This window comes from Ailuropoda melanoleuca, chromosome 3, assembly GCF_002007445.2.
Source record: "Ailuropoda melanoleuca isolate Jingjing chromosome 3, ASM200744v2, whole genome shotgun sequence".
In the NCBI taxonomy this organism is placed as follows: Eukaryota; Metazoa; Chordata; class Mammalia; order Carnivora; family Ursidae; genus Ailuropoda; species Ailuropoda melanoleuca.
The window spans coordinates 115,684,395-115,828,573 of NC_048220.1; the positions used below are offsets into that span (position 1 = coordinate 115,684,395).

Consider the following 144,179-nt stretch of genomic DNA (forward strand, 5'->3'; position numbering starts at 1 on the left):
CTCTATAAAGACAACGTGAGGGGCGCCTGGGTGGCACAGCGGTTAAGCGTCTGCCTTCAGCTCAGGGCGTGATCCCGGCGTTATGGGATCGAGCCACATCAGGCTCCTCTGCTATGAGCCTGCTTCTTCCTCTCCCACTCCCCCTGCTTGTATTCCCTCTCTCACTGGCTGTCTCTATCTCTGTCAAATAAATAAAATCTTTTAAAAAAAAAAAAAGACAACGTGAGTCTTAGTGTATCTACCATAGTCAATGATCGATGCTGTATGCTATCACTGTAGGCTCAGAAATTTGATTTGATCAGAACAATGAGGTGGCTTATCTCTCAGGCAGACTTCTATTAACCAAGTAACCAAGATGACTATATATCCAATAAACTTATTTTTAACAACATTCTGTCTACGGAGGGAAACTGAACACTGTCTTTGTGCCAGGCACAGATCTAGGCATTGGGGGTACATCAGTGAACCAAGAGGGGAAAGTGGTCACGAGTAAGCCCAAGTCATGTTTAAACAAAATGACGTCAACTCTTATTATCCAGGTAGGGGTAGTTTAACCATTTGGGAATTATTTCTGATTGAGGATCTATAGCTACTTGGTGAGGATTCAGTTCAAAGGCAGAGGGAGCAGGGAAGACATGATCCTGAGATACCAACCACATGGGTTCAGATTCAATCTCAAGGTCATACATTCTCCATACTCAGTTTCTCCACCATACCACATACTTCACCTGCCTCCTTGGTTATTCTGCAAACTGATTAACCCACTCCCAGATAATTAAAAATTGTTTGAAAATTGGCTTGCCAACTAACCAAAAATATAACTGTCAAACAGGCAGAATGCTCTGGAAGGCTTGACAAACACTTTAACTCTGAAAGAGCATTCCTTTTCTTTTCTTTTTTTAAAAGATTTTATTTTATTTATTTGAGAGAGAGTACAGAGGGAGAGGGAAAGCAGATTTGCCGCTGAGGGGAGAGCTTGATGCGAGGCTTGATCCCAGGACCCTGGGATCATGACCCAAGCCGAAGGCAGACGCTTAACTGACTGACCCACCCAGGCACTGCTGAAAGAGCATTCTTATCTTTGTGTTCTTGAGAAAGCACCTTGCCACAGCTCATGAACTAACCAAAGAAGAAAGCAGGAAACCCTTGCTTTAACACAGCTAGTAGGTTGAAAGACTGTTTAAGATCAGATGCAGTGCCTTGGAACACAGCCAAGATAGTCTAGTTAATTACATTCAACGGCCACTAAAGTGGGTCTGAACCTTAAAGTAGATACAATTACTAGGGAAAAGTGTGGGGGAATACAATCTAACATTCCCAACTCAAGCATATATACTACCAAGTACCATCACAAGGGCACAAAATTCTATGCCCATGGGCATTTGTTGTTGCATTATTTATATATTAAAAAAACCTAAATCCCCTAAGTAAAAGTTGAGTTAAATAGGGGCGCCTGGGTGGCACCGCGGTTGGGCGTCTGCCTTCGGCTCAGGGCGTGATCCCTGCGTTGTGGGATCGAGCCCCACATCAGGCTCTTCTGCTGTGAGCCTGCTTCTTCCTCTCCCACTCCCCCTGCTTGTGTTCCCCTCTCTCGCTGGCTGTCTCTATCTCTGTTGAATAAATAAATAAAATCTTTAAAAAAAAAAAAAGTTGAGTTAAATAAATTATAGTACATTCTTACAATGGAATAATAATTCAATAATAATAATAATTCAATTGTTAAAGACAGTGTAGTACTGGTGTAAGAACAGACATAAATAAGTGGAACATAACATTGAGTCCACAAATAGGCCCACATATATATGGTAAGTTGATTTTTAACAGAGGTGCCAAGGTAATTCAACAGAGAAAGAATAGTCTTTTCAGCAAATGGTCATGGAAAAACTGGACATCAATATGCAAAAAAAAATTTAAATAAAAAGAATCTCAAACCTTACCTTGTACTATGAAATCAAGATGCGTCAAAAGTCTAAATGTAAAACCTAAAACTGTATGAAAAAACAGAAAAATTCAATGAAAAAAACCAGGAAAAAATCTTTGTGAACTTGGGTTAGGCGAAGATTCCTTAGATATGATATAAAAAGCACAACCCATAAAAGAAAAAAATGGTAAATTGGACTTCATCAAAACTAAGATTTCTGTTCTCCAAAAGGAATAATTAAAATAAAAAGACAAGACACAGCTTGAAGAAAATATATGGAAAACATACATGATTAATGACTTGCATTTAGAAGAAGTTAATAATTTAAAAATAAGTTTACCATTTTTTTAGATGGGCAAAAGATTCAAACAGATAGTTCACTAAAGAATAAATGTGCATGACAAATAAACACATGAAAAGATGCTCAACACCATTAGTCATCAGGGAAATGCACATTAAAACCACAATGACATGACGCTACATACCTACTAGAGTGGCTAAAATAAAAAGCAAATGAAAACTGACAATACCAAATGCTAATGAGGAACAACTGGATTGCTTGTTCATTGCTGGTGGAAATGCAAAATGGTATAGCTACTTAGGAAAACAAGTTTGCTGTTTCATATAAAGTTAAACATATACTTACTATACAGCCCCAGCAATCTGACTCTTAAGTATTTATTCAAAAGAAATGAGAATGCAAAGACTTGTATGTCAATGTGTATAGCAGGCTATTCCTGCTGTAGGAATTGAAACAACCCAAACACTGTGACTGGAGAATAGATATATAAATTTTGGTATATCCACACAATGGGATACTGTTAAGTGATAAAAAAGCAATAAGCTACTGACACATGCCACAAGATGGATAAATCTCGAAAGGGTTGGGCTAAGTCTTGAAAGAGGCTGGTTGCAAAAGTCTATATATTGTATGATTTGAATGACTGGATATCATTCTGGAAAGGCAAAATTATGTGGACATAAATCAAAAGGGCATGAGGGAATTTTATGGGGCAACAGAGGTATTCTATATTTTAAGTGTGGTGGTGGTTACACAGCATTATGTATTTTTTCAAAACTAATTGAATTCTATATCTAAAAAAAGGTGACCTTTAAGGGTGCCTGGGTGGCTCAGTAAATTAAGCGTCTGCCTTCAGCTCAGGTCATGATCCCAGGGTCCTGGGATCGAGTTCTGTGTCAGGATCCCTGCTCATCGGGGAGTCTGCTTCTCCCTCTGCCTCTCACCCCAACCCCTCACTCATGTTCACCCCTCTCTCTCTCAAATAAACAAATAAAATCTTCTTTTAAAAAGGTGACTTTTATTAAATGTAAATCACACTTCAATATACTTGTTTAAAAATAGAAAGAAGGAAAATTAGAAGACAATGGACCCATGCCTTCAAAATTCTCAAGGAAATTCTTTTCAACTTAAAACCCTATATCCAACCAAACTACAAAGTGTAAGGGTGAAATAAAGACATTTTCAAACACATAAGCTCTCAGAAAAATTCACTTCCCTGAACCTTTCTCATAAAGCTACTGATGGGATAGGTTTCACCAAAACCAGAGAAAACAAAAGCAAAAAAGGACAAAAAGGGGAAACCATGGTATACACAAAATAATAAATCCAACACAGAGAAAGGTAAGGGGACTCTTGAGGAAGATGGCGAAGGGGGATTCTCCGGTCATAATTCCGACACAGGTGTAGAAGGCAAATAAAGTAAGAAAGATCTAGGAGAGTCGTGTGCAAGAAGATCAACTGATAATGCATATCATGTTTTAATGTCTTAAGAGATTTTAGACAATTGGTGGAATTGGGTTGAATCAGTGAAAAGCACATAGAAAACTAAGCAAGTAAAAAATACGACAAAGTATGAATACCTCTTGCATGCCATATAACTCATGCATTTCAATGTCAAGAAAAGATTTTAGACAATTGTTAGAAAATTTGGGTTGAATTTATGGTAAGTATGTAGAAATCTAAACAAGTAAAAAATATGACAAAGTATTAGTTCCAGACAAAACAAAGTCTTCTACCAAAGGTTAATTATAATATATGTAATTGAATAAGATGCCCAGAAGATTTTCTGAGTTAGAATTTCATAGACTCAAGTAATCTAGAACCATTTCAGTAAAAATAAAATATACCAGACTTAGAACAAATCTTAACACAAAGAAAATAAAATTCTCACATAAAACCAAAACCATCTTAATTTCTGAAATTAAAAGTTCTATACATTTGATAATGTACTTGAATTTAATTGTGTTTTACTCTATGTAAGAGAAATACCAGATATAAAGAATGAGAGAATTAAATTAGTAATTTCAGGTACTGATTACATATGTAAGGAATAATATTCTTTACTGAAACAGAAAACAAAATCAGGTCTTTGGTTTTTTTTTTTTTTTAAGATTTTATTTATTTATTTGACAGAGAGAGGGAGAGAGAGCACAAGTAATGGGAACAGCAGGCACAGAGTGAGGGAGAAGCAGGCTCCCCACTGAGCAGAGAGCTCAATGGGGGAGTGGGGGGGTTCCATCCCAGGACCCTGGGATCATGACCAGAGCAGAAGGTAGATGCTTAACTGACTGAGCCACCCAGGTCTTTAACTCTTTTCTTGCCTACATAATTTATTAGCTATTGAGGAAACCACCAAAGATAAATAACAGAGTGGCTGTCTGTCTGTCTGTCTATCTATCTATCTATCTATCTATCTATCTATCTATCTATCTATCATCTATCTATCTAATCTCCTCTTGATACATTCAACATACCTTTTAGCAAAGCTCTACCATTGTCAGATTTTTTTTAAAGTATAGAATATTTTAAAGTATCTGAAGACAATATTTTAGAATGGAAACCAATCTTAAATTTTTAAATATTGTATATTTCCCTTATTTCAAAAGCATTTAAGGGTGACAGAAAAGACAGAAATGAACCTTAAATGGTTATTGCTAAGAGAAAGAAGCCAGTCTGAAAAGACTCCATGCTATATGCTTCCAATTAAGTGACATTCTGAAAAGGGCAAAATGATACAGACAGGAAAAAGAGGACGGAGTTGAATATGTGAAGCACAGGGGATCTTTAGGGTGGTGAAAATATTCTGATACCACAATAGTAGATATATGGCATTGAATGGTTGTCAAAACCCACAGAACTGTACAGCAGAAAGTGAACCTTAATGATGCAAATTTTAAAGTCATTTGCAAGGTTGTGGTGTAAGACCTAATATTAAGGTTCAATATTGTATGTTGCCTTGACATCTGGTCCTATTGAGGGGGGCTCAAATGGCCCAGCTATAAGTTCCCCTCCTCATTCTGCTCCCATAGATAAGTTTCAGTAGCCAAACAACCCTCCTTACCAAAAGGCCAAGCATAGTTAGTCCCCTCCCAGGGCAGTGGGTTAAGTTCCCTGTCAGCTTGTAGAATTATTCAAATAAATAATCAGATTTTTCACAGGAACCGGGAGGCATCCCACCCTATTGATACTGCAAAGCCTGCCTTCCGAAGCCACTGGTTGTTCATTCTGTTGATGAGTGCCATCCTGAGTGCTATGCTGTGCTCCCCACCCCTAGGCTGTGAGTATATGTGACCAATAGACCACTATTGATACATCTGTCCTGTGCTGGGTGTTGTGCGTTTGGCCATCTGCATAACCTTAGGAAGGGAATTCCTCCCTCACCAACACGGTGCACAGGAGATTAACACAAAGGTTGGGGCATCCCAGCATGGAATGCAGATTGTGACAACAAAATCTATTGGTATTATACGTGTATAAGACAGCCTCACTGAGGAGTGTGGAGGGCAAAGAAATGGTGGAGTCCAGCTTAGCACTCAAAAATGAGGGGGAATCTGTAAGACTAAAGACAAAAGGAACTGCACACAATCACTGGGCTCCAGTTGATACAGTTATCCAGAGGGGTAGGGTGAACAATTCTGATACTTCCATAAATATATAAATAAATATATATGCCACTCTGATTGAGCAATTAAGTAAATGGTTGTTAGATAATGGAAGCTAGGTTTCTCACTGTTGGAGTGGGAGTTTACAGGTAAGCAAAGGGAAGAGACGAGGATAACCTGTGTAGAAATGGATTAGAGTTGGTTGTATGAAATCATGTTTAGCTTATTATAGATAGGGGCGGTTGTACATACAGAAATATTCAGAGATATGGGTATATTTATTGGTTAGTATATACACATATATTTCCTTGCTCTGTCAGCTGAGAGGGTCTAGAAGCAATGACACTCCAAACGCCAAATCTTGGGTTCTAATACCACTCTCCAGTAAAAGTAACCAGGACACCTTGGAGAAATGGCTGATTCTAGCCCTGAGGCAGGAAATATACAAGATGAGCCTAGACCATCTTGTAGTGCCAGAAAGTAAGAAAGTGCTAAACAAAAAAACAATAAAAACGACATTGATGGAGGTATGTCAAAAGGATACAGGAGTTAACTGAAAAAGCACCCACTGATCAGAGCTGGGACAATTTGAGAAATAAAATGAAGGAAGTATTGGATTATAACCCACTTATAAAATAAATATTCATGGTCCACAGTGCTATAAATAAATGATTGAATAAACGAATAAATGGGAGAAAAGAGGCAAATATCCTGTGAAGAATGCCAAATAATTTATGTAGATACACACCCGAAAGGAGGGAGAGCACAACTCCCAATCCTCTCCAATCCTTAAGTGTGAGCTCTGGTTAGCGATTCCTTTCAAAAGAATACAGAAAGGAGTGCAGTGTGGAGAGAAAGAAAAAGAGAGTAACTCCACAGTAGAGAAACCTGACAAATACAACCTTTGGCAGGTAATTAAGGTGAACATCAACAGTGATTAACGGTGTGGATAGTATGAACCCTGATATGATGTGATTAAAATCTGTCTGTGTTCTTCCTTCCAAATCTGTAACATAGTCTAGCCATGAGAAATGACAAATTCCCAAAGAGAGGCATTCTACAAAATATCTGACCAATACACCTCAATACTGTCAAGGTCATCGAAACCCGGAATACCTGAGAAATAGTCACAGCCAAGAAGATCCTACAGGGGCAAGATAACTAAATGTCTTGGAACAGAAAAAGGACATTAGGTAAAAATTACAGATGTTGGAATGAAGTGTGGAGTTTAGTGAATGATAATGTATCAATATTGGCTCACTGATTGTTACAAACGTACCAAAGAATGTAAGGTGTTGGGATGCCTGGGTGGCTTAGTCCTTTAAGTGTTTGCCTTCCGCTGGGTCATGAATTGGACTTTCTGCTCAGTGGGGAGTTTGCTTCTCCCTCTCCCTCTGTGATCTCTCTCATTCTTGCTCTCTCTCAAATAAGTAAATAAAATCTTAAAAAAAAAAAAAAAGGATGTAAGGTGTTGATAATAGTAGAAACTTGCTGTGGAGTATATGAGATCTCTGTACTATCTTCGCATTTTTTCTGTAAAACTAAAGCTGTTCTAAAAAATAAAGTCTAGGGGCACCTGGGTGGCTCAGTTGTTAAGCGTCTGCCTTTGGCTCAAGGCCTGATCCCAGCGTCCTGGGATTGAGCCCCTCATTGGGCTCCCTGCTCTGCTGGAAGCCTGCTCCTTCCTCTCCCACTCCCCCTGCTTGTGGTCCCTCTCTTGCTGGCCATCTCTCTCTCTGTCAAATAAATAAATAAAATCTTTAAAAATAATAATAAAAATAAAAAATAAAGTCTACTAAAAAAGCATCTGGGGCGGCACCTGGGTGGCTCAGTCAGTTAAGCATCCAGCTCCTCATTTCAGCTCAGGTCATGATCTCAGGTCCTGGGCTCGAGCCCCACGTCAGGCTCTGCACTGAGCATGAAGCCTGCTTGAGATACTCCCTCTCTCTCCCTCTGCCCCCTCCCACTCGCGCTTTCTCTCTCTCTCAAAAAAAAAAAAAAAAAAAAAAAGCATCCGGGAACCTTAAAGAGTAATGTTTCCCTTAATAATAACTGAGGAATAGGAATTTAGGGGAAGGAAAATATGATAAACCCAGGGATGAGGTTAGAACACCGAAGAACATACCTTTAGTAACTACATCTTTGTTAGAGGCAGGCTGTAAATTTGGGCGAACCGAAGCGAAGAGGCTTTGCACGTCTGTTTCTTACAGTACCCCTTGCATTCTTACAGGACACCCCTGCCCTGAGGACAGGACGGCAGCACAAGCCCAGAGGGCAGCAGCATAGGAGTCAGTCTATAAGGGATACTGCACGTCTCTGGGGCACCAAAATATCACCCAAATTATTTACCTGAACTCTTCCTGGAAAGGCGTGGTGAAAAAGAACCACTTTGCTAAGTCACTTGGGGTGGGATAAGAAGTCCCCCACTACGGAATGCCTGCTTAGACAGAATGCGTGCTTGGAGGGCCTACTGACTGCTAAGAAATGAGGGTTTGGTAACAGCAGCGTCTTTGCTCCCTGGGACACTGCTCTAGCAATCCTCTATTCTGTGCCTTTCCACTTAGATAAATGTCAAACAAACAAACAAAATTTAAGATTTTCATTTATTTATTTTGAAGATTTTATTTTTTTAAGTAATCTCTACACTCAACATGGGGCTCAAACTCATGACCCAGAGATCAAGAGATGCACGCTCTTCTGACTGAGCCAGCCACGCACCCCAATGTCGAATGAATTTTTAAAGAACATTGTTTTGAAAGGAACCAAACTACTGGTCTGAATGGACAGACAAATTATTAGCCCATTCAAAGTATCCAAGTGTTTATCAGCTCCTTTAATACCAAATTGAATAAAAGCAAGTCTAATAGCAACCAGAAACAGGACAGTCCAATTACTTTTCTCTCCCTTATGGTCTCGGGGAGATTATTTCCTTTAGCTGATAAGAACAGGGCAACAAAGTTTAGAGTCACATTTTTTTGGTGAATATATACAGTTTTCTGCTGCTGATCATGGATAGATCCATATGCCTGATACTCAGAGAATCAACTGGGAGGTGGGCATTAACAGTAAGTAAGCCAACCAGGATCAGTCAACCACCGGTACATAGAGATAGGTCAAGGGAGTCCTCACAAACGTGCTAAGATTTTCCCTAGAAAACAGTTCTGGGCGTATATCTACAAGGGTAATTGAAGCTTAAAATCTGTCATCATGAGAGAGTTCCAAACATTTTTACCTAAAATGTTTCTAATTAAGAGTTAGGAATCATCTACTCTAGTTAAACAGGGGACAATCATCCACAAACTAATTTTAATCACTGTAACTTCTTGGGAGCTTCTAATATAAATTGACTACTCTTTTTTTTTTCTGTCTTTTTCATAGGCTTATGTTGCTTCTGGACCCTTCTAATTATGCATATTCTCTAAGTAGGTCTTCTATCCTTGGATCCCTTAATTCTATGAACTGGGGATATCTCATTCATACTCATTACCCTACCTCATCTGCCATTTGTTTGGTGATGACACCCAATCTGCTTCTCTAGGCTGAACTTTCTTTGGAGTAATAGACCTGTATTACCAGTATCATCCTGGATATCTTTACTTAAATGTCTCTTAGATGTCCTAGTGTTACAAATAGAATTCTTTATTTCTATAGAACTCTATTCCCCATCCCTCCAATAATCCCTCCAGAGGTAGAGAGGTAACTAAAGTTTCTTCCTCACCGTCTCTGTCCACACCAATCTCTGTATGTCGCTAATTACATGTCTATGTCTAAAGCTTTTCCTCTGCATACATAGTGCTTGTCTCATCATTTCTTCACTAGATAATCACCAACTCTCCTGTTTTATCACCACTTTGGTCTTGCTCTTTTCCCATCCATCCTCTATACTGAATTCTGAGTTAAATTTTTTTTTCTAACAGTTAAATAATTTTCGACTCCATAATATATGCATAAGATGCAAAACCAAAAAGTTAAGAAGGTTCACAGGGAAAAGTCTGCCCCTTGCACCTGACTTCTTGATCACTCTTTTTCCTTACCAAAGGCACCCCTAGCCATCAATTTCTTTGGTAAAGGAAGTAATTCTAAAATGCATCTACTTCATATCTTCTGTGGCTCATCACTCTATAACGTCCAAATTGAGAAGTACATATGGGGATTTTCAGGATTTACTCCTGTTTCTCTTTTGTTTCTTCTAACAAGTCCCTCTACATCCAGATTTCATCCTCTGTAACTACTTTGTTCTTCCCTGAAAAGCCAAAGGCTTCTTTCCCTCTGTGATTTTGCATATGCTCTTCCCTCTACCTGGGATGCTTGTTCCCCAGGTTTCCCTGCACCCCATGCCATCATCCTTCTTTGGGTACAGTGCAATACCCCTGACTATTCCCCTAAATACATTCAAGTTGAAGCCTTTATGGATCTCCACAGATAAAGGTTATGCCTTCCCTTCATGAAACGCTTTTCAAAGGACCATATATAAGGGGCTCCTGGCAGGCTCAGTTGGTGGAGCATGTGACTCTTGATCTTGGGGTTATGCGTTTGAGCCCCATGTTGGGTGTAGAGAGTACTTAAAAATAAAATCTTAAAAAAAAAGGTCCATATATATGTTTTTATTATAGCACCTATCACATGACTTTGCCATGTTCAAGGCAGTACTGTGTTCCTTTGTTTTTTGAGTCCTCAGAGTCCAACTACTTGTTTAATAAATATTGAATATTAGTTACAATGTAACTACAACTAAGCTAAGGACATATCATGCTGCATTCATAGAGAAGTGTAGTCCTTAGAATTTTTAGTTCTGGCCACCCTATTTAGAGAAAGAGACTGAAGAAGTATAATATCCGTCTGACAGTGTATAGTTTACTAACACTGTGATGGCCTTAACAAGAAAAGACCAAGAGAATGCATAGCTGCCATAGACTCTCTGAAGGGCCAGAGAGGAAACGGCTAATTACTTAGCTTCTTTCTGAGACCGGAAGTTCTCCATCAGGGTGTTGGGTCATTGTGGTATGTCTTCATTGTGCTGAGATGTACTGCAACTTATTTGTACTAATTAAAGTTGAAGTACTGAAATCTGAAAACAATTTACCTTTCCCTCCCTCCTAAATTAGTGTGAAATCAAGGTTGCTTCTGTAAAGTCACTCCTGCCCACTTACATTCTAATATACTGTGCTTGAGATGGGGGCAGGGTCACAACTGATGGGGCTGGAAACTGGATGTAAACCAATTCGCCTTATCTTCTCTTCTACCCTGGGAGAATGTTGAGCATGTGAATACTATCTGTCCTGGGGGGAGGAATATAGAGAATTGTCATCCTAGACTATGTGCTCCTCAAGGGTAGGGACCGTGAATTTTCATTTTGTATTTATCCGCAGTGTCTGGCAGTGCTTGAGGAAAGAAAGGAGTGAGGGTTTGCAGATCGATCAATGGGAGAATGAAAGGAAGAGAGGGTGGAAGAATATATGACAAATACTATCTTAAAGGAATGAAGGAAAGAGAAAAAGCAAAGGATTAAAGGAGGCTTATCATTACTTTCTCAGAAACTGTTAATTGAATTCAGTTTTTAAGTCATCATAGAAAAAAAAAGCAGTAAATACTGCTTAAATAGAGACTATGGAAGACCAAATAAGGTCACCTCTAAGTTCCTACTCAATCCTTTGATCTAAGAATCTAGGTTTTATTTCCCCAACAATGCTTTTGAGTGAATAGTGGCATTTAATGAATATGTATTAAATAAAATTATAAAATATTAGAACAGAAACAAACTGATGTTTCTGTTAAAAAGACTTAATATTATTTTCTTAATTGGGTTTTCATAGTTTCATGAAGAGACTGGCAATTGGTTTGCAAAATTCAGCTTCAGTTTGCTCCTTTGTAAGATGCTCTGTGGCTTAACCACACAGGGCTGAGGTACCTTCTGACTTTTTTCTTTTAGGTTAAAAGAAATAACGGAATTTTGCTAGGTTAAATTCTAGACATGATGCAAATTTAAAGTAATTTAAGATGATACTTCTAGGTAAGGGATGAAGGTTTTTTTTGTTTTTTGTTTTCTAAGAGAATCCAGTAAACTATTTCTGCTTTGTAGAGATCCAAAACGTCTGGGCTGTAGAAACTCACAAACAAGCAAAGGTGAAGAAACCAGAGAGCAAAGATTACAACAGTAACCACTACCCAACCCTCAAATATATCAGTAACCAAAGACTTCTTAACTTCGTGGTCCTTCAGAATATGTGCAGTCCATAATACAATAGAAACTGATTATCTAAGGCTAGTTGTAACTGTTGTAATTCTAAGCTCAAGCTTTTGCTTCTCTTGTAGTGCCTTGCTTGGAACAAAGCAGTACTTAATACATGCTACTTTGATTTCATAAACAGAAAGTATATAAAAATCAGAGGAGCTGGGTAACTTTGATTAGGAACACAAAGGATAACATTTTTAGTCTTACTTTTATATTCTTGAAGAATTCAACTCTTTGCCCATTGACACTGGCCCAAATGCTATGACACTGCAAAACTGAGATCATATCTTGTTTTTTTTGGACACTTCATTTTGCCCATGTCAGCGGAATACAATTGAGTAGTGAACTGGCTTAAAAATTTAATACAAGTAAGCATACTTTCTCTACTTCCCCTGTGATATGGCACATCCCATTTGTATAGATAATAGACTAAATTTTACTCATTGCAAGTACAATATATATTTGATTGACTTGGTTGATGCAACTATAAGCCTTGTTTTCAGTTCAAAGTCTGCCTTTTGCCGGTAATCTAAAATATTAATTCCTATGTCTGTAACATCCCATTCCTGAGCACACATACGTTCACAATATTCCCAACGTGCTCCTTCCAATAGAGCTTGCTTTGGGAAGGAAATTTCAGAAAAGCGTCCAGAAGGAGAAAAGCCCGACGACGCTACTTGAGCTGTTAGGTGCCCAATAGCAACTTACTGATTCAAAGTAACAACAACAACAACAAAGCAAGGGGGATGGGTGGAAAAAGGGGAAACTCCGTCAAAGATGCGAGGGACAACTCCCAGGGGCTTTTAGATGCCATCCGCACAGGAAAAATGAAGAGGTTAGAAAACAGAGACAGGGCGGTGTCCCCTGCCATGTTTCAATTCACGCTGCGTTAGTAACCAGCCACACAACTGCCTCACCCGAGGGGATTCCTCAGCGCCCAACTGTCCCCTTGGAATCGCAAGAAGAGCGCTACCCCTCCCCAGGAGTAACGATTAGGGGAGCTCACTGCGGGCAGAAACTCCGCCACAGAGGAGTGCAGCAGAGGGGCTGCCGCTCTCCCCTGCGGTTCTGGAAGCCCTCTTCCGCGCGCAGGTGGGCGGGCGCCCCAGGCCGAAACGAAGCAGCGCGAGGAAGCGGGGTACCGGTGGCCTTCCCAGCGACCCCCGGCCGCCCCGCCAGGGGGAGCGTCTGCGCCGGACTGCTGGCGGCGGGGACCCGGCGGGCGGCGCTGGGCGGCGGCTTGGCGGCGAGGCTGCCCTCCCGCGTCCCCACCCCCATCGCTGCCCCCCCCGGCGCGGCCCTGCCCGCCCCCTCCGCCCCCTCCCGCGGCGCCATGCGCAGACTCGGTTCCTGGAGAAAGATGGCGACAGCCGAGAAGCAGAAACACGACGGGCGGGTGAAGATCGGCCACTACATCCTGGGGGACACCCTTGGCGTCGGCACCTTCGGCAAAGTGAAGGGTGAGGACCCCTGGGGCAAGGGTCGGCCCCCGCCCGCGATCCGGGCGACTTCCGCCTTTCGCACCTCTTCATCCTCCTCCGCCCCGGCGTTCCTTCTCTCCCGGGCTCAGCAGCCCCTGTCCTGACTCCGGCGGGAGTGGAGTCAGAGGCCACCGCGGGACTGCGGCGCGACCCTTCCCGGCCGGGTGGGGGTGGGGACCGGTCGCCATGGCGACGGCGCCGCGGCCTGAGGGGCTCGTCCGTGTGAGGGGCGGGGATGCGGAGGTGCGAACTTTCCCAGGTGGGACAACCTAGGGCTGCGAAGCACGCTCGCTGCGCTGGGTGGGGGCGCCGGGGTCTCGGCCCGGAGCCCTTGGGAGAGGGCCTGTTGTTCGCTTGGGCTGTGCTCCCTCGGCTCAGGGCCAGCCCATCGCTTCCCTGGCAGTCCTCAGCATTGTCCGTATTTCCGTCCTCTTTAGGAGGTTCTCGACTTACCTGCCCGGCCTGATTCTCAAGTGTGAATGTGTCTCCCCCCCCCCCCAGCCTCCCCAAAAAAGTAAGCTTGCTTTGGGGGTAGCTTACAGAATTTTTTAAAAAGGGCCATCTCGTTGGGAAGGATGACTAATTTTTTTCGGAGCAGTTAATGAATGTAAACTGGTCCTGTATTTGCGATGCATGGTTTATGTTCTGAATGCAGACTCCGTGCCTTCAGTGTTTCTGAATTATCAGTTTTGCCGACTCTGTGTGCCAAACCTGGTAGGTAGTGCAGATGTTGCCTCCAGATAGTATTTATTAGCTCATTAATGTAGTTCATTTCCATTTATTTTCTCAGGATATTTATGTTTTAATATTTTAGTGCACATCATTTGAACTTTTTTTTTTTTAAGTAAAGTGTGGAATCTCTTACCCTTGTGTTTCAGCACAATATTCTGGAAATAACAGACTTGATCACCAGTCCACCAATTCTGGCACAAGAAGTTTAATTGCAAACTTTGTGAGGCATAAATATGTTTTTTCTTTAAAATATTTGACTTTGTTATTAGGAATGTAGAGGAAGGAAGCATGGAACTGATAAATATAATTCATGCATTGGCTTTGGATATATAATAACCTATGACTTGCATATACTAAGCTCTTGGTAAATATTTGACTTGAAAAAAAAAGTTGTGAAAGTCTGTACGGTGAATTAACTAACTGAGCCTTGCTTTACCGGAGCTAAATAAACATTTTCTGATTTTATCTAGGGATGGAAGAGGAGAACCCTACCCTTCCTTCTCTTGCTCTTTCTGAGTCATAGAACTGGAAAATTGCTGTATAGCCCACAGGGAAGCAACTGCCTAAGCCTTCTTATGAAAATCAGCAAGGCCAACAATGTAAGAAAGTAAGAAGCAAATGCTAGAATAGGGTAATAAGAGCCATCAGGGTGGGTCTGTATTAGGCCAGTAAGATGTCTCTGTGCCCTCAAAATTATTTATTTTTGGCTATGTTGTCTCTTTACTTGTTAGCAATTACAAACTGCTTTTAATTTACAAATATCTGTAAGAAATGCTCATTAATGCCCCCAAATAGTGATGACAGTCTTGATACCCTCACCCCTCCTAGGGTTCTGCTTGGATAGGGTGCTCATCATTCTAATAAAGACCTGTGCAAAGTCAGGTTCATTTTCTTACTTGCTAGGTGGCTTTTGGAATGGCAGATAGAAAAGCAAGAGGAACTTTTTCATTTTCTGGATTTGATCTGTGATGTGGCTGTGACATGAATCCTTCCAGTGAGTGCTGTTCCTTAACCTTCATTCTTCCACGTGTGCCTCTCTTGAAGTAAATACTGTCAAAGTCAACCTCTCCAAGTTATAGAAAAGCCAATATTCATCAGAGAATCACATGTTTCATAGATAGGGTTAAATTTGTTCATAAATACATTAGTTGATATTGGTCAAAATCCTCAACCAGTGCATTTTTAAGTTGTTAAACAGTTGGGATGCTTTTTTCCAAGTACAGTAATAGAAAATCCAGCTCAACCTAGCCAAAAACATCTCTTTCTGTGGTTCTCCAAAGCATGGAAGCTTCAGCATACCTCTCACTGGCTCATCCATTCCCTGGGGCCAGGGATGTCATGTGCCAATTGGTTTAGGCTTGTGTTCCTAAGTACTAGCAAGGGAGATAGCATTACCCTTGGTGGAATATGGCCCGCTGTTGAATGTGTGTGTGTGGTGGGGGCATCTTCTTCTGAAGTACTTAGTGTGGGGAGACAGGCTAATACCTATACAGAATGGGTATTAATTGTTAGGAGAGAGAAAGGTGGACATAGATGCTCAGTGAGCCAGCAAAAACAGCTCTTACAATGGTGATGTTGGTAACTTACATAGCCTTAATTTGGCAAGAATTCTTATCAATGATATGAGTAGCCATATATTTCAACGGAGATAATTTGGAGTAGATAGAGCTTTTAAAATTAATAACATATTGGTAATTTTAACGTGGAAAAGGAGTCTAATAGAAGATATGATATTGATATGCAGAAAAATTCCCAATAGGATATTACATGCTTAGAGGAAATTTAATTTTGGGGACAAAGGGGACTGTAAATTCCCAATGATTATTTGGATTCCTATTATAGGCTAAAAAAGTCATTTGGTAATTTAATGATATCATTGCAATGAGAGAGTTTACACAGACTACTAGGGTTGGTTTGGGATTATGCTTGAATTATCTTTTATTATTCCCAAGTTATCTTTTTTTTTTTCTTCCTGGTTATCAAGGTGTTAGTCTCTACTCCCTTGCAGGGTCCACTTGCCTTTCCCCAGGTACAGCAATTATAAAACCATGTGTGAACAGCATCATGTTACTACTGCAATAAATAAAAATGGCAGTTTTTGTTAAGTTTTCCAAGAAAAGAGAAGACAGTCTCTTTAGTGGTATAGGTGGTTTTCAGCAAATGAGTTGTTTATACATGCAGCCTATTTATTAAGTTGGTGAGTATTTTTCTACATAAAACTGCAATTTCAGGTAAATAGGTGACTGTTCTCCTTGTGAATCAATCACAGTAGAAATTATTTAAAAATTTCTTTAAGGAGTACCTGATAATTCCAAAAAAAAAAAAAATTTCTTTAAGGAGAGGGATTCATGGCTGGCTTAGTCAGTAGAGCATGCAACTCTTTATCTTGGGTCATGAGTTCAAGCCCCCACATTGGGTGTAGAGCTTACTTATAAAAAAATTCTTTAAGGAAAAAAATATATGTATTAAATAAATATATATATATATCCGCATGGATAGATCTAAAGTTTATAAGGTCAAGCCCCAAAACCAAGGAAGCAGAAGAACATGTACTGTCATATTATTTATATGAATTTTAAAATCATGCAAAAACACCCAGACATTGCTAGTGAGAGTAAATTGTTGCTCCCTCTGTAGAGGGTGACAGTGTTTTATTAAAGCTAACCCAGCAATTCAACCTCTAGGAAATTATCCTATGGATATACTCGTGTGTGTGTGTGTGTGTGTGTGTATGAAGTGATGAGTTATTCATTGCCATATTGCTTATAAATACAAAAGGTTGGAAACATTAAGAAAAAAACAAGAGACTTTATATAATTTAGGAAGCAATTTCCAAGGTGTATTTTTAAGGGGAAGAATAAGAGGGTAGTAAACAAATGTGTATAGTATACCTACCATTCCTGTGTAAAAAATAGGGGCAAATAAGGTATTTAAGCGTAACTACTTGCACATGTATGGAGTGTCCCTTTAAAGATACACGTGTAACAGTTGCATTCGTTGTTCAGTTGGGGGGTATCTAGATAGCAGGGGGACATTTCACTGTATATCTTTTTGTGCTGTTCAGTTGTGCAGTCCAGGTATTAGGTATTCAAAAGAACATACAAAATTAAATTTGTAGAAATAAACGTAGGGAAAACATTGTTACAGTATTGTTAATGGGTTCCTACTTGAGGGGAAGACAAACACCACATTAAAGGTAGTGGTTACCTCTGGGGAGGGAGAAAAGAGAAAGGGATCTGGGAGGAGGCATACAGAGCTTCACTTGGATCTGTGATGTTTTATTGCTTAAGCTGGTGGTGGGTGGAACATGGGTATTTGGTTTGCCTTTTGGGATGCCTGAAATGTTACATTAAAAAAACCTGCCTTTCTCAGATTTCCACCTGTAGCTTTTAAAGCTCAACCCTCTGCAGGATTAAGTTATTTCCCTTATACTTTTAGGGGTGAGATTTTTTTTTTAAATATTTATTTATTAGAGAGCACGCACAAGTTGGGGGGAGAGGAAGAGGGAGAGGGAAAGAGAGAATCCTAAGCAGCTTCCATGGCTGAGCAGGGAGACCAACGTGCAGCTCAATTATACAACACCAAGAGCATGACATGAACCAAAATCAAGAGTCTGATCCCTAACTGACTGAGCCACCCAGGCGCCCCCAGAGTGAGATATTTTTTTTTTTTTTACTCTCTTAATTTTAGAGTGAGAATGAACTAGGTGTTGAGTAGATACTCTTTGTGATACCAGAATATCGGTAGATATTCTTCAGTAGATATCTCTGTGGCATCTCTTTCCTGTTTACAATGTTCTCTTTCAAAGTGTGATCGTGTTTCACTTCAGGATTACATGTCTGATTAGAAGAGTGTTTGTTGGGGCACCTGGGTGGCACAGCGGTTAAGCGTCTGCCTTCAGCTCAGGGCGTGATCCCGGCGTTATGGGATCGAGCCCCACATCAGGCTTCTCCGCGATGAGCCTGCTTCTTTCTCTCCCACTCCCCCTGCTTGTGTTCCCTCTCTCCTACTGGCTGTCTCTGTCTCTGTCGAATAAATAAAAATAAAATCTTTAAAAAAAAAAAAAAGNCCCCCTGCTTGTGTTCCCTCTCTCACTGGCTGTCTCTGTCTCTGTCGAATAAATAAAAATAAAATCTTTAAAAAAAAAAAAAAGGAGTGTTTGTTACAGTGTCCTACAGGTAGACAGTTCCCTTTAGGAAGCAATAGCAGGTTGCTTGCCAGTAGTTGTCTAAGCTGCTGTTCTTTTTTTTTTTTTAAGATTTTTAATTTATTTATTTGACACAGAGAGAGACAGCTAGCGAGAGAAGGAACACAAGCACGGGGAGTGGGAGAGGAAGAAGCAGGCTCCCAGTGGAGCAGGGAGTCCTATGTGGGGCTCAATCCCAGGACCCTGGGATCATGCCCTGGGCCGAAGGCAGACGCTTAACGACTGAGCCACCCAGGTGCCCCTGAGCTGCTGTTCTTGTGAGGGAGACATGGTGAATTCTAGTAATTTTTGCTGTGAGTGACCTGCAAGTCTTCCATGGCAGAAATACCTGACTTCCAGTTTTGTTCAAAAACAGTATTGAGGGGCCCGTGGGTGGCTCAGTCGGTTAAGCAATGGACTCTTGATTTTGGCTCAGGTCATGATCTCAGGATTGTGAGATGGAGCCGCATGTTGGCTCTGCACTGACTGTGGAGCCTGGTTAGGACTCTGCCTGCCTTTCTCTCTGCCCTTTCCCCCCACTCACACTCTCTCTTTTGCTGTCTCTCAAGGAAATAAATAAAATCCTTTAAAAAACCCAGTATTTTAGCACTACTGTAAAACAGTGACAGTCTAAACGGTAAAGTTTTGAGCTTTGGAAAGAGGGGTGGTTCTCTTAATGCATATTCCTGACAAGGTCCACTTTTACTGATTGGTTGACTGTGGAGCAGCAATTAATTTGGCTGCAACTGAGTTTAGTCAATGGAGAATCCTTTGCTTAGTTTTGAGAAAACAGTTCAGGGTTTGGGTTTGATATTGCTCCCAGCTACCCCCCCCCCCCCCCCCCCCCCCCCCCCCGCCACCTCCGCAGTCTTCTACTGCATATTGATGGTGCGATAGAGTAGATAGGTCATAAGACTTGAAATCAGAGGCCTATCCCAACTTGATCACTTAATAGCTTTACTTCATCAAATTACATAATCCCTAGAGCCTCATAATTACCTATATCATAGGTTTGTTGTGAGGCTCAAATGTGATCATGTGTTTTTTCTAAGCTATAAAACACTATTTTCAAAAGTACTGTTACTGAAATTCTAATATTGAAGTTTGTTGGTTATTGGGTTCAAGGAAAAATATCTGTTCCTATAATTAAGGAAAAGAACAGATTATCATATGATAGCTTTAAATTACCAAGATTTTGCTGGGAAGAAAGAGGGAGAAAGACGATGTTCAGAAAGGCTACTGCCTGTTCTGAAAGAGAAAATATTTGAGCCATCAGTGTTGGGACATTATTTGAAAACCTTGGAGGGAAAAGCCTGTATCCAAGTAAGACAGGTTAAAAATGTTTAACAGGTTTCTTTACTAGGTGGTCCAGAGCCATTCTTGTGTTAGTATGCATAGTGGGTTTCCAAAAGGGAGAGCATACGTCCTTTCCCAGACTTCCTTGCTTACGAAATTTTTTTCTGTGTAGAGGCTTCAGTCCTAGTATTTTGTAGAATGTAATTCTTAAAATTCATTGTAATAATTTTAGTTTTATGATTTTTCTAGCCCATAGAACATTCAAATTCCCAAATTAAAACATTGGAGACGGGGCTGTAAAAGTTGACTCCTGATAGGTTGTGAAGGGTGAGACACAACTTCAAAAAGCGGAAAACTGGGGAGCTGGAACATAATAGCCTAGGAGCAAGAAGTCCTATCCAGCCAACTCCCACAGATGTCACTGTGTGAGGGCACAGGGTAGTAACTGATGCTCATACAAGGTGAAAATTTGCTTGGTTCCCAGTCATTATGTACAGTGTGTTCCATTTAAGAATTCTTGGGGCGTTTGTAGTGCAGATTAGAAAACCTGTTTCCAAAAAAGATTACTTTCGTTAACTTGTTAATTTTAATGGTGAATATCATATTTTAGAAAAAAACTATGTTTCCCAAAGCTGCAATAACAAAGTACCACAAGCTGGGTGGCTTCAAACAACAGAAATTTATTCTCTCAACGTTCTGGAGGCCAAATATCCAAAATCAAGGGGTTTATAGGGTTACACTCCCTCTGAAGGTTCTTGGTGAGAGTCTGTTCCTTGCCTTTCCAGCTTTTGGTGGCTCCTGGTGTTCCTTGGCTTGTGGTAGCAAAGCTCCAGTGTCTGCCTCTGTCTTCCCATGGCTTCCAGTGGGCGTGTCTATGTTCTCTCCTCTTACAAAGAATACCTACCGTTCATTACATCTAGAGCCCACTCTAAATCTAGGATGATTTCATCTTCAGATCCTTAACTGATTACATGTGCAAATGCCCTATTTCCACATAAGGGCACATTCTAGGTTCTGGTGGACATGAATATGGGGTGCAGGGGCACTATTCAGTCCATTACACTTGTCATTTTATATGCTTTTGGTTTTATGCTCTTGGTTTCTCCCTTATAACACTTTAATTTTTGAGAAACTTTTAAATTAGTGTGGTAGAATGAATTAAATGTATTCTTGGTATCTTGTCTTAAAACATTGAAATTGATATGAGCCAGGTTTTTAGTAGACTGAATTAATTTTCTCATATAGGAAAAAGATCGTAGTAGCAGTACCAGGCACATAGTAGGTGCAGGTACTTAACTGTTTCTTAAATTAATGATTGAATTTTTAGAATAATTCTTACTGGTATGGGGCAATTTAGTATATTATTCTTTTCAAAACTATTAAGACTATAGGGGTGCCTGGGTGGCTCAGTTGTTAAGCATCTGCCTTCGGCTCAGGGCGTGATCCCAGGGTCCTGGGGTCGAGCCCCACATTAGGCTCCTCCGCTGGGAGCCTGCTTCTTCCTCTCCCACTCCTCCTGCTTGTGTTCCCTCTCTCACTGGCTGTCTCTCTCTCTGTCAAATAAATAAATAAAATCTTAAAAAAAAAAGTATATTATTCTTTTCAAAACTATTAAGACTGTAGGGGTGCCTGGGTGGGGCATTCAGCGTCCAACTCTTGATTTGGCTCAGGTCATGATCTCAGGGTTGTGGGGTCGAGCCCTGCCTTAGGCTCTGCACTCAGTAGGGGGTTGGGAGGTCTGCTTGGGGATTCTGTCTCCCTCTCCCTGTGTCCCTCCTCCCAATAACAGTCTCTCTTTCTTTCTCTCAAATAAATAAATAAATCTTCAAGAAAACCTATAAGACTATAAATTTAAAGATTCCTCTGGTATGTTCAACTTCTTAGATTTGCTTTATTAAAAGGACAACTGTATTTGTATTATACTATATGTAATGCTCTTTTGAGGATTATTTTTTTAAAAAATTTATCACATTTCACTTACTGTTTTGGGAAGAGCACAAGTTTTTGAGACAGACCAGGGTTCGTGTTTTGATTTTCATCTTCCTGTTCCTCAGTTACCTGTAAAGTGTTACTAATAATGTCAGTCCTCTAGGGTTGGTTACAGTTACAGCATCAGTGGGTTTGGGCACAAAGTGGGTATGTCATGGATATTAACTGCACAGTTGTATATGCTAATTATATTGTTACAAATCAACTAGATTTATATTTTTTAAAAATCTGTTTTAAATTCAAGTCTGATTAGCCTGTTTTTTAGCTTTGTGTTCTTGTGTGACTGGATAAACGTTCCTTTAGGTCGTAGGTGAAATCACTGTCAAGGACTTGGTGTTAAGTGTGGATGTTTAGCAATAATATGTTGAAAATTAACCCAAGTCAGGAAAGGATTGAACTTTGGAAGCTAGAAATCTCAGGATGGGTGGTGATGAAAGCGGGGAGGATGGAGCAGGTTGGTGGAATTGAAGCTTATGGAGATGGGAGCTAGATGTATAGAAATTATAGCTATTGATTATTTAGTACTTATTATGGGCTTAGATAAAGGGATGCTACTGAATCTAAGTGGAAAAGGAGGACAGATCAAAGAGCTGAGATAATTGGCCATATGGGGATTAAAGCAGAAAATTTAGGGCTGATTATATAGGGATGGGGGCAGGTTTGGGAACAATGGAAAATAAATAGCTCTAAGTAGTGATAGCCACCATTTATTTATCAAGCATTTGCTGTGCCAGATACCATGGAAAGGGCTTTACAAACCCTACTTCATGTATTCCTTACAGTCACTCTTATATGCAGTATGTGGTATTCTTATTTTTACAGACAAATGAATAGAAGGTTGAAATAATTTAACTTACCCAGGTCAAACATTAAGTAAATAACCTTCATACTTGAAAGAACCCAGGTCTATGTGGCTACAAAGTCTATGCTTCATATACAGATTGCCTTCTCACGTAGCAGGAGAATGAGGCATTTAGCCCTATTTCTGAAAAATGTGAATCTAACACCTATTATTGGTTTTTTTTCATTCCCTTTGGGATTTTTTAATTATGAAGAATATAAAACAGTAAAATTTGAAAAAAATCGCTGTAGAATAACTATTTTCGTTTTAGCACGTTATCATCGTCATATAAATATTTTTGGTATAGCTAGAAAATGTAGAATGCATATATAATTTTTGTTTGCTCTTTCTTTTTTTTTTTTTTTAAAGATTTTATTTATTTATTTGACAGAGATAGAGACAGCCAGTGAGAGAGGGAATACAAGCAGGGGGGAGTGGGAGAGGAAGAAGCAGGCTCATAGTGGAGAAGCCTGATGTGGGGCTCGATCCCATAATGCCGGGATCACGCCCTGAGCCGAAGGCAGACGCTTAACCGCTGTGCCACCCAGGCGCCCCTGTTTGCTCTTTCATATTTATAAGAGCATTTTCTTTTTTTTCAAGATTTTTTAAAATTTATTTGATGGAGTGAGAGAGACAGAGAGAGGGGGAACACAAGCAGGTGCGAGTGGGGAGCCTGATATGGGGCCCGATCCCAGGACCCTGGGATCATGACCTGAGCCGAAGGCAGACGCTTAACAACTAAGTCACGCAGGCACCTCTATAAGAACATTTTCTATAGTCTTCCTATGAGAGAGTCTGTTATGTTGGAATAGCATAAACTGTTCTCTGAAATTGATCATTTAGGTTATTTGTAGTCTTTGATCTTAAATAAGACACTACAATAAAGGAATTATGCACATTTATTTTTTTGTTTTTTTTTAAAGGTTTTATTTATTTATTTCATACAGAGAGAGCACAAACGGGGAGTGGGAGAGGGAAAAGCAAGCACCCCACTGAGCAGGGAGCCCAATGCGTGGCTCAATCCCGGGACCCTGGGATCACATCCTGAGCCGAAGGCAGACGCTTAAATGACTGAGTTAGGTGCCCCAATTATGCACATTTTAAAAAAGATTTATTTATTTGAGAAAAAGAATGAGTGTGGGGAGGGGCAGAGGGAGAGAATCTTCAGGCACACTCCCGTGTGTGGGGCTCTATCTCAGGACGCTGAGACCATGACCTGAGCCAAACCGAGAGTGGGAGGACTGAGCCACCCAGGTGCCCAATAATTATGCACAATTTTAAATCTGCTTAATTCTAAGTTAAATTCTGAGTAAGGGAACTACAGATTTTTTAAAAAATAAATTACTCTTAATGCTATTCTACGATATCAGCTGCCCTTTTATTCCCCTGAAATGTTCTGTTGATATACCAGCAATGGAAAAGGAATTAGTGCACCAGTTTTCCTTTAAAAAAACCAAACTGATCATGTACTCTGCTTATTACTTAGCAGTATGTGTTTTTGTGTGTTGGGGGGGGCAGAATTTGATCTCGTTACAGTGGCTGTCATGACACCTCCCCTCTCCTGCTACTATTCAATTTTTGTTTGAATATTGTTTATACAGTCATACTTCATTTCTCTTCAAAAATGAAGAAGATATGCCTCTATTTATTCCAGTTAATTTATAATTTGACGAAATGTTCATGTATTAGAAAAAAGTCTTCAGTTGTGCCTTGATTGTTTGGTTGTTGATTTCATTCTGTTTATTTAGCCTTTTTTTGGAGCGGACTTCTGTTACTCACAGGTGGAATAATATTCTACTCCCTATTACTCATGAGTTGAATTTTACTTGATTCCCTATTCTTTGTCTATCACCATCCCTCCTTTTCTTGCTAAATTTCTTCCTCATTTTTGGTATGTGTTCAATAAAATTTTCTGCATTTTCACATTCTGCAACTTAACTGCTTTCTAAATGATTTTAATTGTTCTGTTGCAAAATTCATCCTGCTCTGCTCTTATTTCGTAATTTATTTCCTTTTTTTTTTAATTTAAAAGTTTTTATTTTTAAGTAATCTTTACACCCAGTGTGGGGCTCAAACTTACAACCCGGAAATCAAGAGTCCCATGCTTTACTGATTGAGCCAGCCAGGTGCTCCATAACTTCTATATTTCTTATCACCTTGTGATAGTTAATTTTTTCTATAAGATTCATGCAGTTATTGGATGAGCGTTATTAATGTTTATTCTTTTTGCTTTAGTCTTTTGTACTTTAAAACTTTTTGGTTTTTCTTACTATATTACAGTTATTTTGGTCATCTTCAGAGGCCAGGAATGTCCCGGGGACCCAGGTTGCTTTTGGTCAGTACTGTTTTCTGTGGCAGCGTTACTGGCATATAGTAGATGCTCGGTACCTGAATGAATTTGAGAGAATGCTTTGAAGTTCCTATTCCAGTTCCTTATTTAATGATAGAATGTACATCTAGAGTTGGTTGAAATTAGGTTGAGCAGAGTGGGATATGAGAGGGGACTGTGGCTGATTTGTAATGAATTGGAGCTCAGTCCCAAATGGATTCTGCTTTCACATCCTTTCCAAATCTGAGTCTGCCAGTTGTATCCAGTATTGAGGCTGTTCCCAGTCTTGTTTCAGCTATGCGGTTGATGAGAGAGGGTTTCTACTAAGCTATTGCTTGGAGATTTTTGGGGTAGTTGGACGGATGAGATTACTAGTTGTTCAGGTATCAATACACTAGTTCTAAGAAAGAAGATACTTCCTGAATTGGGGTTTAACAATCAAGTTGACTGCTCTTAACCGCATCTGATTGGTATAGGAGATTGGAGAAAGCCTTATCAGAAATTAGAATGTGCTTCTAATTTTCACAGTCTGTTTCAGCTATGATTATAGGCTTTTCTTTGTCACTGATTTCATGTATGTTTTAATGAGTTTTTGATGGACGTATGTCCAGTGCATTCTTACTCTGCCGTCTTTCAGGAAACTTCTTTAATTTCTTAGCCATGGATAGTTTTGAGATTAGTTGAGCTATACAAATGGTTATTATAAGAAATTTAGAGATTCCATAAACATTGTAGTAGTTTAAAAATTTTTGATTCTGTGATAATGCTTTGGGTTAGGGTAGACTATGGTGCAGTTACACGTTTGTTCATTTGCTGGAAAGATTTGCATTGTAGAGGGTTTGTGCAGGTTAAAGAATCTGGACAAAATGGAAGGTGAACTTAGGTGGAAAATTGTATTTTTGAAAAGGACTGAGACTTGCTCTGACTTAAATACTTTTCTTGGAGTCTTACTTAACAAAGACTTTTTTCTCCAAATGTGAAATATCTCTGTAGCCTAACCTTGGATTTAATATTATTAATTAAAACACTTAAGGAAAGTAGCAAATGCTTAAAAAAATTCAAAGTAATGAGGAATTACCTATCCCTGCCCCTCTCAACTGCAGGGGGGCAGAAGAGCCCATCACTCATTATCTTGGTTAGGCGATGGGAAGGAGAATGTTGAATTTTTGAAAACCATTGTACACACTGATGACCTGTAGAGTTCTCTTTAGTTTAGTTTAGTTTCTAAAATTCTGTGCTTTTTATTGTTAAATCATCAAGAGCACATATTAAGTGAGGAGCAAGCAATGAGTCTTTTGTCTTTTAGAAAGATAATTTATCTTGTTGCTGCCCTGCTTTAAAAACCTGCAGTCGTTCATAATCCTGGAGGGTTTATAAAGGGTGGGCAGGCTCAGCTTCATCGCAAATCCCAGATCAAGGGGGAAGCCCTAGTTAGATTGGACTAATGAGGAAGAATTCTTTAATATAATGTTTTAAACATAAGAAGTTTAAAATATCAATGTTGAGTTTTCAACTTGGAAATAGTAAGAAGTATTATATTAATCTGCTAAGGGTTTCCATAACAAAATAACCACAGACTGAATGCCTTTAACAACAGATACTTTCTCAACAGTCTGGAGGCTAAAAGTTTGAGATGAAGGTTTCCGCAGGGTTGGTGTCTTCTGAGGCCTCTCCTTAGCTCACAAATGGCTGCTTCCTCCCTGTGTCCTCACACTGTTTCCTGCGTGTACCCTGCTGTCTCTCTGTGTGTCCAGATTTCCTCTTAGAAGGAGATCATGAGTCAGGGTGGATTAGGACCTACCAAAACTGTTTTATTTTAACAATCATTTCTTTAAAGGCCCTATCTCCAAATACTGTCACATTCTGAGACCAGGGTTAGGGTTTCAACATACGAATTTTGAGGGAGACACAATTTAGTACATAGCAAACATTAAGTAACTAAGAAGGGATTTCTTATTTATCATTATCTTTGCTTTTCAGCTGGTAATTACCAAGATTGCCAGGGAAAGCTCTCAGCTTTCTTACAGACTATGTTCTAATTTAGAAGAGAACATGTTCTTCCTAAAAAGCCAAAACCCTAAGTCACTTATTAAAAAAAAACCCAAAAAACAAACTTGATACACGTATATTTCAAAAAGTCAAATAGTGCTAAGAGGTATATTTATAAAACAGAATTCCTTACCCTCACTCTCAACTCTTTTCTTCCAGTATTTACCTTTAGGTTTTTGGTTTTTTTTTTAATCCTCCATATTTCTAATTGATCTATGCATGCATGCAAGCTATTTCTTAATTCTTGTTGATGGATTTTTGTTGTAGTTGTTGTTGTCTTTCTGTTACGGTACATAAGGATTTCAGTTCTCTTACACCTTTTCTTCTATATCCTCATTCTTCTAATTATATCATACTTTAAAATCCATATTTAGCATTTCATAATTGTTACTGTGTAAAAATTATTTGTCAAGCCAGTACTGTGACTAGTTTCTTTATTTATAATTTTTTCTGCAGTTATTAAATTACCTTGTTTTTTCCATTTGCTTGGTTTTCTTTGAACCTGAGACTAAATTTCCCATATCTTCAAATGCCTTTGTCAAAATCTCTTTTAGTACAATATTCTGTACTTTCAAACCTGTAAGATAATTTATCGGTCTCCCCTTCCCCCAGCCGTCTTGGATTCTCTGTCGCATTTCTGTCTGGATTTGTTGTCTCCCGGCCTTCTACACATCTGTTACTTAGGATTTTGCCTTGTTACCATATTCTCTTAGTTTTTCTCCTGTACTGTATCCCTTCGTTACTGGATGTTATCTTTCTTGGTTTATTTTCCTGATTTTGATAGAATATATACTTTACAGTGGGTTCTAGAGAAAGGTAAATAAAAGCTAAATTTTTGGAGACTAAATTCTGCTATCACCATTGATTATCTGGGCATAGCATTCAAAATTGAAAGAAAATCACTTAATTTTTTTATTCTTAAAAATAGAAACTGCATGTTCATGAACTGAAATTTGAAACGTTCAAAGGGTTTATGGGTAGGGGAAGTGTGTCTGTAGCATGAGAGAGTTTTTTGGGATGATGAAACTGTTACATATTTGATTCTGATGGTGGCTTTACCAATTTCTACATGTTAAAATCCGTAGAACTGTTCACCAGAAGAAAATACTTGTTTTTTTTTTTTTAATTTCAGTTTGTATGTATGATAGCTTAAGAACTAAAAAATAAGTAAGAATTTAAAAGGGCAAAAAGGTATACAGCAAAAAGGAAGTCTCTTTTCTTTCTCTCTCTGTTAGCTTTCCAGTTTTCCTTTCTGGAAGAAACCACTTTTACCAGTTTCCTATATATTCTCCCACTTAATCACTCTTAGACACGTAAACAAGATTTAGGGGCAAATCAGCATAACTGAAAGGAACTTAAATTTGCTCATTTTCTGAGATACTACTCTTAGAATACATCTAAAATGTTATTAATGAAGCCTGGCACTAATTTGTTGAAATTATTTCTCCTACAGTTGGCAAACATGAATTGACTGGGCATAAAGTTGCTGTGAAGATACTCAATCGACAGAAGATTCGAAGCCTTGATGTGGTAGGAAAAATTCGCAGAGAAATTCAGAACCTCAAGCTTTTCAGGCATCCTCATATAATTAAACTGTAAGATCTGATTATATTAAATATAGTCATATCATTTTTTAATCATTTTTGTTAACCTACTTCATCTGACAAGTGAGAAAGATGACTGACATTTCTTGAGTCATCCCTCAAGGTTTTAAAATTTCTGCCTGTTCATGTATTTATCTAACCCCATTCATGGTCCCTTAAACCTATGTCCATGTTTTGCCCTTGTGCTTATCAGCTGTTAACTTTCTCATTCTTTCTTGTCTTCTGGACATGCCATGTGATAGATAACTTTCTGTGCCCCTATTGCTATAGTACCAACAATGATTTACTAGTAGAAAATGTTGACCTCCAAATTTCACATGATGTCACTTAGTCTCACTAGAGACAGGAGAAAGGCAGTAGAAAAGGTTTTCCCCCAAGCTGCTTATATCTGATAAAACAAATAACAAATGATAGAATTTCAGGAATCCAGTATTCAGAAGGGCAGTTGTAGTATTATGGTGATTTTATAGTTGCCAATTTTAGGATCTACATAGAACTTACTTACTGCTCAGTTTTCTTATGTGGGCTGTCAGTTACAACTGCTAAGGCTTTTATACTGAACTGGCTGGCTCAAAATTTGTTTCACTCTCACCTCTTCTCATTTGCTGAGATGCCATGGTTTTAAGGTGCGTATGGGTGCTGATGACCCCTAAGTACACATCTCCTGCTTTCATACCTCTTTCCTGAATCCCAGTTTCATACACCCACTGCCTACTGTACATCTCCATTTGGATGCCAGAACTGAACTTTCTGTTACCCTCCCCCAAACCTGCTCTTCACACCTTCTCACCCTCTGAGTAAATATCCAGTTCCTTAGGGCAGAAACATAGGAACTATCCTTAACTTTTTGTTTCTATCACTTCCTAGCGTCCATTCCATCTCTTTCTTCAAAATAGATCTAGGATCCAATTGTTTCTCAGTTCCTTCATTGCCATCAACCTCGTTTGAGCCACCATCATCTCTGTCATGGACTCCTGAAGCAGCCTCCTGCTTCCCCCTTTTCCATCTACAGTCAGTTCTTCATATTGCTGCTGTAAATTAAAGCTACCTTTTTAATAGATCAGACCAAAATGACTACTTTGCTTAAAACCTTCAATAGCTTTGCATCTCCCTTAGAGTAGAAGCCAAAGCTTTACCTTGGCTTGTAAGGTTCTCTGTCCTCTGGTCTCCAGTTACCTCTTTGACTCCATATCCTATTTCTCTCTGCCAGCTCACTCTGCTTAGCCTTCTTACCATTCTTCAAATATGCCAGGCAGGCTTCTGCCTTAGGGCCTTTGCACTTGCTGTTCTGTTTGCCTGGTTCACCTTCTTCCTAGATCATGGTGGTATATTTGCTCCTATCAGGTTCTGCTCAAATGTTACTTTATCGGAGGGTCCTCCCTTAAGCACCCTGTGTGAGAGATTCCCCTTAGTTTGCTTTGTTTCTCTTCACAGCATGTTCCACCACCTGAGATATTGCTTGTTTATTTAGTGTCTGTTTCCTGGCTCCTGGAATATGAACTCCATGAAGGCAGAGAATTTGTTTTGTTCCCTGCAGTTTTCCCAGCTTCTAGCACAGTGCCTGCTATATTATGGCGCTTAGTGAATATTTACTGAATGAATGAATATACATGTTTTAATATTGGTAGATAATGTTTTCTCTCACCAGGTACCAGGTCATCAGTACACCATCTGATATTTTCATGGTGATGGAATATGTCTCAGGAGGAGAGCTATTTGATTATATCTGTAAAAATGGAAGGGTAAGCAGTTCTGATTTAATCCTGTATATATTTCATAACTTCCCTTATTCGTTACTAGCTTCAAGATGTCAGAAAGTGATTTTGTCAAGAGATCTACTTAGAAACTAGTTCCCTTAGTCATATATTTGTCTAGAATCATAGACTCTTTAGAGTTAGAAAAGACCTTAAAGATTATTTCCTTAACCTGCTTACACAGATATGGAAGCTGAGACTCACAGTTTATGTGTTTACTTAAGGTCACCTGATTTATTAATGACAGAATTGGATTGAGACCTCGGAACTCATGACCCTCCTACTCATGCTTTTGGGGTATACAAATACTTGTAACATATATCTTGAAGTATATATTTAATCCTTACAGAATATGTTAATACTTAAAGATCTAGGCCTTGCTAGTCAACCCTAGCCACATTTAAATTGCATTCATTTTTTGGTTTCAGAAATCTGATGTACCTGGAGTAGTAAGAACAGGCTCCATGAAGGAGGTAGGAATTAGATTTAAAGAATTTAGAGTTGGAAGGAACTTTAGAAGGCATTTGAAACAGTATCTTAAGTTACAGATCCAAAAAGTGAACACTGCCCCTGCCGCCCATATTTTTTCTCATACCCAGGTTATGTGGTATGCTGAAACGTCTTTCTAGAAGACCTGTATCTAGCAATGAGAAGCCATTTTCCCCCTCCCAGTCTAAAGTTCTTTATATCATTCATTCATTTGTTCTATATGGCTTATCTGTTTACATTCATCAAAACCAAGCTCATTAAATAACCAAATTAATTTTGATTTTTCCATTTTTAACATGGTTCATTTCCATTTTCAGGTATTCTACCTCTCTGTTCACTGACCCTCCCTCCCCCCACCATTTATGCCTAGAAAAATGGAAACAGCCACAAGTTGAATTTTTATCTTGTTTTCTTATCTCTTCCATTTGTCTTTTCTTAGTCATTTTGCTTTACATTGTGGGAATTTTCTTCAATTTTACCTGTTGCATATTAACATTTCAGCTGTCATATTTTCTGCTTCAACGATCTTTCTTGTTTTCTGAAATTTTCTTTTTTAAATAGCCATTTCTGTTCCACAGATACAGTAACCTTATCCGTCTGAGGATAACAATTAGGCTTTTTTTAAAAGTTTTTAATTTTAATTCCAGTATAATTAACACACAGTGTTATATTAGTTTCAGGTGTACAATGTAGTGATTCAGCAATTCTGTACATTACTCAGTGTTCATCATGATAAGTGTATTCTTAATCCCCATAACCATTTCACCGATCCCCCCACTCATCTCCCCTCTGGTAACCAACCATAAGTTTGTTCTCTATAGTTAAGAGATGACAATTGGTGTGTGTGTGTGTGTGTGTGTGTGTGTGTGTGTAAGTCTTCATCTGTTTCCTGCATTGTTGTTGTACCTTCTCTGCTCCATTTTATTGGTCTTGGTCTTTTGTCCATGGCCCTTCCTCAGACGTCTGGTGATTCTTGGTTGTCCACTTATATTTATTTGAGTGAGGTACTAAATGCCAAGCTTATGTAGGTGGAACTTATTGATTGGTGGGTCTTCCCATCGGTTGAGTAGGTAGGGATCTGTCCATTTTCTTAGGGTATACCAAATGTCCGTAATTTCAAATATTTTCCCTTAGATCAGAAAGTTGCTCCAGAAGAAACCTTCCAATTACCTTGAGGGTCTTAGCTTAGCTGTCAATACTCTGAGAGCTGAATTGGGAAGAGGCCTGTAAGTCTCAGTAGTTAGTAGGTTGACTTCCACTTAATCCCCATGTTTTCCTTCTGGTGCCTCATCCCTGCCTTGGGGTCCTTGAGAACAGAGCTGGTTCAGGCTTCCTAAAGAATAAATCATGGGTCTTATTCGCCAGTTGGGGTGAGTTTAAAACTTCTTACTTTAGCTGATTGTCTTGTTTTTAGTCCTCCTCTCATTTCTCCCTTCCCAAATTCCCAAGGCTTTCTAAGCTTTTCCAGGGTTCTGTGTGTAGGCTATTTTATTATTGGTTTCCACCCCTGTGGGCTTAGGTTTCTGCACTCTTTGTTTGGTGAAGTCTTTATCACTGTTTATCCATTCTACAGTTTGGTGATTCCTCTTTTTTTCTTTTTAAATTTTTTATTTAAATTCAATTTAGTTACCATATAGTGTATTATTAGTTTCAGGGGTAGAATTTAGTGATTGATCAGTTGTGTATAAGACCCAGTGCTCATTACGTTAAATGCCCTCCTTAAAAGCCCATCAACTCCTCTTGATGACTGTTGTCACTTCTCTTGCTCTTTTTGTCTTTATATGCTAATGTCATTTTAGTGATGTTTCAAACTGTGACAAAAGGTTCAATCTGCCATGTTTAACTGGAAATATGCTTTAACTTTTCTAATATTCCTTTGTAGACTTCCCCTCCTTCGTCTTTTGTACTGTATTTATTGTCAATATAGTATAATTTTAATTTTTGTAGCCTGTTTAGTTTACCTATTATATTTTGTTTAATCAGTTAAGTTTTCTTTCACATTTAGGATACATTCTTTTTTTCCTTTAGTATATTCGATATAAAATTGTATTAAAAAAGTTGGGGCGCCTGGGTGGCACAGTGGTTAAGCGTCTGCCTTCGGCTCAGGGTGTGATCCCGGCGTTATGGGATCGAGCCCCCTGCTTGTGTTCCCTCTATCGCTGGCTGTCTCTCTCTCTGTCAAATAAATAAATAAAAAATCTTTAAAAAAAAAAAGTGAAGCTACATTTCTTGTAGAAATAAATGAGATTGCTAACACATTGTTATTTTCTCTAGAGGAAGGGTATCTCATAGTACTTTAGTAGTTTTAATTTTGCTTTCAAAAGAAATTACTAGTTTATCTTTTCTCCTAGATTGTCCATGCCATGTGAAGTGTAGAAGTCTGGTTTTAGAATGCTAATTTGTGGCCTCTGTTAGAGAATTGCATGTTAGAGTCCTTTGTCTAGAGAATTAATAGGCTGTTTTTTAAATGTGACTTCTTGGTGCAGGCTCATCCAAGTAATGGTTATGACTTTTGGGAAAAAAAATCATGAAACAAGAAATATGCATGAATGGAATGAGAAGTTTTTGTTTTTGTTTTGAGTGAGAAGTTTTTAAAGAATATTTTAAAAAATGTTAGTTGCTACATAAGATAACTGTTTTCAGAAAACAGACTAAAGATACATGCTTTTTATATTTTATAAAATGAATAAAGGTTTTTCTTTTGTTAAAACTAAAATGTCTTTATTTCAGGACATATAATTTGATTGCTTGCTAATTCATTAAAAATCTTGAATGTTATTACTTCCTCATATAGTCTAAAATAATATCATCTACCCCAACATAATTCTTTGTGCCCTTATTCTGCTTTATATTTCTTCAAAACACTCCTTGATGTTATATTTATTTCTTTATTATCTATTTTCATCAGCTAGATTAGGGCCTTTGTCTTATTCATTGCTGTATCTTGAGTGTCTAAAACAGTGCATGGCGCATTGAAGATGTTCAATAAATATTTGTTAAAGGAATGGAGGATTAAACATTTCCAATTTATAGGAGAAAACACATCTAGTTTCAAGTAGAAATTGAAACTATTTGACATAGCTCATGAAATATAGAGGAAAGCAAGCTGTTGCAATGTAGTCACAAAGTGGTAACAGAAAGTTGAGTTACTGATTTCGGTTCCAAGATCCTCTTAGCATTTTGTGCTGTATATATCCATCTCCTCCCCATTTCAAAAGTATCTCAGGATGAGGTTCATTTGGAAGGTTTCATGCATTTTGACAGTCTTATAGTTTGGAGAATTGTAGGTAGAAGAATTTCTTCTGAAAAAAACACACCTTTAAAATGCCTCTCTACTTTTCTAGCTGGATGAAAAAGAAAGTCGGCGTCTGTTTCAACAGATCCTTTCTGGTGTGGATTACTGTCACAGGCATATGGTGGTCCATAGAGATTTGAAACCTGAAAATGTCCTGCTTGATGCACACATGAATGCAAAGATAGCTGATTTTGGTAAGGAGATTCTTATAGTTTCACATATTCATTATGCTTAACAAACATCAATAGCATTCTTCAGATAACTTTTACTTCTGTGCAATGGATTGGGTACCCCAAAATAGTGTATCCTCACCATTTTGTCTATGAGCATACAAAAAGGAGAAGAGATAAGGAATTCTCTTTTTAGCTTTATGTCTTTAAAATTGAGTTGACAGTAGGTAAATAATTTAAGTTGGCAGCCTTAGAAGCATCATTTGATTTGAGACTAATATTTGTGAAGAAGTTAGCAACCTTGTTTCTAGTGTGTTCTTTTGATCAAGTATAGAGCAAGAGGAAAGAGACTGGAATGGAGTTACTCAAACTCTGAAAGCCAGAAAGTAAATTAAAATAACAAAATTATTTTTTAAAAAAGTAAAATATTTTGAATGATAGGAAAGCATAATTTCAGCTTGGAGGAACATTATTTTGATTTTCAAAAATGAACTTATTTTTCCTTTATTTTCTATGTAAATTGCCGCTGACATTATTAAATCTAAGAAAATGAATCTCTGCAACTCTCTTTTGCTTAGCTTCTGTTCAAATCAGAGGAGATTGTTAGAACTATTTTCCTCACTTTGGGATATATGTATTATAATCTATAGAGATTTATTGAGCACTGCCAGTCAGCTCTGAGCTACTTGTTTGCTACTTCTGTTGTAACTGACTAAATTGTTTGACTTCCTTATTCCTCAGTTGTCATAATGATGACTATTTTTTTTTTTAAAGATTTTATTTTTAAATAATCTCTATACCCAACCTGGCACTTGAACTCACGGTCCTGAGAATAAGAGCTGCGTGCTGGCAACTGAGCCAGCCAGGCGCTCCTGGTGTGATGATTTTTATCCAGTGCATTTTTGAGGAGGCAGAGGTTTCTTCCTGGAGTAAAACTATGAGGAAACTTTGATATTCAAAGTTACTGTTTTTTATTTTTTAAAGAATTAGAACAGGGGTTAATAGAAACTTTGAATTTTAATTCTTCTACTCATCTGTTGTACGTTTTTTCCCCTAGTAGTTTCTGTACTAATAAATTTAAATATGCCAAGTTTATTCTTATGAGAGAATAACCAATAGTTTAATATATACTCATTATATTCCAGTAAAGCACTAACTTTAAATGTTGAAATAGATTACAAATTTTAAGGCATAATGGCAAAGTATTTGGGAGCAGTAAAGACAGAATTTGTTGTAGCAAAGGACAAAATGATGATTTATCACTTCAGTGCAAACTCATTTTTTTGTTTTTATTTTTGTCCTTGGGAAGTCTTGAATAGATGATTTTGTGCATTTTCAGGTCTTTCAAACATGATGTCAGATGGTGAATTTTTAAGAACAAGTTGCGGCTCACCCAACTATGCTGCACCAGAAGTAATTTCAGGAAGGTAGTATTCGACGCCCTTTCTTCTACCCCAGTACATTTGTAATTGGCTTTTTCTCTTAGATTTTGTCTGTCCTAGTGTCATATTAAATTCTAGTGAAAGGAAAGACATGTAAGGCTTATTCTTTCCTTATCCAGAAAGTGTTATGTTTTAAGAATAAAACATAGGTGAGTAAGAATTAAGGATTCCATTTATAGAATAGGATATTGGTTTGCAAGTCAATACCGTATTTAAAGTAGTTAGATAAGAATACTTCTCACTTTTCTCCCCCGTAGAAGAAATTGAAGGTTTAAAACTAGCAAGTTTTTTTTTTTCTTTAAAGATTTATTTATTTTTTTTAGAGAGAGAGCACACAGGTGTGGACGTGTGAGGGGGTGGGTGGGGGCGGGGAGCCGGAGAGAGAGAATCCTAAGCAAACTCCCTCCAGAGCATGGAGTCTGATGGGGGGGAATCTCACTCTCAGGACCCTGAGATCACAACCTGAGCTAAAATCAAGAGTCAGAGGCCCAACTGACTGAGCCACAGGCACCCTAAAACTAGCAAGTTTTAAAGGTCAGAGATTAAAAACTTGAATATAGAAATACCTACTAGTTAGAAATGGCTTACGTAGATTAAGAGTTAAAAGTGTAATGTGTACCTTTAATTTTTCAGATAGAAGGCATTTTTTTAAAGATATATTTATTTTACAGAGAGAGCGTGAGCGAGCTAGCCCACACGTGAATGAGTTGGGGGTGGGGCAGGAGAGGGAGAGAAATCCTCGAGCGCTGAGCGCAGAGCCGGGAGCCCAGAGCCTGATCCCAGAACCCTGAGATCATGACCTGAGCCGAAATAAGAGTTGGATGCTTAACTGACCGAGCTACCCAGGCGCACAGATAGAAAGGCATTTTGTAGTAGCTTTATGTTTATGCTAAGGTGTCTTGGGGAATTGAAGTATGATAAAATCTTCAGACTCATTTATTTTGAATTTTTCATTTTTAAATCTTCTGGAGACTACAACATTGTAAGAATTCTAACCTCTCAATTACTGATCACTGACACTGAGAACATGAGGATCTTTGTACAGCGCAGCTTTTCAAATAGCTTAGATGGCAGGGAAATTTAATTTTCTAAAGAGTAATTGTTCTTCACTCTTCTACTGAGATTGAAAACAGACGGTTAAGTTTGTTTACTAATTTTTGTAATTAACTTTTAATAACTTTACACTCAAATCATGTTTCTTTGTTTGGATGTTTCACATCCTAATTCAGAATGAGGAAATATTACAGTGTTTTCTGTCTGTTTTCATAAGCTTGCTTGCCTAGTCTGCTCAGAGAAATTATATTTGGGTAAAGGCAAGGCTATGAAAAAGGCAGAAGTATCTAATTTTAAATTTATCAAGGTTCATTATCTTTTTATATCAGCTTAATGTTAAAAAATGTTTTTAAATTACTTCATTTGTGTCATGTAAATAGTTTTGAAAGAATACAATTTAGGGGCGCCTGGGTGGCACAGCGGTTAAGTGTCTACCTTCGGCTCAGGGCATGATCCCGGCATTATGGGATCGAGCCCACATCAGGCTCCTCTGCTATGAGCCTGCTTCTTCCTCTCCCACTCCCCCTGCTTGTGTTCCCTCTCTCGCTCGCTGTCTCTATCTCTGTCAAATAAATAAATAAAATCTTTAAAAAAAAAAAAAAGGATACAATTCAAGACCTGGTGGCAGTGTTAATTAAATAAACAAAAGAAATGTATTGTAAATGTGCATATATACATGGGCCATTACTGAAGTCTACTTTTCCAGTTTGGATAAGGTCTTCCTGTGAGGTCTGGATGAACGGGAACTTTTACTCAAAGCGGTATTTATCGATCCGTTCAACAATTTATTTGATCAGTTTATAGACATCCTTTCCCCAAAACCAGACTTTGACCTAACAGCCTATAGTAGTTAAGTCAGTTGGCTACAGTGTATTGCAAATACCAGTTTAGAATCTTCTGTGAACCAGTCAGCTTGGCTTTCTTCCACAGCCTCAGGCCCCTTTTGCCTTGGTAGGAGGTCTTGGGCTATTGGGACAGAGTGGGTTTAGAGTTCATCACTAAAGAACATTCTTAATTGATGTTACAAGGACCATAGTAAGGCAGTAAGAACAAAATTTTAGCTATAGTCTAAACTTAAAATTCTTGACTTGTTTTCAAAGAAAATACCGATAGAATTAGTATAGAATCTTGATGTGTAGTGTGTAGCAATGACTATACAAACCATACTCTAAAAATTCTTTATGAAGTATCCATATTTAAAATTTTTGGTTAATTGATTGACTCTCAAGTTACTAGTGATTATTTCATCCAATTGATGTTTCCTGTTACAGATTGTATGCAGGTCCAGAGGTAGATATATGGAGCAGTGGGGTTATTCTTTATGCTTTATTATGTGGAACCCTTCCATTTGATGATGATCATGTGCCAACTCTTTTTAAGAAGATATGTGATGGGATCTTTTATACCCCTCAGTATTTAAATCCGTCTGTGATTAGCCTTTTGAAACATATGCTACAGGTGGATCCCATGAAGAGGGCCACAATCAAAGATATCAGGTAATAATGCAGCTTGGAGATGATCAGATCTAATAGTTTCAATGATACAAGTTAAGTGAAAGAATAAGTTGCAGGACAGAATGTACAATGTAATGCCATTTTTATGTTAAAAAATATAGTATATAGGCACATTTATTGTATTTTGGTATTTAAAAATACACATTGAACAGGCTATTTGGGTAAGATTAGTAGTAGGGAGGGCTTTCACTTTTTACTTATGCATCTTTCTTTTGAAATTGTAACAGTGAATATTATATTCGCTTTTAAATTTGAAAAAATAGCTAATGTGAAATAAAAAGGACCCTGGTGGGGTTTTACATTTGTAGTGGTTCTTTAAGATTTTCTGTAGTATGCCTCATATTTGACTTTTATGTATTCTCATTAGGATTAATGCTTTTCAGTAGTAATAAATTTCTGTGTCACTATTTGAGTTCTGATCTTTTGAATTACTCTGTTTTTTCTTTTGTTCATCTCAAGTAATGAGGACAGTTTAATTTAATCAATGACGTGTGGTTTTGGGGTAGTATACACTGAATCACATGTGAAATTAACAGGTTTGTAAGTTTCATATGGAGGGGCATGTTTGTACCGCCACTGAAAAAGGACACATCATTCTCTAAAATTTAAAATATCTAAATGAAAGATGCTGTTTCTTGTCTTTTACATGTTTTTTCCCAATTTAAATGTAGTACGTGACGACTGGAAAAGACTTAGAAAACACCCAAAAAATAGAGAACTGAAATGATCTTTAATTTTGTCACCCAGAAGATAGTCATTGCTCTTTGGGTGTTTTCCTTTCTTGATGTTTATAGTTTTAGCAGTTTTTGACACAGTTCAGGTCAAACATATCCTTTTATATATGAAGTTAGGAAACTCTCAGTTCCTTCATTAAAAATGAGGAGATGTTCTTAACTTCATAGAGTTGTTTTATGAGATGAGATAATGTATAGGAAGTGTTTAGCCTAAAACCTACCACATAATAAGCATTCAGTGAACGATACTTGTCTGTTTTGGTTTTTTCACCTAACATTATTTCAAAAGAGAATTATAATGAAGCCACAGAATATGTTCTTTTTGAGGTGGAAATAAGCTGGTCTTCATCATTTGTTTGTCATTGTCATTTATGCCAAAACTTTAAGGAAAAGTGTAGACGTTTCTTTTCCTGTTGGTACAGCACTGCTTTCTCCCTCTTAAAACCAGAAGGAGGTTGGAGCATTTCCTCCAGTATACACAATGAAATGTGAGCCAGAAGAGGAAAGTGTCAGTTTCAAAAAAAAAATGAAAATACAATATGAATATAAATATAAATGAATCCATATCCTAAATTCCCTAAACTGTTACTTGCAGTCTCATCTCTACTCAAAATCCTCTTCCTGACCCTGCCATTTTCTCTTAGGGAACATGAATGGTTTAAACAAGATCTTCCAAAATATCTTTTTCCCGAGGATCCATCATACAGTTCAACCATGATTGACGATGAAGCCTTAAAAGAAGTATGTGAAAAATTTGAGTGCTCAGAAGAGGAGGTTCTGAGCTGCCTTTATAACAGAAATCACCAGGACCCTTTGGCAGTTGCCTACCACCTCATAATAGATAACAGGAGAATAATGAATGAGGCCAAAGATTTTTACTTGGCGACAAGCCCACCTGATTCTTTTCTCGATGATCACCACTTCACTCGGCCCCATCCTGAAAGAGTACCATTCTTGGTTGCTGAAACACCAAGAGCACGCCACACCCTCGATGAATTAAATCCACAGAAATCCAAACACCAAGGTGTAAGGAAAGCAAAATGGCATTTGGGAATTAGAAGTCAAAGTCGACCGAATGATATCATGGCAGAAGTTTGTAGAGCAATTAAACAGCTGGATTATGAATGGAAGGTAAGAGAGAAAGGGCATTCTGACTATAAACACATTTGGAAAACCTGTAGCCTATAAAATCTTTTCTAGAAGAATTTCTTTTGATTTTGTTTTTGTCCATACCATACACTAGGTTGTAAACCCCTATTATTTGCGTGTTCGAAGGAAGAATCCTGTGACAAGTACATACTCCAAAATGAGTCTGCAGTTATACCAAGTGGATAGTAGAACATACTTACTGGATTTCCGTAGTATTGATGGTATGTACATCCCACAAAACAACATAGTTGACATACTAGACTTGTTACCTAACTTGGCTTTTTAGTCTTTGATTCTTTTGAAGCTTCTTGAATTGTTCCTAGCAATTCAATAGCTAAAGAGTATAAAATGTGATTCTGTGCCTCTGTGATGTCAACATTTGTGAATCGTATTTTTCTTGTAATCTTACAGTGTATTGTCCTTTTAAGATTGTCTTAAAGCCAGATGCAGTCTGATCCCAAAGTGATAGTTTCTGCCACAATTTCTGTTTTTTGGGTTGGTTCATTTTGGTAAGATGAAATGTTTTATTTGGAAATAAATGTTGACTTTTTATTAAGTATTTTTTTATATCTGATGTTTAATATTTTTATTTTTCATTCAAGAGTTAAAGTACAGTTAGCTTTTAGAGTTGATTGATAAGGCAATGTGAACAGATTTGATTAGTAGCTCATAGGACAAGAAATTATTTGACAAGTAAGGTTTCTTGCAGGAGACTGAGAGAGAAATGTTTTGGACAGGTTAGGGACTCAGGGTTATTTTTCTTCTCTCACCCAGGCTTTTGCTCCCAGCTTGACACTAGAGACATATCAGAGATATGCATCCTTTATTAGTTTTGTAAGGGTTACATGATTCCAATTTTATCTATCTCTCAGTAAAGTGTTCTTAAATAATAGATCACTTTTTTTTTTTTAAGATTTTGTTTATTTATTTGATACAGACAGAGAGAGAGCACACAAGCAGGGAGGAGCGGCAGGAAGAGGGAGAGGGAGAAGCAGGCTCCCTGCTGAGCAGGGAGCCCAACGCAGGGCTCTATCCCAGGACCCTGAGATCATGACCTGAGCTGAAGGCAGATGCTTAACCGACTGAGCCACCCAGGTGCCCCAATAATAGATCACTTTTATATGAAGGCACTATATAAGGATTCCTGGGACTAAAGCATCTTACGTTCAAGATAACTGTCATAATTAGTTTAAAGTGACATTGTTAACCTTAATTTTAGACTGTTGTGCGTTTCCTTTTTTTTTTTTTTTAAGATTTTATTTATTTATTTGACAGAGATAGAGACAGCCAGCGAGAGAGGGAACACAAGCAGGGGGAGTGGGAGAGGAAGAAGCAGGCTCATAGTGGAGGAGCCTGATGGTGGGGCTCGATCCCATAATGCGGGGATCACGCCCTGAGCCGAAGGCAGACGCTTAACCGCTGTGCCACCCAGGCGCCCCTGTTGTTCATTTCTATTTACCTACAGTCATAAACAATCAGAGACAATCTGATGATCAAATCACTGAAATATTCAAACTTTTTAAGTTGGGTATTTTAATTTAATTGGTCATCAAAATGATGACATTACTGCAGTATAAAATCTTTAAAGTACCTCCTTGAATTTTTTTAAAGAAACGTTATATATTATTTTACTGTTTTAATAGTTTGAAAATGAAAACCTGTACTTAGAAAATATGTCTTTGATTACCGTTATGTATAGTTTGCTAGAATATCTTAACTATTTAGAGTGATTAAGTTGAGGTAAATTATTAATAGCAGAAAGCAGATGTTTTTGTTCTTGTTTTTATTTATTTGTATTTTATTTATTTATTTATTTAAAAAGATTTTATTTATTTATTAGAGAGAGAGAATGAACAAGCAGGGGGAATGGCAAGTAGAGGGAGAGGGAGAAGCGTGTCCTGCTGAGTAAGGAGCCGGATGTGGGGCTCAATCCCAGGACTCTGGGATCATGCCTTGGGTTGAAGGTAGCCGATTAACCAACTGAGCCACCCAGGTGCTCCTGTTGTGTTTATTTTTAAATGGGAAAAATATCTTATATGCCAGTGTATGTATATGAGTAGACTATAATAGACTTTTAGTAAATGGTGTGATACCAAACATGGTTTGAAATTTTTTTTTTTTAAAGATTTATTTAGTTAGGGGTGCCTGGGTGGCTCAGGTGGTTAAAGGTCTGGTTTTGGCTAAGGTCATGATCCCAGGGTCCTGGGATCCAGTCCCACATGGGCTCCCTGCTCAGCGGGGAGTCTGCTTCTCCCTCTGCTGCTCCCCCTGCTTGTGCTCTCTCTCTCTCATGTCCTCTCTCTCAAATAAATAAAGTCTTTTAAAAAAAATGTTGAAAAAGATTTATTTATTTGAGAGTGAGAGGGAAAGGGGCAGAGGGAGACAGAGAATCCCAAGCAGGCTCCCCATTGAGTATGGAGCCCTATGTGGGGTTCAGTCCCATGACCCTGAGATCATGACCTGAGCTGAAATCAAGAGTTGGACATTTAACCAACTGAGCTACCCGGGCACCCCTGAAATTTATATTAATTCAGATTTCCATGTGCATACACTCTTAAAGACTAACTTATGTTATCTAGTAAAAAGCCTGATGGGACACAGGTGATTCATAATTCAAGTAAATACTTTGCTCTATCCCAGCATTATAAAAGAGTATAACTGTATATATAAATGTTCTCTCACAAACAGAGCCTTTAATTAAGTACAAGTTTTATGGCAGTTCTTCATTGGACAGATCAATTGAGTTAAGGTATATTACCACTTCTGTTCATCTAAGATTGTATAGAACTATTAGATGAGATTTACCTATGAATTTTTGTCTTCTTTATAAACCAAAGGATAGTACCTTTCTAGTATCAGAAAGACACAGGTTTGAGGTGATATACTGGCTAGAGCTGTTTTTCTGCTTATCTCTCTGTCCAGATGCTGTTTATTTGCTAACACATACTAATGTAGTCTGTGATATGGAATGGATTTTATATTTCTCATTGTATTTGAATCAAATTTATAACTTTAGGTTTATTAGCCCCTGAGTTTGCCAGTTGAATGAGCATTTACTGTTTTGTTTTAAGGATGTCATTTATTTATTTGACACAGAGAGAGAGCGCGCACAAGCAGGGGAAGCAGCAGGCAGAGGGAGAGGGAGAAGCAGGCTCCCCGCTGAGCAGGGAGCCCAGTGTAGGGCTCTATGACCCAAGCCGAAGGCAGATGCTTTTTTTTTTTTTTAAAGATTTTATTTATTTATTTGACAGAGAAAGAGAGACAGTCAGCGAGAGAGGGAACACAAGCAGGGGGAGTGGGAGAGGAAGAAGCAGGCTCATAGCAGAGGAACCTGATGTGGGGCTCAGTCCCAGAACGCTGGGATCACGCCCTGAGCCGAAGGCAGACGCTTAACCGACTAAGCCACCCAGGCGTCCCAAGCATTTACTGTTTTTGTATTCTGTTCCCAACTTTAGTTTTTCCTTGCTTTCTGTTTATAGGAATCGTTGCTTTTTTATGAGCTCGTAAATCAAATATGAAGAGAAAGTGGGAGAGTGAAAAGCACTGAAATGATAGGAGACGTAGGTTCTAATTTACCTGTGTTCATTTATCACCTATGGCAGTCACTTGACTTTCTGGGGTTTATGTTTTTTTATCAGTAGAACAAAGAGTTGGATGAGGTGATTTCCAGTATTATTTCCAAATTTTAAGTGCATTTATTCTATGATTTTAATATAGAGGGGTTAATTTTTATTGCTAGGGAAGGGTATTTATTGAGCCCCATGTTATTAGTTTATTGGGCTCCTAACTTTGGATTGCAGGACTGATTATGTACTGTACGCAATCCTGATTAGCCATCAGGAGAATACACCCTGTAAGGAAAAAAAGGCAGATGGTTTCACACAGACTCATCACCTCTGTCTTAGAAAGTATTCAACGTAAACATGGTCTTGATAGCTGGTCAGCGGTCTCAAAGAAGCAAATTAAATACTGTTAAACATTTGGGAGGTGTCATGGATTATAATACATTGAAATTTTTTTGTCCAGATGAAATTACTGAAGCCAAATCAGGGACTGCTACTCCACAGAGATCGGGATCAGTAAGCAACTATCGATCTTGCCAAAGGAATGATTCAGATGCTGAGGCTCAAGGAAAATCCTCAGAAGCTTCTCTTACCTCATCTGTGACCTCACTTGACTCTTCTCCTGTTGACTTAACACCAAGACCAGGAAGTCACACAATAGAATTTTTTGAGATGTGTGCGAATCTAATTAAAATTCTTGCACAGTAAACCTAAAACTTTGCTTATTTCTTTGATAGCAATAAGCATGCATAATAAATCATAGCCAAATGCTTCCATTTATAATCAAGTTATACATAATTATAACTGAGGGTTGGCCTTTTGGAATGCAGTTTGCACAGGAATTGGAATATGATTAACAGTTAAAAGCCTAATGTGCAAAAATGAATTAAGATAATTTTGTTGTTCATTGTTTAGTAGGCATATAGCATAATGTAATATTCACAATGAATTATAGGTCTCTCAGGCTCACTTGATATTTGGCTATTTTATATTTAGTGTACACAGGGCTTTGTAGAATATTAATTTACCATAAAGGCCTTCATATATTATTACATGTTGATGTGTTATATAACTGCTTCATAAATTTATTCAATAAATATTTGCCTAGAATCCCCGGAGACCTTTATAGGTGATTTTGTTTTGGGGGCTCCTTATCTTCTTAAATAGCAAGTTATCTTCCAACAGTAGTGATAGTCTGGATGACTCTTCCATATCTCTTCCCTTAATATTCTTTAGTATCTGGTAAGCACATCAAAGATATTAGACACAATTAAACTTTTCTCTTTAGCTTGGTTAGTCCACAAACGCACAGAACTTATATATTCAGATATTCTAGGCACTAAGGTAAATCTTACAATTTGTCTCACTATATTCTGTACATAAATTTCTCTTTGTATCACAAGAACTGAGTTGCATATGCTATAAATAAATCATGTTTTTGTCAATCTCACAAATTTCGCTGCTCATGTCAGTATTGAATGTATATAAAAAATTTCTAGTCATTCAGTTACAAGTATCTTTAAATTGATTTTGCACACAGAAAGAACATTTCTTACAAACTGTTTAAGTTCTCAGATAAGACTTTTTCTCCCAAATTTTATCACGAACATTTTTAAAAACAGAAAAATTGAAAGGCTGTAGGGTGATCACATGTGTATCTACCATTTAGATTCCACGCTGGTCAGCATGTTGCCACGTTTGGTTTATATCTATATGTGTATATGGATATAGTTGTATATATGTATGTGTGTGTGTGTGTGTATATGTATATATATGCTTTTTCCCCCTGAACCATTTGGATGTTGCTGACATAGTCACTCTTAACACTTCAAGCATCTCCTAAAAATAATGACATTTTCCTAAAAAACCATAATACTACTATAAAATTAGTAATTCCCAAATGTCATTTAATCATGCATATTTAGGTTTCCCCAGTTGTCCTCCAAATTTCTTATGTAGCTCATTATTTCAAACCAGGATTCAATGAAAGTTTACACATTGCGTTTGGTTGCGTCTCCTTAGTCAAATATGACATTATTATTTCAGTAAAATATGGAACAGTTAAGTTAGTTCTTCTAAATGGTCACATGTTTTGGATTTTAATCATTTTTTAAAAAGTAGCATTATGGGAACTGCCTAAAGATGCTTAATTAATCTCTGTTAAGGTCTCTATATTTTCTTTTCCTTGCTCTTTCGTTTTTCCTAGTGGCATTCCGTTATAGTTGTAATTGAAGATTTAAAGTCACCTCAGTTAAATAATTGGTGTCATGTGTATGCTAATAAAAAATAAAAAATACTATATCACCCATAATTGCCTTATACTATTTTAACTTCAAGGTATTGATTTTTTTGGTATCAGTCATTTTTCGATTGCAAAAGAGCTATCTTATTTCTCATTTCGTACCTTTGTATTATAGGACTGTTTTTGGCAAATACAGTGAGCACCTATGTAACCACAGTAACGTACTCAAGTGTCTTGATAGCTTGCATAGTTAACTGTAGCTGTAGATTGGGCTCCAGCACCCCTAGAAACATGCACTGAATTCAGAAGAAAAATCTTGCTTCTTTTTGTCCAGGGCTTGTCTATTCAACTTAGAATCTGAAAGCTGTATAAAATAATAGGAGTTCAACTTAAATAATAAGTTCAAAACTGTATATATAACTTGTATGTGGCCCTGTGTTTTGAGGATATTGACTTGATGTAGGGTCTATAAGCGCAGCATTACGTTCCTGATGTTAAGAACAGAAGACTGTATTTTTAAAGTTACAGATTTGTATATAGAACTAAGACATCTTCATAATGTCTCTATAAGCTGTTGTGGGTGTGGGGGGAACAAAAGGAGGAACCAATTCAATAGGACCTTCTAAAAATTGTTAATTTTGTAAACTTTGCTTCTTATTAAGTTATTGCGATTCCTTTTAGTTACTGAGTTTTATTTTGAAGATATTTAAATATTGCACTTGTACAAATAGTATGATAAATGCACAGATTATTGCAGTAAATTCTTTTTTAAGCTGGGATATTTGAAATGACAACTTTTGGTTGAATATGTCAAGGTTGCATCAGGATTTTCAAAAATTTGTAGTTTGCAAATTCTTACTAACTGAAGATAAAGGGGAGTCAATGCAAATGATTTTTAGTCTTTTTTTATTATCTTTTCAGCAATTTATATTTTTTGTGATTTTATGCAACCATATTTTTACTTTGTCTTGACAACTGAAAGATGTATAAGGTTTTTGCCAGAAATGTACTGTATACATAGTTTTAAATATAACAGATTTTACTGATATGTAAAAATTTTGCCATTAAAATAAATGATTTCTCACTGAGAGGAACTTTTCTACCAGGTTGGGGGATATGGGAGCTTAATATATCTAATTTAATTTCACTGAAATAAACTCCATTGCTTTTACTTTGGTTTTATTTTCTCTTGAGATGCTTTTGTAGTTTTTCATGAAAGTTTTAAGTGATCTTATACAAAAAGTCCTGTGCTCTCACTCTCCATCCCCCTTCCCCGCTTTTTGACCTTGCAGTGCTACCACTCACACTGAATGAATGCTTGGTGGGCTGTGGCTGGATGGAGAACTCCATGCATCTGTATTCTGACTGGCACCCTCCGAATGAAAGACACACGTGTGTGGTTTAAATCTTTTCCCCTTAACTCCCGTCCATCTTCTCCACCCACAGCAGAAATCTCCCTTTCATTGTGAATTCTCCTGACAAGATGAATGAAGTTATACACAAAACATAACAATAAATTGGTAATAGAGTAGAAATCAGTCTTTGTAATACAATATCCCTGAGATGTGTTCATGTATGTTTTGACTGGGGTATATTTAAGCATATAATTTAAAATACTTTGATTTAGAAAATGGATGATAAAAACATTTTTCATGTTACACTGCTTAAATTTTTTAACTTCTGGGAAAGCTAAAAAAGACACACCTGTTCATAGCTGACCACCTGTGCACCTTTTTGACAATGTGTCTTAATATAAAATATAGTGCTTAAACACATCTTAGCACTCAAACATTGTGATTTTTGTCTCAACTAAATTACTGATTTTTTATTTCATCTAAAAATTAACCACCCGAACAAAATATTAAGACAAATGCAATACAAGCCAAAGTGGTTACCAGTTTTCCTTGTTGCTAACATTGGATTTGGTTAGAATTCCACTACTCTTAGAATTCAACTGTAATGAAATCTTATATCCCATATGGCATCGTTAGGGCTTGATTGGGCTAGATTGTTGGCATTCTAAATCTTTAAAATAGTTCGACAATTGTAACAAAAGGAAACAGTACCAAAGAATGTTATGAATAGCACATAAGATTGTTCTTTAGGGAATTCATAAATTGCTCTAGATATTTATTTACCCTGACTGTATAAAATTGTACAATAAATTCTCGTTTGAAAAATCAATATTGAACTGTTCTATTGTAGACAAATAGACTGTTCTACTTATTGTGAATGCCAATAAATATTAACTATGATAAACTGAGGGTTTCTAGTACTTGGAAGATGATCATAGTGTCAATAAACAGCATGAGAAATGTATTAAATATACTAATAGTTACCTCAAGCTCATAGGCTAACATAAGTGGTGGGTGAAGTGTGAAAACTTATTGTTGGAGGTAGCCTTACCAGAGTAAACTTACTTGAGAGTTTTAGGAAAGACCCCTGGAAAGGGGTACAGCTTCCAGCACCACTTAATTATTCACTCTGCAGACTATATCCCCTCATATAGCTACTATGAACCAAGCACTAAGAACGTGACCATAAGGCATAAATCCTGCTCTGAGTGTCTTGTCAGGGAGATACATGTTTTTTTTTTTTTAAAGGCTTATAGAAGTATATAATAGACAAAAGTGCATAAATCATAAATACTCGGTTTGATGAATTTTTTTGGTGTTTTTGGTTTGCAGTGAACACGGCCATGTCAGCTTCTACCCATATTAAGAAACATGCCATTACCTTTGTGTCTTTTATAATTCAATATCAGAAGTGATATACTTCTATACAATACACTTCTATGATATGACAGTATATTATTTGCAACACCGTGCATTGTTTTTCTTGAAGTTAACGGGCTGTCACATACCCAAGCCTGAATAACTAGCTGGACTGCTGGTTGTTTTTCTAAATAAGAACTGTATTCCACAAAAAAGTATTTACTTCAGTTTATAATGCAATCGCACAAGTGCTTTTACTTGAAACATCATACTTCAATACACAGCAGAAGTACTTTATGAATATGAAGGGTCATTTTAATAAAATAAGTTGTATTGCTTCATGAAGGACATTCTTGAGTGACTGCATTTTTTTTTTCTTTTCTTTGGGTACTGAGTGTGGCCAAGAACACAAGGACAACTAGCACAGTTGGGTATCATCGCCTTGATTCCAGCTGAGCCGCCATCAAGTTTTACCCACCAATGCTTTTCAGTGCAATGTTATCAGTGCAATGTTAATGTGAAAATGGCAAATGATGTCTTCCGTGAACTCGAAAATGGTTTGAAAAGGTCTTGGCAACCCTCAGGGGTCTGAGGATCGCCTTGGAGCATCATTGTTCTACAACAGGCGTTCTCAGTGGGGCAGGGGTGGGGGAACGATTTTTCTTCCAGGGACATTTGGCAATGACCGGAGACAATTTTGGTTGTCAGAACTGGTGGTAGTGGTGGAGGGAGTGGATGCTAATGGCATCTAAGTGGGTAGATTCCAGGGACGCTGCTGAACACCCTGCCCCGCACAGGAGAGCCTCCCTTTCCTCCACAAAGATGATGCACTCCGAAATATAATGCTGATGCTGAGAAAGCCTGTTTTACGGAAACGATCTTCCTTTGCACAAGATGGCTACATCGATAAATTAACAATCTTAGTTTTTCAATTTCCTAAACAGTTCTCTGTGTTACATTTCCGCGCTTAATTATTTTCAAGACATAAACCCCAGCTACTTTCAGATTATAATTCTTCTGGGCCCAACTTAACTGTTTTTTCCAACGTGAAGCCTACAGTTGAACCACGGGCCTCCCTGATCTGCTTCCCTGGACCCCTTTCCCATGGAGTTTTGCTTCTTTCGTGTGTGTCTGGCCGGTCTCTTAGCTAGGCTGTAAAATTCTTTAGGCTGTAAAAATCTTAATGCTATGAACTCCCCCCCAGATCTTTCCCCCAGCCTCAGCTGTTTCACCTGCCCACTGAATGGGGTGTGCAGTCTGGCTGGAGCTGCCTCTGTCTGCGCGCACTTCAACTTGCGCAGCCCTAGTTTCCCGCGCTCACGCCCTGCGGTCGCCCGTGCGCCAGATGCTCCCGGCTGCTACTAGAGGGCGCTCCGGGCCGGGGTGGCCCAGACTACAAATCCCAGAGGGTAATGGGGTGGGTACGGCCGCAGTGACTTATGGGATTTGTGGTCCCGAGAAAGAGATTGGCAACTACAAGGCCTCTGAGAGGCACCTCTTCCCCGCCTGTCTCTCTGCGTGGTTCCGATGCCCGGGTAGGCCAGGCCAGGCCAGTTTCTTGGGAGACCTGGTACCAAAGGCGGGCTGGTAGGAGGTCGGGCATGTTAGTTTCCGTTTCCGGTGGGTAAAGGGCAAGCGCAATGTAAACACGGGACCGGGGGAGTGGTGATCAGGTAACTGGGGTTTACGCTGACCGTGGAGGAAGCCGGAGGAAGAGGAGGAAAACGAGGCTGGTGGATCTTGTGGTTAGGGGAGGAAGGGCCTTCAGACGTCGGAGTTGACACCCGAGAGGGGTGTGGCAGAGCCGGGACACTAAGGTTGGTCTCTAGAGATGAGCAGTTCTAGGGGGTCGGGCCCTCCCTTACGCCTGCGTCAGGAGCGGCTTCCGCGTTTCCACGGCGGCCGGTGCGGCTTTGACCTTCCCTTAGCGGTGGGAGGAGCGGAACCGAGCTTGCGTCCCACCCCGCGATGAGGGTGTCTGAAGCTGAGGACTGCCTGCTGGACTCGCGGGTGACGTCCAGGGCAGCCTTTATGAACTTCGCACGGGGAACTTGCTAATACAGGTTTCTCTCTTGGGGTGACATTTTCGGGTAAATTGCTTCTTGAATTTCTTACCTCTGAATACATCCCGGTACCCGAAGGATGCCGTTTCGATTTCCTAATGGTGTTCATGTGGTGGTTTCTCGCCTTAGGTGCTGCATGCTCCGATGCAGTGAAGACAGGCATTCTCGGCTTGTGGCTGGGTGAACTGTCCAGCCGTCCCCAGTAACTGAATGCCTACTGTAAGGATCAGAAGCAGAAGAATTTAGAACACAACTTTGTTGTGTAGAGTTTTCATGGTGTTCATTAACTATATAAGTCTGTATAAAATGAATTTGTGTTGTTTCATGAGTTTAACGTGAAATCTATATGATTATGATTTACCCATATGACTTCTTATCCAGGTGAAAAAACGTAGAGGCTAGGATGTTGGTGCCTTTTGCATCTAACTATAGATTCAGGAAAGCCTCATTTATAAGAAGTTTTAATTTGACATTCAGATAACCTTAGAGGAACAATAAACTAGTAGTAGTTAAGATAACCAAATCAACTCTGAGTGTTAAGTGTTTCAGGCTAGAGACTGTTTTGCATATATCCTAGGACTCAACCTCCTTTAAAGCCTGGCTAACTTTTATTTTTCAAAACTTACCAGCCTCAAGTGTCTCCACTGAAGTCATAGTATCCCTTGTTTACTCTCTAATAGCACTTACTCTGGAGTGTATTGACTACACTCTTGTGGTCTCCAGACAGTTTTGAAGAAAATACAAAGCTGTGCTAATGGCCTTGGTAACAGATTCAGGCTTTTTAACCTGAGTGGGCCCTTGATACTGTTTGCTATCTTTATTCATCCCTTATTGTTGCTTCTCCTATTTTCCCATTCTCTATAGTGACTGTTTTGGAACTTTTTTATTCTTCTCAAATATTCCAAACTATTTCTTTTCCCTTTACTTGGAGCAGATGACTAGCTGCCTGTTCCTCTGGGAAATGCGAAGCTTAGGGGTAGGAAATCCATCATCTTTTCCTCCTATCCCTGAACTTGCCTGTACTTTTCACTCGGCATTAACTCTTGTTTGAGAGGAATGTATTCTTCTCGCTCTAGAAATAGAGCTCTTTTCGGTAAACTTGTCAGTTACTAGTGGTCATCAGGCCTTTTATACCCCTGTAACGTCATTCTCTCCTGACCTCCACAACCTCTGATCTCTGTAGAAGAGCTTACAGGATTTGTGGAGGAAGATGGCAGAAACACCTGAGGCAGTGTTACGTGTGACTTTTTCATACATGGTTGAAAACCACCATGTGGAGTCTTAAGCCTGTCTCTGCCTTTGACATTGAGAGCAATGGTTTCGGTTGGATGATGGGGGAGGGTAACGGGAGTCTGGTTACCTATTAATTTTTATTTTATTTATTTATTTATTTTTATTTATTTTTTTAAGATGGTTTTGGTTGGAGGATGGGGGAGGGTAACGGGAGTCTGGTTACCTATTAATTTTTAAAAAATGTATATGCATATCTCTGTTCCTTTTTCCTTTCCTCTTCACCTTAACCCCTACTTCCAATAATATGTAGACTTGACCAATGATTTTTTTTTTTTAAAAGATTTTATTTATTTATTTGACAGAGATAGAGACAGCCAGCGAGAGAGGGTACACAAGCAGGGGGAGTGGGAGAGGAAGAAGCAGGCTCATAGCAGAGGAGCCTGATGTGGGGCTCGATCCCATAATGCCGGGATCACGCCCTGAGCCGAAGGCAGACGCTTAACCGCTGTGCCACCCAGGCGCCCCTTGACCAATGATTTCTAATGTAATTTGCCTTAAGTAAATACACCAGGTTTCCTCTGTTAACGGGTTCCCACACTACCTGGTCCCTCACACTGCTGATTTAGAAACAAAGTTCCATTTGGAAACTTGAAGCCGGAAAATGCAATCGTCCTCATTCTTGTCATAGGGACAATCATAAACACAAGAGTTCTTATCTAGATATCTTATCCTGATATCTTATGAGACCTTCCTAATGATTTATTCTCTTACATTGGCTTCAGTCTGTGCCTCTGGCCTTCTGTTCCATAGTAACCACGCTTCATTTTGAGCCATTTCTTGGTTCATTCCCTAAGTTACTTACAGTCCTCTTCAAACATAGGAAACTCGTTCTCCAATACTATAATGGGTCTGGGGAGAGAGCTTGGCATCGTCCTAATTCCCTAGTATAGCTTATAATACATTACTCCTCTGGGCTTTTTTTTTTTTTTTTTAAGATTTTATTTATTTATTTGACAGAGAGACAGCCAGTGAGAGAGGGAACACAGGCAGGGGGAGTGGGAGAGGAAGAAGCAGGCTCCCAGCAGAGGAGGGAACCCCATGCAGGGCTAGATCCTAGAACCCTGGGATCATGCCCTAAGCTGAAGGCAGACACTTAAGGACTGAGCCACTCAGGCGCCCCACCCCTCTGGGCTTTTTGAATAATCCCTGCTCCAGTGGAGAACATGTGGTTCACCTTTATCTGCCTGTGCATTTCTTTATTGCTACAATTCATTGAAACTTCCTTGTATTCNGGAAGGGTATTTATTGAGCCCCATGTTATTAGTTTATTGGGCTCCTAACTTTGGATTGCAGGACTGATTATGTACTGTACGCAATCCTGATTAGCCATCAGGAGAATACACCCTGTAAGGAAAAAAAGGCAGATGGTTTCACACAGACTCATCACCTCTGTCTTAGAAAGTATTCAACGTAAACATGGTCTTGATAGCTGGTCAGCGGTCTCAAAGAAGCAAATTAAATACTGTTAAACATTTGGGAGGTGTCATGGATTATAATACATTGAAATTTTTTTGTCCAGATGAAATTACTGAAGCCAAATCAGGGACTGCTACTCCACAGAGATCGGGATCAGTAAGCAACTATCGATCTTGCCAAAGGAATGATTCAGATGCTGAGGCTCAAGGAAAATCCTCAGAAGCTTCTCTTACCTCATCTGTGACCTCACTTGACTCTTCTCCTGTTGACTTAACACCAAGACCAGGAAGTCACACAATAGAATTTTTTGAGATGTGTGCGAATCTAATTAAAATTCTTGCACAGTAAACCTAAAACTTTGCTTATTTCTTTGATAGCAATAAGCATGCATAATAAATCATAGCCAAATGCTTCCATTTATAATCAAGTTATACATAATTATAACTGAGGGTTGGCCTTTTGGAATGCAGTTTGCACAGGAATTGGAATATGATTAACAGTTAAAAGCCTAATGTGCAAAAATGAATTAAGATAATTTTGTTGTTCATTGTTTAGTAGGCATATAGCATAATGTAATATTCACAATGAATTATAGGTCTCTCAGGCTCACTTGATATTTGGCTATTTTATATTTAGTGTACACAGGGCTTTGTAGAATATTAATTTACCATAAAGGCCTTCATATATTATTACATGTTGATGTGTTATATAACTGCTTCATAAATTTATTCAATAAATATTTGCCTAGAATCCCCGGAGACCTTTATAGGTGATTTTGTTTTGGGGGCTCCTTATCTTCTTAAATAGCAAGTTATCTTCCAACAGTAGTGATAGTCTGGATGACTCTTCCATATCTCTTCCCTTAATATTCTTTAGTATCTGGTAAGCACATCAAAGATATTAGACACAATTAAACTTTTCTCTTTAGCTTGGTTAGTCCACAAACGCACAGAACTTATATATTCAGATATTCTAGGCACTAAGGTAAATCTTACAATTTGTCTCACTATATTCTGTACATAAATTTCTCTTTGTATCACAAGAACTGAGTTGCATATGCTATAAATAAATCATGTTTTTGTCAATCTCACAAATTTCGCTGCTCATGTCAGTATTGAATGTATATAAAAAATTTCTAGTCATTCAGTTACAAGTATCTTTAAATTGATTTTGCACACAGAAAGAACATTTCTTACAAACTGTTTAAGTTCTCAGATAAGACTTTTTCTCCCAAATTTTATCACGAACATTTTTAAAAACAGAAAAATTGAAAGGCTGTAGGGTGATCACATGTGTATCTACCATTTAGATTCCACGCTGGTCAGCATGTTGCCACATTTGGTTTATATCTATATGTGTATATGGATATAGTTGTATATATGTATGTGTGTGTGTGTGTGTATATGTATATATATGCTTTTTCCCCCTGAACCATTTGGATGTTGCTGACATAGTCACTCTTAACACTTCAAGCATCTCCTAAAAATAATGACATTTTCCTAAAAAACCATAATACTACTATAAAATTAGTAATTCCCAAATGTCATTTAATCATGCATATTTAGGTTTCCCCAGTTGTCCTCCAAATTTCTTATGTAGCTCATTATTTCAAACCAGGATTCAATGAAAGTTTACACATTGCGTTTGGTTGCGTCTCCTTAGTCAAATATGACATTATTATTTCAGTAAAATATGGAACAGTTAAGTTAGTTCTTCTAAATGGTCACATGTTTTGGATTTTAATCATTTTTTAAAAAGTAGCATTATGGGAACTGCCTAAAGATGCTTAATTAATCTCTGTTAAGGTCTCTATATTTTCTTTTCCTTGCTCTTTCGTTTTTCCTAGTGGCATTCCGTTATAGTTGTAATTGAAGATTTAAAGTCACCTCAGTTAAATAATTGGTGTCATGTGTATGCTAATAAAAAATAAAAAATACTATATCACCCATAATTGCCTTATACTATTTTAACTTCAAGGTATTGATTTTTTTGGTATCAGTCATTTTTCGATTGCAAAAGAGCTATCTTATTTCTCATTTCGTACCTTTGTATTATAGGACTGTTTTTGGCAAATACAGTGAGCACCTATGTAACCACAGTAACGTACTCAAGTGTCTTGATAGCTTGCATAGTTAACTGTAGCTGTAGATTGGGCTCCAGCACCCCTAGAAACATGCACTGAATTCAGAAGAAAAATCTTGCTTCTTTTTGTCCAGGGCTTGTCTATTCAACTTAGAATCTGAAAGCTGTATAAAATAATAGGAGTTCAACTTAAATAATAAGTTCAAAACTGTATATATAACTTGTATGTGGCCCTGTGTTTTGAGGATATTGACTTGATGTAGGGTCTATAAGCGCAGCATTACGTTCCTGATGTTAAGAACAGAAGACTGTATTTTTAAAGTTACAGATTTGTATATAGAACTAAGACATCTTCATAATGTCTCTATAAGCTGTTGTGGGTGTGGGGGGAACAAAAGGAGGAACCAATTCAATAGGACCTTCTAAAAATTGTTAATTTTGTAAACTTTGCTTCTTATTAAGTTATTGCGATTCCTTTTAGTTACTGAGTTTTATTTTGAAGATATTTAAATATTGCACTTGTACAAATAGTATGATAAATGCACAGATTATTGCAGTAAATTCTTTTTTAAGCTGGGATATTTGAAATGACAACTTTTGGTTGAATATGTCAAGGTTGCATCAGGATTTTCAAAAATTTGTAGTTTGCAAATTCTTACTAACTGAAGATAAAGGGGAGTCAATGCAAATGATTTTTAGTCTTTTTTTATTATCTTTTCAGCAATTTATATTTTTTGTGATTTTATGCAACCATATTTTTACTTTGTCTTGACAACTGAAAGATGTATAAGGTTTTTGCCAGAAATGTACTGTATACATAGTTTTAAATATAACAGATTTTACTGATATGTAAAAATTTTGCCATTAAAATAAATGATTTCTCACTGAGAGGAACTTTTCTACCAGGTTGGGGGATATGGGAGCTTAATATATCTAATTTAATTTCACTGAAATAAACTCCATTGCTTTTACTTTGGTTTTATTTTCTCTTGAGATGCTTTTGTAGTTTTTCATGAAAGTTTTAAGTGATCTTATACAAAAAGTCCTGTGCTCTCACTCTCCATCCCCCTTCCCCGCTTTTTGACCTTGCAGTGCTACCACTCACACTGAATGAATGCTTGGTGGGCTGTGGCTGGATGGAGAACTCCATGCATCTGTATTCTGACTGGCACCCTCCGAATGAAAGACACACGTGTGTGGTTTAAATCTTTTCCCCTTAACTCCCGTCCATCTTCTCCACCCACAGCAGAAATCTCCCTTTCATTGTGAATTCTCCTGACAAGATGAATGAAGTTATACACAAAACATAACAATAAATTGGTAATAGAGTAGAAATCAGTCTTTGTAATACAATATCCCTGAGATGTGTTCATGTATGTTTTGACTGGGGTATATTTAAGCATATAATTTAAAATACTTTGATTTAGAAAATGGATGATAAAAACATTTTTCATGTTACACTGCTTAAATTTTTTAACTTCTGGGAAAGCTAAAAAAGACACACCTGTTCATAGCTGACCACCTGTGCACCTTTTTGACAATGTGTCTTAATATAAAATATAGTGCTTAAACACATCTTAGCACTCAAACATTGTGATTTTTGTCTCAACTAAATTACTGATTTTTTATTTCATCTAAAAATTAACCACCCGAACAAAATATTAAGACAAATGCAATACAAGCCAAAGTGGTTACCAGTTTTCCTTGTTGCTAACATTGGATTTGGTTAGAATTCCACTACTCTTAGAATTCAACTGTAATGAAATCTTATATCCCATATGGCATCGTTAGGGCTTGATTGGGCTAGATTGTTGGCATTCTAAATCTTTAAAATAGTTCGACAATTGTAACAAAAGGAAACAGTACCAAAGAATGTTATGAATAGCACATAAGATTGTTCTTTAGGGAATTCATAAATTGCTCTAGATATTTATTTACCCTGACTGTATAAAATTGTACAATAAATTCTCGTTTGAAAAATCAATATTGAACTGTTCTATTGTAGACAAATAGACTGTTCTACTTATTGTGAATGCCAATAAATATTAACTATGATAAACTTAGAGGGTTTCTAGTACTTGGAAGATGATCATAGTGTCAATAAACAGCATGAGAAATGTATTAAATATACTAATAGTTACCTCAAGCTCATAGGCTAACATAAGTGGTGGGTGAAGTGTGAAAACTTATTGTTGGAGGTAGCCTTACCAGAGTAAACTTACTTGAGAGTTTTAGGAAAGACCCCTGGAAAGGGGTACAGCTTCCAGCACCACTTAATTATTCACTCTGCAGACTATATCCCCTCATATAGCTACTATGAACCAAGCACTAAGAACGTGACCATAAGGCATAAATCCTGCTCTGAGTGTCTTGTCAGGGAGATACATGTTTTTTTTTTTTTAAAGGCTTATAGAAGTATATAATAGACAAAAGTGCATAAATCATAAATACTCGGTTTGATGAATTTTTTTGGTGTTTTTGGTTTGCAGTGAACACGGCCATGTCAGCTTCTACCCATATTAAGAAACATGCCATTACCTTTGTGTCTTTTATAATTCAATATCAGAAGTGATATACTTCTATACAATACACTTCTATGATATGACAGTACATTATTTGCAACACCGTGCATTGTTTTTCTTGAAGTTAACGGGCTGTCACATACCCAAGCCTGAATAACTAGCTGGACTGCTGGTTGTTTTTCTAAATAAGAACTGTATTCCACAAAAAAGTATTTACTTCAGTTTATAATGCAATCGCACAAGTGCTTTTACTTGAAACATCATACTTCAATACACAGCAGAAGTACTTTATGAATATGAAGGGTCATTTTAATAAAATAAGTTGTATTGCTTCATGAAGGACATTCTTGAGTGACTGCATTTTTTTTTTCTTTTCTTTGGGTACTGAGTGTGGCCAAGAACACAAGGACAACTAGCACAGTTGGGTATCATCGCCTTGATTCCAGCTGAGCCGCCATCAAGTTTTACCCACCAATGCTTTTCAGTGCAATGTTATCAGTGCAATGTTAATGTGAAAATGGCAAATGATGTCTTCCGTGAACTCGAAAATGGTTTGAAAAGGTCTTGGCAACCCTCAGGGGTCTGAGGATCGCCTTGGAGCATCATTGTTCTACAACAGGCGTTCTCAGTGGGGCAGGGGTGGGGGAACGATTTTTCTTCCAGGGACATTTGGCAATGACCGGAGACAATTTTGGTTGTCAGAACTGGTGGTAGTGGTGGAGGGAGTGGATGCTAATGGCATCTAAGTGGGTAGATTCCAGGGACGCTGCTGAACACCCTGCCCCGCACAGGAGAGCCTCCCTTTCCTCCACAAAGATGATGCACTCCGAAATATAATGCTGATGCTGAGAAAGCCTGTTTTACGGAAACGATCTTCCTTTGCACAAGATGGCTACATCGATAAATTAACAATCTTAGTTTTTCAATTTCCTAAACAGTTCTCTGTGTTACATTTCCGCGCTTAATTATTTTCAAGACATAAACCCCAGCTACTTTCAGATTATAATTCTTCTGGGCCCAACTTAACTGTTTTTTCCAACGTGAAGCCTACAGTTGAACCACGGGCCTCCCTGATCTGCTTCCCTGGACCCCTTTCCCATGGAGTTTTGCTTCTTTCGTGTGTGTCTGGCCGGTCTCTTAGCTAGGCTGTAAAATTCTTTAGGCTGTAAAAATCTTAATGCTATGAACTCCCCCCCAGATCTTTCCCCCAGCCTCAGCTGTTTCACCTGCCCACTGAATGGGGTGTGCAGTCTGGCTGGAGCTGCCTCTGTCTGCGCGCACTTCAACTTGCGCAGCCCTAGTTTCCCGCGCTCACGCCCTGCGGTCGCCCGTGCGCCAGATGCTCCCGGCTGCTACTAGAGGGCGCTCCGGGCCGGGGTGGCCCAGACTACAAATCCCAGAGGGTAATGGGGTGGGTACGGCCGCAGTGACTTATGGGATTTGTGGTCCCGAGAAAGAGATTGGCAACTACAAGGCCTCTGAGAGGCACCTCTTCCCCGCCTGTCCCTCTGCGTGGTTCCGATGCCCGGGTAGGCCAGGCCAGGCCAGTTTCTTGGGAGACCTGGTACCAAAGGCGGGCTGGTAGGAGGTCGGGCATGTTAGTTTCCGTTTCCGGTGGGTAAAGGGCAAGCGCAATGTAAACACGGGACCGGGGGAGTGGTGATCAGGTAACTGGGGTTTACGCTGACCGTGGAGGAAGCCGGAGGAAGAGGAGGAAAACGAGGCTGGTGGATCTTGTGGTTAGGGGAGGAAGGGCCTTCAGACGTCGGAGTTGACACCCGAGAGGGGTGTGGCAGAGCCGGGACACTAAGGTTGGTCTCTAGAGATGAGCAGTTCTAGGGGGTCGGGCCCTCCCTTACGCCTGCGTCAGGAGCGGCTTCCGCGTTTCCACGGCGGCCGGTGCGGCTTTGACCTTCCCTTAGCGGTGGGAGGAGCGGAACCGAGCTTGCGTCCCACCCCGCGATGAGGGTGTCTGAAGCTGAGGACTGCCTGCTGGACTCGCGGGTGACGTCCAGGGCAGCCTTTATGAACTTCGCACGGGGAACTTGCTAATACAGGTTTCTCTCTTGGGGTGACATTTTCGGGTAAATTGCTTCTTGAATTTCTTACCTCTGAATACATCCCGGTACCCGAAGGATGCCATTTCGATTTCCTAATGGTGTTCATGTGGTGGTTTCTCGCCTTAGGTGCTGCATGCTCCGATGCAGTGAAGACAGGCATTCTCGGCTTGTGGCTGGGTGAACTGTCCAGCCGTCCCCAGTAACTGAATGCCTACTGTAAGGATCAGAAGCAGAAGAATTTAGAACACAACTTTGTTGTGTAGAGTTTTCATGGTGTTCATTAACTATATAAGTCTGTATAAAATGAATTTGTGTTGTTTCATGAGTTTAACGTGAAATCTATATGATTATGATTTATCCATATGACTTCTTATCCAGGTGAAAAAACGTAGAGGCTAGGATGTTGGTGCCTTTTGCATCTAACTATAGATTCAGGAAAGCCTCATTTATAAGAAGTTTTAATTTGACATTCAGATAACCTTAGAGGAACAGTAAACTAGTAGTAGTTAAGATAACCGAATCAACTCTGAGTGTTAAGTGTTTCAGGCTAGAGACTGTTTTGCATATATCCTAGGACTCAACCTCCTTTAAAGCCTGGCTAACTTTTATTTTTCAAAACTTACCAGCCTCAAGTGTCTCCACTGAAGTCATAGTATCCCTTGTTTACTCTCTAATAGCACTTACTCTGGAGTGTATTGACTACACTCTTGTGGTCTCCAGACAGTTTTGAAGAAAATACAAAGCTGTGCTAATGGCCTTGGTAACAGATTCAGGCTTTTTAACCTGAGTGGGCCCTTGATACTGTTTGCTATCTTTATTCATCCCTTATTGTTGCTTCTCCTATTTTCCCATTCTCTATAGTGACTGTTTTGGAACTTTTTTATTCTTCTCAAATATTCCAAACTATTTCTTTTCCCTTTACTTGGAGCAGATGACTAGCTGCCTGTTCCTCTGGGAAATGCGAAGCTTAGGGGTAGGAAATCCATCATCTTTTCCTCCTATCCCTGAACTTGCCTGTACTTTTCACTCGGCATTAACTCTTGTTTGAGAGGAATGTATTCTTCTCGCTCTAGAAATAGAGCTCTTTTCGGTAAACTTGTCAGTTACTAGTGGTCATCAGGCCTTTTATACCCCTGTAACGTCATTCTCTCCTGACCTCCACAACCTCTGATCTCTGTAGAAGAGCTTACAGGATTTGTGGAGGAAGATGGCAGAAACACCTGAGGCAGTGTTACGTGTGACTTTTTCATACATGGTTGAAAACCACCATGTGGAGTCTTAAGCCTGTCTCTGCCTTTGACATTGAGAGCAATGGTTTCGGTTGGATGATGGGGGAGGGTAACGGGAGTCTGGTTACCTATTAATTTTTATTTTATTTATTTATTTATTTTTATTTATTTTTTTAAGATGGTTTTGGTTGGAGGATGGGGGAGGGTAACGGGAGTCTGGTTACCTATTAATTTTTAAAAAATGTATATGCATATCTCTGTTCCTTTTTCCTTTCCTCTTCACCTTAACCCCTACTTCCAATAATATGTAGACTTGACCAATGATTTTTTTTTTTTTAAAGATTTTATTTATTTATTTGACAGAGATAGAGACAGCCAGCGAGAGAGGGTACACAAGCAGGGGGAGTGGGAGAGGAAGAAGCAGGCTCATAGCAGAGGAGCCTGATGTGGGGCTCGATCCCATAATGCCGGGATCACGCCCTGAGCCGAAGGCAGACGCTTAANCGCTGTGCCACCCAGGCGCCCCTTGACCAATGATTTCTAATGTAATTTGCCTTAAGTAAATACACCAGGTTTTCCTCTGTTAACGTGTTCCCACACTACCTGGTCCCTCACACTGCTGATTTAGAAACAAAGTTCCATTTGGAAACTTGAAGCTGGAAAATGCAGTCGTCCTCATTCTTGTCATAGGGACAATCATAAACACAAGAGTTCTTATCTAGATATCTTATCCTGATATCTTATGAGACCTTCCTAATGATTTATTCTCTTACATTGGCTTCAGTCTGTGCCTCTGGCCTTCTGTTCCATAGTAACCACGCTTCATTTTGAGCCATTTCTTGGTTCATTCCCTAAGTTACTTACAGTCCTCTTCAAACATAGGAAACTCGTTCTCCAATACTATAATGGGTCTGGGGAGAGAGCTTGGCATCGTCCTAATTCCCTAGTATAGCTTATAATACATTACTCCTCTGGGCTTTTTTTTTTTTTTTTTAAGATTTTATTTATTTTATTTGACAGAGAGACAGCCAGTGAGAGAGGGAACACAGGCAGGGGGAGTGGGAGAGGAAGAAGCAGGCTCCCAGCAGAGGAGGGAACCCCATGCAGGGCTAGATCCTAGAACCCTGGGATCATGCCCTAAGCTGAAGGCAGACACTTAAGGACTGAGCCACTCAGGCGCCCCACCCCTCTGGGCTTTTTGAATAATCCCTGCTCCAGTGGAGAACATGTGGTTCACCTTTATCTGCCTGTGCATTTCTTTATTGCTACAATTCATTGAAACTTCCTTGTATTCGTTGGGAATTTAAGCACATGGCCTGTAATTTGCTTACCCCTTCAAGTTCTGTCATTATCTTCGGCCTTTCCATGTGAATAACTTCATAGTCCCTTTTACTTTTTTGTCCCCTTCCTTCTATTGATTACTTATGTTTTATTTCAGCCATGTGCATCTGTGATGAAGACCTTGACATCTGCTAGAACTTATTATTTCATTTCTCTCTCTCCCTTACTCCCACAATGCCCATTCTTTGATAGTTTTATAAAGACCTCTGCTTCATTGCTTTTCCTTATCCCCCTAGTTGATTACTCAGTTGATCATAATTACCTCAGGGTTATAGACTCCCTTAAGAATGGAATGAAAGCTTAGACACTCTTCTTCAGAATGCACACAAACATAAAAAAAAATTATATACAATTCCAGGAGTTTCTCAGTGTCTTTAAGCTCATCCATGTAACTAGTAAGAGTTCTTGGATCCCTCAGTAAATCCATTTTCTAGATAAATACTTTTGAATGCTTCTATGGTTTTCTTTAATTTTGTTTCATCAGTTGTCCTTTCTTTCTTATCCTTTACATTTGTGTATCATTGCTGATTTACAAAACAGTTTAACATTTGTTATCTTTTAGATTCACCCAATAGTTCTGTGAATTAAGTTATTTACCAATTTGACTCTTTTAAAAACTTTTTTATTGTGGAAAATTTCAAATGTGTACAAGAAAGGAAAGTACAAGAAATCCTGTGTACATATCACCTAACTTTATTATCAGCCAGAGCACTGTTTTCATCTATATTTCTTCTCTGTTGCACTCCCACCCTGGTGATCACTTTGAAACAATTTCTAGATATCATTTAATCTCAAATGAAATATTTTAGTATATAGTCCTAAAAGATAAGCATTCTTTTTATACACATAATTACAATAGTATTATCATACCTTAAACAATGACAATAATTCCTTGGTATCCTCAAATATCAAATCAGTGTTCTGGTTTTCCCTATTATTTCATAAATACTTCCTCCCCATTAGCTTGTTTGAAAATCCAGAGCTAAACAAGATGCATATGTTACATTTGGTTAGTACGTCTCTGAAGGCTCTTTTTATCTCCATCTTTCTCTCTTTTTTTTCCTGGAAGTTTTTTTCTTGAAGAAACCAGTTTTATTTTTCTTCAGTTTATTCCTTGCTGTCTCCAACTCTGACGCGCTATCACGCTCATCTACATCCCAGGTTTCTTATAAACTGGTAGAGTTTGGTAGGCTTGATCTGATTAAGGATTAATTTTTGACTTCATAGGTACGTCGTAGGTGGTATGGCCCTTCCAGCAGGAGATACTGTCGCGTTGGCTTTCGTTACGATGTGAGCACCCTTCACTGATTATTGCCTTGATCCACTATTTAGTTAGGAGTTTAAAAAGTGGTGACAGTCTGATTCTGTTATCCCTTCTTCACCTGTTATTTGGAGAACTTTTATAAAAGCCCAAGTTTGAATTTTAAAGCTGTATCCTTGTAATTTCCCAGAATGGCTTCCTTTGGATGGAAGAGGAAAATTGGCGAGAAGGTCTCAAAGGTCACTTCCCAGCAGTTTGAAGCTGAAGCTGCCGATGAGAAGGATGTAGTTGAGAATGAAGACGGGAACTGGCTTCATGCCATTAAACGAAGGAAGGAAATTCTCTTTGAGGGCTGTGCTGAGAAAAGTAAGCAGCTGAAGGATGAAGGAGCCAGTTTGGCTGAAAATAAAAGGTATGTGTTTAGAGTTTTCTTATAGAGAGCGGTTTACATTTCTGTCAGTAATGAGATGAAGAGTTACGAATTCTATAAAGTCATGTTTTAAAAATCTGATCTAGGTGCTAAATTGATCAAATAAATAAGAAGTTTTAAAGATACCTTTAAACATTCCCATGGAGTCTGAAAGTTGGTAGAAAAGTCTTTAAGGTGTTTGGAATGTCTGCTTTGCCATCATTTTTGTTCTGTCTGAAGAAGAGTAAATGCTAAATAAAATGTATTCCAAGTTCTTGGTTGGTAGGAGATAGTTTAATTTCTGGAAACGTTCTCCTTGTGTTGTTATATACCAGACAAATTAGGTGTTTCCTGAAGGGCTTTGAGGGCATACTTTTTTTTTTTTTTTTAAGGTGTTCAGTTATCATTTTCCATTGGCTTTTATATACTTCGATAAGTATGGTTGGTGCACAGGAATTTGACAATAGTTTCATTTATCCTCAGCCCTTCCTCAGCTAAGCTCTTATACTTCTGCCATTTACCCTTTACCCTTTTCTGTTTTCCTTTTTTTTCTATGTTCTTGTTCCTTTTCCCGTGTCTCTGGTTAGGTCTTCAGTGGACCCAAAAATCATTCTTTCACAAATCAGTGGGGACTGGACCCATTGGTTAGTAGATTCTATAGAGAAAGCTGAAATTCTCTATATAGGAAAAGAAAATGATCTGCATCTAATACCACATTACAAAGATGGACTCTAGAGAGCTAAAAAAAAATCTCAGTGTGACATGTAAAACTACACAGTTAATGAAAGAAAATATGGAAGGTTATCTTTATAACCTAGAGGTGGAGAAGGACATTTTTATTTTTAAAAATTTCAAATCTGTATTAGAGTTGAAATAATAGTTCAATCCCTGTACTCCCTCTAGCTAGATAAAAAATTCTTAATAGCTTTATTTATCTATTTCTATACATACATATACATACACTGACATGTAATTATAGATTTACAATTTTTTTTTTTGTAATGTTTGAAAGTAAGTTGTAGACATAATGACACTTCTGTCCGAATTTAGCATGCTTCTCATAAGAATAAGGATATTTTGGGGCATCTGGCTAGCTCAGTCAGTAAAGTGGGCAGCTCCTGATCTCTGGGTCATGAGTTCAAGCCCCATGTTGGGCATGGAGCCTACTACTTAAAAAAAAAAGAATGAGGGTATTCTCTTACTGAACACCGTAACTATCAAACCCGTGAACATTAACAATTTTGTAAACTAATATGCAGTCCATATTTACTAATTTTCATCGAAATGTCTTTTACAGTTTTTTTTTTTTTTTAAACTCAGGATCCAATCAAAGTTCACACATTTTATTTGGTTGTTATATCTCTTTAGTGTCTACTTAGGTCCCCTACTTTATCCCCCATGATATTGACTTTTTTGAAGAGGCTAGACCAATTTTCTATTTGATTGTTCTCTAATGGATGTTATTTAATTTGTTCCTGTATTTCATGTGTTTCTCGTAAACTGAGGTGTGGGGATTTGATTTAGATTCTGGTTGACTTTTTGGCAAGAGTACTTAATAGTCAGGTTTGTACTTCCTATTATATCATATTGGGAGAGAAATAACATCAGGTTGTCGTTAATGCGGCCATTTGAAAGACATCATGCCTATCTCAGTCTGTTTGCTGTGTTTAAAATCTGCTGAAAGTCATATTTTATTTTATTTTATTTTATTTTATTTTTAAGATTTTATTTATTTATTCGACAGAGATAGAGACAGCCAGAGAGATTGGGAACACAAGCAGGGGGAGTGGGAGAGGAAGACAGGCTCATAGCAGAAGAGCCTGATGTGGGGCTCGATCCCATAACGCCGGGATCACGCCCTGAGCCAAAGGCAGACGTGAAAGTCATATTTTAATAAAAATCTTGAAACATTGGGGCACCTGGGTGGCTCAGTCAGTTAAGCATCTGCCTTTGGTTCAGGTCATGATCTCAGGGTCGAGGGATGGAGCCCTGCATCAGGCTCCCTGCTCAGCAGGGAGTCTGTTTCTCCCTCTCTCTGCTCATGCACTCTCTCTCTGTATCTCTCAAATAGGTAAGTAAAATCTTAAAAAAAAGAATCTCGAAACATTTATCCTTGGTGAAGGAAATATGTTAAGAGAATTGCACCAATCGACACGAGGAGTATTGTTTTTTATTGCACTAAGGATATGATTTTGAGAAGATAGATGTATGGTCAGCAGGAGTAGTGTCTGAATAGGTCTGAATACTCTTCAGATCATCGAGAGATCTAAAATCAGGCCTGTGTGCCTTTGACTGGTATCTTCCATGTGGTAATGAAAAATTAGGGAAATTAAAAGTAGTACTGAACAAAAAGCAGTTTTCTTCTCTTTGTTCTTTTTTTCTTCTTCCTTAATTAAAATTGGTCAGGGTGGGTATAAGATTCCTTGTTAGTCATTTTTGTCATGAATGAGTCAGAGTTGAGGAAATAACATTTTGGTTCCTAGGTCTGTTTTTATTTTTGATTCCTGGAGTAATCTTTTAAAATGTATTTTAATATAAAACATCAAATGGTGCCTAAACTATAGTATATTAGCATCTCAAATTGGAAATGAATGATGGAAAATAAATAACAAGGCCAATTAACAGCTTCATAGCCTAATGTTACATTCTGAATTCTGCTTGTGGTTTTTTAGGCATTAAAATTGTCTTTTGTAGAACTTCGTAAGATTGACCGTTGTTAGTCAGAAGAAAACCCACTATAAATTTTCCACATTTATGAAATCGTTTTCAGAACATCGATAAAACATCTTTAGAAATTCCTGTAAATGCCTGTTAAAAGTTCATTAACTTTGTTTTTGCCTTTTTCTCTGGACCACACTAGTGAGCAGGAGGGAAAAGCTATTCAGTTATTGCCATGGGAGTCCCTCTGAATTTCCTGTGGTACAAGGGAGATAGCAACTCTGTAGATAAACAAAATAACTCTTGTTTTCTGCCTGCATGTCAAAACATTGAGTCATTTCACCAAAATCAGCTGGGTTGGATGCTTTATTTTGAATGGAGAACACTGTGAAATGATGGAGTTTTTTTTTGCTGGTTAGCATTTGTTTTGCAGTAATATATACACAGCTTTAGAAGATAACTAAACAGATTAAAAGGAATCTAGTGGGATTGAACAGTTTGGCTACTCTGTGCCAAAACTAAATAGAAATAATAGTTTAAAAAGACCTAAGATAATATTAAACTTGATTTAAGTAATATGAGGAATAAAAAATAATATAAGGAGGAATAGTGAAGCTAAATTAAAAAAAAAACACACTGCAAAAGATAAGTTCCTGTCTTCTGAATCAACTTCATCTTTTTTTTTTTTTTTTAAAGATTTTACTTATTTATTTGACAGAGAGAGACAGCAAGAGAGGGAACACAAGCAGGGGGAGTGGGAGAGGGAGGAGCAGGCCTCCTGCTGAGCAGGGAGCCTGATGCGGGGCTTAATACCAGGACCTTGGGATCTTGACCTGAGCTGAAGGCAGACGCTTAATGACTGAGCCACCCAGGCGCCCCTCAACTTCATCTGTAAGCATTCTCATTATCACCGCATTTTAGCCACACCGGCCTTCCTTGCATTTTTGAACACAACACAGTTTTTATACAACTTTGTCCCGTGACGCTCTGTCTGAAAAGCTCTTATCTTCTGTTTTCCGATGTCTCTCTTTTTGTCCTTCTGATCTCTGCTCACATGTGGTCATCTCCGTGAGCCTGAGCACCCAGTTGGAGGTAGTACTTCCATTTCCCCTTTATCTTCATCATATCAACCTTTCTTTTAATTGTTAGCACTTCTCCCCTTTTGAAGTTACCTTATACACTTATTTAGCTATTTGTTTGTATGCTATTTATATCTCTTCTGTAGGAATGTGAACTCTAAGACGGTAGGGCCTTTTCTACTCTTATCTTCAGCACTTAGAACAATTGGTGGCACCTATCAGACTCTCAGATGAAGCTGTAAAGAATGAAATTCTAATCAAAATCCCAGCAGGCTTGATTTTGTAGTCATTGACCAGTTTATCCTAAACTTCATATGGAAATGCAAAGAATCTAGGCTGGCCAGAAGACTTTTATGGACCAAAAATTATGTAGAGAACTTACACTACTTTATTTCATTAGCACATTCTTGAATGCCGTGCCTTAATAGTGTTAGTGTGGGAATAGACATCTACAGATCATGAAAAGAATATAAGGTACAGAAATGACTCACATTTATGGGATAGTTGATCAAAGTTAAAACATCCGGTTATCAAAATGCCTAACTAAGAAAATGAAAATTCAGGCCACAGACCGGAAGAAATATTGATAGTGCATATATCTGACATAGGAGGTTTTCCTAGACTGCATAAGGCACTCGCACAGCTCAGTGGCAAGACACTAGCCAGCTAAAGAATGGATACAAAGTTTGACCTGCAGCTTTACAGAAGAAGATACATGAATGGCCAGTAAGCACATGAAAAGCTGCTCAGCATGATTAGTCACAGAAAACTTCAAATTAAAACCACAGCATACTACCGCATAACCACTAGAAGGCTAAAATGGAAAAGACTGACAATACCAAGCGAGGATGTGGAGCAACTCAAACTTTCAAGCCATTGTTCATGAAAATGTAAAATAGTTCTACTGCTTTGGAAAACAGTCTGGCTGTTTCTTGTAAAGTTAAACGTACAGCTCACCATACAATCCAGCAGTCTGCTCCCTCCTAGATATTTATTCGGGAGAAGGGAAAACATATATTCACTCAAAGACTTATCTAACAATGTTCCTAGTAGTCTTATTCATAGTGGCCATGAAGTGGAAGCAATCAAAATGTCCATCAACAGGTGAATGGATAAATAAGTTGGAGTGTATCCATCCAGTAGTATCCTATGGAGCAATGAAAGGGAATGATGAATGCATCCAAAAATTATTATACTTAGAGAAAGAAATCAGAAAGAGTGTATACTATCTGTTTCATCTACATAAATCTCTCTAAAGACTATAATGACAATTCTGTTAAGTGATGAAGTGATTGGTGCATCCAAAAATCATTATGTTCTCTGGAAAGAAGTCAGAAAGAGGGCATCCTGCCTCATTCCATCAATGTAAATCCCTAAATGGAACTCTAATCTATAGTGTTTGTCTGGAACCAGAAATTGGGGTGGGTTGACTACAAAAGGGCCTAGGGAACTTTTTGGGTCAATAAAAATGTTCTTTATTATGAATGGTTGTGGTATTTACATGGGTGTGTACATTTGTAAAAACTCATTGAAGGGTATGCTTAAAATGGGTACATGTTTTGGCATCTAGATTATACTCGAGTAAATTTGATAACAAAAAAAATCAGGGGCACCCGACTAACTTGGTCGGTTTAGCATACAGCTCTTGATTTCAGCTTGGATCATGGTCTCAGAGTCACCGTGTGAACCTTTTAAATTATTTCCTGTGCTCTGGGAGCAGTGGCAGAAGTCTCCAGTCTGGAAATGGGGAGGGGAATTTTGCAGTTGCACATATTGCCAATTCTCGAGTTAGACTCTCACCTCCTCAAGTTTGCATCTCAGAGGTTGTNAGAGGTTGTAAAAAATCGTGTCCCCTTTTTTTTTTTTTTTTTGGTAAAATGATGGTGAGGATTAAATGCATCAAAATATGGAACAGCTTTGAACTTGGAATGAGTACTAATCGTTAGAATGGTAGAGAATTAGGGATGCCTCTGGAGGAATTGCTAGAGATGGAGGGAGGGGGGAAGGTTGATGAAGAGGGAGCCGCTTCTGCTTCCTGGGATACAAGCTTTTGCCTCCTTGTGATTTTCTTCCTTCCTTCCCTGTCTCCCTCCTTCCTTCTCTTTCTTTCCTCTGTCTTTCTTTTTTGCACTTAATATTTTCTCATTTAGTTTCATTTAGCACTTAGAGTGTGGTCTGAACACATGAAAGGTAGCACAATCCAAGTGTGTTAATGTCATCCTTCCTCAAAAGGCCGCACAGGTTTTTGGCATCATGGTCTCCTGCTGTCAGTTTACTTCATTAGTAACCATTCTAAGAAAACTTTGGTTTGCAATTGAATGGGTTTTAAGATCTGAAGTTCTACCTTCTAGTGCTTATGATTCTTTGTAACCAAAAACTGGTGTTCTCTTCTATGTAAACACTAAGTAATTTTGATGCTTTACAGGGTCAGTATTGTGAGTAGAGTGATTAAGAGTGTGGATTGCGAAGTCATTTTGCCTCTGTTCAGATCCTAGCTTTATCATGTCTGTCTGTAAATCTTTGGCAGATTATTAACTTTTTAAGTGTCCATTTCCTCATGTGTAGAATGGTACGACTTCTCTCATAGACTACTGGGGGATTAAAAGGCAAGTCCATGTGAAAGAACTTAACATGTCACCTAGCACCTCAGAAACATTCAATAAATGTACTTCAGATATTTTAGGGTTTTATATGTGACTGGTACATTTCATGTTATGTTAAGATTTTTTGTAAGTTATTTTGTGTAGACACCTTTTTCTAAAATTGTTCCTGAGATACACCTTTCGGGAGTCACAGTGTTGAGTCCCCAACTTTGCTATGTTGGCTTTCAAGGTTTCAACCACTAGATGGTGATATTTGATTATGTAGCTAATTTGATCGCCTTGTGGGAATTAGTGTGTATGTGTGTGAAGCAGAAATAGAATTAGAATTTACCATGAATCTTATCTCTTGTCTAGAAAAGCACACGTATCCAAGTGAACATGAGGGCAGTCCGGCTGTGTGGCACGCACTTCACTGACGTCAGCATGGATCTGTTTAATGACTGTGATCTTCATTTGGATGTCATCTGTTCCTCCCTCTCTTTTGGTTTCTTCTCACTGGTGTACAAACATACCTTGATAACAACTGTTGAAAAAGCTTCCCTTGCCTGCACATGCCCTGCCATTTCTTCGCTCCCCTTTCGCCACAAACTCCATTTCTTGATGAATCATCCTCTGGGTCTGTTCCAGTCCGGTTTCTATTCCCACTGGTCCCCCGCAGCCACTCTTGTGAAGGTTAGATGACCTCCGGTCATCATGTCTCTGTTCTCGTTCACTGTACCTGTCATCGTTCAGCATGGTTGACCCGGGTTCCTAAATACACTGCTCTCTCATCTGCAGCACCACACCCGTGGTTTTTCTTGTGTCTCACTGTCCACTTCTTAATCTTCTTTGCTTCCTCTTCTTGTGTTCATTTTCTACATATCGGTGGGCCACAGAATTTAGGAAGTACTTCTTCTCTTTTCTATATCCTTTTTTCCCTTCTTAAACTTATGTAGTCTCCTGCTTTCAGTACCCTCTCTGTACAGCTGATGACCAAGTATGTCTGCAGTGCTGTTTTCCCGCCTGAATTCCAGACTCTGAAATCTCCAGTGCTTGCTCTATACCCACATGGATGTCTCATTAGTATCTCAAATTGAGCACGTACTAAGCAGAACCCTTGATTTTTCTTGCAGACATCTGGTACTTTTTAATCTTCCCCGTGTCAGTAAAAGGCATCACCATTTACCCAGTTACTTAAGCCTGCAAGCCAGGAGTCAGCTCCGCCGGGTTCCGTGCCAATACTGAGCCAGTCAGCCCCAGGCACCGCTGACTGCCTGCCCCTCGTGCTGTTCTTCCGGCCTTGAAGCCCTGGCAGCTGCTGCTGCTGTTACAGCCCGTATTTGTGGTGCTGACGATCCCAGACCATCACACCCAGACACTGGCCAGATTGGACCTTCAGATGCTCTGGAGGGAGTGGATCACACACCAAGAAGTAGGAGGGCTTAAAACCGTGTGGGGTAGAATTTGGTGGGAGACAGGGTAAGGAAGGGAGCTGGCAGATCAATTCTTTTCCCTTCTTCCTTTCACTGGACAGCTTCCAGGATACACAGGTTTTATACAGTCTTCTGAAGAAGGCCTGCAAGGTCGGCAGTCATCTGTTTGTTTTTGAAGCTCTTGCCAGCCTAGCAGATGCCTTGTATTTATTCTGCCTCTTTCCTGCCTGACTTCTCTTTTGACCCCTCACTCTTCCTTCCCTGGGATCCTGCCCCCCATAAAGGGTAAGCTGAGGCCTCAAGCTCTGTTTCCCAGGGAACCCAAGCTAAGACGTCATCCTGGATTCTTTTCTTTTTTTTCCTCCTCATATCCACTTAAGTTGACTTTATTTTCTAAACATGTTCTAAATCTTTTTTTATCCTCTGTTTTCATTGCTGTCATCCTAATCTAATCTACTCTCATCACTTACCTGGATCATTCAGGTGGTCTCCTAATGGCTTTCCTGTGCTTGTTCTTACCCCTCTACAGACCGTTCTCCTCCCTGGGCCTGGCTGATCTTTTCAAAATGTAAATCATGTCTGTGTGTTGCATCCAGTCTCTACAGCCGTGCTGGTTTCCTTTGCTTTCCTCAAAACATGAGGTGTTTGACCCTCCCTTGGCTTGGGCTCTTCCCTTTGTCTGGAATGAACTTCCTCCAGATCTTCAGTTAGCTGACCACTTTTTGTCAGTCAGATCACAGCTAAATGCCTTTCTAGAGAGATCTTTTCTGACCACACATTCAGAGTAGCCATCCCGTCACTCCCTTTCACATCCGTCCACTTTTTTTTTTTTTATCGCACTCATCATATTTTAACTTAGGTTTGTTGTCTTTCTCTGCCTTCTTCCTACATGCAAACATTCTAGAATGGAAGATCTAGAAAAATAGTAGGGTCATTTCATATCTTGTTGAATGCTGCATCCTCAGTACCTAGAATACTACTTGGCCCAGAGGAGATGCTTAATAAATATTTATCAAATGAACAGAATGGTAACTATAGAGCTCATTAAGCTTGAGGCTGTAGTAAATTAGAAATCTAATTGGGAACAAAGTAGTTAAACACTTTGACATTTCTGTCTGATAAATGAGTGTGCTCACTTGCTTGGCTTGATCACCAGCTGTTCTTTACCGCGGTGTAGGGCTTACCTCATCCTGCCCGTGTGCGATCCCTGTGCCCATTCTCTCTGCTTCCTTCTCGCTCTAGCTGGCCAGCACACAGTGAAGGGTGTCTTTAAGCTGGCTGAATCAGACTTTGGTCACTTATTAACTAACCATAGTGACTTTAAACCAAGTTTTTATCTTGCCATGCTTCCTCTCCAACAGCTGCAGTAGGGCTGTGTCTGTTCAGTCTGTTCCAAACCGAAGTTGAATTAAGAGATACGCTGGAGAAGTTAGGAGAGACCATTGATTTATTGGGTGCCAAGTTTCCTGTGATCCAAAAACGGAGGAACCGGGTGGTGCCACCCTTTGTTTGTAGGCCGGGAAAACTGTATCAGAGAGAAATGAAAAAGGGCGGTGGCGAGGGAATTCAAGAGGCTTGCGGTAGTGAAGTAAAGGCCCAGCCGTTGCTGCTGCCTTTTAGCCGGTGGGAAACAGCTCACTTGTTCCTTTGAACCCTTGTGTGTCCTGTGGGCATAAAGCACATTTCACTTAGCAAAGCCTTCAAAATAAAAGCACCATTGAGGGGGTGCAGTGGACAATTTTTTTTGGCCTCAAATCTGTGTGCCTGTGTTTGCACATGTATATGTTTGTATGGGTGTCTGTGTATGGGTGCTGCCTAATGAAAAGAGAAAACAGAACTAGTGATGGCCAGTGTTACCCTGAACTTCTCATTTTGTACTCTGTGATCCTGTAAGCAGCTTGAGGGGTGGGAGGGCGGGGATGGGGGAGGCTGCCCTGTTTCTCAGGAATAGTGCTGTTGGCATTTTGGGCAGGACAGGTCTTTGTTGATCAGGACTGCCCCTTGCCTTGCCGGATGTTAGCATCCCCGAACCCTTGGCACTAGTGCCTCTAAGTCATAATGACAACTAGAACCACCTCTGTAAATGGGTATGAATGCCTGCCATGGGGTGATAACGGTTCCTGGTTGAGTTAGGCAGAAAAGAGGACTGAAAGTGAAAAGGACATTTGACAAATGTGACAGATTTTAAGTGGTTGGACCAAGTAATGCAGGGGTTGGCAAACCGCAACCAGTTTTTATAGTTTCATTGCATGCAGACATGCACGTTGTTTATGTGTTATCTGTGGCTGACTTTTGTGCAACAGCAGAATTGAGCATTTATGACAGTGACTGTATGGCCCACGAACCCTGAAATACTCATTATATGGTGCCTTAGTCATTATATAGACTTATTATATGGACTGACCTTGGTCTCCAGACCAGCCCCTTTCTCTAAAGCCACAGACTCCTGGATCCTCACACATCCCAGTGTCTTAAAGTCCTTCTGCTCTACCTAGAATTTTAATCTCTTGGTTCTTTCTACCCATATTCCCATTCTCCTAGTCGTGGGATTTCTTGTAATTTCTATACCTGGAATGGTAAGCTGGAACAAAGTAAGAATTAAGGTATTTGCTCCTTTTGTTTTAGGGTAAGATTTGTTTTCATTTCTTTTCTTTCTTTCTTTTTTTAATGTATTTTCAGCCTGCTAGTTCTTGTCCCTGCTTTTCATGTCTTTAATGCTTTCTTTGCTGCTTTCCAAGATTTCTCTTGGAGAAGGTAAGACAGATGAGGTAGATAGCTTCTGGGATATTAGCACCTTCTGTGTGCCTGGCCATGTTCTGGGTGTTTAGAGAATACGGTTGACTCTACCCTTTGGTCCCTGAACTCAATTAGTGAAGAGAAGATAAAAATATTTGGAAAAATTGGAGAAAAATGAAATGGGAGACAACATTGGGGTAGCTGGGAAAGCATTAGTCTTGTAACTGGAAGAGCCAGCTTCCTGGCTTCCACAGGATTAATGCCATGTGCCTGTGGACTGGTCCCATAGCTGCTGTCTACCTTTGTTTCCTCTTCAGTAGAGTGAGCAAGTAGTGCCAATCTTTTTTTTTTTTTTTTTTAAGATTTTTATTTATTTGACAGAGATAGAGACAGCCAGCGAGAGAGGGAACACAAGCAGGGGGAGTGGGAAAGGAAGAAGCAGGCTCATAGCGGAGGAGCCCGATGTGGGGCTCGATCCCATAACGCCGGGATCACGCCCTGAGCCGAAGGCAGACGCCCAACCGCTGTGCCACCCAGGCGCCCCAAGTAGTGCCAATCTTGGAGGACTTTTCCGAGCACTAAGTGAACGGACTTTTTGTGAGAATAATTGTTCATTAAGTGATGGTGTTGAAAGTGCTTTGTAAAACATAAAGTACTTTAGGAACACAAGCGATACTACGTGGGCAGGTAAGCAGTGCTCATATGGTCTTCATGAGAATGGAATTTTAACTTGGTCTTAGAGGAGAGAGCGCCTTTGAATAGTGAAGAGGGGGAGGAAGGAATTCCTAGATATGCATATGTTTGTGTACTGGGGGACCCCCACGAACAAAGAAAGACATGGTACGTGGATGGGGACTGGCACATATGCCGCTGAGTGGAGCAGAGGTGTGGGGTAGTAGAAAAAAGATTGGACTGATAAGCTAATACTGGAAGAAATCAATTCACTAGTTTTAAGTCCTAAAGAATTTACTGCTTCTCCATTTCTTAGAATNGAATTTACTGCTTCTCCATTATGAGTAGGAGGCTTATTATGAAGGAATAACTTAATTTTTTCAGAGAATAGAACATAGCAGATTTCCGAAGTTTTTTATGTTATGTCTGAAATAACATTTGGAAATATTTAGAGATAGGCTGGAAGTCACCCATAATTTGCCTAAAGAAGTACACACTTTCTTTTTAGGTGACGTAGTTACTGCTTTTAGACATAATATCACTAAAGCTTAGTGGATAATCGCACCATGAGACTAAATTTCTGTGATTTATATACTTTTTGTTAAGAACTTTATAGGGAATAGCTTTAAATAGTTGAAATAGGTAATGGGTGTTAGGTGTTGTTGAGTGTCATGTACTTTTTTCCTCCGCTATCTGTCACATACGAGTTTTTCTAATGCTTTGCTGAGGTGTATCCTACATGGTCATATGGACTTTATACTTTTTAATAAGTTCCTGGATTTAATTTGTTAATACTTTAGGATTTTTATATTTAGCTTATGCACTAGAAAGTCTTAAGTGATTATTAGGATTCTCTTTTTTCAGGTAATGTATCTTTCTTAGGACAAAAGCATTCTTTATTTTTATTGCTAGATTGTCCAGATATGCTGACATGCATTAGGACCCTTAAGACTACATTTTTAACTATGGTATTTACAACTGTGGCTTAGGCAGCGGCAGCTGTTTTGTGGTCAGGGCCATATTGCCCTCGTTTCTCCCACAAAGACTGCCTACCACTCCTTGTGTCTACCTCATTCCTTCAGAAATTAGTAGTATGTGTTCGGTCCTGTTCTGGCAGGTGCTACCGCTGCATATATGTTGCTGTACACACAGCTCCTGGTTTAAACAAACACAGAAATAAATGTGAAGGTTTAAGTTCTGTAAAGAAAAATAACCAGGTTTCGTTGAGCACTGCAGTATTCACAAGAATGATTTAGGCAAGGGGGTCAGAATGAGCCTCTCTGAGGAAGCAAGAAGCAAGTTGATGGGGTTTAGCTAGGGAAGGGAGGCCTATTTATTATTTTGCCTTTTGTGTAATTTGTGATTCTGTCCTATATTTGTCATTGAAATAAGGCAACTTGCTATAGTCCTGCCCATTTACGTACATGTTTTAATTCGATCCAAGTTTTTCCATGATACTGGAATTAATTTCTAGTGAATTTTATTTTGTGACGTTTGTGTCTATGCTCAATGAGTGAATAATATAGATGGTAAAATAATTTTAAATGATCTCTATATCTGAAGTAGGAATTGGGAGATTGAATTGCGACTTTTTACTTACATTAGAAAACAGGTTGTCTAGCATGGCAGGGAGGAGAAGAGGGCAATTGCTTTAAATACAGTAACAACTAAGAAGCATCCTGCTCTAGGTAGGAGCTGGCATCATTGTTTTAATTTGCTTTGGAAAATGACCTTTATTCAGTGTGTGTCCATCTTGATGTAATTTCAGAGCTCCTTCCTACTGTTTCCAGAGGCAATTGATCCACCCTAAATTGTTTGTTCTTGTCTGTAATAAATTAGACACTTTTAAGATATGTTTGTTCTTTTGTGTAAGTAAATAGTTGAAGTTTAAACTATTACTGACTTAACCTAATCCTGGGTCCACATAATTTCAATAAGTGATAGTGACTAAAACTCGGAGCAGTTTAGAGTTGATTTTTAAAGTATACTTCTGTCTTGCACCCTGCCTAATAGAAGCACACAGGAGTCTGGTCTGAGCATCATCCCGGCACTTCTTCCCAATCCACTTCCCCTTCCCCTAAATATGTATGTCTTGAGAAAATGCGCAATGATTAGGAAGTATGTTTTTTCTCTTTTATTGCCTTTTTGTTCTTTTTTCTTTCTTTCCGGGTTTATCTTAAGCTATGGAAATTAGGTTCCTTATGATGAATGTTCATTGTATTCCTTACACATTATTTTGTCCTTGCTTTCTTCAGAATGCTGCTCCAAATCTAGACAGAGAAATTCAAAATAACTTACCCTTTTTTTGGGTGTAATTCAGAAAATTGATCATTGTCTAAAAGTTGGAACCTGATTTACGTACATTGGAAGTCACACAGCTTTCACTCAAATCTATCTAAAACCACCCTCAATGTCATTGTAATGTCTATGTGAAAGCTCTTACAAAATTGAAGAAGTAAGCTAAACTTTTAATTTCAAATATTATATTCTGAACAAAGAGGCACTTCCCATCCACGTACTAAGCAGGCCTGACCCTGCTTAGCTTCTGAGGGAAAGGCACTTCCAATAAGAACATATAAACTGAGCCAGAGAAGTTATTTCTATCATGAAACATTTTTGGGCACAATTCCTGTAAATATTAGAAAAAGAGTATAAAATAAGGTGAAAACTTTGAAGTTCTTGATGACATAGTTTTTAATGAGGAAATAAAATTAGGAATGTTAATATTAGCTAGGGATTAGCTAAAAATGTAACTGTATAGAAATAGCTTTTAGGGGAGGCGCCTGGTTGGCTCAGTTGGTAGAGCACGCAACTCTTAATCTCAGGGTGGTGAGTTCAAGCCCTATATACTGGGTGTGGGGCCTACTTTAAAAAAAAAAAAAGAAAGAAAGAAATAGCTTTTAGGAAACTTCTTCTTCTTCTTTTTTAATTTAAGTAATCTCTATACCCAGCGTGGGATAGAAATAGCATTTAAATTTGTCTTGATATTTCCATATAAGGATGTAAAATTGTGTGATAGAAATCAAATAGAAATCTGTCATGATATTAGTGGAAAGTGATACTCATTTGTGGCTAGTTACATTTTATCTGACATAGAAAAAATGCTATAACGTTTCTTCTTAAATATGGTTAACCGTCTTTCATGGATTCTGCATTTATTTATTTTTTTTAAAAAAAAGATTTTGTTTGAGAGAGAGCAGGGGGAAACNAAAAATGCTATAACGTTTCTTCTTAAATATGGTTAACCGTCTTTCATGGATTCTGCATTTATTTATTTTTTTAAAAAAAAGATTTTGTTTGAGAGAGAGCAGGGGGAAACAGAGCATGAACAGAGGTAGGGACGGGGGAGAGGCAGGGGCAGAGGAAGAAGCAGACTCCCTGCTGAGCAGGGAGCCTGATGTGGGGCTCAATCCCAGGACTCTGGGATCATGACCTGAGCTGAAGGCAGATGCTTACCCGGTGAGCAGATGAGCCACCCAGGTGCCCCTGGACTCTGCATTTATGAGTGTACCCACTCACTAAAGTATATTGGTAAGCCCCAAATCAGTACTCAGGGTGCTTTCACAATCATTAGTGGACATGCGCAGAGCTGAACAAAACTTGAGTGTCTGCTGTGTATGTTCCCAGGTGAGTCAAACAAGGTGAAACTGTGCCTCCTCGTATTCAGCTCTTATACTGTAAACAAGTGTCCTTTTTGTGGTCTGAGTTATAGTTTCCACATTTTTGTGCCTTTTGTTGGTGGTTTTGCTGTTTCAAACGGCCCCCAGGTGTAGTACAGAAGTGTTGTCTAGTGTTCCTAAGGATAAGAAGGCAGATTTTATAGGGAAAACGTGTGTTCAGTAAGCTTTGTCCAGGCATGAGTTGCCAGGCTGTTGGCCATGAGTTCAATGTTAATGAATCAGCAATATATGTTTAATAAGATGTCTTTAAACAGAAACACATACAACAAGGCTATGTATTCAGTTGATGAAAATATGACCGGGGGTTTGCAGGGAACTTAACCCTGTGTTTTCCCTAGGAGCAATGATTTAGTATTCACTAATTCAGTCTTTACAGCGACTTTATAGAACATAACTATGGGAATGAGAATCAACTATATCTGGAATAAAGCATTTGAGTTTAATAGTGTTTTAATGTTTGCAACTTTTCTTTTTATCAAGAATTTAAATAATCAGGACAAGTAATTAAAATTTACTCTAAAGCTGTGTAAAATCTAAAAGTCGGGGCGCCTGGGTGGCTCCATCATTAAGTGTCTGCCTTCGGCTCAGGGCGTGATCCCAGGGTGCTGGGATCAAGCCCCATATCAGGCTCCCTGCTCTGCTATGAGCCTGCTTCTTCCTCTCCCACTCCCCCTGCTTGTGTTCCCTCTCTCGCTGGCTGTCTTTCTCTCTGTCAAATAAATAAATAAAATCTTAAAAAAAAAAATCTAAAAGTCATTCTGATTCAGCAAAGATAAAATTATATTCGACATCATTTGACGTTTGTTTTATATTCTGCTCTCCTCACCCAAATTAGTGTAGTATATTGATTTCTTATATCTTTTTTTGTTCCTCACTGAACATTTATTTAGTGCTTTTGTTAGGCACTGATGCTGCAAAGAAAATACTACGTAAGTATCTTTTGTGGGTGACACAAAGAAATTGTTTTGATATGGAGTAAAGAGGACCATTTGGAGAGTTCTTTGGATGATGAAAAACGAGGGGGGTATTTAAATGGGGGACTAGAAGCAGTAAAGAGTGTGTGAGACGATTTCTGGGAGGAAAGAGTTTCCGAGTGGAATCAGGAAAGACAAATTGGAACCAGCGGAAGAACAGGCAGAGCCGTGTTCCATCCCTAGAGGTCTGGCTGAGAGGAGGCCAGAGAAAATCACTAACTGAATTTTTGATGATCCCAGCAAGGAAGGCTGAGGACCTGCGCTACGTAGGAGCAGTGACAGTGGGTGAAAGGAGGAATTAGAGAGAGAAGTGATGACTGATGTAACCTAGGGAAAGTGTAGGATGACTTCTGGATTCTGTCTCTGTGACTCGGTGGTGCTGTTCTCTGAGCTGGGGTTACAAGGGTAGTAGGTTTGGAGTAGGAGATGATGATGAGCTCCGTCTGGACCTGTGTTTGAGATATATGTCAGCCTTCTCTTGATTCGACATTCCTGGTCAGTTATCTTCTCATTTCTCTTTTTGGTGGTCACAGAAAAACTTCCCCAGTGAGTTGTCAACATTCACCATCCCTTCTTTCTTACTTCCACTTCCCCCCTCAGGCTGGTTTCCATTTCTTCCACTCCAAGGATGCTGCTCTGGTCAGTGTTACCAATGACTTACATGTTACCACATCTCCCTTAGGAGCAACCTGTCACTCTCTCTGTGACGCTTCTCGGTCTCTATGAAATCACACACACTCTGAATGTCTTCCTTCCTTTCTTTCTCTGCTTTTCAGTTGTCTTTACTAGCCCTTCCTTCTCTACTTGACTTCTGAATTTTGAAAATTCCAGCCCTGGTATCTTTTTTCTTTCTCATTCTCTCTCTCTCTCTCTGATTTTAGCTAATGCCATGGTTTGTGTAATTTATTTGTACAATTTTTATTTTTTATTTTTATTATTTTTTAAATATTTTATTCATTTATTTGACAGAGAGAGAGACAGCCAGTGAGAGAAGGAACACAAGCAGGGGGAGTGGGAGAGGAAGAGGCAGGCTCCCAGCAGAGGAGCCCAATGTGAGCCTCGATCCCAGGACCCCGGGATCACGCCCTGAGCCGAAGGCAGACGCTTAACGACTGAGCCACCCAGGTGCCCCTTGTACAATTTTTAACGAAAAGAGAAAGGCAATACATATACACATGATTTTACTTTTTTTTTTTTTTTTTTTTTTTTAAGTGGGCTCCATGCCCAGTGTGGAGCCCAGTGCGGGGCTTGAACTCACCACCATGAGATCAAGACCTGAGCTGGGATCAACTGACTGAACCCACCCAGGTGTCCCCCTATGCATGTAATTTTAAAAGGCATGCAATGAAATGCAAGTATCCTGTCATATCCAAATCTTTCTGGTTCCCAGTTTTAGGAAGTAAGAGATCTATTATACAGCCGTTTTTTTTTTTTAAAGGCAGTTCTATACATAATCATACAAAATGATCTCCAAGATATAGTAAGTAAAAAGGGCAAGGAAGAGAATGGTGTATATATTTAGAATGTTACCATTTATGATGTTTAAAAGACACATGGGTCCACATGCTTATAAATCTAAAGGTTATCTTTGGCAGGATATCAAGGAACTGGTAACTGGTTGCCTATGGGAAAGTGATCTAATAGACCAGAGGACAGGAGTGACACAAGGTTTACTTTCCGTTGTACATATTTTGGGGCAGGTGGGTGGCATAGCTGGTTAAGTGTCCGATTTTTGGTTTCTGCTCAGGTCATGATCTCAGGGTCGTGAGATTGAGCCCAGCATTGGGTAGATTCTGCTCAAGGTCTCTGTCTCACCCTCCACCCTCCACTGCCACCTCCCCCATTGTGAATGCTGTCTTTCTCTTAAAAAAAAAAAAGCACATTTTCCTTTTTTCCTTTTTTTTGAGTGTGTTGTTACCAAGTAACAGATGGGTTTTAAAGGTCATGTGCATGTATGTGAGCTGATTTCCCTCCTTTTTAAAGAACTTTTCCTCAATTTGTTTATAGGTTTGTCATTTTTATTTCTAAGTTTTTGAAGGAAAAAAGTTCTATCTTTGTCCTTCACAAAGGTTTTGAAAATAGTGTTCATTTACATGTTCTTTTATTGTTTATAGAGTTTAAATTGAAAATAATTGTTCATTTGAAGTAGAGCTTTTAAATATGTGTGTTTATTATATGCATGCATTTTGAAGACTAGATTGAGGAGGGAGGACATGAGAGGCTTGCTTTGTGCTTCATTATAAGGATTTTTTCCCTTTTCAACGACTAGAAATAAGTATTTTAGAAGTATAATTCTAGTTGTTAAACATATAAGCTAGTTTTTAGTGGATTAAACATTCTAAATTTAATTTGTATTTTAAAAGTTTTCTTTTTTTTTAAGATTTTATTTTTAAGTAATCTCTTCACCCAGGGTGGGGCTTGAACTCACAACCTCGAGATCGAGTCCCATGCTCCACTGACTGAGCCAGCCATGTGCTCTGATTTGTATTTTAGATAAACATAATCTTATAATCAAAGAGTATTAATGTCATTTGAATTTTTGATTAGCATAGGGATTGCTAGTTTTAAAAATTAAATCAATTGGGAACTGAAATTATATTTCTTGTAAAGCTGGCAGGTCATTTATATATTTTTTTAGATTTTATTTATTTGTTTATTTGAGAGAGAGAGAGCATGCACGGGGTGGGGAGGGGAGAAGAACAAGCAGACTCCCTGCTCAGTGGGAGGACCCTGAGATCAAGACCTGAGGCAAGTCAGATGCTTAACCGACTGAGCCACCCAGGTGCCCCAGCAGGTCATATTACTAGAAAATCTGAAGGGGAGAAGTATAGACAAGTAAATGTAATATTTATTCCTTCTCTCATTGGCTCTTTTCTTAAAGGAAATTAATAAGAATGCCATCTTAAGTTATGCCGTCCTTCCTTCTAAGGTGATCTTATTTCTAGTCAGTTTTATATCAAGTATAATATGTGTATTTTTCACCTCCAAAAATTTCTTTTTCAACAATTATTCATGGCCCACTTCCTTCCAAAAAGATAATTGTAATGGCCAAAGGGTAATTTTTTCCCCAGTTTTATTGAGATATAATTGATGAGTAACATTATGTAAGTTTAAGGTATAGAATGTGATGATTTGATAAACATATATATTGCAAAATGATTACCGTGGTAAAAGGTTAGTTGACACATCCATCACCTCACATAATTGCTTTTTTTGTGTGGTGAGAACATTTAAGATTTACTCTTTTAGCAGCTTTTAAGTATAATGTCTGACAGTGGCAGATCCATTGGAGTGAATTTTGTATTGAAGCAGTAGTAATCAGTCTCTGAGCATTATGCTACAGAGAGAAGCATTTGATAATTTAAAGACACAAGAAATGTTTCATATGTGTGATATACATTAAAACAAACTGGAAGAATATATACTAAAATGTTAACTATATTAACTATGGTTGTTTTTGATTTCTGTTTGTGGGATATGGGTGTGTATGGGTGCACTTGCCTATATTTTCTGATTGTTCTTTATTTGTATATTTAGGAAACAACTTTTTATATCAAAACATATGTCATTTACTCAGGTATAGAATATGAGGAAGACCTGATTTAAGAACATTTTGTATTAAAAAAAAAAGTCAAACACTTGATGTCAGCCAACCACGTGTTTTAGTTGCCAGCATAGATTGCGGTCTTAGGCTACCATTTTTGATGGACACGTGTGGATCAGAGAAGGAAGAGGCCCACTGGAATCTGTAGACCCTACCTTCCCCCTCCTTCCATTTCTCTCTTATCCCCAAGCTGTGGTCTTTATCCCCTTGAGTCCACCAGTAAAGTTCAGACTTTCTCGGTCCTTCTCTGTAAGTTCCTTTTCATCTTCCTCTTTGCTGACTTGCGTACCAGGTGAGGTCCTTACATCTTTTCTGCCACCATTCTCTTTTAAAATTATGTTTTGCTTGAAGGAAGCTACTTTATATGGGGGGCTAGGAAAGGAAGGACTAGAAGAATGGCACCCTTGAGGTGTTAGCACGCGAATCCAAGGAGTGTGGTCTGATAGGCGGTAACCTTACAGAAACAGCTAGTTAATTCTGTGTAGTTAATAGTGGGGTTTTGGGGGGGTTTTTTGGTTTGTTTTTTGTTTTTGAGAGAGAACATGGGTGCCTGCTTATGACCAGGGGGTTGGGGCAGGTTGGAGGGTGGGAAGGGACAGAGGGAGACAGAGGATCCCTGACTGCAGGGGTCATTCTTACGACCCTGAGATCATGCCCTGAGCTGAAATCCAGAATCCGATGCTCAACCGACTGAGCCACCCAAGTGCCCCAGTTGATAGTGTTTTAATAGAGGGAATTCATAAATAACAATTTTGATGGTACCTAAAAAGATACCTTAAATGGCTTACTTTGAAGTACATTAGGCAGTTTCTAGCTAACACTGACATATGAATGGCCTAAAAATAACTGTGAGTCTCAGGTTCCCATTCAGGTTAATTAGGAGCCAGGAACAGAACACAGTGGTTTAACCAGCCCATGTCTATCGCCTGATGAGCACAGAGTTTGAATGGAAAATTGTGTGCCTGCCACTCACACCTGTACAGGCCATGATAATGGGCATAGTCTGACACTGTGCAGAAGTGTCCGAATATGTGGAAAGCAGAGAGACGTATGGAGCACTCCAGTGGGATTTCTGAGAGTGAGATGGAGGAAGAGCATTGATAGCAGCCGGTGGGACTGCACGTTTCCACTGTTACTTTCCACTCTGCGGATCCTGGCTCTAGATAGGTGTTTGAGTTTGGGGAAATCCTTGATAACTAAATAATTTTCAGTTAGCACTGCTCTTAGAGGTTTGGTTTGTGACAAAAATACAGATTTGAAGGGACTGTTGCACCCTGATGTTTATAGCAGCATTATCAACAATAGCCAAACTATGGAGAAAACCCAAATGTCCATTGACTGATAAATGAATAAAGATGTGATACACACACACACACACACACACACACACACACACACACACACACACTGGAATATTACCCAGCCATCAAAAAGAATGGAATCTTGCCATTTGCAATGACATGGATGGAGCTGGAGTGTATTATGCTAAGTGAAATAAGTCAGTCAGAGAAAGACAAATACCATATGATCTCACTCATATTGGAATTTAAGAAAGAAAACAGATGAATGTATGGGAAGGGAGAAAAGAAAAAAAGGAGAGAGAGAAACAAGCCGTAAAAGACTCTTAACAATAGAGAACAAATTAAGGGTTAATTGAAGGGAGTGGGGGGCACTAAATAGGTGATGGGTTCTAAGGAGGGCACTTGTTATGAGGAGCACTGAATTCTACTCCAGAAACCAATATTGCAATGTATGTTAACTACCTAAAATATTTTTAAAAAGAGCACTTCTTTTTTTTTAAGGTTTTATTTATTTGAGAGAGAGCGGGAGAGAGCAGGAGCAGGGCAGCGTGGCAGAGAGAGATGGAGAAGCGGACTCCCTGCTGAACAGGGAGCCTGATGTGGGACTTGATCAGGACCCTGAGATCATGACCTGAGCTGAAGACAGATGCTTAACCGATCGAGCCACCTAGGTGCCCCCCAAAAAGAATATTTCTGATGCAGGCAGAAGCAGGGAAAAACATACAGCGTTGTGGGAGCACATCATAAAAATGAAGCCAATAATGATCACCCCGTGTTCCTAAAATTCTAGTAGTCTTTCACCCAGAATTAAACACAGTGTTCAAACAGGTAACTCTTCAGTACTCAGCAGGGGCCCCTTTTAGGGAAGAAGATATTAACCATGGTCCAGGCAGTAGTTCTGATAGCCATGTCTGCATTTTCAGATTGGTTTGCCCCAAAGCAAAGACTATCATCAGCTTTTACAGAGTGAATCTGAAGCATATAGCTTTATATAGCCCGCTACTACAAAGTAGCAAGCCACTGCTACAGCCTATAATGGCAGCTAGGCAGGATGTGGAAAGCACACTCCTGCCGTGCTCACTCTCACCCTGCTGCTAGCTGCGGCATTGGCTCTGTGGCAGACTTATTTTCAGGTTTCTGTAGCCCCTTTGTCATTTGCGAAGATGGCATAAGACCCCTGGAAATGGCACTGCCCATTCATATTCCTTGCTAGTCAAGGAACTCTCTAGCAAGGTGAAAACAGAACGTACTTTTTTATGTTCTTCAACTGCATTTTCTCCCAAATGTCACCTTTATTTCACTGTCCTCTGTTTAAATATTAATCAGTGCATATTGGCCTACATTTTGGTTGCTATGTTTGGCTTGGATCTTCACATGTTCAGTAGGAAATTATGCAGAAGAACACATACAGAGGAAATGAAGGGTCTGGAAAACAGGTAACAGTGAGTTACTCAGGAGAAGGTAGCACATGATAGGTCTTAATATGCTATGAAAGGTATTATCTGTGGTTCACGACCTTGGTGTTTATTAGCATTTCCTGGTTCCAGAAATATAGATGCCTGGGCCCTCCTCTGAGAATATCTGTTTTAGTTGAGCTGAGGCAAGGACCAGCTCTGTGTGTGTGTGCGTTGTGTTATTTCTTCCCTTCCGGAATCTCCCTAGATCGTTCTGTGTAGCCAAGAATTAAAACTAGTGGATTATATATTTTCTCTTTAGCTCTAGAAAGCAGAATTAGTAACATTGAGGGAAAGGTACAGAATAGAAAGTTTCAGCATCATTGTAATGGAAAATATTCTGGCAAATAGAACTTTCTTTTTCTAGAAATATTCAAGTATACATGAATTAACCACTTGTGAAGGATGCTGTGAACGTGACTGCTTGGGATAGCATGTGGGACTTTGTTATTCCTTAATTTTATTTAAAAAAGAAAGTGCTGCAGTGCCCCTGCAGATCTGGCACGTGGCGTGCTAAGATCAGTTTTAGGCAGAATGAGCTTGAGGTATCTTCATGGATATGCTAGTTGACCATGTGGCTCTGGAGCTCACAAGACAAACCTGACTAGGAGGACATCAGTGGAAAGGTGGTAGTGGAAATCACCATCTCTAAACTGTTTTTCATTCATTTGACCCATTTTTTATAAGCTTACCATATACTAATAGTGATGAAAAGATATTATATTCCTGAGCCCATGGAATTTACAGACAAGGAAACTTAAAACTGAAGAATCTTTTTTTTTTTTTTAAAGATTTATTTATTTATTTTAGAGAGAGAAAGTGCGAGCAGCATGGGGGGCTGGTGGGGAGGGGCAGAGGGAGAGGAAGAGAGAATCGTCAACCAGACTCCCTGCTGGGTGTGGAGCCTGACACGGGGCTCCATCCCACGACTCTGAGATCATGACCTGAGCCAAAATCAAGAGTCAGACACTCAACCAGCTGAGCCACCCAGGTGCCCCAAACTGAAGAGTCTTTACACAATTACCAGTCAACTTCTTAAAGTGTTCTGTGTCAGCTAGATTGTTTCAGGAGAGCCCAGGATTGCAACTGGATTGTAAATTCCTCAGAAAAGTTCTTTGTGGTACTTCTAACTTGTGTGACAACATTTGCAGACATTGAGGTTGATGGAAAAAAAGGGGAAATTTTGGGGATGATTTCTCATCCCAGAAAGTAAAATTGGGGAAAGATTTCTAAGATCTCTTTTATTTACATTTGTCTTTTTCTCTCTTGCTGTCCTTTCCCTTTCTCTCTTAGTTTTTCTTGCATTTGTAACATTATTATCATCGTCGGCTCTTGAATAGAGCTTATTATTCCTTAGTACCTGATTTTAAAATTTGGTCATGTACTCTCAAGGACTTATTGAAAATATGGTACTAATGTAACTTAACCACAGATACCGAGAGGCAATTCAGAAATGGGATGAAGCACTGCTGTTAACCCCAGATGACGCCACCCTGTACGAGATGAAATCGCAGGTACTGTTTATTAAGAATTTCTCTTTCATTATGAAATCTCACTGTGTCGTGTTCGTATGTGTTTGGTGAAAAGTAATGAACCAAAATGACATTTCTGTCGATTTTCTTTCTCAAATATGTCTTTTTCAAATTTTTTCAACATTTCCTTTCCAAAATATGTTACTGTAGTATTATTGGTGGTCCCCTGGGTGGTAAAATATCATCACCATGTTATTTACAGCTCTGCCTTTTGCATGACATTAGAAATTCATTTATCTTCACTTATTTCAACCTATGGTAAGATATGAACAGATAGCTGTCTTTTAGGAAGTCACTGGTGATTTCTTAAATAAATGAAATGGGTTTGCTTTCCTGGAAATTAATTATAGTGGATTGAGCAATAGTTTTGTTTCTTCAGAATGAGGATTGTTGGACTCTAAATGATGATATTTCTCTAAAAATGGCCCAGTCCTTAGTAAAAGGTCAGAATATACTCAATTTATTAATAGTTTTAAAATAGCGTTTGGGGGCGCCTGGGTGGCACAGCGGTTAAGCGTCTGCCTTCAGCTCAGGGCGTGATCCCGGCGTTATGGGATCGAGTCCCACATCAGGCTCCTCCGCTATGAGCCTGCTTCTTCCTCTCCCACTCCCCCTGCTTGTGTTTCCTCTCTCGCTGGCTGTCTCTATCTCTGTTGAATAAATAAATAAAATCTTTAAAAAAAAAAAATAAAATAAAATAAAATAGCGTTTGAATTTTAAAAATACATTTCTCTTATTTTGTGGGAAAGTCTATAAAGAAAATCTCTGAGCACTTGAATTAAATTATCCAAAAGACTTCAAAATCACTAACGGAGTATCAAACATTTTTTTGGCAGGGAATAGTTACAGTTCAGCCTTGATCTACACACCATACAGATATCTTTCAGATGATGATCTCAAACATAAGGCACATTCTTTATCAGCTTTGATTTTAGTTTGGCCAAGAAAACCCCAAATAAATTATGTCCGCTGAATGAAGTGCTGGGATGACCGTCATTTGGTTCTTTAACTTTCAATCTTGACTACATATATATTAAAGACAGTGTTTGTGGTGAACTATATGAAATAAATTGTTTAATTTGTAACCTAATAATGATAGTTGTGTTACAAATCTTGTGAAATGTGGATGGTCCCAAAGATGATAGATAAAATCTAGCCCTTTCCAATAGACTGAAGTGGAAGGTTCTGGAACTCCCTATTTTTCTGCTTTACATGGTTCGAAAAACCCAGCTGTGGGGAGGCCTGTGGAGTTTTTAAATGATTTTTTGTACCTGGAAGATGTTCATAGGTTGAGTGGTTGAACAAATTTAAATTTATGTCGTTTAACAGTAAAACCTGGGGTCCCCTGAAAACCACATTGTAAATAGAATAATCAGAAGTGGAATTAAGAGTTCATATCTCTGAGCCACCAATGGCCACCATACTTTCATAGTTATTTTAGAAATAGGAAGAAGAATAGTCGTTCCTACCCTGCACGACAGAGGAGTGGGTCAAAACCACTGAGATGCCATGTTTACCAGACTAAAAATATTTTTTTAAAAATGAAAAAGTTACACATGGTTATTCATTAGTAGTTTGCTAGTTTATGAATATTACTGACAGGTTTTGTTTCTTTTTTTTTTGTCTGTAGGTCCTAATGTCTCTGCATGAAATGTTCCCGGCCGTACACGCAGCTGAAATGGCTGTCCAGAGAAACCCACATTCATGGGAGTCTTGGCAAACTTTGGGACGTGCTCAGCTTGGATTAGGAGAGATAGTCCTGGTAAGGAAGTTAGATTATTATAATGATGAAATTTTATTCTGACATGTTTTTGATTAGCTGAACCAAAAAGTAAATAGCAAATTACCCTCTTAAAGGTATTAAGCCATTGACACAGTCCAAAGTTATTATTGAACATCGTTATCTGTTGTAAAAATCAGTTATATTAGAGTCAGAATATTTTTTTCAGGGGGTGCCTCGGTGATTCAGTAGGTTACACGTCCGACTCTTGGTTTCGGCTCAGGTCATGATCTCTTGGGTTGTGAGATTGAGCCCCCTGTCAGGCTCTGTGCTCATTGGGAAATTTGCTTGAGAGTCTCTCCCTCTGCCCTTCCCACACTCTCTCTCTCAAATAAATAAAAGCTTAAAAAAAAACTTTTTTTTTTTTTCAGGTATTAGGTAGCACAGGCTGAATAGATGAGAGTTGGCTCTGACAATTATTTGTTTTTCTTTTTGTTTTTGCAGGCCTGTGTATACCTGGCCACCAACTTCTAAAGAGTGTTTGCAAATCTAATATAGTAGTGCCAGATTTTCTGTTTGTCATTAATTTTTTGCATGGCTTTATTTACCTTTTATAGTTAGGAAAAAACCCAACAAATACAAAATTAAAAATAGTTTCTTTAAAGGCTAATGAAATGACTGGTAGACCCTGAATTTAACTTTACTAGCAATGGCTTTAGTAAGTTACGGATAACAGATTTTTCTGATAAATATTATTTCTATTTACCAAAAAAAGGTGTTTGTCAAATTCTCAGAAATAATAAGGAATTTTAATGAGAGAATAATTGGTGTCAAGTAACTTAAGCATGTTAATCTGAGATGAGAGTCACAGTGATGGAAACCAGTTTAGTCAAAGCCCTTTTTTTTTTTTTTACCTGACAACTAAAATCATACTAGAGTTGGAAGAAAGAAATTCATGGTATTTTGTTTTCTGATGGTTAACAGAAAAACAAACAAAGCCTATCACATAATACTATCCCCCATTTCTGCTTTTTTTAATAGCTTACAAGGCATTCTTTCTTTTGCTTGTTTAATGTCTATGGTAATGCGAAAAAATCTCTAGGATTCAATGTTTAGCAAAGATCGCCCTATAAAGAAAGAAAATACTGCAGGTGACACAGTAGAGATACTTTCAATCAATCAGTAAAAGTAAAATTGTTTAAGATTTTAAGTTTTTTTGAATAAGGGATCCAGTTCAACTGTTATTTTTTTCCTTTTAATACGGTTGTGTCCATTAAAATTGTGAAATTCTTGGAGGGTTAAAAGTGTTATTTTTTCCTCATTTAATGTAATTTTTAGGGCTGTACTTGGAACAATCTAAATTTGTAATTTTTATGTAAACTTAAGCTATTTTATTGAAAGACTGGAATGATAAGAAAAAAGGACTTTACTCAAAATGTCATAAGGAAGGGTCACTATGAAAAATATTTTGAAAGCAAGCTATAATTGTTAACATCTAACCATTCTTCCTATATTTGTATTTATTTGGACAAAAATACAAGAAAATACATAGATATTTGTATTTATTTGGACAAAAATACAAGAAAATACATAGATAAATCGGACAGGTGGTACATTAAAAGTCAATAGGTGGGGCTAGCCCCAAGAGTAATTAGGTTTTTACATAGACTTGAGTGTTGGAAGTGATGCGTCATTAAATTCTACACCTGAAACTTAATATTACATTATATATATATTTTTAAGATTTTATTTATTTATTTGACAGAGAGAGGGAGTATAAGCGGGGGGAGTGGCAGGGAGAGGGAGAGGCAGGCTCCCACTGAGCAGACAGCCCGACGCAGGGCTCGATCCCAGGACCCTGGGATCATGACCTGAACTGAAGGCAGAAGTTTAATCGACTCAGCCACCCAGACGCCCCTACGCTACATGTTAACTAACTGGAATGTAAATAAAACCTTGAAACTTAAAAAAAGAGAGAGAGAGAGCGTTGGGTGTTGGAAAACAATTATAGGCTTAGTTCTTCATTTTCTAATTGAGCTGTAAAATTAGCTTTTTAATTGAGATCTTTTTTGTATAAACTTCCCTCTTAGTTCTGCTTTTGCTGCATCCGTAAGTTTTAGTATGTTGTTATGTACATTCTCATTTGTGTCCAGATGTTTTCTCATTTCTCTTTTGACTTCTTTTTTGACTCATTGGTTGTTTAAGATTATGTTGTTTAGTTTCTACTTATTTGTGAATTTCCCGGCTTTTCTTCTGCTATTGATCTCTGGTTTTCTTCCATTATCATTAGAAAAGATACTTGGCATGATTTTGTTAAGACTTGTTCTGTGACTTGACGTGGGATCTCTCCTGGAAAATGTTCTGTTTGTACTGGAGAATAGTATGTACTCTGATGCTGTTGGGAGGGATGTTTTGTCTATGTCTGTTAGGTCCCTTTGATCTATAGTGTTGTTCAGGTGTTCTGTTCCCTCAGTGATCTTCTGTCTGGGTGTTGGATCCATTACTGAGAGTTGGGTTTTGCAGTCTCCTGCTATTACTTTATTGCTGTCAGTTTCTCCCTTCAGTTCCGTCCATGTTTACTTTATACATATAGGTGTTTTGATGTTGGAATGAATATATAATGGTTCTATCTTCCTGGTGAATTGACCCTTTTATCATTCTATAATGTCCTTCTTTGTCTCTTGTGACAGTCAACACGTTAGCATTATTTGGATCTAAGCTCTTGGCGTTAACGGTAGGCATTGCCGGTACCTTCCTGATCGTGATTTAGCCAAGAAATCCCTAGATTCTTATATCTGCTCATCTGCAGAAGCAGAACAATGTGTTTGCCTTGTCTTGAACTATAAGAGCCCTACCTGTACTTTATTGGACTTGGGGTCCTCAGCAGCATTTTGTCAGGCACTTTCTTTCACGTTTCTTTAACCTTTTTTTTTTTCCACCATAATCATCGTCCAGTGTTTAGGGCACAGCCCTAATTTCTATCCTTACATTCTAATATGTTTTTTAAAAAGATATATATAAAAAATACATATATATATTTGAAAGAAATAGAGATAAATACTGTGGATTATATTAAATCTACTCATTTTTTTTAGAACAAAGCAAACAAAAAAACTCTGATTTTTTTTTTTTAATCTCCCCTAGGCAATTCGAAGTTTTCAGGTCGCCCTTCATATCTATCCAATGAACCCTGAAATATGGAAAGAAGACCTTTCTTGGGCAAGAACACTCCAGGAGCAGCAGAAGGTAGCACAGAAGATTAGACAGTGTGAAGCGTCAGCGGAAGTAACACATTTCTCACCAAAGTCAATTCCTGACTATGACTTTGAAAGTGATGAGATTGTTGCTGTTTGTGCAGCGATTGCTGAGAAACAGAAGACGGTTCCAGCAAATAAAACGATGGTTATTGTGTCGGCTTCTGGGACTGTAGAGACAGTCACTGAGAAGGAAGACGGTGCTACACCGCCGGATGGCTCTGTTTTTATCAAAGCCCGATGAAGTAGCGGCAACCCTTTGAATCTTTTTGATCGCCGCTTAAAATTTTTAGGTGTAGGGACGTTTGCTGTGGAGAAACAGAGCAAAACTCTTGTTTATAAATGAGTTTTGCAGATGAGGCATATAAAAACTAAATGGTAGAATTACTGTATAGTGTTTGGACAATGTTTTGATAAGTTATGATTTAAACTTCCTAAGATTAGAATTCTGAGTACAGTGGCTTTTGGTTAATAAACTTAATTTAATTCAAAAATATAAGCGAGTGCATTTTAAAGACACAACTTGAAAAGTGAATTCTCTAATAGTGAATCACTTGACGGCCAGTGTTATTAAAACGCTGACTTGTTGACTTTTGTTTCATGATAAAGGAAGCCAGTGATTTCTTTCCCTCCTTAGAAATATACTGCTCTTGCTATTCACTCTTCTGTTTTTCCGGGTGCATTAGAGTAAGTCTGTCACAAAGCTTAAATGTTTTTGACATTCATTTTGATTCAAAGTTGTCATTTGGATATATGTGGAATCTTTGAAAGTTTGGCTGAAAATGCATGCAAATGTGGACATTCTAAACATTTTCTGAAGTTTCTCTTAATTCTGATTTGTGCCTACATTTTGACTTTAAGATTATTATGACAATAGTAGTTGCCTCCTTCAGTATTAGATATGTAAAATACTGATAAATGTCAGAATGACTGTTTCATTTTTCTAGTTGTTAAAGTGGATAGTGTTCCTTTCCACAGGTGGGTCATGTTTCACATCTGGATTTTATTTTATTTTTTATTTTTTTTTAAAGATTCAATTTATTTATTTGACAGAGATAGAGACAGCCAGCGAGAGAGGGAACACAAACAGGGGGAGTGGGAGAGGAAGAAGCAGGCTCATAGCGGAGGAGCCTGATGTGGGGCTCGATCCCAGAATGCTGGGATCACGTCCTGAGCCGAAGGCAGACGCTTAGCCGCTGTGCCACCCAGGCGCCCCCGCATCTGCATTTTAAAAAAACGAATGGCTTTCATAGATGTGTCATAACAGATTGTACTACTGCATTGTCCCAGTCAAAAGCAATATTTTCTTCTCCTTATTTTTAAAAGCTTAAAAACTCTGAAAATAACTTATCTTTTGCTATAACTTTCCAGCTGATGGTTCGGAGGTCCTGTTCTAGATAACTTTTTGGAACTACTCAATTAAATTACAATTATATTTTAAGTAGCTAGATTATATCTTTCTAAAAATAAAAAAGTAAGGATGTTAATGAGTGCCAGTGAATGAATAATTTAGGCACAACATATATAGAAACTGAAACATGAGTATGGTACAATACATGAGTAGAGAAGGATGTATTTAAAGAAATATTTCATTGACAGGTTGTGGTTGTATTCAGAAATCAAAACTGCCATTGCTAATGTGAATTATTTTTATACTACATATATTGTAGTACAGTTATGTAGACTACTGGGTACTGTTACTTCTGACACTCAGGAAGCTACTATTGTTGTAAAATTAATTTTATCCTTGTTAGAAATGAAAGTAAGCTATTTTATTTTAAGGAATTTTACCTTAACCCGTTGGAGCACGTGAGTAATGGTTGACATTTTTCTGAGATGATTTTTTTTTCCTTTTAAAATTTTTATTTAATTTCTAGATAGTTGACATACAGTGTAGTACTGGTTTCAGGAGTAGAATTCAGTGATTCATCACTTACGTACAACACCCAGTGCTCACAATAACAAGTGCCCTCCTTAATGCCCATCACCCATCTAGCCCATCCCCCACCCTCTGAGATGATTTAAAATTTTTTTCCTTTAGTGGAATGCTTACCTCTTTTTTTTCAGAGTATAGTATTTTTCCCTGAAGTTACATCAGAAAGTTAGCTCTGGTTAGAGAGGCTAGCTTTAGAGTAATCCAAAAAACAAATACTAATTACATTTTATTTCATTTAATAAAGGATATTTTCCCAGGGTAGATACTTGGGCATCTACGGAAGTGAGCGTTCACCCTTTGGTATGTTGTTTTGAATATTGGGTTTTTGTTTATCATGTAATTTGTGAATAAATAGTTTTTTTCCTGCATTTTAAAGATTTGCCTCTTTGTGTTGTTAGCTTTTGAAAAATTAGATTTATTTAATTTCTTTGTTATGTGAGAATAAAATATGTAAAGCACCTTGGACAGTGTCTTGCAGAGGATGCACTCAGGAAATGTTAGCTGTTTCTATGAAGAACTTGAATTAGTTTGGAGATATTTAACCTCCATTTCTTCTGATTTTAAGAAGGTAGGAGAACTTCGTAATCTTTAAAAGTGAGGAGTCACTACTTTTGATAGGACAGATAGTTATCAGTTGGGGTTATCCTTGTCATAAAGTCTATGCCTCAACCCTAAAAGAGGCAAGACCCAGGATGGAGGGCACGTAGCCACGAGATTCTGTGAAAGAACCTAGTGGTTTTCCTGTATTGATAGCAGTAGGCCAGATTAGTCTTTTCCTTACTCAGATATAAGACCTAAGTTGGAAGACATAAAATGGAGGGAAAAAGAATAATGAATTATGAAGAAGGAAGGCAGCTCATTTACTCATGCCCCAGAAGATGCTCAGCTAACACTCTTCTATGCGTGAAGAGAAAAATGCATATATCCTTTTATAGGATGCGGGTACTGATACGCAGACATTTGCTCAGCTTGTTAACTGCAATAACAAATACTTTTGAATCTGAAAGAAAAATAGTTGTGTTCATAAGAGTGATACGATTAAAGATGTTTAATATACCTTCTGAAATAACATTAAACCTATATTGAATATAATTTGTATTATTCTTATTTGAATTGTATGGCACAGGCACTCATTAGTCAGAACACCACACATCCAGATCATGCCTGATAATTTGAGAATCCGTGTTATTCTCGAGACAACAGGGTTTTAGATTATAGAGTATTTATCTTAAATGTGCTAACAAATACTATGCAAACATTGAAAAGTCATGCAAGGTATAGATCACAGAACCCAGACCTGCTGCAGTTGGGGCCTAGGTACAGAATTTTATGGTAGTAGTCTGAGTGTAAAGAGCTTTTAAATTGATGTTATGTGACAAAACTATAGTGAAGACTTAAGTTTTGTCTGAGAAAGCTAGAGTTGCCATGATTATAACTGACCACTATAGCCTCTTCAGTGGGAAAACTATGCTTTATGTAATGATGTCAAAAGCTTGTTTTACTGCCTTTCCCAGCAGTAAGAAAATCTTGTCATTTTTTTTTTTTTTCTTTTCAGACTTTGTGAGTCAGTAGCCTTTCTAAATTGACTCTGGACCAGCCATTCTGGAGCTTTGATTTCATGACATACATGTATCTACATGAGTTGTAAGTTGACACAGGAATCATAGTTCCATGATTATCTTTAAATCAACTGGTATATTAAATGTGTTTTTTTTCTGAGAGATTTTTATTAAGCCATTGGTGTGTACTTTGTAATTGATGACATTTTAGGATTGAGAAAGTAAGGGTTTGGTTTTTTTTTTTTTAATCAATAAGTGAATGACTCATTACCAAAGTAAATTAAAATGAAATATGTCACTTGAGTCCCTTGCAATTGAATATGCTCTCTTCAGTGGAAGGGAAGGGATAGCCCTGTGGCTGATGTATCATGAATTGTGCCTTAATGTGTGTCATATTTGAACTTGCTGTGTGTGCCACGGTGGGAGACAGGTTGAGAAATGTTGATCTGCATTTTGTTGGGAAGGCGGAGGGTAGAGATAGCTTCCTTTCTAGGTGCTTCTTTACACATCCATTAAGCAAGGAATCTTGATTGCTCCCTTCTTGAATCACCCCCAACTCCCTGTGAAAGGGAGTTCAGGATAAAGAACTGGACATGCAAACCTTTCTCCCCTTTCTGGGGATTTGTAATGCTTGCAGAGAGCCTATGTTGTATTCTCTTGCCAGACACGGCACAAGCTTTGCAGTGAAAGGCTCTTTGCCTCTGCAAAGGGAGCCCTGTAGTTGTATAGGACTGCCCATTCCTCGGTGAGCAGGTCTGTTTATTTCTGGGTTAGATATTAGGTGGCCGTTGTTGATACTAACCTAAATTACATCCTTTAGCCTAGACCCTTCAGCAATAAATCTGATATACTGAATCTCCATTTGCCTGGCTTGGTCTCTCAAGTGGCTCAGAGGTCAGGAGGGGACATGATTCCCTCAAACTCCCAACAAAAATTAGTGAAAATTGTATTTCAAAATAAGCATGAGATAAATTAAATATCAAATTGGGAGGTTTTTTTTTCTAATTTTATGTATTTAAGTCATGGAAATTCTATTGGAAATGGATAATGTCAATTACAAGACAATATGTAAACATTTGTTTAGGATATCCAAAGATCTACTCACTGGGAATTGTGAAAGACCACAGTATTGACCCTAGGTTTAATTAGAAGGAGAGAATGTAAAATGAATCATATTCTCTGCCCACCCTGTCAACTTTCTTAAGAGTGTAATTTACATATAATAAAATGCACCCTATATTATAAGTTTACTGCTTGAGGAGTTTTAACAAATATGAATAACCATGCAATTACCATTACCATCAAGATGTAGTCTATTTCCATCACCCAAAAAGTTCTCTAGTGCCCATTTTTGGTGAGTTTCTCTGCACCCCAACAACCAGCACTGTTCAACTACTGATTCCTTTCTGTGACTATAAATTAGATTTGACTCTTCTAGAGTTTCAGATAATCATACAATATTTACTCGGTGTCCGACACTTTTTGCTCAGCATAATACTTTTGAAATCCATCCATGTCGAGATTCATCTGTGCTATGGTGTGTATCAGCAACAGGTGTCATTTTTATTGCTGAGTATTATTCTGCTGTATGGTTAAACCATAGTTTATAGCTAGTCACGTATATTGATGGACATGTGGGTTGCTGATGAACTTCTAAGTTTTGGTGTCTTATGAATAAAGCTGCTGTGTGTATTTGTCTCAGGTCTGTCCCAGGTTTTCATTTCCCTTGGTGAAATACCAGGAGGCAGGATTGTTGAGTCTTATGGTAAGTGTATGTGTAACTTCTGAGGAAACTGTGAGACTTTTCCCAAGTATTTGTGCCATTTTGCATTCTGACAAGCAATGTATTTAAAAGGTTTCAGTTGCTCCATATCCTTGTCAATGCTTGATATTGTCATTGTTTTTCATTTTAACCACTTTGGTGGATGTGCAGTAGATTTCATTGTGGTTTTACTGTGCATTCCCCCTGATGATGTTAAACATTATTTCATACACGTACGTGACATTTGTATATCTTTGGGAAGTGTCTGTTCAGATATTTTGCCGATTTTTTATTTGGGTTATCTAATTATTGAGCCGTAAGAATTTTTTCTGTATTTTAGATAAAAACTCTTTATGAGATATTTATATTGTGAATATTTTGTCTCCATCTATGATTTGCTTTTTTATTTTCTTAATGGTAACTTTGGAAGAGCAGAATTTTATGATTTTGATGAAGTCCAATTTATATATATATATACTATATATATTTAAATATAATGTAAATGTATTTAAATATTATATATGTGTATATATATGTACATATATTTATGGTTGTGCTTTTTGTGTGCTGAGAAATCTGTGCTTACTCCAAGATCAGAAAGATTTTCTATGTTTTCTTTGGAAGTTTTATAGTTTTAGCTTTTATAGTTAGTTCTGTGATCCATTTGGAGTTAATTTTTATGTGTTATATAAGGTAAAGGTCAAGGTTCATTTAAAAAATTATTTATTTATAATCTCCACACCCAACATGGGGCTCAAACTCAAAACCCCGAGATCAAGAGTTGTATGCTCTACCGACGGAGTCAGCCAGGTGCCCTGAGTTCATTTTTTTTGATGTTCAATTATTCAAGCATTATTTGTTGAAAAAACTGTTCTTCCCTTTGATATACCTTAGCATCTTGAAAATCAGTTTACCCTGTCTTTGCAGGTCTGAGTTCTGTATTCTGCTACACTGGTCTTTATTCATTCATTCATTCATTCATTCATTCTTACACCAATTCCGCACGGTCTTAGTTACTGTGGCTTAAAAATTATAGTCTTAAAAATCAGTGTGGCTTTTCCAGTTGTATCCCCCCCATTGTTTAGCTATTCTAGTTTCTTTGCTCTTCCATATACATTTTTTTTCTTTTTTTAAATTTTGTTTTCTTGCCCTTCCATATATATTTTAGGATCAACTTGTCTCTGTCTACAAGTCTGTTGGGATTTTGATTGGAATTGAGTTGGATCTACAAATCAGTTTAGGAAGAATACCATCTTAACGATATCATATCTTTGAATTCATGATCATGGCTTAACTGTCATTGTTTTAGGTCTTTAATTTCTCTTAGTGATGCTTCTTGGTTTTCTGTGACTAGGTCTTGCCCCGATGTTTGTTGTTTATCCCTAAATATTTCATATTTTTGATGCTATTACAGGAATGTTTTTAAAATTTTATTTTCCAATTTGGTACTATTACATAGAAATACAATCAATTTTTTTGTGTATTGACCTTGTAGCCTACCACCTTGATACTTCATTTATTAGTTGAATTAGCTTTTTGTTGATTCCTTACAATATTCTATCTAAAATAACAAGTCTTTATGAATAAAGACCGTTTTTCTTCTTCCTTTTCATACCATATGCCTTTTATTTCCATCTCTTGTGTTATTGCACAGGCTAGAACCTCCAGGACAATGTTAAATAGAAGTGGTGAAAGGGGGCATTCTTGCCTTGTTTATAATCTTTTGGTCTTTCACCATTAAGTATGATGGCACCTGTAGTTTTTTTATACATGTCCTTTATTGAATTGAGGAAGTCCCCGGGCAATTCAATTTTGTTAAATGTATTTTCTGCATCTCTCAGAAGATCTTATAAGTTTTCTTTTATCCTGTTACTATGATGAATTACATATATTTTTCAAATGGCAAATCAACTGCATTTCTGGGATAAACCCTATTTAGTCATGCTGGATTATCCTTTTTAGATCTTTCTTGATTCAATTTTGTAATATTTTATTAGAATTTTTATGTCTATGTTCATGAAGAATATCGGTCTGTAGTTCTCTTATAGTTGTTGAATCAGGATAATGCTCAGCTCATTTGTAAAAAAGCTGAATATTTCCACCTACTCTTTTCTCATAGCGTTTCTGTAGATTTGGTGTTTCTTTCAATAGTGTAATAGTTTAATAGAACTAACAAGTGAAGTCACCTAGGCCTAGTGTTTTCTTTTGGGTAGGGTTTTAAATTATAAATTCAGTTTTAAAACAGCCATATTGTAGGTCTTGTCAATTATGTCACATTGAGTGATAGTATGGTTTGATTAAATTAAGATCCAAAAAAAAGTCCATTCATTGCATCTGTTGATATGTCTCTTCATTTATTATTTTTATTTTTAAAAAGAATTGTATTTATTTATTTGAGAGAGAGAGAGAGAACACACGAGCAGGGGGGTGAAGTGGAGGGGTAGAGGGGCAGAGGGAGATGGAAGAGCAGACTCCTTGATGAGCGAGGAGCCTGACAGGGGGCTGGATCCCAGGACCCTGAGCTCATGACCTGAGCTGAAGGCAGACGCTTGACTAACTGAGCCACGCAGGCGCCCCCTTAATCTTTTATAATATAGGTTCCCCTTCCTTTTTTTTTCTTGCAATTTATTTTTCAAGGAACTGAACCATTTGTCCTTTAGAATTTCCTACATTTTGTACTTTATTTATCCCATGCCCCCTAATGTCATTAATGTTCTTTACATTTCCTATAAATTGATCAGAATTGTTCAGTTTTTTGGTAAGAATGCATCATAGGTCGCTTTGGGTGCTTAGACCAGGAGTCAAATATTTCTGGCTGTCTCTTTATAGCATCAGTAGCCATAGACTATCTTTGCCTAGATCTGTTATTTTATTAGCATCTAAAAAATGTTGTTAATTGTTAGTCTTTTTGTGCTAGAAAACTTCTCTTAAAAAAAACCCAAACTTCCCCATATCAACTATTTTGTGATCTTGGGAAGCAATTTATATAGTAAAGGCAGTCTATTTAGCGGAGGCTTTATTCTTTCCCTTTATTTAGCACTTTTCAAAATAAGACCTTTGTTCCCTAGCGTCCTCCAAAGGTGACTAGTGAGGTATTTTGTCTTGTTTTGGTATCATTATGAAGTCACACACTGAGGCATATTTGTTATATTTCAGTCCCTACACTTATTATTCATATCGGTGGTGTGTACGTCTGAATTTCAGAAGATAATGCCAAGTTTATTTTTTCAAAATGGTTATATCGATTTTACTCCCCACCAACAGCATATGAGAGTTTCGAAACACACTTGGTGTTTTCAGACTATAAGATTTTTACAGATAGGATTGGTGTGTATCATTTTTGTGGGATGTCCTGTGGTGGAGACCTGTGGCTCGGGCAGTGAAAGAATTCACCTGAGGCAGCACCAAAGAGAAGTTTATTGAAAACGCCAGGGAGCAGCGAGCAGGACCACAAAGGAGAGACTGTGCTCGATGGGAGCACGGAGGGGCCACGGTTGCTGGGCAGAGTGAGGGAGAGCGGGGGTGTGTGGAACTTCCCCTTTTTTGGTAATCTTAGGAACTGCGTCTGGTTGTAAGGAGCCCATAGGTCGGTGAGGGTCAATGGCTTCAGGAGCCTTGGCGTCAGCTTGGTGGTCACTGTGGGCCCTTGTGCCTTGCTCGCTTCCCCTGAGCCTGTGGCCTAAAAGCGGCCTCTACAGTTGTGATTTCACTGCTTATTCATTTTTAGAAATTTATGACATGAACTTGATTTTTTTTTTTTTAAAAGATTGTACTTTACTTGAAAAAGGAAGCNTTTTTAAAAGATTGTACTTTACTTGAGAAAGGAAGCGAGAGAGAGAGAGAGAAAGAGAAGGAGCAGGGGAAAGGGCAGAGGGAGAGGGAGAGGCAGACTCTCTGCCGAGCAGGGAGCCGGATGCAGGACTCGATCCCAGGACCCTGGGATCATGACCTGAGCTGAAGGCAGACGCTTAACTGACTGAGCCACCCAGGGGCCCCATGAACTTGATTTCTTATTATGGATGAATATGATTTAGCTCTCTTACATTCCCCTCAGTATATTTATTTACCACTTCTGCCTCCATTCCCAATAAGATTATCATTTTGGCTTCAATCTATATTCATTATTCAATAGGACTATGTAATTATATCACACATAGTTAATCTCACCTCAGATATTATTAGTTTACCTTTTTTGTACTTTGTTGCTCAGAGCGTTGTTCTGTAGTTTTCCATATATATATTACTGATTTTCCCCTTCACTGTCTAATAGAAATGTAATATTGCTCTCAATATTGCCAAACATTAAATAATCTGTCAATCTTTTTTTAAAACCTTAGAGAGATCCTAGGTCCTTCGGGCCCACTCCTGTCTCAGTCTGATGCACGTCCTCCTGGCTTGCTACAGAGCTGTTGCCTTGAGCTCTTTCATCATGGTTCTCGGAATTCTCTTTGCGTCTCCCTTGCATTGAATCTTGTTTCACCCCTTCTCAAAAAGAAATATTGACCTAATTTTTCAGATTTTAGTGTGCAGACTTGCCATAGTTAAATATTTTCCGGACATAGGACTATTTGGCTCACTCTTCTGTTCTCTCTGCTGCGGAATGGGGTGGATGACCTAGGAAGGTAAAGATAGGGTAGTGAATGAATGGTAGAGGCATTGATATTGATACGAGAATAAGGGGCCCAACTGTCTTTCTTTCTTTGTTTCCAAAGTGCTTCCAGCCTGCAGCTAAAGCCCCAGGTATGCCCCAGGACAGCTCCATGCTAAACAATAGGGTCAAATGTGCTTTTTGCTCAGTCTCTTTCTCTCTGGTTCCATTCCTGTGTGTATCTGGAGAGCCTTGCAATCTTACCTGCAACATCTCAGACTCAGGTTGGGAGGTGCAGGGAAGGGCACGTGGTGGGGAGGGCGGTGGAAGAGAGCGCACTTCATGGTGTGTTTTTTTCCTCAAGCGATCATAAGGACAGGTTCACTGCTATCTGGAAGGAGAGCATTGCTACTGAACCTTTCATAAGTTGAAACGGTGTAAAGCGAAGAAGCAATGACCATTAATTTATATGGAAAAAATCTTGAGCTTTCTCAAACCCCCAAAATAACCTCTCTCAGACTTTTTGGATATCCTAGGTCACATTTGCCAGCGAATGCACAAAAGAACTGCAGATAAAGCACAGATGCTCACAGACACAGTTCAAGCCCTGGTGGCTTGGTGCCGAGAGGCTGAGTGTCGTTTCTAGGGCAGGAAGTTGGGGGGGCCACTGTCGCTCAGGGTTGCGCTGCCTCTGGAACGGCTCGATGCAAAAGCAACGCTGAATGCTATTTTTGCTTTTCACCTTCGTGGCAAAAGCAAGAATCTTCTTTGGATTTCTTTGGATTAGTGAAAACATAGGAATGTAGGTCTTTTTGTAAAAGCAAAGTGGTGTAAGGCAGACCTTGAGAAAGTAGGAAATGCCTGTAGTTTAGGAAAAATGACTGTCTTGTTTCATGTGGCTATTTCTGCATTAAGATTTAAGGCCAAAGGCATAGCTAACAGTAAATACTACTGTGCCTTGGTTTCCCCATGGGCCTTTGTGTTTGTGACACCGATAAGAAACCATGGAGAGGGCGGCTGTACTTTGGGAAGGGACTTTTGTATTCCATGGTCTTCTCATCAGAGTACCACTTTATAGCTGTACCAGTCTCACCATCCTTCCTAACACACTTGATGTGTTGGTTAGATTGTCTTAAAGATCATGAGATAGAGCTAAGATTATCTTTGTCTGTTATATTCCATTGGGACCAGGTTGAATTTAATACCAGCCAGTTAGACAATCAGAATTTTCTTGCATAGAAAGTTTGAAGTTCTAAATGTTCAGGAACAAGTTTCCCACAAGAAACTATCTTCACATCACATAGCTAGTAAGTTTTATAAATAGATGTGGAACTATGATGAACAATGCTGAAGTTTTTCTTCCTTGGCTGTTCTTTTAATAAGCCAGACTCAACAATCAGAAGACATTGTCATGGACTGAATTGTGTGTCTCCTTGAAATTCAGATCGTGAAGCCCTCTCCCTGACCCCATGTAACTGTATTGGGAGGTAGGGCCTTCAAGGAGATAATTCAGGTCAAATAAGGTCATAAGGGTGGGCCCTAATCCATTATGACTACTGTCCTTATAAAAAAAGACATCAGGGAAGCAGGTATACAGAGAGAAGGCCATGTGACAGCACAGCAAGAAAATGGCCATTCCAAGGCAAGGAGAGAGGCCTTAGGATAAGCCAAGCCCGCCAGCACCTTGATCTTGGACCTCCAGCCTCCAGAACTGTGAGAAAATAAATTTCTGCTTGAAGCCATGCAGTATGTGGTATTTTGTTACAGTAACCCTAGCAAAGTAATATGGACATAGAACCCAATTTAAAAATGCTCAAAGGATTTGAATAGACATTTCTCTAAAGAAGATATACAAATGGCCAGTAAGCATGTGGAAAGGTTCTCAACATCATTAGTCACTAGGGAAATGCAAGTCAAAATCACTGTGAGGTACCACTTCATATCTATTACGATGGCTAGAACCAAAAAGGCGATAAATATTGATGAGAAAAAAAATATTGATGAGGATATGGAGAAATCGAAACCCTTGTACATTGCCGGTGGGAATGTAAAATGGTGCAGGCACTTGGGAAAACCTTTTGGCAGTTCCTCAAAAAATTAAACATATAGTTAACATATGCCCCAGCAATTTTATTCTCAGGTATATAGAGAATTGAAAACATATGTTCACATAAAAACTTGTATACAAATGCTACTATCAGAAATACAGAAATATATATATAAAAAAAAAGGAAATACAGAAGTATTATTCATCCATAAAAAGGAAATGAAGTACTGATTCATGCTAGAACATGGATGAACCTTGAAAATATTACGCTAAGTTAGAAAAGCCTGATATTGAAGGGCACATATTGTATGATTCCATTTATGTCCAGAATAGGAGAATCCAGAGAGAGTGGTTGTCAGGTGCTAGGGAGAGAGGAGAATGGGGAGTGACTGCAGATGGGCATGTGGTTTTTTTGGGATAAATATGTTCAGGAATCAGCAGGGATGGTTGCATTCTGTGAACATAGTAAAATATGGGGCAAACTTTATAATACGTAAATTTTATTTTAATTAAAAGAAGAATAAGCCAGAATCCATATTCTGGATGGTGAACCTCTGAAGTGAAGTATGAGTGAGATTATGCTTTGAGTATTAGTAATGCTAACTTGTGAACGAGGCTTTGTTTTTCCTCCGTAAACATAGGTGACATACAGTATGTGTAGTATAATATATATATTTCATTTATATACAGATCTAAGGATTGTCTCATTGTCCATATACATGGGAGAAGAATGAAAGCCTCTGTCACGGGTAAAATATCCTCTGAAAACATTGTTTCTTAGGCTTCGGTTAGCATGGGGAAATACAGCATCTCAGGCTTGGTCCAGAAGCTCCTTTTCTAAGCTACCCGGACCTCAGCTGAGAATCACTGTGCCTTCAGGTCTGTGAAGATGGCAGTCTTGTTTTTCTGACATCATCCAAAAATATCTTAAAAATTTGTAAATGGCAAATCACAGCCTCACTCCTGGGGATTACTCCGAGTGTATCCTCATACAGGTACCATCAGAGTCACCTAGGAGCTTTTCAGAAATGTACACACTCCAGACCTACAGAATCAGAAACTGTTCTCACAAGCTCTTCAGATGACTCTGATGCATGATCAAGTTTGAGAAGCATGATTCGGAGAACTTACAAGTAGGAAGGGCCACAAGCTGTAATAAATATTTGGGTTCTCCACATTGCAGTTCTCCACAAGTTAGGTGTAATATCATCTCCCCCGTACTCTCCTCCACCCATACAAATGTGATTTTGAGTCCACCTTATACCCAGATCTTGGTTTCTAAATAGCATTCTCCATTAAGTGGATTCAAGGCTTTGTACTATTGGAACTTTTTTCTAAGTTTGACATTACTTCAAAATAAAGCAATTTAAAGAGTCCAATTTAAAAGGATGTAAAGGATGACCTGAAACAAATAAAAATCACACAAGTTTCCCAAAACTGAGGATATGGAACTCAGACTGAGTGTATTTATTTATTTATTTATTATAATCTCCAAAATACTTTCAGTTGGTACAACTGCTTCTTAAAACCATATCACTACCAGGCTCAGAATTTAATTACAACCAAGCAATTCACAAAAACACTTTAAGCAACAAAACATGCTTAGTATTTCCTTGAGAAAGGTCCTTCAAATGTGTACGGCATCACTGGGTGTTACACAAAACCGCTAGGTTACCCTTAATGTGTCCAAGTTCTGCACTCCTTATGTTGTTAAACTCTTACGGCATCTGTGACACTTCCACATCTCAAAATAAAGGCCTTCATGGTGCAATCTGCCTTCCTCTTAAATTTTAAAGGATACTCTAGATCATTCCTTAGGAAAGTAAAACTATGAACACTTTAAGAGGGAAAACGAGTTGTTTAGACTCCTTTATATTATACACTTCAGTTATGGGTTATTTATTCAGACTTTTTAAAATTTAAAAAATTTTGTGGGGACAGAAGTAAAAAATATTTACCAGCAGGTTAGCTTCTCCCAAAATCACAGTTTTCTGGATAAATACATGTAGCATCACTAAAAATATTTTACTATGAATTACACATAGCTTGGAAAGAACTTTAATATTTTGGACTATAATGTTCATGTCTTAAAATATTTTGCTTTATTCCTTTTATAATATTAAACTCTTTCTTTTAAAAATTTATATCTTTTTTTTTATAGCTATGAATCTCACTGTGTATTTTCCACACCTTAGCCTGAACTTGTTTTTGAAAAATAACACCTGCAACTTCAGCTGGTTATACGGGGAAGGGGGGGTTTACCATAATTTTATTATACCTTGTATTAACAATAAACCTTCTCACAGAGAAGAAAATACTTTAAATACCTTAAATCATATCTACAACAATAAAATTCACATTTCATGCTTTAGTGAGACACTTAAATCACAAGATAGTCCTCATAGTTTATTGGAATAGAGCCCTTCTGTACCTGGCCTTCTGCTGTATGCCAGATATAAAGCTCTGGATGTTATGAAAATAGCAAAACTTACGCCATCCTCCTATCAAGTAGAAAAACTGAGGGTAGATCTTCCCAGCCATCAAGTGGTGACAGAAATCCTGTGTCATAGTGAAGTGACAACCAATGTGCTTCAGACCACGGGTCCCCTGTGAATCAACTTGATTGTATGGAAAGTGCTAAAGAGCCCAGATGTTCTTTAATGTGAGCTGAAGGAAAAAAGAGCCCTTCTGAGCACAGTGAAACACTTCATTTATGTGTCTACTGCACAGGATTTTATATGCTTCCAGAAACAGTGCTGTATTTCTTCCCTTAGCTACTATATACATTTTTCTGATAAGTTCAGTGTTTCATTGGGAAATGTGACTTGCAGAGAGTTCCCCTTGGGGGCAGGCCCAGACCTGCTACTTCCAGTAACCTCGTCCACCAGCAACACACTCTCTGAATCCTGACCTTGGGAGGAATCCGATGTCTCTGATATTCGCAAAGTCCTCAGAGAGGTGGTGTCTGCCGGGGCCAGGCCCATGCCAGGTACACCCGGAAGCAGATTCCTGCCTCCAAGACCATTTTCACTGAGGTCCGGCATGTATAGGAGGGTCTGAGATGTGCTGCTGATCTCCTTCAGCTCTCGCGAGAGGAAGGAGCGAGAGTGGCCAGACATGGCGGAAGATGTCCTCCTGCTGTCTGAGCAGTGCTGTCCTGAACGGTCTCTGCGGGACCCGCCGATGCGGCAGAAGAGGCACTTGATCTTCTCTATTGCTTTGCTGAGCACGGTCTTCCGCAGAAGGATATAGATCCAGGGGTCCAGGATGGGGTTCACAGCAGCAATTCGGATGGCCTGCAAGTCTGGGTTCTTGCTGATTTCTTGCACCAAACGTGGCTGATATAACTGGTTGACGAATACCCGTACCTGCATAAATGAGATGCCCACATTTAGATTTTGTCCTTAGTCGGCTGGGGAAATATTTGCATCAGTGTCTAACCTAGTAACATTAGCTAGCTGCCCTCCTTCCTATTAATAAGTGCCAGGAAAGAGCAGCTTCCACAATAAGCCTCAGAAAAAACGGTAATTGTGCAATCACATTTGTTTTGAGTTAGTGTGACTTTAATATTTCTGTAACTATCTTATGAGTATCTTCCTTCGATCAAAGATGGTATACAAAAACGCAGTTTATATACAGGCAACACACGCATAAAGTGTCCTTGAGAAACATTAACTTCATTTCTGTGAATGCTTTTAAGTTTTTGCAATTCAAATGACGTATCTTCCCCCCCTCCACAGCCATTGATTTCCCTTATTCTAGTTGCTTTTTAATTTTATTAATTTTTAAAAAATATTTTGTTTATTTATTTGCCAGAGAGAGAGAGCACAAGGAGGGGAAGCGGCAGGCAGAGGGAGAAGCAGACTCCCTGCTGAGGGAGCCTGAAGCAGGGCTTCGATCCCAGAACCCTGGGATCATGACTTGAGCTGAAGGCAGATGCTTAACCGTCTAAGCCACCCAGGAGTCCCTCCAATTGCCTTTTTATATATGTAAATGAAACTTTTTGTAAGTCAACTAACCATCCAATCATCACAGAAAAGTCCAGAGATGCCTTTATTATAGAGTCCAGTAAGAATACACTGGAAACTTTTTTTTTTTTTAAAGATTTTATTTATTTGACAGAGATAGAGACAGCCAGCGAGAGAGGGAACACAAGCAGGAGGAGTGGGAGAGGAAGAAGCAGGCTCATAGCAGAGGAGCCTGATGTGGGGCTCGATCCCCATAACGCTGGGATCACACCCTGAGCCGAAGGCAGACGCTTAACCGCGGTGCCACACAGGCACCCCTACACTGGAAACTTTTAAATCACTATCTGAATCTCCTATCATCCAGAATGACCAGAGAATAGTTTGTATTTTCTCTATGGAGTCTGTTCCCCAGTTATAATACTCTTCTAGTGTTACCAAGCCTTCCTTCAAACATCTCTTCCAGTCTTTTCCCTCGCACTGCATTTTTCACCTGGATTATTGCATCAGCCACTGGAGTAGCTTTCGCTACCTCCAATTCCTCTCCTCTCCAATCCACCCTCCAAACCGTCACCAGAGGGTTGTCTGGAAAGCAGATCTGACTACGCGGCTCAGTTGCTAACCCTTCAGTGGCTCCCTGCTGCTTGCAAACTATAGTTTTGCTCAACAGCTGCCACGGTGAATCCTTCCTGAAACTCCTGTCAGAGTCAGCCCTTCCTGGGGCGCCTGGGTGGCTCAGGCGGTTTCGATTCAGTGTCTGCCTTTGGCTCAGGTCGTGATCCCGGGGTCGAGTCCCACATCAGGCTCTCCACTCAGCAGGTCCCTGCTTCTCCCTCTGCCTCCACCTGCTGCTCCCCCTGCTTATGCTCTCTCTTTCTCAAATAAAAAAATGAAATCTTAAAAAAAAAAGAAAAAGCATCTGCCCCTCTTTTGTGTCTATATGGCATTCGAACCAGCAAACAGCCAAGTGCTGAGAGCACCTCCACACAGACCATTAGGGAAGACAACTGGTTCTACCGCAGTTTGAGCTATTTAGGCAAAAGGCGCGTCTGCCAGCCCACCCCAGGACAGGGAGGCATAAATGAAGGGAGCACAGGGAGACCCCAACAACCTGTTTGCTATTTGGGAGTCTTATTTTTGGCAGTTCACAAATTTTGCTCTTATTGTAATCACTTAGTTACTCATATTCTTTCATGCATTTAATCACTGAAGAGTAGGCACGTATTGTGTGTTAGGCGTTGCGATAAGTCTGGCCGCAAAAAGTTGCATTAAATACCACAAACTTCTTGAAGGCAAGTAAGTAATCCACAGCACAGAAGATAGTAAGGAAAACCAGCTGTGACTGCGGGGTGATTAAATGAAAGGAGAGAAGAATAGATGGGGGCCTAATCCAGATCAGGATGGGAGGGCATCAGAGCCTGCGGGAGTAGGGAGCTTGCCTGGGGTTTTTGATGGATGATGGGGAATTTGCTAAATTTAGAAGGAAGGACATAGCATTTCAAATAGAGGTAATTCCATGTGTAAAGTCATGGGAAGAATGAAATAATATGCCAACTTCTGGGAACTTCAAATGATTTAATGAAGAGTGCTTGAATTTATGTAAGCTTAAGGATAACTACATTTTATTCCTTAGAGGAAAAAGCACTTGCTAAATGTACAATTTTAAATTTACTCTTAAGAGTATTATTGTCTGAATTGTACTTCTGATTCCACTAGAATCTTTTATATAAAACTCTCACCTCACATAAAAAGTGGTTTTAAGATCATTGACCTCTGTCTTTAGCAATTATTTAATAATTATTATTTGCCTTTAGTAGTTATTTGAAGTTAGGGAGAAGTAAGAGGGGAGTCTCAGCCAAGGAGGATGCATAAAAACCATAAAAAAGAGAAAGAACTCACAAAAGCAGGGCTGGAGCGATTTAACTAGGGGCAAATATCTCTAACTTTAACAAGACTTGAGGACATTGCTACTTTACCATACAGTATAATAATTAATATTCATGATGTATCAATCACCATGAAAGCAAGAGAAGGGATATTTTAGAAAGATTTATAACAGTTTAGATAAAATAAGTTTAAAATGCTTAAGGAAATAAACTGCATTAATGCGAAACTCAACTCATGAGAAACTTGTTTCTAGATGAAGCTAGATCAGTGAGGTGTAACTGTATTTCTGTTTCTTCCTTAGCAGGAATTCAGACTTTGATCAGCTACAGGTCCGTAGTCCTTTTCTAAGAAATTACTGTGTTTCATTTGCGGTTATTTTGTTGTTATTCTTTTTTTTTTTTTTTTTTTTTTTTTTTTTTTTTTTTTTTTGGTTGCAGAACCTGACCTAAACTTATTTCGGCAGTAAAACCCGAACTGAACTAGACCATGAGGCTATTTATAGTTTATTTATTCTACTGAGTATAAGTATTCCTGTGTTTTGCTTCAGAGAAATTGTCCCAATTACATATTATACAGTATATTACTAAATTGGTTTTTTAAAAGCCAAGAAATTCTGAATTCTAAAACACATCTGGCCCTGAATGTTTTGGATAAGGGATAATGGTCCTGTAAATCTCACAGAATAAAATAAAATGGTCAAATGGCTCTCCCTAGCATGGAATTAATACCTTGATCTCTGGAAGACAGCTAAATCAAAAGTGAACAAGAATAAACAGAAGTATATGGTGTCTTAAAAGACTTTCAAAAACTGTGCTTGGATAAGTGATACTAACAAGACAAAGCAGGGTTGATTGTCTATCGTTATTAAAAACTAGTGAAACAAAGCATTTTGGCTGCTTCTTACCATAATCTTTATTGAGGCACTGAGCTGTTTGGGCACTGAGAGATGCCCTCAGGTCTACGGGCCTTTTCTCAGATGAAGTGTTACCGAGACCTGAAGGTTTTGAGGAACTTATCAAGCCCACCTGTCAGTGGCTGATTCTGTTCTGGGCCCCAGGTCTCCCGATGAATTCCATGTTGCTTTTTCTGTTCTACAGGCTGGCTGGCTTTCTGTTTAAGAATTATTTCCTGACAATGGAATCATTGGTACAAAACATGAGGTTTATATATTACTCACATCACATACTATGTTCCTAAGGGTGAAAAGAAGTAATGGACCTAAATCTGTTAGCATCAGGCCTTCCCTGCACACAGCCTTTAAGGAAAAAACCCAGGCAAGGTCTGTGAGAACTTGAGACTTGCAGCCTCTAGGTGGCGATGTTGGTCCACCTGGGAGTTTCTCCCTAAGGAGCCGTTTGCACACCCATCTCTAAGACCCTCTTTCAGAACCGAACCTTGGTTAAGCCTGAACTTTGCATTTCTGAGATTTTTAATGTTGAAATCTTTTGTTGCTGGTTGCCTCTCCCACCTCTACCTCAAAGGAAACAGGGTTAGTTCTGAAAGGTGGAAAATTTTTGAATGGTTGAAATGGATATAAAAGGAACGAAATTTGTAGCCATTTACAGGAACGTATTAGGAGTTAGCACTTTATTTTAAAATTTCTGTGATGTTTTAGAAAAGCCAGAGTGTTGTAAAAAAATTAATAATTGGGCTTTCGTAATCAAAGGTGACGAGAAGCAAGGAAAGCATCACATCAATCTGTGTCTCACTTTGTCCACAGCCCTAGTTGATTTTGACTCATGTCCAAGGAAATGAAGGAAGCCCTATTTTAGAGTTCCATGGGTGTGTGTGTGTGTGCGTATGTATAAGCTTAGAATTAATATAAGCCACTGAGCCTGGTTATTTAATGTCATTTTAGCAAAGAAGAGCCCACAGGGTAGCAATAAAGATGAGTATGAAAAGCAACATTTCAAGTTCAGATAAAAGCATTCTCAAAAGTTGGTCAAATTGTTTGGAAAAAAAAATCAAGACAAACCAGTTTTCCTTTGCAGCATGGTCTCACTGGAGATTGACTTGAGGTGGAGAAAAAGACAAAATCGAACAAAAGCTCCATGCACTCCATAATGTTTTTAAGTCTAGCAATCTCTGCCTCACTTTAAAGGCTACTTGGTTTGCTCTCTCCAAAGCAGGGGAGACTCCAGATTAAGATGGGAATATCCACAGCAGTACTTCAATGTCATGTGGGGAGGTGAAAGCACTTTTCTGGAATTCCTGTCCAACAGGCCTTGTATGCTTCACAAATAAACATGTTCAGGCAGTTTTCAGTGTTGGAAGAGTGTGCTCCTGATAAAACAGAACCTCTGCATCGGGGTGGGGGGGAGACCTTAAAACACTTCACTGGATACAAACAACATATATCCTCTCTTGCAGTTTTAAAAGCGAATCTATTTTTTAGGAGCCGCAGATAATGTGCAAGTGATTTATCTTTAACGTTGGCAGACCTTACAATATTCTAAACTGCTTGAAGATGGCTAGAAATTAGGACTTAGGAGCACTGGAACATAACTTGGAGAAAATAGGATACATTCAAAACAAGGTGTGAGGAAGGAGAGCTGTGAGGTAGGCTATATGTGGTAGAGAAGCATGCACGCTCTGAATCATACAAACCTCTGTTCACATCCCGGCTCTGCTCCTGCTAATTGATGTGCAGAGGATAGAAGTGCTTCGTACAATGCCTGGCACAGAACGTAAATGTCTGCGGCCCTTGCTTTCTTGGTAACCCACACATGGAAATTTGGCTACTGGGGAATATAGGAATAATTTCAAAACCACAGTTTAGAAGTAGCTTTGGGGTGTAGTGAAAGGATTTGGTACCAAAAACCATGTACTTCCTATGTAAGAAAAACCTGTTAGCAGGGAATGTCTAATTGAAAAAAGCATGTTGAAATTTGGAGGAGACTGATTTAGCCACTGACTGTCAAAGTACAAATGCTTTCCAATAAATGACAAGATCCTAGAGCGGGATTTGTGTGTGCTATGTGTTCTGTTCCAAGAACATAAATGGAATTATCTGTGTGTGCTCAGTTATCTAACTGCCCTGTGAAGAATCCAAAATTGACACAGCTGTTACTAGAAATTCTTCCCACTTTTTTTTATGACCAAAAAAAAAAAAAAATCCTTAAGTAAAGGATAGTGGAAAGAGTTCTTGCCTGTGTGGCTCCATTCTCCTTCCTTCCGGGTCACTAGCTAGCCATTTATTTACTGCAGGCAAATTACTTAATCTCTACACGGCAGCTCTACATTGAAAATATATTTCTGTAGTTGTTTTGTGTGTGTGTGTGTGTTTACTCGAACTTTGAATATTCTAATGGGAGATTAAAAGAAAATCTTGTTAGTAGACGTTCCATAAAACCGAGCCTTGACAGGTCAGCAAAGCATGGTAGAAGTCCACGAGACTGGGACTCCCCACAGTCCCCCAGCAAGTTGCAGAAGGACAGAAATTCCTCATGTGCCGTTGACCAGACTGAGGGGCGAGTGAAAACATCGTCTAGCCCTGCTTTCTTCACGATTCAGATGAGATGCTGGATGTGGGAATACCTTGCTTTCACGTGCTACTCTGCGTGTTCAAGGTTCTACCACTAACTGGGTCTGGAATCCCATGCTTATGAGAAAAACACAGCTTTCAGGAACTGCTCTTTTTTTAACTTAGCCAAGTTTAATTGAAAAACAATCAAATCTTTCAGGTTCTGCTGTAAGAGTACTCGAATTTATGGCATTACTCTTATGCCTTTAACTGTGATTCGCGCTCGTCTGAAATCCCATCAGCTGTCCTGTGACTCCACTTCCAGTTTGCCTCCGGTAAACAAAAGTCTATTTCCACAGTTTTCTTCTGCTCTAATAAATCTTTCTCGATCGAATGCTGGTGCAGGCTTTATAGAGACAACTGGCTTATAGTACACAACCAAATAAACACTCACAGGAAGCTATTTTCCTAAAGATCAGTATTTTACTTGTCCAAGGCAGAAGATGAATCGAACTGGTCATTCTACCCCTAACAGAGATGAATCTTTGTTACTTCAGAGTAAGAAGAAAGAAAATAAGAGAAGGAAGGAAGTAGTGAATATGGCCTCAGCTTGTTTATACAAGGGGGAAAATGCCTTTTCAAATCCTACAGTGTTAACTGTTCAGTCCTGAGGCGAAAGATTTGATTTTAATTGTTATCTCGACATTAGTAACTGCAAAATTGGGCACCAGAAGTTGATCTAGCTCCAGTATTTCACACTGGGACCTTAGGAGACTGTCTTGCTTGCATATTTCTGAAGAAATCATTCCCTTTTATTTATCTTAAGCGTAGACTTCAGCTTTTTCTGTGTTAAAAAAAACCAGAGACTGGTTTTAAATGAAAGAATAGACAAAATGACAAGAACCACCTTCCCACAAAGTCTTGTCATGTAATGTTCCATGTCAAATGTACTTACACCTTCTCTGTTCATTGATTATGACTCATTTTAGAAAATTTCTCAAGTTTAGCACAGTCACTTAAATCCACGATTAATTTCCCAAGCTTTCTCAAATTTCGATTCCAAGCTCTATAAGACACGTGTTCTGGATAACAAATTAAATTTTACTTTTTTCTATGAAACTCAGTATCAAGTACCCTCGAAGAGCCACTGTAGTTTTTCTTCCCTGGTGTCCAAAAGACAAAATTTGGCTGTTTGCTAACCTTATACACTGTGTCAAGCTTTCTGAAACTCCAAGTAAACTCTATTTGCTCTATTAGCCTTTCAGAAGCATTTTAAGTGTTTTGAAGGGTTTGATTTTCCTCAAATAGGATTAGCAACCAACTTGATTTGATAAAGGTAAAAAAAGGTGCTTCATTAGTTTCCTTGGAACTGAAGATAGCTCCGACTGCTTTAAATGTCAGAGTTCAGAAATCCTAAACTTAAATTACAACCTGAATATGAGAAACATGAAAAGACAGGAAAGTTGTAAAAGTAAGCCAAGGAAGACTCTAGTTATGGGTAAATCCCCCTTTTAATTCTTTGAGTAACAGCTGAACTGTGGGTGGGTGGGTAGTATGATGACCTCTTTGCTTATCATTAATTTACAACTAAACCGATTCTGAAACTAGAGTTTGGTAGCCAAAACTAAAGGCTAAACACTGAAGCTACTATTACTTGTATGATTCGTTATCACTTACAAAGGCATATGAGTACTTCTCTATATGATCACTTCTTAGCTGAGCCAGTTTCAATTTTCAGAGTAAAATTACTTAGTATCTACTGCACGTTTCTGACTTTCTATAATAGTGGGTAGTGTTTGTTAGTTAAAATGTGGCTACTTTGCAGACTACAAGGATAGCTCCTGTAGTTTCTTGCCTCTAGCTTCTCAGATAACCTCAAAGGCTTTGTGATAAATTGCCCCATACCACAGGGGCAGGTCCACTGCAGCCCATAAAATAAATGACGTTCTTTATGCCTCTCTAGATGCTCCAAGAAAACAATTCATCTGTCACTGGGCAATCATCAACAGCTTCACAGGCTTACCTTCGTATTTTAGAAGTATGTGCATGTTGCTAAACTTCTAGCTCTAATTCCTCAGTTCCTTAATGTGGATGTTCTTCTGTACGTAACAGCCCCTCACTTTGTCATTTACTGTTCTGTAAAACCTAAGGCAGCAGCCAGAAAAGGGAGCCCTAGCAGGAGCAGGGTTGTTTCTTCCAAAAATCTCACTGTATTCTGAGTTGCCATTACAGACAGTAAAATATATTTATGTGGCTCAAGTGTGACTTAACTTGGTAAATTATATTGGGTCCTGGAATGGTTTAAAGGCCCTTCTGGCCAATTATATTTATTTCTGTTTATACAAATTGTCAAGAAGCTACTGTACGCTGGCTCTCAGCCACATCTAAGTTCCTTTCATTTATACTCACTTTTATCAGAGATATAATATTTTTATGTGAAAGATCCCTGGACCGTATTAATAAGAAAGAAGAATATCTCGTTACATTATTTTCTCTTGTTTCCAATCAGCAGAAGAAAGAAAAGTCTTGTCTTTTTGAGTTGGTAGTTTAGAATTTCTAGAAATGCAGTGTTTTGAAAGATGGAAAAACAGAACCTGTTACTTTCCAGAGAAACTCTAGAGAAGGTGTTATGCACATTAGCCCATCAGTTTCTGGTGCATTCTTGTTTAATGACAGGAAAGTAGAGAACTAGGTGCATTTTCAACCTTTCTGCTTATAACACTTAAAAAGCTAATCCAAAGGCAATCTTAAAGAAGGCGGTGTCCTAAAAGTGAAGTGTGCCAAAACTCAAATGCACACACTGTACGAAGGCCAAAATTAGAAATGTTCTAGGAGTGAGACATGATATAATATTATGTGAACAGGGTTGGGAGTCAGGTGGGTCTGAGGTTCATCACAAGCTGCAGGGTTTTGGCTGGGCAATAACTAGATCACCTCTCTAAAGCTTCTTTTCTTTTGAATGGCACTGTACGTCTCACAATTGTTGAGAATGCAAATTCAATAACCTGGATACATCAGCCTGACCTTCATAGGCCCCTTGAGAAACCTGGCTTTACTGGTCCCAAGAAAGAATGAAGGAACTCGACTCTGGTTCCTAGTGGGAACTGTGACCCACATGTGCAATGCACAGCATGGTAACGAGCAGGGAATCTAGCCTGTCAGTGTAGTTCTGTTAGATTATTTTAAGCAAGTCACGCCCTGTGGCATGTGAGGGCGTCAGACTAGAGCAAAATGCATCCAATCTCTCTAGCTCTGAACTTCTACATTATCTACCAAAACAAACAAACAAACCAAAAGAAAAAACCCCATGCATAAATCAAAGCACCAAAACCCCAGTGCCCTAAGGAATGGTGTATAACAGAGAGATCACCACCCCCGAGGTTTCGGGCTTCTGCGGTTCACTGTGGAGGACCTAAGTCACACTACAGCGGTTTCCCCTCCACATCTGACAGAGTGGCAGGTGTTCCCGGAAGGCTCAAGGCCAATGTCAGGCAGCAAGGGGTAGGGGCTGTCCCGGGACACAAAGGAAACCAGGCTTTCGGAGAAAGAAACTCGGGGGCCTAGGAGAAAAGCACCTGCTACATCTCATTAGGGTCGCGGCTGAAGAGGAGCTTGGGCCTGCTCTGAGCACTGTCGAAATCCCAGCCACGGCCTGGAGGACAAGTTCACTGTCAAGGCAAGAGAGGGAAAAGAGGAAGCGGGAGACGGAGGAGGAAGGGGGATGTGCGAAAGGGCCCAGAAGGGCCCATTCCCGGCCACTCACCACGAGAGGGATGGAGCAGATGAGCACCACCAGGGAGGTGGCGATGAGTAAAATGACCATCTGGATCTCGGCGCCCGCTATTCCGCGGAAACTCCGGCGGCGGCGAAAGTCGCTGAGGCGCGGCAGGGCGGGGGAGGCGGCGGTCGGGTTGCTCCGGCAGGGGGCCCAGGGCACCGCGACCGGGCCCGCCGCGTGGTGCTGCTCGGTGCCCAGCGAGGTGCGGCGCATGAACTGGCGGTGCATGCGGAGCAGAGCACCGCACACCAGCACGTTGCAGAGCACGGTGGCGAGAATGAGGAAGGAGCTGAAGCCGGCGTACATGTAGGAGAAGGCGGCGTGCGCCGTCACGTTGGTGGTCCAGTCAATGAAGCACCAGGTGTCAGGGTACTGCAGCCGCGAGCTGCCCAGGCCCATGTTGGGCAGTGCGCAGAAGAGCACGTTGGACGCATAGACCGCGACGAGCGTGAGGCCGGCCAGCCGCTTGTCCACGTAGTGGCTGTAGAAGTAGGCGTGGTTGATGGCCAGGTAGCGCTCGATACTCATGGCACAGATGATGCTGAGGCCGGACAGGCTGAAGAAGAGCAGGATGAAGGTGCTGTACTCACAGAGTGCTTCGCCTCCGGGCCACTGACCCTTCATGTACGTGGCGATGGTCACCGGACTCACCAGCAACGTGCCCAGCAGATCGGTGACGGCCAGTCCGCATACCAACGTATAGAAGGTCGTCTCCTTCTGCTCCTTGCGCGACTTGCACAGCACCACAATGGCCACCAGGTTGCCCACGACCCCGAAGATGAACATCACCGCCGGGATGGTCACCGGGCTGTTCGGACGGTCGGGGGTAGAGGAGGCGGACGCATTGACCCCGGGAGTGGACATGATTGAGGCCCTCGGTACGCAGTCTTGGAGTTCGAGGCTGGGTCTGGGGATGGTAGGGGAGACAAAGGCGCGGTGATCGGAAATTACTCCTTGCAAGGTGTCAGACCCGCGCCCAAGAAACGATATGCTGATGAGACAAGAGGAACAACTGGATCCCGCATCGTGGATTGTAGCCACTTACCAACTTCGGTTACCGAAATCGCCAGGCTCGGGATACGTCCTACCAGAAGCACCACTCTACTGCCATTAGTATTTGTCAGTTGATACTGCCATTCTCTCCTCCTCCCCAGCCCAACTCTCTCCACTGCCAAGATGAACAAGACCTATCTCTAGGGATAAGTGAGTGGTTCGCTCTTATTCCCGACAGATTATGAGTCAATAAAATCCTCATCGAAAACAAGTTACGGAAGGCAATTTGGAAAACGCGCTCGCTCCTCCCGGGCTCCGCTCGAGTAGAGCCCGCCCACCGCTCTCGGCCCGTGCCCCCAAACCCTCATCTCACCTGTGGTAGCCGCGGCGGTGGCAGCGCGTAGGCCCCAGGGTCAAGACTCAGATGTCCACGACACGCCTCCAACCTGTCCTCAGTCTTGGCCCGCTCAGTGTGGAGCTTGCCAAGCCTTTGTCTTCTCAGCCGGGTCTCGGTGGCTGCCAATTTTCCAGAACTGGAGTCAGAATGGCAAGCTTTCAAAAACTCGGACGAACCAGAAGGGTAGCGGGATGGGTCACTGCAATCTGATCTTGGATTTCTTTCTTCCTTCTTTCCTTCTTCTTCTTCTTCTTTTTTTCCCGTACCTTCAAAGGCGGGACCAAAGTTTGAGGAGCCCGCAGGTCCGGTCCCCGGGCGGACAGCGCGCAGGTGTGGGGCCGCGCGCGCAGGTGGCACGGAGCCTCAGTCCCGGGTTCGGGCCGCCCTCCTCCTCAGCCCTGGGCAGCACGGGCGGCTATCGAGGCTGGCGGCTGCCACGGAGGCTGCTTCCGACGCCCCGAGGGCTGTTTGAAGTCCACTCGGCCTGAGGCTCTGACCTGGGATCTTTCATCTTCTTCTTCTTGGCTGCCGGGTTCCGAGCTCCGCTCTCGCCCTTCCAGCCTCTGTACAAACTTTTCTCCTGCTCCAAGTTTCCCTGGAGGAGGCGGGACACACAGTGCGCGGCCCGGGCGCCCATTGGCCGGTCGGGAAGGAGGCGGGGCGTGTCCTCCTTCCTCTGCGCCGCGAGGCCGCGCACCGGGCTGGAGGCGGGGCTCCGAGCGGCGCGCGAGGGCCGGTTCCCCGCGGCTTGCCCCGCCTCCTCGGGGCTGGGGTCGCGAAGACGTGGGCGCGCCCCTCAGGCTAGGGTGCCGAGTGCCGCCGTCGGCGGGGACCCAGGGAAGACGTGGTGCTCTCCCTGGAACCCTCTTATCCACTGCGAGCTCGGCTTCCACAGGGGACTAACTCTGAAACCAGCATCTCTTCTGCCCCATTGCCTCCCGCCCCGAGTGAGCTATTTCTCGCACCTTCTGCACGTGGATCTCAACATCTGGGTGCTGGGAAAGGAGGTCGGCTGCTTTAGAACTCCACCTTAGAGCGGCCCAGGTGTGTGTGTGCGCGCCCGCGCGGGGCCCCGGGACAGCTACAGCGGGGAAGTGCGGTGCATGCGCGCGCGCGGCCCCAGGTTCGAAGTCGGGAGAGCGCACCCGCCGGGGCGCGTAGATGGGCGGGCGTGTGCCAGGCTTGGGTAGGGGAAACAACGAAGGATCTATCCTCCGAAAGTAATTACAGTCCATCCAGGAAAGTAGTTGGTTGGCAGTGCCCAGGATGTGGGCTTCGCTCCGTTGGGCATCCCCGGGCAAAAAAACAAAACGCAACAAAAAAAACCAACAACAGAGTAAGAGAGAGACGGAACCGCAGCCTCTCTCCACCCTGGTGGCGGAACCCTACGGCTGTGGAGACAAGTGACCCGCAGGTACCACGTGGGAGAGTTAGGGTGGGAGGGCTGTGTAACACCGGAGATCTTTCTCCTCCTCCCGGGGAACTGCTCCTCCCAGTAAGAACGGCAGTCTGCGTTTCGAGCCTTGGCCCTGTTGTGTTCACGTTGGACACTTTTCACCACGAATCCTTTGAACGGCTGGCAGATGGAGGGTGCGACGGGGATTTGAAAGTTTTTCCAGTGAAGGAATTCGACAGTCATTATCTCCCTGATTAACTCTTGGAACCGCCTCATTGTTCTACCTTTTTTCTTTAAATAACAGTTTGACTTATTTGGTGGTGGGAACAGTGTCTTTGTAAACTCATTATTCACTTGTTTGTACTCTGGTTCCTAAAATGAGGACTGAAAACAAAAAAGAAACGATTGCAAAACTCCATGGTGTAATTATAACTGCTTCGCCGTTTTTTTTTTTTTTTGTTCGTTTTCTTTTTTTGTGTTTTTAAACCATTAAGAGATTTTGTGGGCCTTTTGAATTACTAGAAAAATCTGTTTCGAAGTGCCGGATACATGCATTTTAACATACTGCATCCCCTCATAGATTAAGCAAATAACTCAATTCTTTTATCTGATAAGCAGGTATTCATTTCTTGAATGTTATTTCATAAATAAACAAACCTCCTAAGAATTGATCTGGTTCTCCTGTTACTGTCAAATGGCACAGTAACAAATGAGCAGTAGGAGAGCCAGAGAGGGCATTCCAGACTTCAGCTAATTACAGCACATGAAATACCTGGAATCACTTGTAATACCATATGGATATATTAATATAGCATTATTCTGTTGTTTATGCTATTTCCTCATGAATATTGGTGATTTGGAAGGAATCTATAAAAACAATTGCTGGCAGTTGGTCAGTTTCTCAGTCTTCGCTCAATCACCATAATAACCATCTCTGTTGTCTATGCTTTCTTTGAGTAGTAACCTCTAGGGTTGTGTCAGCACTGAAAACAAGTCAACACTAGAAAAAGGAAACTGCAGATTCTACCCCCATTCTTCCCTAACCACATTGCATCACTGTCACCCTGTCAGGTGGTTATCAGTAAATATATGAAGGGGAGGTGGGAAGTTCCACTTATATTCATTTTATGCTAATAAAAATATTTTTTTCCAGTTTTCTTTCCATTTCAAGTTCCTCAAGTGGAAAACAGGATTGGTACTTGTTAAATTTTTTTTTTTTGAGATTTTATTTATTTTTTTGTCAGAGAGAGAAAGAGAAGACACAAGCAGGAGGAGTGGCAGGCAGAGGGAGAAGCAGACTCCCCGCTGAGCAAGGAGCCCAATGCTTGACCTGAGCGGAAGGCAGATGTTTAACTGACTGAGCTACCCAGGCATCCTGGTACTTGTTAAATTTTTAAGGATGAAGAGTATGTTAAATATAACAATTGAGGCACACCGCTGAAATGATTAGTGAGGTTACAGGTTTTATTTAGTATGTCATTGATAAGCTGGGCTTGATATCAAGGAACTATCTTTTTTTACTGGTCCTTTAAGTTTTCTTTCCACAGTAGTTCTGGGAAGATTGACATAAATGAGAAACGAGGACACGAGATGAAAAAAACTTAATGAGGTTTACCTGTACTCTCTTTTGGTGTATGATTCTTAAAGCATAAGTTTAGCCTTCAGAAGTAGAATTTGAAGGTTAGGGAAACAATTATTTTATTTTCTTAATTTGGAAAACTGGGACATTGTAGTTCAATTGCTCTCATGCTATGCCAGGAATCTACACCGCAAAAGGAAATGAAGAATTTTCATGAGCATGTTGACAAATCTTGTCATTGTATATTTCAATGAAGAGGTTTTTATTCTAAAAATTGTTTTCTATCCTCCCTTGCAGTTTTCACCTCAATCCCTACTTCTCTGCACTGGAAGACCGGGGTTCAATTCTTTAGAACTGTTGTTAAATCCCCTTTGGAGGTTTGATTTGGTCTAAGAATTGCCTGACTGGTCAGTGTGATTGCTCTGTTTTAGCTAATTATTTGACTACTCTTTTGAGAAGACACCCCAAGGGTGGGAACCTGTTTAAAAGCAAAGGCTGCTTGGAGGCTACCAACCACATTCCCTTTGACTAAGTTGAATCCTCCTTGGATCAAAGGAATGGGTAAGGAAGAGGTAATTCCTGGAAGAAAGGCAGCCGGATAAATCAGATCTGGCCTGGATCCCTTCCTAAGCCTAACCTGGACAGACCTTGGAGCATTCCTAAAGCACTAACGTTCATGTAGCAAATCTGTGTAAATTGTGTTTGCTGTCCGTCTTTCCTGACAGGCCATGTGGATACTAAAAACAGTGAAAAAGGCATCTCTCTGGTGCAAATAACACAGTGCCCTTGGACACATTTGCCTTCTGTGTGTTCACCCAGTTGGTTCAGTGGATGACAAGCGTGACACTAACCTGACCTTGGGCATGAGGAGAGGTCATGTGGTTGTGGTTGTGGCCCTCCAGTGACTGCCCTCCCTTTTTAGTGGTATGTTTCAAATGTGTGGTCCCCAATTATTACCATTTTCTGACAATGAATTTGGGCTGAGTCTAGAGCCTGGAGTTTGTGTACATGTCAGTATTGTGCTTAACTCCCCAACATCTTCTTGTGGCCATAAATTAACTGCTGTGGAGGCCGGTTGCCATCAACTGACTCCTTCGGGTTTCTTCCTTCTCCAGTGTTTTACTTCTCAAAGTGATGGCTTTCTACCCTTTTAATTTCCCCCCTCTTTTTTTCTCAAGTATTTCTACTGCACTCCCACTGTGGGTAGGCCAATGGGCAAAGAAAGAGGATTGATTACTTAGTGTTGCCCATTTTTGAGGGTCTAGGTGGAGAGGGAAAGTCTTACTCGTTCAGGAGTCAATTCTATAGGAAGATGGGCCATCTGATTATATTTCAGTTTCTTCTCACACCCATCGAGCTCTCTGAGGCATCCGTCCAGGCCAGTTGAAAGGAGGAAGATGTGACTTGAGAGGATCCATCAACTGAGGGTGTATGATGCTTAGTGAACCCCTGCAACAAAAATTCAAAGCTCTTAATTGGGGAGCAGAGGGCAAAATGAAGTAGGATTGCCATTTGTTGAAATTCAGGCCAAAATTAGTCTCTGGACTGGCCTGCTCCTTGACCTCCAGCTTGATGGGTGTTGATCAGAGAGCATGTTCAAGTTCTGAGTGGAAACTCTACTGTAGTTTAAGAAGGTCTGAAGATATGAAAGTCTGAGGCAGGTCACCTCCTTCAAAGTAAATGAATTAGGTGGGAAGCTAATTTTGTAAGAAAATGTAAATCTTTTTTTTTTTTTTTAAATAGCTATAGTGTTTGATCTAACAAGAAATGAGATTCGAGGGTTCACATAAAGCAATTTTAAATACAATTTTCTGATGCCAAGTTATTTTGAGTGTCTATTTTCCTATGAAGTAATAGATTATATATTAAAAAGAGCAATAAAATTTGCTGAAAGCATTTTTGCAGAAAGAGTCATTGAATCTAATAGAAGAGCAAGTACATTTTGAGGTTATCTAATGTGTGGGCTGAGCACCAACTATGGATTTTTTTCTCTTAATCGTGAATTAGTACAAGGTATCAGATGTTAAGAAGTAAAAAAAATTTGTGAAATTTTAGTAGCTGAAAGAACAGAATATACTTCTCAAAATTTGTCTTGCTGTGTTAATCATTTGTCTTCATCTCCGGTCATGTTACACCAGTGCTGCAGTGTTTTTAAAAGAACACTGGCAGCGCATTGTCTAAAGTGCAATTCCCTCTAAACTATATGTGTTTAATTTAGACTTTATTGGTTTTTTTTTTTTAACGATTTTATTTTTAAGTAATCTCTACACCCTTCGTGGGGCTTGAACTCAGAACCCCGGGATCAAGAGTTGCACGCTCTACAGACTGAGGCATCCAGGTGCCCCTAATTTAAACCTCCCTAACAGTTCTCACCTGAGCATTCTGCCTGTGGATTAACATGATTTTTTGCAGCCAAACAAACTATAAAAAGAATTATTTAGTTTTGTCTTCCTTTTCCTGGCTTGCATCTCATCTTTTGTTTCCCAGGTTGAACACTTAAAAAAAAATCCCCCCCAAAGAAAAGAAATAAAATATATTTTCCTCTTGAGGACGAGGTTATACACTAGACAGTGTTTTTACCTGGATGCCCATAATGTTGGAGATCCTGTTTACAGACTCCTTTGGTTTCTTGCACACTGTACAGTCACCTGAACTTGAGGGCGTGGTGCTAGAAATGCCCATTTTATGAAGTGTCCATAAATCCCAGGTTGTCAGAGAAAGTCCGGGGATCTCTCTTTTTGGCTTAGGTGACAAACCATTCAGCTTTTAACCCCAAAGCCAATCTTTTAGCCTTTGCCAAAGGTGAGTCTTAACAGAGGAAAGATTTAAAGATATATTTAAAAAAATTCAGGAATTCGTATATTTCAAGGATTTTCCCTTGCTGTTTTTAAGGGTTGGTTTACTTTCTTAGGACTTCGACAAAATGTGTTTTTGCATTGACTTTTTTCCCCTGCGTGCGTCTGTCTGTCTTTCTTTCTTTCTTGTTTAATTTATTTAAGTAATCTCTACACCCTATGTGGGGCTCGAACTCACGACCCCAAGATCAAGAACCAGACAGGTGCCCCTCCCTGTGTTTTTCTAAAATGAGATCTGTACAAGAGGGTTAGAGGGTTGCATCTGCTATTTTACTGATTTCCACAAACACCACTTTTAGAGAAAGAAGCCTGAGATCTGTACCTTTAGAAAAGCTGTATTTATCAGAAATTCCTATTTCAGGAATTTATCAGTTCTGCCCAAGTAACCCCTACACCACTGTGTGGAGGTTTGTGGATCTCTTGTTTATTTTTAGAAATTTGAGGGAATCATTTCCCTTGCAGAACCAGTATCAACTCTATAATCCCTGAGCTAATGTGTTAATTGTAGTGGTATTTTTGGCTTTGGGCAAATGCTAACATCTCATTTCCCCCTTCCATCCATAATAATGATAAAAGCTTTCCTATAATTCAAATGAAGGCTCAATATGAGAGCTTTCCTTTACACAGCCCCTCCCTGCCCTGCACCAAGGGGTCCCCACCGAGCCTCCTGAGAATAGCAGTCACCTGTGGAGCCTTAAATCCACAAACCCTGGGATCTAGACACCTTGTGAAAGAAGCCAAGCAGATCTTTCCTCTTTCTTTTTCTCCCCACCCTTTCCATTTCTCTATCAACAATATCAATAACTAACATTTATTAAGCACTTACCATGTACCAGGCAATGTGCACAGTTTTTGGTGAATTTTTTTGCCCTATGTTACAAATTAGGACGCTGAACCAGAGAAGTTAAGTAATTTTTTTTCTTTTTTTTTTTAAAAGGTTTTGTTTTTAGGTAATCTCCACGTCCAATGTGGGGCTCATACCCACAACCCCGAGATCAAGTTGCATGCTCCACTGACTGAGCCAGCCAGGCGCCCCAATTTTTCAAAATCACAGAGCTTATAAGTGCTAGGACAGAGAGTGCAAGTTATTGACCACGGAATTACAGTCTCCTTCCCAGCACTGGGCAGGGGCCCACTCCTAAACACTTCAGTCCATCCCTTGAAAAACAAACAAACAAAAGGCTACCATATTTTAATAAAGGATACAGGTAAAACCTCTCTGAATCATAATGGTATAGTCAGTCTAAACACCCGCCATCCCTTCCCCCCTAGGAAGCAGGTGCAAAAAGCAGGAAGTAGAAAATTCACAGTGTTTCTGATTTGAGTTTATAGCCACTTATTTTAGTTTTCTATTTTATGTGGAGTAGGTTACCACTTCTCCAACTAGCAAGGGGATCGGTAACAATTTCTATGACATTTAAATGATCGAATACTTTATGAAGCTCTGGCTTACTCTGTTCACAGACAGAGGCCAAATCAACTTTCCTGCTTCGATTGAGCTTATAGTGGAGAGTGGTGTCCGTAAGATGAAAAAGCATTGATCGAGTATAAACTATAAGCCATATGCTATACTAAGCCCTTTATATTTATCTTAAATGAGCTTCTGGTAAACCTCCAAGGGAGTTGGCATTATTGCCCTTGCAGCTCTATCAGGATGTAAAGTGAGTAAGAAATTTCATTTGGTACATCTCTTTTATGGGAGATGGTGTGGGAATGGGCATAATCAAGAAAGATTAGCATAAACTCAGGGATGGGGGTGGGGGCTAGAAAGAGATCATCTGTCCCTCTTTGTCATTCTAGACTCATTACAGACATTGCTAATCAATAGCATCACTCTTTCCTTTAAGGGCCCACCACCAATTTACTAGGAATGAAACTCATTTGCCGTGCTCGATCTAGCATGTGATGTGTACAGAGTTGGCTTTAAGAGCCCCTAGTACATGGTGGTTTTGTAAACCTGTGACGGTATGTGTGTGGGGTCCTTTTTTGCCTAGATTATGGAAGGGCTATAAAAATCTTTTATCAGGACTTTTTGCTTTGGAGGGCAGATTTTATATGAGGAGAATGTGAAATGGGTGTAGCAGGAGAGAGATCATGATCATTAAATTTGTAGCTAGAAAAAAAATCTCACACGGGATAGAGGGTCTTGCAAAGCATATTCACCTATAAGATACCGTGAAGTAACGAATGACTTTATGCAGAATACCCACATTTGCAAATCAGGGACTTGCCGTGGGTCAAACTGTGGCATGTAAGTCTGAATGTTCTCAGCTCTAACTGGCTAAATCTTCCAGGGCCTCAAATAGAATTTTGGGAGCCAAGTAGGGAGTAAATGATTGAAAAAAAGATGAATTGCAATCATGAAAACCTAACTTCACTTTGTTCAGTAGGTATTATGTTGTCTAAATGTACACAAAAATGAATATTTGGAAAATTGAATTATTTAAAACCTATAGCATAGAAGTTTGCTAAAATAATAGAGCCCTTTGGGGAATATTTCCCTAAAGGATCAAACATTTATTAATTATATCTATTTTATCTTTTGCTTTTGTGTATTTTAACAGTTCTCACTTGTATAAAGTAGAATATATATTTTTAATTATACAAATTGAACTCTTGTTTATCTCCTTTATCAAAAGGGTAAAATGCTGTTTATTCAGACTCATCATGTCTGATGAGTGCAGTGCATGAGGTCATGATTTCCAATGGAGCCCCACCTAGGGCTCATCCCGCTCAGCAGGGAGTCTGCTTGTATCCTCTCCCTCTACCCCTTCCCCTACTTGTACACGCTCACATCCGTGCGGGCTCTCTCTCTCTTTTTCTTCAAATAAATAAATAAATCTTAAAAAAATTCACTTGATAAGTTGATAACTTCTGTAAGGTATAGAGGAAGGAAGAATACATTGAAACTTTGGTTGTTGGGAAATAGTATTTAAGAGTAATATACTCAAAGTGGTCTGAATTGGTGTATGGTTGGATGAAGAAACACTTTCTTAACATCAGCATTCTTCCGTATTAATTTAATACTCAATTTCATTAACATGAGTACTGAAGAAAGGGTATTAGCATTTTCTTTGCTTTGAGTCTTATTCATTTTATTTGAAAATGCAGTGGAAAGAAATATTCATACCCTTTGGCTTTAAAGCATTAGTTTAAAACAAACAAAAAGAATCAGACCTATAAGAGCAGAATAGGCTGATGGTAGCTGGAGGGAAGGGGGGAGGGGGAGGGGCAAAATGGGGGAAGGGCAGTGGGAGACACAGGCTTCCAGCTATGGAATGAATAAGTCACTGGAATAAAAGACACAGCAGAGGGAATACAGTCGATGATAGGGTGGCAGCGTGTTATGGTGACAGATGGTAGCTGCACATGCAGTGAGCAGAGCACAATGTGTAGAGAAGCTGAATCACTGTGTTGTACACCTGAAACCAACCTAACGTTGTCAGCTATACTCAGATAAAACAATATTTAAAAAAGCATTAGCTTAGTAACTATGGGATATTTTCTCCATGATAACACAAACACTTGAAGATAAGAATGCCCAAAGAAGACAAAAATTCAGTGTTGTATATCAAAGCATTTGAAGGGAGAGTGTGGGAAAAAGCAAAGAAGGGAGGAAAGAGGGGAAGGACCAAGGGAAGAGAGAGAAACAGAGAAAGAAAAAAAAAAAAGAAAATGACTGGGTGGTAAATCAGGTACACATTTTCTCAGAGTCACACCCATAGATCAAATCTGATGTTATGGACCTGTCACTCTTGAAGTTCCATCTACAAACCCCGAAGGCAACAAATACGAACCTGAATGGAAACCCTGTGTGTCATTAACTACTATTAATAATGTAGAAGGTTTGGATGACTTGTTAGAAGTTATTTATATTCTTTTAGAATGCCCAATACCATTGCAGGTGTTTCATTCTGGACAAGCTGTGTTACCTTTCCTGAGAGACCAACCCTTCGAGAATGACAAGAGGAAATATTATGTTTTCCTACCTATTCTTTTTTACCACTATAAAAATATTCTGAATATGCTAATAGGGATACAGTGTAAATTATTATTTACAATATCTATTTGTATAACCTATGGACTCAAAAAGAAAAACTAACTTTTTGAAAATTAATAGCATAGAACCTGTTTTCAGTACCCATCCTGTCTAGAAGAAAGGCTTTCATGGTCAAATACGTTTTGGAGATGCCGTGCTCTATTCCCCTGTTAGAAAGTCTCATTGCATATTGTTACAAAAGGCCCTGAGATGTGTGACAATTTAAAAAATTCAAAACTGTTTAACTTTGTTTTAGTTAACTTCCCCCAGGTTTATGTGATCATGCATTCTTTCATCAGTAACACCTATTAACATGATATGGATTAGAATTCCTTGGAATTCACTCAGGGAATCTTTCCTAATATGCAAAGGATAATTTATTATTTGGGGGAGTGGTTCAGAGACAAACATTGTAATTGCAGTAGATATGTATTTATTTTTATGTGTTAGGAAAATGCATATCTCATTCATGATTTTATGGATACTGTTGCTTAGACTGAAGCTAAATTTGTGTATGTGAAAAATGGGTAGATTTAAAGAAAATTACAGTGAATAAAAACATATAGATACTGCAGAATCTTGAATGTGGTAGGTGAGTATCTGAAGATTGGGAAATATAAATAGGTTGCAGTAATTAGAATATATATATTCAGACTCATCATCAGGAAACATGGGGAAGAGGGATAGTAGCTCTCTGGTTCTGGCTTAAAATAATTTTGTGACGTGGGAAGAGAAGTCTGTTCTGGACCTGAGTTTCCTTATCTGTAAACAGGGAGAGCTGCATTGGAGAATGTCTTCAGCTCAACAACATTGCTGTGAAGGGAAAGCGACAGTGGCAGTCTGATCTTCTGACTTCCCTCAGGCCCGCTGGGGCTCAGGGAAAGCTCCTTTATTTTTGAGCAGCTGGAGAATTGTAATTCCGTAGCTATCTGTATCAGGAAAACAGTGGCCAAATGTTGCACTGACCGCACCTTGGTGAATGTTGGCTGGGCTGTCACGCTCTGGCTTTGGTTCCTGGGTGGCAGTGAAGCAGAACACTTTGTTCTTTGGGGTCTCTTCACACCCTTTCCTCAGAGCAGCCAAGCCAGGTTCCTGGATTTGAGCTCTTTGTGTGAATGGAGCACCTTGCAGTTCTAGGTTCAGGGAATTCTCTGACTGGCTCGTGGAGGAGACTCTCTGGAGGGCAAGGCTTGCTTTCTTTGGTTTTAAGACTTCACCCCACCTCCCCTGTGGTTTTTTGTTGTTATTTTGGAGAATCAACTTACATATAATGTAATAGTCTAACAATCTGGTCTTGTTTTAACATTTCAAAAATATTTCCTTGCTTTCCTTTTCACTTTTACCACCAGTGTATAAATATTACCATATAGATGTATTACAATTTACTTAATAGTTCCCGTATTTTGATTATTTATATGGGTTTATATTTTGGATGTTGGGAGTTGAGCTTTCCCATATTGAAGATTATTTCCTTGGGATAGATTCTGAGAAGTGGAATTCCTAGGTCAATGGGTGTATGATTGTTTTAAAACCTTTGGCCAGATAATGATTGTCAAATTGCTTTCCAAAAGGCTTACATCTATTTATATTCCCCAAAAGCAATGTATATAAGAATGACCATTTAAGTTCAACAGCCATCAACACCTGAAGGTTAATAACTTGAAAGGCAAGAAATACCATGCTTTTTATAAAAATCCTAAAAAGGTTGTATTTTTTAAAAGGTCAATTAAATTTTTTTGAAGGATACTCTGTATACAGAAATGTTCACATATCACAATTGTTTAGCTTGATGAATTTTCACAAAGAACACAACTTTGTAACTAACACCTAGATCAAGAAACATCTCCTCTGTACCCAGCTGTCCTTGTGCTCACTTCCAGTTCAAAGACCATTTTGTGTGCTAAAACCTTTAAGAAAGAAAATTGACCTTGCTTTGACCGATTTAGTTATGAGAGCCAGCACTAAGTTTTTGAATTATGAAGGGGGAATATTTTGAAAGGCTTAGATGTGTTTAATGCTGTTACTGTCCTCATAAAGTAAAATGGTAGGTTTATAATTCTGACTGAACGTCTCTTGAAATGGTTTGATGTCATTTGGCTATCAAAGCAGATAACTTCGCAATTACTCAAGAGTTTTTATGCAAGCCATAATAGTGTATCCTATAATGCAGGTACTTAAGCTGTAGTGTGTATAAATATGGATTGTCTCCTTGCTTATTTAACACACAGATTCATGGGGCCCAGCTAAGACTCACTGAATCAGCATTTGCATTTTCACGAGCACGTGGGTGGTGCTGGTGCATGCAGTGGCGCCTGGACCACACTTCAGTAATGTTGCTCTAGAGGGTAAATGTCTCTTTTGAAGAAAGACATTCTGCAAATGTCGGTAATTGAAGCACTTACCTAAGACAACCCTTCTAAATTGTATGACCTCAGTTTTTAGAAACATGTAATAAAATAGGGGCGCTTGGGTGGCTCATTTGGTTTTGTCTGACTTTGGCTCGGGTCATGGTCTTGGGGTCCTGGGATGAGCCCCGAGTCAGGCTCCCTGCTTAGTGTGGAGTCTGCTTTTCCCTCTTTTCTCCCTCCACTCGTGCTCTCTCTCTCTCACTCTTAAATAAGTAAATGGAATCTTTTTTTTTTTTTAAAACAAAAACACGTAGTAAAATACCTTTTTCATCCTTCAGACCTTTGTAAGCTTTGCTACTGTGGACCTAGACACGTGGTGTTTGACATAGGGGTGGTGCAGTTTGTGTAACCGGAACAGGAAACGTCTAATGCAAAACACACCCCTTGATTGCAAAATCTCTGGAACTGACCTGGTAGAATGGATGTAGCTTTTCAAAGGATCACCCTTAGCTTATTTATCTTGGCAATCTTATGGGTATGATCTGTATTATTGTGGTAGCTAGGTGAAACACTGTAACTTAAGGTTTTACCTGACTGTACATATAGCAATAAAATGGAAACAAACAAACAACGGACTGTCTCCCTCCCAAATGTATGCTGTTTAACCGAAGTTTACCTCTTTGGTACTGCAGCTTTGCAAGTGGATCATTTTATAGAAAGACTGATAGTTCAAATTTTTAGTCAGAAGAGAACTTTAGAAAATTATTCCTCTGTTTCTTCTCTCTAGACATTGAAGAACACTAAAGTTCGTATGTTTTTGGAGAGTCATTTTAGAAAAAGCAGAGTGCTGGGGCACCCAGGTGGCTCAGTTGGTTGGGCATCCGACTCTTGGTTTCAGCCCAGGTCATGATCTCAGGGTCCTGGGATCAAGCCCCAAATGAGGCTCTGTGTTCAGGGTGGAGTCAGCTTGTCCTTCACCCTCTGCTCCTCTCCCTCCCCCTGCTCGTGCTTTCTCTTGCTCTCTCTCTCCAACTATCTCTAAAGTGAATAAATAAAATCTTGAAAAAAAAAAAAGAAAGAAAAAGCAGAGTGCATGCTAAGTAGTCGGATATTAGGTAATAATTCATAGAAAAATTTTATGGGGTTTGGCTTTCGCTTTCAATTATCTTTTTTTTTTTTTAAAGATTTTACTTATTTATTCATGAGTGACAGAGAGAGAGAGAGAGAGAGAGGCAGAGGGAGAAGCAGGCTCCCCATGAAACAGGGAGCCTGATGCAGAACTTGATGCCAGGACCCTGGGATCGTGACCCAAGCTAAAGGCAGATGCCCACCTGACTGAGCCACCCAGGCACCCTACTTTCAGGGATCTTAATCAGAGGTTTGCTTGTTCTGCTGGACTTGATGGGTTAAAGTCATATTGATTCTGATCCCTCAATAGTGCTTGAATCTACCTACTCCTGTCCACCTCCACCATTGCCCTGGGCTGACGCACCTCTTTCTCCCTCGTGGTCTGCAGCCAGGGGCTTCTAACTGGTTTCCTTGGTATTCTTGCCCCCTTCCAATCTGTTCTCCCCGTTACTATCAGAGTGGCCTTTTTTATTTTTTTTTATTTTTATTTTTTATTTATTTATTTTTTTAAAGATTTTATTTATTTATTCGACAGAGACAGAGACAGCCAGCGAGAGAGGGAACACAAGCAGGGGGAGTGGGAGAGGAAGAAGCAGGCTCACAGCAGAGGAGCCCGATGTGGGGCTCGATCCCATAACGCTGGGATCACGCCCTGAGCCAAAGGCAGATGCTTTAACCGCTGTGCCACCCAGGCGCCCCAAGAGTGGCCTTTTTTAATAAAATAAATTGGATCATGTCATTCGTCTACCTCAAATCCTTCAGAGGCTTTCTTCGAGTGCAAAGTCCTTATCATGGTCCACAAATTCCTTCATCATCTGCTTCTGGGCTCCCTTTTCCAACCTCAGCTCAATCCCATCTCTCTCTTGCTCATTACATTCAAGATGTTCTTTAACCAATGCAAACCTTTTCTTAACTCAAGGCCCTCGTGCAGGCTGTTCCCTCTGCCTGGAAGTCTCTTCCTACAGTTTTCGCTTGGCTAATTCCTGCCCCTCTTATCCATCTATGTTCAAATGCCACATTCTTAGAGTGATCCTTGAAGTCTAAATTATGTCTCTCCAGTGTTTCTCCTCATCGTGTATTCTTTTTCTCTCAGTACTTATCACAATTTATAAATGTAAAGGTATGTGTTTGTTGGTATCTGTTTTTCTCACTAGTGTGTTTTGAGAGAAAAATTTAAGGTTTTGTTGTTCATCGTTGTATCCCCAGTGCCTAGCATAGCACCTGGCCCTTATAAGTACAAGTAAAGATTTATAATTACCCAATGTGTAAGTTATCTACTGCTGTGTAACAAATGAAAGCATGCATTTAGACATTTACTTAAAACAACAAACAGTTCTTATGCTTCGGTGAGCCAGGAATTTAAAAATTTTACTCATTTTTCTATTTTCTGTGGGTTATTAAGGTTGTTGGCAGAAGGCCTCCATTACATGCCTCATGGCAACTCTATAGGGCTGTTGGAATGTTTCTCAGACATGGCAGCTGGCTTTTTCCAAAGCGGTGATTCAAAAAATAAAGAGAACTTTGGCTGTCACATATTGTCACTTTTACTACATCCTACTTGTTAAAAGAAAGTCACCAAGTACAGGTCGCACTTAAAGGGAAAGGAAATTGGCTCCGTCTTTTGAAGGGAGGGGTGTCAGAGAATGGGTGGGCATTTTTGGAAACCACCACAGTTCTTCCTCTCACCACAAATTACTTGTATTGCCTCAACATGCAAAATATACCAAACTCCTCCTGCTGTCCTCTAAGAATTGTATTCATTTAAATTATGAGCTTGAAATGTGGGATGTTAGCTTCGAAATCAGGCCCAAGTGTGGAGAGACAAGTTCTTGGGTGTAGTCCCTTAAGTATAGCTCCTTTAATACCATTCCTCTTGATTTTAAGATCTGTGAACTGAAGAGACAAGTTATCTACTCCACCCGCAGCCAATCTACAATGGTGGGATGGGCCTAGCATAACAACTGTAGACAATTCTGTCAAAAAGGGGGCAAACGAATGTGCACCGCTGTCCATGGTCCAAGGCAATTCTGAAATCCAGCTGGGCACAGATTAACAGTTCTTAATTAGGAATCAAGGCTTGGAAATAATGCTGCAAGGCTCTTTGTTTTTATTTTTAAGCTCTGAGCCTTTTTTTTCCCCCCATAAAAGGTATGTGTTAGCAGCTGAGTAGTCTTTTGTAGCTAACTTCCTGCTTGTAGAAGTTTGGGGGTATAAAGTCCTCTTTTCACTTTTTTATTCTCTCTATCCCTTTTAGTCCCAGCGGGTGGTGTCTATGTCAATGTGATGGAAGTAAAAACATAAGTATTTACAAGACACAGAGATTATATGGAGGAAGAGATTAATTATACTGTGGGCAGGGAGGGACTGGGACGGCTCCAAGACAGATGATATAAGCAGCATTTTTAAGAATGAGTAGAAATCCATTAGGAAGACCACACAGAGAGGATCAGTCTGAACATAGGACAGAACATGTACAGAAGTACCATTGGACTGAAATTGTAACATATATACAGGGACATATGTGTAACTTGCTATTGATAGAACATATGGCATGCCAAGACTTTTGGATTTTATTCTGTAACTCAGTATTTCTCAAAATATGGTTTACCAGCCTCTTACATCCAAATCATTTGGGCACTTATTAAAACTCCAGCTTCCTGAACCCTACTCTAGATTTACTGGAGTCATACTCTAGACCTTCTGGAGGAGGAACTCAAGGACCCTTGAGTTTTAAGGTGAGCTGCCCTAAGGTGTTAGAAGGTTCTCAGTAGGTTCCAAGCATGATTTGCAATTTAAATAAATTGCTCTGGGAGCGGTGGTGCAGAGGGTGGTAAGATGGTCAGAAAGGGAGATCAGTAGGAAGAGGCTTCTGGTGATGGTCTGGTAGGAGGAAATGGAAGGCCTATGGAGATGAAAAAAGGAAAATTTGAGTTGTAAAGATAATGAAGATAACACAAGCAAAGGGGATTGATACAATGAGGTTTTTAATTAGACATGTATAGATATATAAAATTTACAGTGCATACATGTGTAAAGTTTTGTGGGAACACAGCAGACAGAAAATAACACTAGTAGAGAAATGAGATGGAGAAGAGTGGGAGTGATATTTGAACTGGGACTTCAAGTATGAATAGTTTACAAAACAAATAAGGGAACTTACTGTAGCAAAGAGCACGCATAAAGCTAAGTGAGGATCTGATACGCTTTGGAATAAGAGGTTGGGCTGGATTTGAGTATAGTTGCTTAATAGAGAGTGGTAGCACATAAGGCAGAAAGGAGAAGTTAAGATCTTACCAGAGGGTAGCTAACTGTGCACCAGGCTGTTTCCTCCTCTTCCTGAGCACAACCATTTCCTTCTTGCAGTTAGGTGAGGCCATGTGATAGAGTTCTCATGGTTACAATGTGTGTAGAAGTGATTTGCGCCATTCTAGGTCTGGCCCTTAAAAGTCACCTGCAAGCTAGTCTCCATCTCACTGTAGATATTCCTGGCAACCTTAGAAGCCACTTGGAGGAGATAACAAAGCCACAAGAGAGACAACACCTGGGTTCTTGAATCACCTTTTGAAGCATAGGTGTCTGCAGATAAGGAACACCCATTTTGGATTCAGTATAAGTAAGAAAAGTGAGAAACAGACTCCTTGGGTTTGAGCCATGGCATATGTGTAGGTGAAGAGTCATTTCCAATAGGGAGTGATGCGATCTGGTGTGTTTTTAGGGGAAAATCACTTTCGATATGTAGTAACGAGAAGCCTTGGAGTAACGGGAGGGTATTCTACCGACATTCAATAGCTGTCTAGTGGAATGGGGAATGAATTTTTTAGGGCTAGGTTGTAGACCGAACACTGAATGCATAAGTGAAAGTTATAGGGGAAAAGAAGTGACGCTTGACTAGAAAGACATTTCTAGTCGTCAGAGCCGTTCATACAGAGGTTTCCTCAGCGAGCTTCTCCCTGAAGAGATAGCCAGAGGGCTGGAGGAATTCTGCTCAAGTTTTTGGTGGGGGACTGAAATAGAATACCCTGACGATGTTTTCGATTTGGGGATTCCACAACCCAAAGTGATTATTTCAGTCTGAATTAACAAACATGTGCACGTATACCCCACATGAGCCATGCAATTAATCTGTTCTCTATTTATACCTTTACACATGTGTTTATATTGTCTCAGCACTGACTTTGAAGGCTCATGTCTCACTTTATGTGTAAAGCCACAGTCACCCTTTCCATATATATAAGCTTGACCCTGCAAACACAATGTAGCAACTATGAAATGTGCATTAACTCCTCGTCTGTTTATTAGTATTACTTTCTGTTTCCTCAGTGTCATTTCCAGCAAGTGTTAAGTAAGCTGAGCTGTCACTTGATTATGAGAATGAACACACAGGCTTCAAACACACACATGCACACACAGAAAATTCTCATGAAAAATAACGTATAAATTATTTCTTTTTAGGGGCGCCTGGGTGGCTTAGTCGGTTAAGTGTCCAACTCTTCATTTTAGCTCAGGTCATGATCTCAGGGTTGTGCGATCGAGCCCCATGTTGGGCTCCATGCTCAGGGGGAAGTCTGCTTTGTCTTTCACCCTCCCCCTCTGCCCCTTCCCCACTCACATGCATGTGTGCAAACTCTCTCTCACTCTCTCAAGTAAATAAATAAATCTTTTTAGAACTATATTTCTTTTTAAAAAGATACAGAACTTTTCTTCATGGCTTTACACCTTTTTCCTGAGATCTGTCTTGATTTTTTTTAGTTCCTGGTACTATGTTAATTTACATAACTGTATAAATACTGTCAGAGATCGTTAAAGAAACCAACTAGATTATAACATAGCAGTCTTTTGATTCCCAGATTATATAGCTCTTGAACATGAAAAAGGTAATTGACATGGTATTTATTACTTCCTACATATTTTCTGGGATCTGGCTGGCCATCTCGGTTTTAAGAAGACTGAACTTGGTCTTACTTAGATGGTTGGGAATCACGGGTAAAGTTTATTAGCTTTGCCTTAATTAAACTGGTACTGTGCAGTAGGAGCAAGGATATCACTGCCCCTTTGTTACTCTTGGCAATCCTCCCATTTCTCTTTTGTGATAAATTACCCACCCTTTGGCCTCTGATCATCCACCAGGGAAACAGGTTATTGCTTTGTGAAGCAGAGAGGGAAGTATATTATCGTTTAATTTTCAACGACAAGGGTTGACATATTGTGTGAGGAACAAATAAATCTTAACAGTTACTAATCTAATGTTTAAGCAATTCTAGGATTCTTTTATTAGGACTTTATGGAAAGCTTTCTGTAAAGGTTGATATTCTTCTCTGGCTGGCAGATACCCAGGTTATGAAGCCATGACTGGGTCTGTGTCTCTAGAAATGAAGGAGGCATCTTTTCCGGCAAGGAGGGAGACATTTCCTAGAGCCGTCTATAGAGCAGGCTGCAGAGTATTGCAAATGTGTTTTTAAAAATGTTGTTCCACTGGGGCTCCTGGGTCGTGCAGTAGGTTAGATGTCCGACTCTTGGTTTCAGCTTGGGTCCTGATTCTCAGAGTCGTGGGATTGAGCCCTGAGTCAAGCAACCTGCTCAGCGTGGGTTCTTCTTGGGATTCTCTCTCCCTCCCTTTGTCCCTCACGCCCCCTCTGCCCCGCTCTCTCAAATAAATAATGAATCTTAAAAAAAATAGGTTGCTCCATTTAAAGCAAGAGTTTTACACACCAAATTGTCGACAGCAAATATTTCTTGGGAGAAGAATTTGGTGGATAGTCAGCAAATAGGGGTAGCTTCCATTTTTAACTTTTTATACACTCATGTTGTTTGACTTTTAAAAACGTAATTGATGTTGGGATTTCTGGGTGGCTCAGTCAGTTAAACAGCTGCCTTCAGCTCAGGTCATGATCCCAGGGTCCTGGGATCAAGTCCTGTATCAGGCTCCTTGCTCAGTGGGGAGCATGCTTCTCCCTCTGCTTACCGCTCCCTGGGCTTGTGCTTTCTCTCTCTCTCTCTGTCAAATAAATAAATAAAATCTTTAAAAAACAAAAACATAATTGATGTAAATTGCATTTGTAATAAAAACAACCAGGACAAAAACTAGTAGCTCTCAAACGCTTTTTATTTTGGAGAGACACGCTGACTAGTATACCGTCCTGGCTAAAAATAAAAAAGTTGTCAGTATTTCTGCATGTGCTTCAGAAATGATCCTCTCACCAGAGCTATAGCTTATATTTTAAAATTAGGCATGGCTGAATAAAGAACAGGAGAGGGAATTTGACATGGAGGGGAAGGCAGAACATGAGGTAATATGGACAAACCAGAATTCTTGAAGCGCTGACTCTAAGGAACTGACCCGATGGAAGAGCAGAGTAAGCCCTTCTGTGGGTGTGTTAGTTTGCTAGGCTGACATACAAAAGAGCACAGACTGGGGGGCTTAAACAGCAGAAACTATTTTCTCCCAGTTCTGGACGCTGGAAGTCTACGATAAAGGTGCTGGCAGATTCAGTTCTTGGTTGAGGGCCCTCTTCCTGGCTTGCAGATGGCCTCCTTCTCACTGTGTCCACACACAGTCTGCCCTCTGTGTGCACACATCCTGGTGTGTCGTAATTTCCTCTTATAAAGACGCCAATCAGGTTGGATTAGGGCATACCGTAATGGCCTGGTTTTAGTTTAATTATCTCTTTGCAGGTCTTATCTCCAGATGCAGTCACACTCTGAGCTTTAGGCTTTATCATGTGAATGTGGGGGGTGGGGAGAGACACAATTCAGCTTGTAACAATGGATACATTTTCCTAGAGCTTTTTATTTTTACAGATTTCAGTGAGAATGAATTGGGGATGAAAATGACTATAAATACACAGACTCAAAGTAACCATAGTTTACTGAAGAATAAGAGATAATCACTAATTCATTGTGCAGAATATAAAATTAAAACTGAATATCAAACTGAGACTTAAGCAAAGTTATGCTACACATTTAATGCATGAAGAATAATCAAGAAACCATACATTTACAGAGGAAAGAAATTAACGTGTTAAGAATGCTGGCATTTCTGGTGTTTGTGTGGTTTATTTTGAACTCTTGCTACTATTAGAGTCAAGGGATTTATGTTACTTTATTATATTTTAAAGAAAAGCAGACATGGCAAGAAAGTATAAACATTTACACACTGAAGCTTTTATAGAATGTTATTCAGTAACAAAGGAAATATTTACCTGGTATCCAATTTAAAATCCTTTAAAAGCATAATCAAAGTATCTTAATCAGAGTATATATTTAGTCAAAGTGTTTGATTATACCAAGATTTGATAAGTTAATAGCACCACAATTACAATAGAAAATATAACACTTTTCACAATTTTCTAATTTTGAGTTATTCCAAGAGGCTTTTATAGTTCCTTAGTGTTTAGAATGCTCAATGCTCAAATTATGTCTAGAAGATTTTTTTTACACTTACTGTCAGCCTCTCGATTCGACAAAGACCACGCATTGCCTGTGTTGTTGCATTTTTTTTCTCTGTTCAAATACTGTCCCCACCAATTAGACAGTGAGCATTTGGGAAGGGCCATGACTAATTCATGGTTATTGCTCCAGAGCCTGGCACATCGTAGGTAGCTAGTGAAATATTTCGTTTATCAAGTAGTCAAGTAGTTTAGAAAATTTCTCATGCATTTGATTATTTTGTAAAACTGTGAAAATGTAAACTATGATAAAAAACGTCAGATGAATGCATGGTTGAGTCTTCAGCTATTGGGTCAGTTGTTAAATAATTCTCTGAGACCCCCAAATACTTTAACTTCACATGCTTAGGAAATGGAGGTTAAAAGGTTGTTTGATTTTCTTTTTTCAAATTACCTGTGGTAGGTATAGCATAATGGTAAAAATGTGAAATGTGAACTGCTGAGTTCATCGTTCTGGCCTTGACACTTAACTAGCTGTGTGACAACGGGCCAGTTACTGTATCTGTGCCTGAGTTTCCCTTCTATAAGATGGGATGATATTAATACCTACCTCGGAGGGCTTTTCCTCAAGATTTCGTGAGCTGGTCAGTGAAAAGACCTTAGAAGGGTTTGGTGCCTTGTACGTGCTCCAAGTGTTTGCTTTTTAAGATGTCTTTATCCGTTCACTGAGATAGGTGTAGACCCCAGCTACTCTTATCGGTCTCCTACACTTGTGATGTTACTCAATTAGGCAAACAAAATCATTTCACTGACAAAGTAAGTTTTAACCTGTGAAGTTAAGACATACTTCCCAGGCCAACTTTGAGACCGTTTATCGGCTGAGTGGCAATGGCACAAGCCTTCAGAAACAGTGGCTCCCTTGGATCTTTCCCAGTGAGTGCTATGCAGTGAGTGACTGCTCAAGAAATGGGCTGATTAAAGTGGAGTCCAGGCAGGATTGATCATAGTGCCCTACAAAGGAATCACTTCGGAAATTGATTAGAGCACAGAATGAGCTTTCCTCAGAAGTCCACAGGTGTGGCTTCGCTGTAGTGAGTTACTTAGCAGGAAGGATCAAGGACATGGGACACCAAGAGCACTCATTTGGCAGCCTTTGAAGGCCCACGGGTCAATGCCAAGCAATTGGAAATTGAGTGCTTACAAGTAGAATCCTCTTGGAATCACAAGGAAGCTGTGTGCATGGGTCTTGATTCATAGCAACTGAGAGATCCGAGTTGCCGATGGGAGGTTGCCTCCTCTAGCAACTCGGATACCCTTGGTTACAGTCCTGAAGTTAACCGTTGAGAGGTTATTAGAGGTCCTGATGCCACCTGGCTGTATGGTTTCAGGCTTGTCCCTTAACTTCTTTGGACCCCAGTTCCCTCGTGCTTGAGGGGATATGGGAAGGTGTTCTTTAAATTCCCATCCAAATTCAGTGGTCTGTAATGATTCAAATAGAAGTACAGTCAATAAAGATCTGTTTCACTAGCTCACTATACTCCCTCATAAAAGCGGAGTCAGAGTTTCTGCAATAATATAGTTAATTCCTGTTTGAAAAAAAACCTCTTGTGATTTAAAATGAGGACTGGAAATGAACTGATTTGGATTTCAAATTTAACAAATTAATTAATTAATTATTATTATTATTTTAGCATTTGACTTTTAGAAGAGAGAAGCAAATCTAAAGAAAACAGTTTATTATAAAAACCAAATATTCCCAGAGATGCCTGGGTGGTTCAGTCATTAAGCATCTGCCTTGGGCTCAGGTCATGATCCAGGGTCCTGGGATCGAGCCCCTCTTTGGGCTCCCTGCTCTGTGCTTCTCCCTCTGTCCCTTACCACATTTGTGTGCGCACTCTCTCTCTCTCTCTAAAATAAATAAATAAGATCTTTAAAAAAAAATAAACACAAACCAAATATCCCCAAATCAATTGTCAGGGCCTAGCACAATTCAGTTTTATCTCCTATAATATTCACATCTTTAATATGCTACTGTTATAATTGATGTTCAGTAATATGTCCCTAAAATATCAAAGACAGATTAATTAACTAGGCTGTACTTAGAAGTAATATGTCACAATATATTTTATATCCTTGCAGCTATATTTTAGAAAGCTTTTTGATCACTACTACAGATCAAATGGGTGTCATTTGATGAGAAAATTCAATTTACCAGACAAGAATTTGAGGAGCAGTATTTCATTGTACTTTCATTAAGAATCTATGTGCATTTAGACAAGTCGCTTCACTTTTCTCAAACACAGGGTAAGAGAAGAGACAATGTCTAGGATGCTCCTTTATTTCTAAAATTCTGTGTGAAGGCAAGTTCTCTATTTCTTTCTCCTATTTAAAAGATCCTTCCAGTCATTTTTATTCTGATTCTCTCAAAAAACTCCCTTCCCCCCCCCCCCACTCTCTGTGTTACCAGTAGATACTATATGCTTTCACTGACAGTAATTGGCAAAGGAAATGTTTGACTGTTTTTTCCTTTGCTGCTTGCAGGGACTTGGCAAGGTGTGGGTGGTTTCTTGGGTGGTTTCATCACCCTTATAAGTCCTGGCCAGAGAATAGAGGCAGAGATTAGCAGATAAGAGGTGCAGATGACTGAAACCTGCGTTAGTTGCCGAACACAAAGCAGACATGTTTCCTGAATCCAATTAATCAAATACCTAGCAGATATGTGACAGAATAGGTCTGAGTGATAGCCCTTGGTCTTGAGAAATGTATAGTCTTTTTTTTTTTAAGATTTATTTATTTATTTATTTGAGAGAGAGAGAGAGAGAGAGCAAGAGAGAATATGAATGGGGGGGTTGGGGGCAGAGGCAGAGGGAGAAGCAGACTCCCCAATGAGCAGGGAGCCCAATGTGGGACTCAATCCCAGGACCCTGGGATTGTGACCTGAGCCAAAGGCAGACGCTTAACCGACTGAGCCACCCATGCACCCTGAGAATATACTCTTAGCAGAACAAGGTGGTGCTGATATATCTGATATTCGGATAATTCTTAAATGCTAAACTGTATGAAAACTAACTGTAATTGCATTAGAAGTTCATGGAAGGGAGAGATTTAGGTTTGGAGTTGTCAGCAGAGTCTGATGGGGGAGATTTGACCTGCAGAGCATCTTTAAGGAAGAATAACGTGTATGATGCTTTAATACATTAATTCATTCAACAAATATTTATTAGTGGCTATGATGCTTTGAACTTCTTTAAATTCTGGAAATACAGCAGTGAACAAAATGGGAAGAAATCCTTGCACACAGCTTACATTCTAATGGTGGGATTTTAGAAAAAGAGAGTAAAATATATATTATATCAAATGATAAGTACTGTGGAATTAAAAGAATATTTAGGTTAGTAAGGTAGGCTTAGAGAAAGCTCTAAGTAGTGATATACTCTGATCGTATCAAGCTAACCCTCTCATCTTATAAATGAAGAAACTGACGCTCAGGGAGGTTAAGTGACATAGCTAAGGTCACCCAGGTTATTAGCAAGAGAGGAATAAAATCCAGGCTTACCACCTCCTACTCTAGTGTTCTTCCCCATATGTGCACACCTCCTAGATGGTCGAGTCACACAGTTACAAAGGTGCGAGGGGCAGGCATTTTGTGTTGGGGGGAAGTGGAAGATGCTAGTAGATGGGAAGGATAGGGCCAAGTCTGCAAAGCCAGAGAGAGAAGTTAAGATTAGGTGTGCTGTTGGGAAAGACATGAATAAAAGGATCCCTAGAACATTCTGAAAATATTTTGTTGATTACTAACTCATCAGAGTAAAAAGTGCTTCTCTTATGTGATTGCCTTCCTGTCCGTTTCCTTCTCTCTCCCTTAGTTCCCTGAGAAATCAGTCCTTTGTCTAACGCTTTTTACCATCAGGTAGAACACTACTGTTTTCTGAGAATATCAAAGACACTCTGCTATGGTTTGTCTTAAACTAGAAATAAGGCATTTTGGTTAAACAGAAATATTTAATTTCAGCTCCATATCTAGGGATTCAACTGCT

The 144,179-nt window shown here is 39.3% G+C and overlaps 4 protein-coding genes across 17 annotated transcripts in view; 3 read left to right on the forward strand and 1 right to left on the reverse strand.

The window, feature by feature from the left end:
* The first annotated feature begins 13,356 nt into the window (after nt 1-13,356).
* PRKAA1 (protein kinase AMP-activated catalytic subunit alpha 1) lies at nt 13,357-47,054 on the forward strand. Of its 12 annotated transcripts, XM_011229143.3 has the most exons (12): nt 13,379-13,516; nt 14,740-14,868; nt 15,173-15,263; nt 28,413-28,554; nt 30,212-30,305; nt 30,746-30,790; nt 34,151-34,295; nt 35,611-35,698; nt 38,038-38,262; nt 39,659-40,145; nt 40,258-40,384; nt 44,190-47,054. In XM_011229143.3, exons 3-12 carry the CDS (start codon nt 15,251-15,253, stop codon nt 44,432-44,434), a joined length of 1,611 nt encoding a protein of 536 aa, XP_011227445.1. In that variant the 5' UTR covers nt 13,379-13,516; nt 14,740-14,868; nt 15,173-15,250; the 3' UTR covers nt 44,435-47,054. The 12 variants fall into 12 exon arrangements, with proteins under 12 accessions (XP_002922656.1, XP_019658700.1, XP_002922657.1 ...); XM_034656969.1 differs by lacking the exon at nt 15,173-15,263 and having other exon boundaries at nt 14,740-14,876; XM_019803143.2 differs by lacking the exon at nt 15,173-15,263 and having other exon boundaries at nt 14,740-14,876; nt 28,413-28,489.
* Nucleotides 47,055-59,517: 12,463 nt separating this feature from the next.
* TTC33 (tetratricopeptide repeat domain 33) lies at nt 59,518-97,589 on the forward strand. 3 transcript variants are annotated; one of them, XM_019803144.2, is made up of 6 exons: nt 59,518-59,587; nt 64,140-64,361; nt 87,964-88,045; nt 89,694-89,825; nt 92,928-95,541; nt 96,529-97,589. In XM_019803144.2, exons 1-5 carry the CDS (start codon nt 59,580-59,582, stop codon nt 93,279-93,281), a joined length of 798 nt encoding a protein of 265 aa, XP_019658703.1. In that variant the 5' UTR covers nt 59,518-59,579; the 3' UTR covers nt 93,282-95,541; nt 96,529-97,589. The 3 variants fall into 3 exon arrangements, with proteins under 3 accessions (XP_019658703.1, XP_011227451.1, XP_002922658.1); XM_011229149.3 differs by lacking the exon at nt 59,518-59,587 and adding an exon at nt 59,633-59,869; XM_002922612.4 differs by lacking the exon at nt 59,518-59,587 and adding an exon at nt 59,951-60,142.
* Nucleotides 97,590-106,391: 8,802 nt separating this feature from the next.
* On the reverse strand, nt 106,392-119,980 carry PTGER4 (prostaglandin E receptor 4). Its single transcript, XM_002922613.4, has 3 exons — nt 119,389-119,980; nt 118,008-118,929; nt 106,392-108,297 (listed from the first exon to the last, which is right to left on the reverse strand). Exons 2-3 carry the CDS (start codon nt 118,884-118,886, stop codon nt 107,707-107,709), a joined length of 1,470 nt encoding a protein of 489 aa, XP_002922659.2. The 5' UTR covers nt 118,887-118,929; nt 119,389-119,980; the 3' UTR covers nt 106,392-107,706.
* LOC109490133 overlaps nt 118,885-144,179 on the forward strand; it is a 31,545-nt gene continuing 6,250 nt past the window's right edge. The window contains exons 1-3 of the mRNA XM_034655668.1: nt 118,885-118,900; nt 119,398-119,595; nt 119,902-120,456. Of these exons, the coding sequence (XP_034511559.1) occupies nt 118,885-118,900; nt 119,398-119,595; nt 119,902-120,446 (759 nt within the window). The 3' untranslated portion in view covers nt 120,447-120,456. The remainder of the gene's footprint in view (nt 118,901-119,397; nt 119,596-119,901; nt 120,457-144,179) is intronic.

What these genes read in the sequence shown, in the direction of transcription:
- PRKAA1 (XM_002922610.4), top strand. Translation starts at nt 13,390, where the DNA reads ATGCGCAGACTCGGTTCCTGGAGAAAGATGGCGACAGCCGAGAAGCAG. An exon ending in TGCAAAGATAGCTGATTTTG is followed by an intron (nt 34,296 to 35,610) that starts GTAAGGAGATTC and finishes GTGCATTTTCAG; the next exon opens with GTCTTTCAAACATGATGTCA. An exon ending in GCCACAATCAAAGATATCAG is followed by an intron (nt 38,263 to 39,658) that starts GTAATAATGCAG and finishes ATTTTCTCTTAG; the next exon opens with GGAACATGAATGGTTTAAAC.
- TTC33 (XM_019803144.2), top strand. An exon ending in TGTACGAGATGAAATCGCAG is followed by an intron (nt 88,046 to 89,693) that starts GTACTGTTTATT and finishes TTTTGTCTGTAG; the next exon opens with GTCCTAATGTCTCTGCATGA. An exon ending in GATTAGGAGAGATAGTCCTG is followed by an intron (nt 89,826 to 92,927) that starts GTAAGGAAGTTA and finishes AATCTCCCCTAG; the next exon opens with GCAATTCGAAGTTTTCAGGT.
- PTGER4 (XM_002922613.4), bottom strand. Translation starts at nt 118,886, where the DNA reads ATGTCCACTCCCGGGGTCAATGCGTCCGCCTCCTCTACCCCCGACCGT. An exon ending in TCTGCTCCATCCCTCTCGTG is followed by an intron (nt 108,298 to 118,007) that starts GTGAGTGGCCGG and finishes TCATTTATGCAG; the next exon opens with GTACGGGTATTCGTCAACCA.